Here is a 119,189-nt window from a genome sequence, read left to right as displayed (position 1 = left end):
GGTTTTCCTATGGCGAACCCTCGGCCTCATCTCGTCCAAATATCATATCGCTATCACCAGTTCCATCGACACAAATAACCATGTAGTTGATACAGCGTCATTAAATAACCAAGTAAAAAAAATGGGTTCGATATTTTTGAAGGAAAGAGTTAAATTTATGTTCACTTAAATTTAGAAAACCAACTTTTTTGCTCAGTTTATATTTTTATTCTAGTTTCTTTATATAATTTCAAAGAAAACATATAGGTATGGTTGTTATTAGACAGAGCTAACGCAACATTTGCAATACAAAACGTAGTGGGTTCCCATTTAAAAAAATAAAGTTGACTCTAATATCTTGAAAATTATTTCATGTACAAAATACAGTACGTGTATCACATGTCTCCTTCGATGTAATTTAACCTGTAATTGTCGGTTTGTGTACGAGTATATATGAAACATGTCACACGCTATCGGAGGTGAAAGAGTTAATTGAGCCAATCTGTATAGTAAAACATTGTACATGTGCCCAAAAACTGCATGCTGAAAGCGTCCTTCAGTTTGTGTACACATGTTAAGGACTGGCATTCGTGCTTATTTTCAGCGGCCCACTGTGCAAGTAAAGGCTCAAGCGTGGTTCGACCAGTAGACCCTGAGATTTTGTTCGTCTACCTGGGGAAGTACCACCTGAACCAGTGGAGTGAAGGTGGTGTGCAAGTCAAACAGGTGAGCGATTTGAGTCTAATAGACCTAACTTGACTGGCTAGCTTACAAACTGACTGACCAAAAAATTGTTCCCTTAAAATTTTTCCTGTAAATTTTCTTCCTGACCAAATTGTTGCTTTCTTTGCTCCTTGCTTACATCCTCAAGACCTGTACATGTATTGGTCATTAACCATCAGCTTATCAGAGGGAAGTTGTAAGATATCTAACCTTTTAAGGCTGTGTCAATATTGACCCCAAAACAGCGCCATTTTCACGTCTGCTTTACCATAACATTCATAACGATTAAGGAACAAGCACTGATACATATAATTTCCTGAGAACATTCCTGATCTAATATGAATTGACACAACATTATTTGCTCCAATTGGAGCTGATATGTACCTTACTTATTTATAAATGGCTTTTACAGAACCTGCAGGTTCATTGCCACCCTCACATAAGTCTGCCATTGGTTCCTATCCTGAGCAAGATTAATCCAGTCTCTACCATCATATCTCATCTCCCTCAAATCCGTTTTAATATTATCCTCCCATCTACGCCTCGCCCACCCCAAATGTCTTTTTTCCTTAGATTTCCCAGCTAACACTCTATATGTATTTCTGGATTCGCCCATATATGCTACATGTCCTGCCCATCTCAAACGTCTGGATTTAATATTCCTAATTATGTCAGGTGAAGAATACAATGCGTGCAGTTCTGCGTTGTGTAACTTTCTCCATTCTCCTGTAACTTCATCCCTCTTAGCCCCAAATATTTTCCTAAGCACCTTATTCTCAAACACCCTTAACCTATGTTCCTCTGTCAAAATGAGAGTCCAAGTTTCACAACCATACAGAACAACCAGTAATATAACTGTTTTATAAATTCTAACTTTCAGCTTTTTGACAGCAGACTAGATGATATAACCTTTCAACCGAATAATAACAGGCATTTCCCATATTTGTTCTGTGTTTAATTTCCTTCCAAGTATCCTTTATATTTGTTACTGTTGCTCCCAGGTATTTGAATTTTTCCACCTCTTCAAAGGATAAATCTCAAATTTTCATATTTCCATTTCGTGCAATATTCTCGTCACGAGACATAATCATATACTTTGTCTTTTCGGGATTTACTTTCAAGCCTATCTCTTTACTTGCTTCCAGTAAAATTCCCGTGTTTTCCCTAATCGTTTGTTAGCACAATTAATAAGATAAAAAATTGCATAACAAGAACATTTTCTTCACTATGACTGACTGACCAATCAAACAAATATCTGCCTGTCTGTCTATGTCTCTGTACCTCACCTGAGATGTTATGACTTCTGTATTTCCTTCACATCACTCTGTCTGCCTGTTACCGGTAATCAGTCAGTGAATCAGTACATATGTAAATAAAAGAGTAAATAACTGAGACATGGAATAAGTTACATTAGACATTTTTAATACAGACTCTGCTAACCATTTAACTTTTGAAAGATATCATCCCATAGTCTTTGATTCATTCCCCGGTGACATAAGATTCATATCCCTCCTGCCATTGTTTAAACATTTGCTGAGCAGGTGTTGAAGGTGCTGCTGCACCCTGATTACAACTCGTCCAACTACCGCTCAGACCTGGCGCTGCTGATCCTGACCAGCCCCGTCCAGTTCACCAAGTACGTGCGCCCCATATGCCTGTGGGACAGCCAGCAGGCCGCCCTGGCCAACGTTGTCAACCAGCAGGGCACGGTCAGTACCCCACGTGGCAATTCTTTCTTTGTTCCTCTCTCTCCATCTATACAGGGTGTGAATGGTATAATATAATAATAATCTGTGGCGCTATAGCCCGTGAAGGGCCTAGACAGACCAGCTGGCTTCTGGTCTCACGCCCACATGCCGCAGCAGAGGTGGACGATCATCCAACCAGAATGGAGGTATCGTGTGGTTAACACGATCATCCCCCCAACTGTTATAGCTGGCTTTCGCAACCTGATTTCGCTACCTATCGTAGCTCCCCAAGTGCATCGCGATGCTGGGTGTGCACCGGTCCCATACACTGGCCGAAATTTCATGAGAAAATTTCTTCCCCCATGAGGACTCAAACCAGCGCGCATTCCGAAATGCGAGTCCTAGGCAGGATGCCTTAGACCGAGATGCCACGGTGTGGGATGTGTGAATGGTATAGGTACCGACATTCGTCCTTCATATTACAAAATGAAAAGGAAAATTCTAAAAAGTTTTAAAGTGAAAACACAGATATCTTATTGAAGTCCCATACTACAGCTCCTTAGCTGCGTCATCTCTGTTATGACTAGGGAGCCGGTTTTTATGTGCTAAAAAATTAAAATATATTTATTTTTTATGTGCTAAAAAGTATGAAAATATTTGCTAAAAATAAAAAAATATTTCTTTTAAATATGACGAAAATACCTTACTTAGCTTGGAAAAAAAAAATGTTACTAGGTACTCACCAACCACACTGAGTGCTAGTAGTTGGCCGAGAATTGCAGTGAACAACATAGATCATCTCCAAATTCTCCATCACAAATGCATGCCGATTATCTCTGAACAACGACTTATACTATGAAAACGATCTTTCCACATCACAGGACGTCAGACATGCATATTTAAAGAGAGGAATGTCACAAACACAAACACCGTCAATTTCAGCTACAGGCACACCCTCCAATACTTGAGCAAGTTTACACATTTTTTTATATCCACTGTTTTTCCCAAACACAGTCTGGAATTTGTCCCTTAGTACTTGTACTTCTGAACCTGACAGCGAGTCTAGTTTAATTTCCACGGCACGCATCTCCCTGTTTCAGACAACAGGTTTTTGGATGTTTCGAGTTTTTTTATGGTGTCTCACAAAAAGCTTAGATTTGCTAATAGGAAAGGCAAATCGTTTTTTAAACAGCCATCTTTCAGTATATCTTCAAGGATATCGATTGACGAAGCCCGGTAACAGGAAATCACAACAAGACATATTGCCTCACTTGATGGACATGTGCGAGAGGCGAGAGATTTGTTTAAATGAAATAATGTTCATACCCGAGCTCTTATCTGCTGTGTTTCACAAACAAAGCGTGGAATGAAATCATCTTCAGCAACGATAAACATTCCTAATTATGTGTTGCAAGATCTGTCCTCCTTGTCCATGTTAATTTATTCTCTAATAATGACACTGATATGGTGCCTAGCAGTTCTCAGAACTTGAGGCGAAACTATTACAAAAATGGATCACGGATACACCACACAGCGCTTAGAAACACGAAGCAACCAAGAATTCTTAAAAAGATAACGTACTTCTGAGTGACATAATTGATTTAGTTTTAAAATGTTTAAAAGTTCTTGTAAAAAATTATTTAAGTAAAAAAAACTCCAAGATTTATGTGTTTATAATAGATTTCCTGAAAATATGTATTTACATAATTTTTTGGTGAAAATATGTGATTTTATGTGAAATAAAACTCGTGTTTTAAACTTGAAACTTCATGTTCGGAATTTTTTACTTTGTTAATTGTGTTTTATCACACGCAAAAATAATATTTAATTACATAGGAATCTGCTCCTTAGTTATGACTAGGCCAGGAAAATATATCTTCTTAAAATCTTATGATTTCATCCTCTTCAGGGAAATGCTGTCATGATATCATCACTTAAAATAAGGCGAACATGTCTACTTTCCCCTACAGATGTGCAAATATATATATATATTAATGTTAGAAACACAATAAACTCGTTTTGGCTAAAAAATGGACTCCTGTGGTTTCCCAAATAACTAATTCATTATTATCTCTTAATTCATTAATAAATAAATCTGGGTTCTTAAGATAATAAATAATTAACAAACTAGTACCGGTAATTAATTTATGATGCTATCAGGAAACAATAACATCAGATTGTTCATTTGTTTGCTCACTGACATAATATAAACACAAGTAAATAGGCTTGATGGTCGGAGCAAGAGGATCCATCCCGAAGCAGTTTGTTTGCAGTTTGCACGGCTTTTCATTTGCCATCATGGACAATTACTAATGTTTGTTTACTTGCGTTGAAAGGTTCGATTGCATTGTTAAGAAATCACCTCAGATAAGACATTGCACTGTAATTATTTTTTTTCTCCTTGCTTTGGTTTTATATTCATAACAAATTATCCACGTAATATGTATTATTCAAAATTTTGTTTTGTAAATGGTGTACTTTGTCTTCTAGGCAATCCCTGTTTAGGGAAAGTTTTTGATAATAATAAATTAATGTTTAGGTAAAATAGGGATTAATCTCAACTTTAATAAGTGTCCCGTTTTTTTTATTTTCAAAATCTGGTCACTCTAGTCTACGAACTTTAGGGCACTTTGGCACTGTCACTATGGATTTTTCAGAAAGTACTGAAGATAGATAGGTGTTCCAATTTATCTTGTTTCTCGTATCAGATCCATATCCACGAGAAATTTTGTCATTGAGCCCCTTTAACCTCATTTAATGACGGAAATAATAGAATTCCAACATGTTAAGTTCATTATACGTATTTATTAAGACAGTTTATTTCCCAGACTAGGGGAAGAAATTTTCTCATGAAATTTCGGACAGTGTATGGGACCGGTGCCCACCCAGTATCGTGATGCACTTGGGGAGCTATGATAGGTAGCGAAATCCGGTTGCGAATGCCAGCTATAATGGCTGGGGGGATCATCGTGCTAACCACACGATACCTCCATTCTGGTTGGATGATCGTCCACCTCTGCTTCGGCATGTGGGCGTGAGGCCAGCAGCCGGCTGGTCGGTCTAGGCCCTCCACGGGCTGTAGCGCCACGGATTATTATTATTATTATTATTATTATTATTATTATTATTATTATTGTTCATCTTCATCACGGCATAAGCCTTGTGGCTCGTTCCGTCTTCAAGAAAACTGATCCGACCATCTCATCCGTAGCGTGCCGACATTTCTTCTACCTACAGGTATTATTATTATAATTTCCCAGACTTTTCAAATGCAATAATTATCAAGCAGTGTTGTCACATCTCCTGTTACATAGGTTGCAGGCTGGGGCTACGATGAAACAGGGAAAGTAACAGAGGAGTTGAAGATGGCGAAGATGCCGATCGTGGCACAAGATGTCTGCCTGTTCAGTGACTGGGATTTCTACCCACAGTTCACCTCTGACAAGACATACTGCGCCGGATTTCTAAATGGTGAGTGCAAGAATACATCACGTCCACTCAGATGTTTACGTAATGAGTAAAAAGAAACAGACTCCCTTATCTTTGAATGCGAAGTTTTAACTTCTAGGAGAGATCATAACTGGACCATGTTTGTCTTTGGATGCAAGCTTCAGAGTTCAATCCTGTCTGACAAGTTGGAGTACAAATTGATCAGTTTCGAAAGTTGTAAGTTATAATGATTTTAGAGCACTGATGCATAGTAAATTTTCAAACTAAACCTTTAGCCTCAAATAATAATCCAATGACTTTCGAATCAGATAGACGAATTTGAAACTCGTGTGCAGGATATGGCAAACAAGGTTCGTATATTCCTTTCTTCTCTTGACCTACCAAAGTTGCCTGTTATCACAACAGTTGCATCTAATAGTTACAATGTTGATGAAAGATCTATGGAATTCAATAAATACAACGAAAATGAAAATTCTAAAATTAATTTTCTTCTTCTTCTACTTGTAATTCATTTTTCCCCTCCATCTTCACCTTCTGTCCCAATCTATTTGCCTTTCTCTCTTCATATTTGTAGTTCTCTTCTTCTCTTTTGACTTTTTGTCCTCATTTTCCTCTTTGTTCTCTCTTTCACTTCTCACTTATTTATCCACCATTCTCTGCATCTTCTTTTTTTTTCTATTCCTGCTCCCCTTTATGATTCTTTTCTTCACACTGTCCTTTGTCTTCCTCGTGATTTTACATTTTTTTTCTTCCCAAACACCTGGATAGAATTGGAATATGTTGTTGTTGTTTTCTAATGCCAGGCGTTTGACAATAAAGTCATTTGACCTCTTGCATTCCAATATTTTTCAAAGATATTATCATGGCCAGCCACTGAAGCACAGAGTGAAAATGGCAAGTTGTAGCCGATTTAAGTGAACACCATATTTTAACGTTTTGGTGGCTATTTCATTCACACACAACCCCCAGAATGTCTGGAGGACCACACCTGCTGTTGGTCGACGGGTCCATTGGACCCAGCTGGGAGATCTTGTTGATCACCAGCTTTCCCTCCTTAAGCCACTGGAGGACGATTTTAGTGCCATAGCAGGTCAGCACTAGGAACAGAAAAGTAGAAAGAGGAGGAAGGAAAGTGAAATGAACCCCTAGGCCTCAAATGCTCTAATGCCGTCAGGGTCGAAAAAACTAAGAGTTCAGTCAGAGGACTGGATAAGAAAGGGTAAAGAGGGAATTAGGTATTGGATAGAGGAAAATTATACCAAATTCAGTCATTAACTCATCAAGCTGACCAGTGCTAATTGATGAGTAGCCCCTCCCTTTAGTTCAGCTTGTAAAATTATGCTAACAGCTGCACCACGGGAAGGTAGGGATGGGACATTGGGAATTGGAATATATCAGTCCCTTAATTGCCCATTGTGCAACTCAAATCAAGAAATGGATTCGGAACACCTCAAAATCTGTGCTACAGTGGCTGGCCATGATAATATCTTTGAAAAATATTGGAGTGCAAGAGGTCAAATAACTTTATTGTCAAACGCCTTTCATTAGAAAACAACAACAACAACATTTTTTTCTTCATCTTCTACTTCGTATTCTTCCTCTACCTCTTCATTTTGCCATTTTCCTTCTTTATTTTCTTTAATTTTCTCACGTTCCTCCTCTTCTTTTTCTAGTCACTATCCCCTTTCATAGCCAGTACAATACTTAACGTGTGTTCTGTCAGGCACCAGCGTCTGTAATGGCGACAGTGGGGGCGGCATGGTGTTCTCCAAGAAGCAGGCAGGTGGTCCAGTGCGGTGGTCCATCCGAGGCATCGTGTCCCTCAGCAAGCCGAAGAAGCAGAACCAACACATGTGCGACACAGAGAGCTACATAGTGTTCACTGACGTGGCCAAGCACCTCGACTGGATTCAGGCCAACGTGCAGTGATGGCACAGTTCAGGTGAAGCAATAAATAAACGTGACGACTTCCTGTATCCAGCTAAAAACAGTGTCACTGCCTGCACCACACACTATCCATCTCTCACTTCTTCTTTTCCACAGTATACAACAGAGTACTGCATTGGAGTTAAATCGCTTGCTTGAACTTGGTCGAGTGTCGCACCCTAGAGGGAGATACGATCGGTCGTGATAAACTCGTAATAAATAGAAGCACAGTACAAGGTCATCTCACCGACATGTCTTATCTTGTATGGAAGGCGACAGATAAGATATACATATGTCTTGCTCACATGGTAAAAATAAGGCTTTATTTTCTGCGTTTATGACGAACGTTTAATGGAACAGTCAATAGAACGTACCAAAACAGGAACATGAAGTTATAAATAAAATAGTATGAAAAACTTCGATATACAGTTATTATTGCTAATTAATGATTATTCAATATTTGATTTACCGCATATATAATAGTGTTCCGCCTACATACTGCGACAATGTAGAAACGTTTTACAAAATATTATTATATAGCAGTAGATTAATAACAATATCAGTACAGAAATAACGTCACAGAAAATATAATAAAACGAATAATCATGCTGCACAACTGTTACAGATGCAAAGATTCATACAATAATTATTAGATTTTATTATTATTATTATTATTATTATTATTATTATTATTATTATTATTATTATTACTATTACTAGAAAACTTGATACAGTTCTTGCATTATCGTGATTGTGTTCTCCGTTTATAATAATTACATTTACATCCATTAACATCTATCAGATGTGGCAAAAACAAAATCACTCCTGTGTGGATAAAAAAACACTTACCTACAACATTTGTATTACATTTTAAAGCAAGTTTTGTAGTTGTACTATGGAGAGGTTAGTTAAACACTGCAAAGTTTTGGAATGATAAACATCTATGATGTTACTACACAGTTCATCACTGTAACAAGAACGAATGTCTAACGCTCGGCTCATAACGTTCGAGGATTTATCGCTCGTGACAATTTTACCCATCATGCATGTGCGCTACCTATCGGATTATGCGATGAACTACTTGTCGAGCGAAAACGTCCGATGCAGACCTCTGGAACACAAATTCTGAAACTTACTCAAAATTATTACATTTCCTTTCACTTTTTTTTTTTCATTTTTTGAGAACTTCAATATTCACGAGCACGAACTCATAAAGAAGTTTGTCAATGTTCAGTGTAATTCTGTCTTTCTCTTTGTCTCCGCATATAATCCATGTATCTTAATGTTGTCTGTCATCTGATATCTTCTGCTCCGAACTTTTCTCCCGTTCACCATTCTTAGCTGATTTCTCGATACTGCTTCAGTGTAATTCCTTGCAGTGCATCCTTCAGTAGGCAATTTCTTCTCAGCCAGTGACCCAGCCAATTAATTTTTGCCATCCTGTATCAGTTTCAGCATTATTCTTTCCAACACAGTTTCATTTCTTATTCTGTCTGTCCATTTCACACACTCCATTCTTCTTAAAACACTACATACTTACTTACTTACTGGCTTTTATGGAACCCGGAGGTTCATTGCCACCCTCACATAAGCCCACCATCGGTCCCTATCCTGAGCAAGATTTTAATATTATCTTCCCATCTACGTCTCGGCCTCCCTAAAGGTCTTTTTCCCTCCTGCCTCCCAACTAACACTCTATATGAATTTCTGCATTCGCCCATACATGCTACATGCCCTGCCCATCTCAAACGTCTGGATTTAATGTTCCTAATTATGTCAGGTGAAGAATACAATGCGTGCAGTTCTGTGTTGTGTAACTTTCTCCATTCTCCTGTAACTTCATCCCTCTTAGCCCCAAATATTTTCCTAAGCACCTTATTCTCAAACACCCTTAACCTATGTTCCTCTCTCAAAGTGAGAGTCCAAGTTTCACAACCATAAAGAACAACCGGTAATATAACTGTTTTATAAATTCTGACTTTCAGATTTTTTGACAGCAGACTGGATGACAAAAGCTTCTCAACCGAATAATAACAGGCATTTCCCATATTTATTCTGTGTTTAATTTCCTCCCGAGTATCATTTATATTTGTTACTGTTGCTCCAAGATATTTGAACTTCTCCACCTCTTCAAAAGATAAATTTCCAATTTTTATATTTTCATTTCGGAAATTTCTTCCATTTCAGAAGAAACTACAGTTCAAAAGTATTGGAAAGCACGACTGCTAATGGCTTCATTGCCAAATGCAAGGCACTAGACAACAACAACAACAACAACATATTTCCATTTCGTAAATATTCCTGTCACGAGACATAATCATATACTATGTTAAAACACTACAATGTACATAATTAAAATACATGCAATACTCACAATTAAGAACATGCTTTTATCTACTTCCATTTCCGGTAAATATTTTTGTTGTTATGCTGGTTCTTGATGTAGGATTTGCTTAATGAATATATTTAATATTTTCCAGCTTTAAACCATTATCTTCACCACTGGTGCTCAATGGCAGGTGTGCTGTACTGGAGAAAGTGTAATGGTGAGAGAAAGAGGAGAATCAACGAACTACGAACAAATGTAAAATTATGAAAGTATGAAGTTCGTCCAGAAAGTGGATCCCGTGTGGCTATTGTAATAAACAGACGAAAGAAATTCTGTGGTTGCTGTCAAATTCTACATAATTATCCTGTGCATTGAGGAATTATGATATTGGGACACAACTTCCAAGATACCATCTTGATGGAATTCAGCTGCCTGTGACATGAACCAGTTCTGGATGCTCTCTTTTAGCTTATCATTACTTCGTACCTCTGATTGTGAAGAAATTTCTTGGACTGCAGAAATAGATGCAAATCGCTCATTGCTAAATCTGGACTGTAGGGAGGGTGGTTAAATTACTCTCAAGGAAATGAATTCAACACCTCCTGTGTCTTGTTTGCTGCATGTAGTCTTGTATTGTCATTCAACAAAGCAGTGTCAAAACTCATTACGCTATGCCCAGTGTTCGAATTGAAGCGGAAGAAGCCAGGAATTTCTGTCCTTTTGGATTTTTTTTCCCAGTTTCTGTATTTCTATGTTCATTCCCAACCAGGGAAAGAAACAGAAACTTTCCCTCTCTAAATATATGTTTGATGTTATTAGAACTGTACCGGCATGAATAGTGATATTTTTCCTGAAATTTCATTTCTGAAAATTTACTTTCATTTTCTGTGCAGTGGTCAAAACAATTTCTTCTCTGGAGTGGGTTTACTATGGTGAGCTTATTCTGAATCTCGTTTGTAAATATCATCTGGATTTCAGCATTAAAAGAAGTTATTCTTTAATATAACAATAGTACAGGGTCTTTCATAAGTAATTGATCACTTGAAATATTGACTAATTTTCATGATTTTTGGCTGTGTTGTACTTCTATGCCTGTAAGGACCTTTCCAAGTGCCGTACACTCGATTTGGTTACGCGTTTGCTCACCAGAAGTCTCCACTTTTCTATATAGAGATGAATGAAACTATCGCTATGAAATTTAAAACTTAGGATTAGTGTAAAAAAAACACAAATTACGATAAATTGCAATGAACTTACACTTACACTAATTATGATTTACAGCTGTCAACATGTCTGCCACTCCGAGAACGCACAACTGCAAGCTACGAACCATCTCCTTGTGCACTCTCGAGAACATTTCAAGAGTAACCATCAGTATTATATGCACGAACCTTTCAACCAATTCTGGGAAGATAGTGCGATGTTTATCTGCAAACACACGATTCTGAACAAATCCCCATAAAAAGAAATTCAGGGGACTTAAGTCTGGAGATCGTGGTGGCCAAGCAATTGGTCCTACACAACCGATCCACCTGTTAGGAAACGCTTCGAACATCCCTTGCATAATGGGGAGGAACCTCAGCTTGTTGGAAAATTGTTTCTGTAGTCATAGAATAGAAATTGCGCTTTTTGGTGGACATGTTTGATGACTAGATCAATTTCTGACGCGTAACCAAATCGAGTGTAAGGTTCTCTCTAGCAGAGATGTAGAACACAGCCAAGAATCGTAAAAGTAGTCAATTGTTTGAGTAATCAGTTACTTATGACAGACCCCGTATATTAAAACATAAACATTTTAGACTGTGAGTCGGCCTCAGTAGCGTAGTTGGTATAGTGCTGGCCTTCTATGCTGGAGGTTGCGGGTTCGATCCCAGCCCAGGTCGATGCCATTTAAGTGTGTTTAAATGTGACGCTCATGTCAGTAGATTTACTGGCATGTAAAAGAACTCCTGTGGGGCAAAATTCCAGCACATCGGCGACGCTGATATAACCTCTGCACTTGCGAACGTCGTTAAATAAATCATAATTTAATTCAATTTTTTAGACTGTGTCTTTCGTTTTTCTTAGAACTACGTCAGAAATACTATATGTTTGTTGTTTTCATAAACGTTTGTTGCAATTGCTGTTTTCATAATAAAATTTCATAATCGATTTGTAAATATCAGGTACCTATTAACTCATAAGGTGGGATAGGAAAACTTATCATGGTACCAGAAATTTAAAATACCATGTCAGGTACTACAGTAGTAATTGAAGTGGACGTTAACAGTAATAATAATAATAATAATAATAATAATAATAATAATAACTTACAAGTGGCAAATCGTAAAACTGCGAACGCTAAGCTTCGCCCACGACCCCTTTCCACTTTTCCCCTACAAGCTCACAACACACTCTAGCAAGAAAGAGTGGAAATAGGGGTTCAGGGTTGGGTAACATCTAGTGGAGGAAAGTGGAACGAAAAGAGTGAATGCGGCATCTATGAAGCAAAAGAGAAACTTCGTCCTGTTTCCCTCTCCAGCCTCTCAATCTCTCTTCCTTGTGTTATGTCTCTCTCTCTCTCTTTCTTTTCTTATGACTTTGCGGAGGGTAGTATTCGATCCGTTGATCTTTGTAACGAAACGCACGGACGCGTTTTGTTCACGCTTTATACCTCTCGGCTACCGAGACGAGTTGGTGGTAGAAAGGAAAATGAATCTATTTATGTTCAAGGGAACTGCCATAACGTTGTTGTTGTCTAATGCACATTAATTTGGTTGTATTGTGTTGTGTTGTAAAATATGAAATACATGCGAGGCGGTAGGCAGTGATCCACCGAAGTGGGGCAGATAATAGAGAGAGAGGCAGCAGGCGAGTGAGGTGCCGAGCGGCGAGGGTGGGGGTAACTTCCCCTACTTTAAAAACGAATATATTATAATTGATATAATACTTAAAAAAAAAAAAAAAACAAAAAAAAAGAGAAATTAGTATGTGATCGAGAAATTTCCCCCTCTGCATTTTTATCAATTCGAACACTGTTACTCATCACATATGATCTCTCACTGTGCGCCCCTCATCTTCCTTCTTCTCTCGTCCGTTGTATAGGCCTACTCCAAACCAATTTCCTAACCATATCATCAGTCCTCGGATTTTCACCGTAATTGTTATACCTGGTGGTGAATTTCTCCTAGATTCACATTCCAAGAATTCAGAAAACGACTTGCACATCATATTTCAAAGTTTATGGGCTGTTCACTTGTGTTAAACATGTTTAACGCAGAAGAAAGCATATTGTATAAATATAATCTCTATCAGATGGTTTCTGTGGCGGCCAATGGATACAAGAAGTCATTGCACATGCACAAAGGAGTATTCTGAAGATATATTGCAGACTTTACCAATTTCTGAACGCAACTTATATACTAGTATGTATGTAATCTGGGAAGAAGTTTTAGATGTCTCTATGATGTAACATGCTGAACTGTATAAATGACTGAAGAGCTAACTAGTGATTTTACAGTATTAAAGTTAATGTTTTAAGTAGCAACTGGTTGTACTGTTTATTATTTTATATAAAACGTTGATACTAACAATAAGATTAAGAAAATCAAGATCCAAAGATGCTGAAATTCGAAAACAAATGACATAAAAATTACTAATGACAAGTAATATCTGTGAAAAAGTTTTCCTAATCCTTTCTTTTACTCCTGTGCCTCAATTCTATTATTTTTTTTGTATGAATACATGAACCTCATGAGAGGAATCTAAGAGCAAAATGTTCAATTTCATTGACTCAACAAAGAAGAATGCTAGTATGGACATAACAGCATAAAACAGCAGAGATTTGTCTTAGAAGTGATATAATTACTCGTAACAGCAACATAAAGACGTTTAGAAAGACCGATAAGTTAAATGCAAGCAGAAAATATGTAGACTGTAAATGAAGAAATTGAGAGACGAAACTAAAAATGATAAAATTTACTTATTTATTTGCTTCTTCTACAACAAGGATAGCAGCTAGCAGTGAGAGACATGATTTATGTTCTGAATAAACACGCAAATTCTCCAAAATGACTAACCATAGGTAATAAAAATTCTATCTCAAGCTATGAAATTGTGTGAGCCCTGCTTCCATTATCCTTTCGACCTTTATGATTCCTATATATAAGACTTCCACTTTTTTCTTTCGCCACAGAAACTCCTAAAATGTGTGGTTACAAAGGAAATAGACTTATTGTGCTGTGATTGTAACAACATGAAATGTTCATACATGTTATGGTGCACAAGAAATAAATAAATAATAACCTCGGTACAAGTTACCTCTCCTGAAATAACAACTTCAATCCTTATACTGAAATAAGATTACACACAGGGGCAAGATATAGTTACAGGCTATGCAACTTCAAGACAGGAATGGCAAATAATTCCAGTCTTCATAAACATCATGATCATTGTATATCATTCAGTGTGTCTCAACAAGTTTCCACACGTAAGTTTATCTTTTTATTACATTTTGTCTATTGGTTGTATTTATTTCTATCTTTTTGTCTTGTCAAAATGTTTCCTCTGTATAGATAGTTCTGCGATAGTTTTGTAAAAATATAGGCTATATATTTCTTTCCTTCCTTTCCCCTTTTTGTTCTATCAGCTGATGAATTTATTATCATATCCTTTTTATTGTGAATTTTATTTAATTTTCGTATTTCTTTTCTTTTTTATTATTATTTTATTACATTCCATTTCGTTATATTCTACCTTACGTTTTCCACATTAACCATTTGTACTAAATGAGTTGCTTCCACTATATTCCAATGTATTTTACTTTCTTTTTTTCTATTACTATATTATTTTCATGTTGTTTAGTGTCGATTTTATTATTATTATTATTATTATTATTATTATTATTATTATTATTATTATCATGTAATATGTTAGTATTCTGTTCTTTAACTTTTTGTTAAATTTTCATTGCTTGTATACTTTGTGACCTGGTAGAGTGTAAGAGAAGGCCCTATGGCCTTAACTCTGCCAGTATAAATAAAGAATTATTATTATTATTATTATTATTATTGTTATTATTATTATTATTATTATTATTATTATTATTATTATTTTGTAATATGTTAGTATTCTGTTCTTTAACTTTTTGTTAAATTTTTTATTGCTTGTATACATACTTTGTGACCTGGTAGAGTGTAGGAGAAGGCCCTATGGCCTCTCTGCCAGTATAAATAAAGAATTATTATTATTATTATTATTTTTATTATTATTGTTATTATTGTTATTTTGTAATATGTTAGTATTCTGTTCTTTAACTTTTTGTTAAATTTTCATTGCTTGTGTACTTTGTGACCTGGTAGAGTGTAAGAGAAGGCCCTATGGCCTTAACTCTGCCAGTATAAATAAAGAATTATTATTATTATTATTATTAAACAAAGGACTGACGTGTTATAGATTTGAACTCTGAAATATTTCTGCACAGAGTTAGAGTAGGTGAAGGTATTAACACTATCTAATGTTTTATAATTTAACTACGTAAAAATCTGTGTTGGCAGTCCTAGTCAGAGAAGTGTGGTGTTTAGAGGAACCATTCTTAAACATCTGGAACCAACAATGGAACGGATTTCTATCCTTTCTGTGACTTTAACAACCTTTAAGGAAGAAGTGCGCACTTGAGCTGATTGTCCAGTGACATGAATATTGTATTCTGCATAAAGTAAGTACAGATACTTGAATTTGAAATACAGTGAATGATAAAATGATATGACGAGAAATTCGTTTATATTTGTTCTTTAAGTTTAGTGGAGTAGTGTTGTTTTAACACTGGTAATTATCCATTTTAAATAGAATTTGTGACTACAGGTAATAACTTTCATTTAGCTTGTAATAATATCTGTTAGTTTAATCGTCTCTAACTTATAATCGACCTCGACTTGGGTACCATGAAACCTGCGACATGAGCAGCACAAAGAAACTGGACTCTTCACTATAGGTGAAGGCGATTGTGCACCACTCAGTGACAGTGACCATGATTGAATTTTTTTAAGTTTTGTGGTAATGAGTATTGGACTTTTTTTGTTGCCCCTAATAATTTATAGTTCTTTAATTCTATAACATAATCTTATATTTGCTTATAAACATGTTCCTTTGTTCTAAAAAAAAAAAATGTGATATCTTCACGGCAGATAATAGTGCCAGTATACGTCATATTTTTATTTACTTCTATTGTTGTAAAACCTTGTTACAATTACAAGTTCTGAAACGTACATTCCACAGGAGAGGCTACAAATGACCAATATCTAAATAAAAAAAAAAATCAATAATATTGTCCGTATTTCCGATCAGTTGTAAGCAATTTTTGTTTTTTTAATACTTCAAAGTATTACCACAGTCTACTATATACAGTCACGAAGCTTGAGTTTTGAGGGCGCTAGAAACAATAGACTGTGCCAGCAATATTTTGTATTGCCTGTAATGAGGCGTTATTAGCGATCCTAGTGGTGAGCAACAATCTAATGTTTGCATATTTACTACGTATTGAGCTGCGTGACTATATACTAGACTGTGGTATTACTACTTACAATTCTTTATGTAAAATATATTATGCAGAACAAATATTTGAAAATTTTAAATTGATTCACACCATAATTATTTAGTTCTATTTTGTTTCTGATTGCTTTTTTTTTTTTTTACGATACTGGTACTGCCATTTTCTTCTTCCATTCCACCAACACACTTCACCTCCCCCTCAATTTAGAAAAAGACTGAGGTGAAATTTTGGAGGGGGGTAGTACAGAGCTTCATTCTCTGGCCCTTATAAGGTATACACCTGGGAATGGGATCCGGATCTACATGGGTTAAGGCAGGATGGTCCGTCAGTCAGCATCGGATTCACAAGAGCCACTCAGGCCACCTGTCGGACTTAAACAATCATTGCATCTTGTTTAGGGTTCACCGATCTCAAATACAGGAACAGAGAAAAGGAGGGAGCATTGTGAGCTGCATCACTAACATGTTAATTGTGACAGCTGACCCTCTATATGGATTTGAACTAACGCTTTTTGTCTTATGTCCTACTTCATCTTCAAAAGAAATTAAATATATTTTTAACATGGGTCTCTCTTAGAAATTCGCCACCAAAGTAATAGTAAAAAAAAAAAAAGATTAGTTTCATTACATTTTGATAGATGGGGCATAAACAAATTTCAAAGCAAGAAAAATAGTCCTCCTTGGCTCATAGCATTTGTTCAGTGTTGTTTGTTTTCTCCTGTAGATGTCACAAAAGCGTGACTCCCAAAATGGCGCTCTCTGACAGCCTCGTAAGCAAGACATTCATGAATTTGGAAATATTTTTACAAAAGGTAAAAACTTCTATATATTGAAAGGTATTTATGGTAATATTGCCGTGAGTAGTGCCGAATTTAAGATAAAAGACTTAATAATGACATTTTTTTAATTAGTAAACATGATTGTAGTTAAATGGGCAGTCAGTGTTAAAAAATAATCAGGAAGATGAACAACTTTACATGTAATTGTAGTTTAACAAATAAATTATGTAGCGTATTATTATACAGTACTATGTTCGTTTTTCATGATATGTGAGTTTTGTAGATTGGGTTTTTAATTCAACTAATGTCAAAGATCCAAGTTTTGAAATTTGTGCTAAATTTAACAAGTTCGGTATTTAAGTTATTCACATATTATAGAGACAGACAAACTAAAAATTATGGCCTCTTTTAGTCCGGGAATGTTGTAAATTCTATGTTCATTATGGGTTGTATGTCTTCGTAACTTATTGAGGTTATGGTCGTGTAAGTATCTGCTTTCATATATAACATGCCTGTAAAGATCTGTAAGCACTACCTGAAATTCTATCTTAAGCTACTTCAACTGAATCTAAGGAAAATGGTATATGTACAACAGCTATAAACTGTTTATTGCACTATCCATATGATGACAGACTTAAGTCTATGACCGACAAATGCTGTCATACTTTTTTAAATGGAGTTCATCGTAAATTCCTAACACCGGGAGGTTGTCAGATGGCAGTGAAAACCAAAGCGTGGTTTACAATAGAATAGACTAGTCTAGGCTGAGTTACTTTACAATTTTATTGTATTTATTTGCTTATTTTTAGCTTCTTCGACATGTATTTTTTATGTCATTATTGTGATATATAGCCTAACTCTTAATTGACAGTTTTAAGTAAATAGAACTACTGTATATTTTTAAAAATTCGGGAGCTGTGAAATGAAAATTTGAGCAACAGTGAATATTGTATTTGCAGAAAAAGCAAGCTGGAAGTACCGAGGTAAAATCTATCTTACAGCCGTTTTACAAACCCAGATCTCACAGACAGATTTTTTTTTATGAGAATTCGAGTTGACAGAACTACATAGTTTGGCCATATGGAATAACTGTGTGAGGGGAAACATTAGTACATGAAGGAAAAATGTAGGTAAAAAATTGGAAGGACTGTAGAATACAGATAAGTAGATGAAAACCATGCCAACTGTGCAGAGAAGTTTGTGAAATAATCATTCCAAGAAAAATACTTAGTACCTTTCATTCACTGACTTTTTTTATGCAAGAAATTACAATTTTTTGGTCCAGGGAAAATAATCTTTTTTTTTTTTTTTTTCACTGTCTAAACACATTACTCATTTTAACATATTTTGCAACATTTACTAAACTACCGGTAGCCAGAGTTTTTGGTCCAGGAGTAATTATTCGGAATCTTTACTGATTTTCACTTGTTTCTGCCCTCCTTTAGTTTGAGGCTTGATATGCGATGGTTACTAATACTGGAAGAGTTTGCTTATTTTTATTGTAGAGTTCAGCATAAAAATCAAACATTTTGTGTAATATTCACAAAATGAAACGCATAATTTAATCTCTGTGTTCCAGGCTGCTGCATTGGATATATTTGAAGCATTGATATTCAACTATAAACTGAAAATTGGCCTATTGGATCCTCTTGCATTCCATTTCTTGGGCATCGTAGCAGATCTTGCCAATCAGCTCCAGGTGTGAGGTTGAAGTATATTAGATATTATGTATTTATTTGTTTAAATGTTTACTGTTAACTTATTTAGCCTACTTACATTAGCTATGAGCTCTTATATCATTTATTTACTTTTGCTTACCTATTTGTCTCTATTTGTTCGCATATTTATTTCTTTACTCTTTGTCCACTTATTTTATTTTCTCATTTGCCTTTGTTTATATATTTAGTTATTTTTAGTGCTGTGGAATTTAATCGATTAATCGATAAATTTCTGTTGTAAGATTAATCGATCAAAAATATTTAATCGAATAATCGCGTCGATTAAAATGAATCGGTTGTAGTTGATATTAATTATTACTTTGTTAATACAAACTCATACTAAAAATTCCGACAATATTTCTCTGTCGGAAATTGCTTACTTAAAAGCACAATAGTACTGTTATTTTCTAACTGTAAACCAAGTAGCTTAGGAAAAATCTTTGCACAAACATTTTAGAAAGAAATGAAGATATTGTTTGTGTATTTGTGTGTCCTTTAAGTTATGACGATACGTCTTTTCTGTGATTTCAGCTCCTCTACCAGGAGACGAGGGAACAGAAGGAGTACCTCGAGACTTTCCAGGTGGCAATCGCGAACCCCGAGCTATGCATTAGGAAGCCGGACACGCACTTCATTCACGCAACTGATCCCCTGTTGTTGTCGGTGAAGACAGAGGAACACCCTATCACTGTTGAGAATGACCCGATAGTTCTGCCTCTGTATGACGATGTCCCAGAGGCACCGGCAGCTGCGAAGAGCTGTGCCAAGTCTCCAACCGCAGCGGTCTGCAAACAGAAGCAGAAGATCTCGAGAGCATCGCCCTCGAAGAAGGGTGAGGATCAAGCGAAGTCACATGGGAAGAATGAGGACCAAGACCTGGAGAACGGGCGGCAAAGCTTCAGATGCAGCTTGTGTCACAGGTAAAGTAGTAACATATAACTAGACTAGACGGCAATAACCTGAAAAGCTATTTATTTTAATCTTTCAACATCTTTCCAGTTTGTTCCTTCACTCCAGCTTCTTTTCAAAAGTCGGCTGTTTTATTGCTGCTCATGTCAGACTTGACACGGGTTTTCCCTGGAAGGATTAGGAAGAGGGTGGGTAAGGTTGCAAATTGCATGGGAATGACTACACTACATAGTTTGAAGTGGTTTGACTTCAAGTTGGTGTGAACAGTATGTAGTAGGCCTACATTGCAGATACCCAGATTCGCGTAGCTTTGGGTTACAATAAAGAAATGAAACCAAATGTAGCACAGACGACTCACTTAGTCGTGTTCAGCGGAATAAAACCAGAGCTACATGTAACGGCTGGTTCACAATAAATCGGGAACGGAAGCGACAACGAGAACGGTTTATTGTGAACCAGCCAAGGACATATTATGTACGTGAACGACCACAAATATTATCAGAAAATGCAGACTCTAAATTCCTAAAAATTTCATCAGGAAATGAACTCACAATTGGACAAAAATTACAAGATACCACAACAAGACTTATTAGAACCTAAATATCTGATAAAGGTGTAAAAAAAAAGGTTACTAATAATATTTTTAAAACCAGTTTTATCAAAATATGAAAAGAAAAACTCTGCAGTTATATCATTTGGGAACCATAACATTGTTATGATCTCTCTGACATCTTCAATATTTTTCCTGCATGTAATAAACACTTATTTCTGAAAAGTAGACTACTCTCAGACATGTAGAGTTGTTTATTTTAATACAATTAATTTTTTATTTGTCCTATACAAAATATATTAAAATTTACATAATGTTTGAGAACTAATTTTTCTATTTTCAAAGAAATGGGCATTATTGTGGTCTACCTTTTGCATAAATGCGTGTTATATCAGTGTACAAAATGTCAGAATTCTATCTCTAATGGTTGTGGAGTTACGAAATAATATGTGTGAAAATTTTCAAATTTTGGAAAATTTAATTGAAAGTAAAAAGTGAATTCTAAAAAGTATTATTAGTAACCTTTTTATACTTTTATCAGATATTTAAGTTCTAATAAGTCTTGTTGTGGTACCTTGTAATTTTTGTCCAATTGTGAGTTCATTTTCTTATACAATTTTTTTGAAATTTAGAGCCTGCATTTTCTGGTAATATTTGTGGTCGTTCACGTACATATAACCTTAATGCGTTACGCCACCTTGAGTATCATCTGCAATGTAGCTAATACGTATTGTTTACATCAACCACTTCATAATATATATTTTCTTGTATGTGCTTTCATCCTGGGTAAGTAGAGGAGAAGACCTGATGGCCTTAACTCTGCCAGGGAAAATATTATTATTATTATTATTATTATTATTATTATTATTATTATTATTATTATTATTTACATTTTGGAGAAAAATGGGAGTATAAGGGTACAGTACATCAGTTATTCGTAGATTTCAAAAAGGCGTAGGCCTATGACTCGGTTAAGAGAGAAGTTTTATATAATATTCTTATTGAATTTCGTATTCACAAGAAACTAGTTCGATTAATTAAAATGTGTCTCAGTGAAACTTACAGCAGAGTCCGTATAGGTCAGTTTCTATCTGATGCTTTTCCAATTCACTGCTGGCTAAAGCAGGGAGATGCACTATCACCTTCACTTTTTAACTTCGCTCTAGAATATACCATTAGGAAAGTTCAGGATAACAGGCAGGGTTTGGAATTGAACGGGTTACATCAGCTTCTTGTCTATGCGGATGACGTGAATATGTTAGGAGAAAATCCACAAACAATTAGGGAAAACGCGGAAATTCTTGTTGAAGCAAGTAGAGCGATAGGGTTGGAAGTAAATCCCGAAAAGACTAAGTATATGATTATGTCTCGTGACCAGAATATTGTACGAAATGAAACTATAAAAATTGGAGATTTATCCTTCGAAGAGGTGGAAAAATTCAAATATCTTGGAGCAACAGTAACATATATAAATGACACTCGGGAGGAAATTAAACGCAGAATAAATATGGGAAATGCGTGTTATTATTCGGTTGAGAAGCTTTTGTCATCTAGTCTGCTGTCAAAAAATCTGAAAGTTAGAATTTATAAAACAGTTATATTACCGGTTGTTCTGTATGGTTGTGAAGCTTGGACTCTCACTTTGAGAGGGGAACAGAGATTAAGGGTGTTTGAGAATAAGGTTCTTAGGAAAACATTTGGGGCTAAGAGGGATGAAGTTACAGGAGAATGGAGAAAGTCACACAACGCAGAGCTGCACGCATTGTATACTTCACCTGACATAATTAGGAATATAAAATCCAGACGTTTGAGATGGGCAGGACATGTAGCACGTATGCGCGAATCCAGAAATGCATATAAAGTGTTAGTTGGGAGGCCGGAGGGAAAAAGACAGGCTTAAATGAATTTCAACCCAAACTCAGTCATGCCAAGGCCCGCGGGCTTGACTCAAACCCATGCAGTTTTTACCAAATCCATACGTGGACATACATTCTCATGCATTATCTGAGATCTAATGTTGAGAAATCTTAAGTATCTAAAAAATTAAAAGCTAAAAACATATATATTATGTAACTAAAAAATATTAATAAATGTCTGATTTTTTAAAATTTATTGTACCTGAACTAACATAGATATAATGAATTTCTCAACGTTAATATCGTCACCTGAATGCATGAACTAGGTAACTTGATTTTTTATATTTTGTGACTTTGCCCATTTACTTATTTATTTCACTAAGGAATATGTCTCGTTTTCTTTTACCTATTTGTTGCATTGGAAAATAGATGTCGCTGGTATCGTTCAATCAGTTACCTAGTTCTTGCGTTACATTTTGTGCGATTTTTTCTATGCTATAAAAGAGATAACTAAAAAACGCAAATTTCGAGTTACCTAGTTTTTGCATTCAGGTGACAATATATCGCCTTGAGTCAGGACTCTTGTGTATAAATACAATACGCATGAAGCATTTTGATTGTTTCACAAATTTCCACAATTCAAATAAAACTAACCTCGAAACTACCAGTCCGATTGAGCTGAAAATGTTTACACACCTATTAATCCATCGAACAAACTGTTAAAAAAACAATCCGATTAAAATAATTGTCAACATTTCAAACCTCAGCCCTAGTGTCCATCACAATAAATAAATAAATACCTATTATGTAATTTGTAATATAAAATGTATGGTTAATTAAAAAATTAGTCGAAAGTCTGCATAGTTTGGTTTATTACATGCTTGTCATCTTCTTTACATGAATTTGCGCTTTTCCACAAAAATTAAATACAGTTACAAACATGGGGCTGTACAATGTTATGTGTTATAAAATATGAAGAATAATCATTTTAAATCAAAAAACAATCATTTTAAATCCTAATCAAATACTTTCAAGAGTAATATAAAAATTCAAGGTCGAAAAGGTCACTCCTGTATGAGTCTCTACGTAATATTAATCTAATAGAGAAATTTGTCTGTACTTTACTAATTAATTTTCCTTTCTTTCTGCTCTCTCTATCGTAACTTATCCATTCCCTTCATGCTTTCTTACTAAACTCCTTTGTTACTCTCACTCTCTCTTTTACTTCTTTTCTCGCATTCATCATTCAGCCACTGTTCGATGATTCATACTGGAATGGGGCTTCGTCCCCTGGCGCTCGTGCTGCTGCTGTTGGTGCTGCCCCTGTCTTCGCCCGCCAAACACTCCAGTCTGCAGCATCCCCCTTCGCCCTGTCCAAGCATATTCTCGTACGAGGGCCGGGAGGCGGAACCTGGTCGCTGGTTCGGTGTCATCCTGCTCAACGTGGACCAAATCGTCACAGGCCTGCGCCTTGACATCAAGCTAGACAAGCCTGCCAACGTGCTCGGGGTAGGTCAGCTGAATTCATTCCACTCCATTTCTCTTTTGTTCTTATGTCTACCTCTGTTTTCGCTTTATGCCCCTCTTCTTTTCTTCTGTTCTGCTTGTTTCTTGGTCTTATTACCGCACTTGTTTTTGTATTACTCCCTTCTTCTTTTCTTCTGTTCTGGTTGTTTCTTCGTCTTACAACTGCCCTTGTTTTTGTATTACGCCTATCTTCTTTTCTTCTGTTCTGTTTGTTTCTTGGTCTTATACCCGCCCTTGTTTTTCTATTACGCCCAACTTCTTTTCTGGTTGTTTCTTGGTCTTATATCGGCCCTTGTTTTTCTATTACGCCCAACTTCTTTTCTGGTTGTTTCTTGGTCTTATATCCGCCCTTGTTTTTCTATTACGCCCAACTTCTTTTCTGTTTGTTTCTTGGTCTTATACCCGCCCTTGTTTTTCTATTACGCCCAACTTCTTTTCTGGTTGTTTCTTGGTCTTATATCCGCCCTTGTTTTTATATTACGCCCAACTTCTTTTCTGCTTGTTTCTTGGTCTTATATCCGCCCTTGTTTTTCTATTACGCTCAACATCTTTTCTGATTGTTCCTTGGTCTTAAATCCGCCATTGTTTTTGTATTATGCCCAACTTCTTTTCTGCTTGCTTTTTGGTCTTATATCCGCCCTTGTTTTTCTATTACGCCCAACTTCTTTTCTTGCTTGTTTTTGGTCTTATATGCGCCCTTATTTTTCTATTACGCCCAACTTCTTTTCTGCTTGTTTCTTGGTCTTATATCCGCCCTTGTTTTTGTATTACGCCCAACTTCTTTTCTGCTTGTTTCTTGGTCTTATATCCGCCCTTGTTTTTCTATTACGCCCAACTTCTTTTCTGGTTGTTTCTTGGTCTTATATCCGCCCTTGTTTTTGTATTACGCCCAACTTCTTTTCTGCTTGTTTCTTGGTCTTATATCCGCCCTTGTTTTTATATTACGCCCAACTTCTTTTCTGCTTGTTTCTTGGTCTTATATCCGCCCTTGTTTTTCTATTACGCCCAACATCTTTTCTGGTTGTTCCTTGGTCTTATATCTGCCCTTGTTTTTGTATTACGCCCAACTTCTTTTCTGCTTGCTTTTTGGTATTATATCCGCCCTTGTTTTTGTATTACGCCCAACTTCTTTTCTGGTTGTTCCTTGGTCTTATATCCGCCCTTGTTTTTGTATTACGCCCAACTTCTTTTCTGCTTGTTTCTTGGTCTTATATCCGCCCTTGTTTTTGTATTACGCCCAACTTCTTTTCTGCTTGTTTCTTGGTCTTATATCCGCCCTTGTTTTTCTATTACGCCCAACTTCTTTTCTGGTTGTTTCTTGGTCTTATATCCGCCCTTGTTTTTGTATTACGCCCAACTTCTTTTCTGCTTGTTTCTTGGTCTTATATCCGCCCTTGTTTTTCTATTACGCCCAACTTCTTTTCTGGTTGTTTCTTGGTCTTATATCCGCCCTTGTTTTTGTATTACGCCCAACTTCTTTTCTGGTTGTTTCTTGGTCTTATATCCGCCCTTGTTTTTATATTACGCCCAACTTCTTTTCTGCTTGTTTCTTGGTCTTATATCAGCCCTTGTTTTTGTATTACGCCCTTCTTCTTTTCTTCTGTTCTGCTTGTTTCTTGGTCTTATATCCGCCCTTGTCTTTGTATTACGCCCAACTTCTTTTCTGCTTATTTCTTGGTCTTATATCCGCCCTTGTTTTTGTATTACGCCCAACTTCTTTTCTGCTTGCTTTTTGGTCTTATATCCGCCCTTGTTTTTGTATTACGCCCAACTTCTTTTCTGCTTGCTTCTTGGTCTTATATCCGCCCTTGTTTTTGTATTACGCCCAACTTCTTTTCTGCTTGCTTTTTGGTCTTATATCCGCCCTTGTTTTTGTATTACGCCCAACTTCTTTTCTGCTTGCTTCTTGGTCTTATATCCGCCCTTGTTTTTGTATTACGCCCAACTTCTTTTCTGCTTGCTTTTTGGTCTTATATCCGCCCTTGTTTTTCTATTACGCCCAACTTCTTATCTGCTTGCTTTTTGGTCTTATATCCGCCCTTGATTTTCTATTACGCCCAACTTCTTTTCTGCTTGCTTTTTGGTCTTATATCCGCCCTTGTTTTTGTATTACGCCTAACTTCTTTTCTGCTTGCTTCTTGGTCTTATATCCGCCCTTGTTTTTGTATTACGCCCAACTTCTTTTCTGCTTGCTTTTTGGTCTTATATCCGCCCTTGTTTTTCTATTACGCCCAACTTCTTTTCTGCTTGCTTTTTGGTCTTATATCCGCCCTTGTTTTTCTATTACGCCCAACTTCTTTTCTGCTTGCTTTTTGGTCTTATATCCGCCCTTGTTTTTCTATTACGCCCAACTTCTTTTCTGCTTGCTTTTTGGTCTTATATCCGCCCTTGTTTTTCTATTACGCCCAATTTCTTTTCTGCTTGCTTTTTGGTCTTATATCCGCCCTTGTTTTTCTATTACGCCCAACTTCTTTTCTGCTTGCTTTTTGGTCTTATATCCGCCCTTGTTTTTCTATTACGCCCAACTTCTTTTCTGCTTGCTTTTTGGTCTTATATCCGCCCTTGTTTTTCTATTACGCCCAACTTCTTTTCTGCTTGCTTTTTGGTCTTATATCCGCCCTTGTTTTTCTCTTACGCCCAACTTCTTTTCTGCTTGCTTTTTGGTCTTATAATCGCCCTTGCTTTTGCATTGTGCCCCTCTGCTCTTCTTCTCCTCTGCTTCTCTCTGCTCGGTATAGCAGCTTTTTTTTCAATTTATTTACCTCTCCTCTCTCCCTCCTCGCCTTCTCTCTGCTTGGTATAGCAGCTTTTTTTTAAATTTATTTACCTCTCCTCTCTCCCTCCTCGCCTTCTCTCTGCTTGGTATAGCAGCTTTTTTTTCAATTTATTTACCTCTCCTCTCTCCCTCCTCGCCTTCTCTCTGCTTGGTATAGCAGCTTTTTTTTTTCAATTTATTTACCTCTCCTCTCTCCCTCCTCGCCTTCTCTCTGCTTGGTATAGCAGCTTTTATTTTCAATTTATTTACCTCTCCTCTCTCCCTCCTCGCCTTCTCTCTGCTTGGTATAGCTGCTTTTTTTTCAATTTATTTACCTCTCCTCTCTCCCTCCTCGCCTTCTCTCTGCTTGGTATAGCAGTTTTTTTTTAATTTATTTACCTCTCCTCTCTCCCTCCTCGCCTTCTCTCTGCTTGGTATAGCAGCTTTTTTTTCAATTTATTTACCTCTCCTCTCTCCCTCCTCGCCTTCTCTCTCCTTGGTATAGCAGCTTTTTTTTTCAATTTATTTACCTCTCCTCTCTTCCTCCTCGCCTTCTCTCTGCTTGGTATAGCAGCTTTTTTTTTCAATTTATTTACCTCTCCTCTCTCCCTCCTCGCCTTCTCTCTGCTTGGTATAGCAGCTTTTTTTTCAATTTATTTACCTCTCCTCTCTCCCTCCTCGCCCTCTCTCTGCTTGGTATAGCAGCTTTTTTTTTCAATTTATTTACCCCTCCTCTCTCCCTCCTCGCCTTCTCTCTGCTTGGTATAGCAGCTTTTTTTTTCAATTTATTTACCCCTCCTCTCTCCCTCCTCGCCTTCTCTCTGCTTGGTATAGCAGCTTTTTTTTCAATTTATTTACCTCTCCTCTCTCCCTCCTCGCCTTCTCTCTGCTTGGTATAGCAGCTTTTTTTTAATTTATTTAGCTCTCCTCTCTCCCTCCTCGCCTTCTCTCTGCTTGGTATAGCAGCTTTTTTTTTAATTTATTTACCTCTCCTCTCTCCCTCCTCGCCTTCTCTCTGCTTGGTATAGCAGCTTTTTTTTTAATTTATTTAGCTCTCCTCTCTCCCTCCTCGCCTTCTCTCTGCTTGGTATAGCAGCTTTTTTTTTAATTTATTTACCTCTCCTCTCTCCCTCCTCGCCTTCTCTCTGCTTGGTATAGCAGCTTTTGTCTTTAATTTATTTACCTCTCCTCTCCTCCTCCTCTCCTTCTCTCTGCTTGGTATAGCAGCTTTTGTCTTTAATTTATTTACCTCTCCTCTCCTCCTCCTCTGCTTCTTTCTTCTTGTATAGCATGTCCTGTCTTTAATTTGCCTATACTACCCTTCTCACCGCTTCTTTCTTGTTGTATATCAGCTGCTGTCTTTATTTTAATAATTCTTCCCTTCTCTCTGCTTTTTTCTTATTGTATATCAGCTGCTGTCTTTATTTTAATAATTCTTCCCTTCTCTCTGCTTCTTTCTTGTTGTATATCAGCTGCTGTCTTTATTTTAATAATTCTTCCCTTCTCTCTGCTTCTTTCTTATTGTATATCAGCTGCTGTCTTTATTTTAATAATTCTTCCCTTCTCTCTGCTTCTTTCTTATTGTATATCAGCTGCTGTCTTTATTTTAATAATTCTTCCCTTCTCTCTGCTTCTTTCTTGTTGTATATCAGCTGCTGTCTTTATTTTAATTATTCTTCCCTTCTCTCTGCTTCTCTCTTCTTCTCATAGCAGCTCTTGTCTTTTCTAAATAATGAGAAATTGTCGAATATAAAGTACAATAAGTATATTTACAATATTAATTCACACAATGAAATGGAAGTTAAACAGAAACAGTTATGCCAACATTTTTATTTAAAACTCATTACGACTTGGAAATGAATTATTTGCGAGCCACACTAAATGCAGCTTGAAATCTAGTAATATATTTTAAATTGCGGTTTTTTGGCGGTAATTTATTAAACATGTTCAAAGCCACAATGTGAAACCACCTTGTATTTACTTTTAATCTTGTATTGGTAACATGCAACTGGTAATCAAACATAGTTGTGTAGACCGGATTTCACCTGAAATGGATTTAAGTTTTTATTTAGCTTTGATTAAACACTAAAACATATAAATGTCAGCCAGAGTGCACCCCATAACAAATAGATGTCTACAAAGGGCGTCAGAAGAAGGATCAGTAACGGCACCACTAGTTTTTTTCCTGCGGGATTAAATTCCTTACCGTATATATCCCACTGCTGTTATCCCACATATGAATCCCATAATGTAATTATAGTATTACACTGCACTGTTAAGAAGTGCGTGAAAGGTCTTTCTGACCATTTTCTTTATTTCTCAGCAACTAGATGGCTCTAGATAATCTCGTACAAGGAGAGTTTATATGAGGGTCCCAATTCGTAGTTGGGGCCAATATATTTGTTAATAATTTCGCAACGTCAGGTATTGATTCAATATTATTATTATTATTTATTTATTTATTCTGGTGTAGTTAAGGCCATCAGGCCTTCTCTTCCACAACACCAGGAATACAAATACAATAATATAAATAAACAGAAATAAATACACTATAATATACAAAGTAAAGCTGCTCAAGAAATAAAGAGAGAGAAAAAAACACTATAAACAATGTAAAGCCACACAAAAATATACAGGTTGCAGTCACACAAACTTTAAATGAGTGATTAAGTATCATAATTAATTCCATCCTAACTAATTAACTAACATAAACAAGAAACTTGCAATTTTAATCTAGGTTAAAAAGAAAAAAAAACACAAATCAATACTTCTAGCAATACCTAAAAAACATTAACTAAGACAAAATTTTCCAATTTAATTTTGAATTGTGATAAAGTCCGGCAGTCCCTGACATCATTAGGTAACGAATTCCAGAGGCGAGGTATTTCTACAGTATAGGAAGATGAGTATAAAGACGTTCTATGATGAGGGATAGAAAGAAGTGCTTGATGTCGGTTTCGAAGAGTTGTAAGAAATTGAAAGCGCGATAACAGATATTTCGGAGTAGAAGTATGCATGATTCTAAACAGAAGAGACAGTGAATGTATTGTTCTTCGTTCCTTCAGACGCACCCATGAAAGTAACTGGAGGGAAGGTGTTATATGGTCAAATTTACGAGTATTGCAGATGAATCGTATGCACACATTATGAACACGTTGTAGTCTCTCACCCTTCCCATCTATTTTTCTGTTTCTCTCTGTTTGTCTCTTTTTGTTCCTGTCTTTTTCTTTATTTCTCTTCTGTTCTGCCATCTTCCCCTCTCTTGAGTTCGACGTCTCTCTTCTTTTCTCCTCTCCTTCATCCAGCCACCAGATACTCCCTTATTTGCATATCTAAATATAATAAGGCTAGTATTACACTGTCAAAGTTCTTTGACCAAAGTTCTGTGATAAAAGGTTCGATTTTGAGTATATTACTCTATATAAAATATTTTATCAAAGATAATATAAAATTAAGGAAGAAGAATCATCAGCCTTCATTTAGTTTTTAACTTCGCTCTAGAATATGTCATTAGGAAAGTTCAGGATAACAGGCAGGGTTACATCAGCTTCGTTATCAGAGATCGGAATCAAACCTGTATTATAATATTATGAACTATAGCTAAACATGCATAATATTTTCGTCATTCACTTTTCCATGTCTGTAATAATATAAATATATATAAATATATATATATATATATATATATTTACTTACTTACAAATTGCTTTCAAGAAACCCGAAAGTTCATTGCCGCCCTCACATAAGCCCGCAAGCGGTCCCTATCCTGTGCAAGATTAATCCAGTCTCTATCATCATACCCCACCTCCTTCAAATCCATTTTAATATTATCCTCCCTTCTACGTCTCGGCCTCCCTAAAGGTCTTTTTCCCTCCGGTCTCCCAACTAACACTCTATATGCATTTCTGGATTCGCCCATACGTGCTACTTGCCCTAACCATCTCAAACGTCTGGATTTAATGTTCCTAATTATGTCAGGTGAAGAATATAATGCGTGCAGTTCTGTGTTGTGTAACTTTCTCCATTCTCCTGTAACTTCATCCCGCTTAGCCCCAAATATTTTCCTAAGCACCTTATTCTCAAACACCCTTAACCTATGTTCCTCTCTCAGAGTGAGAGTCCAAGTTTCACAACCATACAGAACAACCGGTAATATAACTGTTTTATGAATTCTAACTTTCAGATTTTTGGACAGCAGACTGGATGATAAGAGCTTCTCAACCGAATAATAACAGGCATTCCCATATTTATTCTGCGTTTAATTTCCTCCCGAGTGTCATTTATATTTGTTACTGTTGCTCCAAGATATTTGAATTTTTCCACCTCTTCGTAGGATAAATCTCCAATTTTTATATTTCCATTTCGTACAATATTCTGGTCACGAGACATAATCATATACTTTGTCTTTTCGGAATTTACTTCCTAACTATCTCTTTATTTGCTTCCAGTAAAATTCCCGTGTTTTCCCTAATCGTTTGTGTATTTTTTCCTAACATATTCAGGTCATCCGCATAGACAAGCAGCTGATGTAACCCGTTCAATTCCAAACCCTCTCTGTTATCTTGGACTTTCCTAATGGCATACTCTAGAGCAAAGTTAAAAAGTAAAGGTGATAGTGCATCTCCTTGCTTTAGCCCGCAGTGAATTGGAAACGTATCTGACAGAAACTGACCTATACTGACTCTGCTGTACATTTCACTGAGACACATTTTAATTAATCGAACTAGTTTCTTGGGAATACCAAATTCAATAAGAATATCATATAAAACTTCTCTCTTAACCAAGTCATATGCCTTTTTGAAATCTATGAATAACTGATGCACTGTACCCTTATACTCCCATTTTTTCTCCATTATCTGTCGAATATAAAATATCTGGTCAGTAGTTGATCTATTACGCCTAAAACCGCACTGATGATCCCTAATAATTTCATTTACATATGGAGTAAATCTTCTCAAAAGAATATTGGACAAAATTTTGTACGACGTCAACAAAAGTGATATTCCTCGAAAGTTACTACAGTTAGTCTTGTCCCCCTTCTTAAAGATAGGTACGATTATGGACACCTTGCATTGGTCTGGCCTATTTATTATTATTGTCATTATTTTGAGACCCCTTACGATCCAAGGTGGCCACCCAGTTTGATCATGCATTTAAACGGTACTGCTTACTCCCAATCCCAAGAATTAGTTTGTTAAAATTTTATTTTGTTAAGTTCTGATTTGTTTAATATTAAATTACTTTATTGGAATTTTGGAGCAAGTTGTGACTGAATGAGAGGTGAGAACTGATTCTGCGTGTATTCAGTTCTGTGATGCTATAGATCAGCGGTCGTCAGCACAGAGCACCCTGGGGCTAGCGTCTCTTACCCGCGGAGAACGCAGTGCACCATGGTGCACTCGAGCTGTTCCGTCTCAAAACGACCGAAATATAGAGAAAATTGACCTTACAATTTCTAAATACAATGAAGCTTTTTTTGTACGTAGAGAAGTGTGATACAATGCTTTGTGCAAAGTTTGAGCCATCAGAACTTCATAGTGTTTAAATTAAAAATATTTAAATTTATCATATTTTTATAAAATTAGCAACTTTAAACTGTTGTAGCTCCGAAACCCTTTCACCCAATGGTCAAATTCATGGTTTATTTTGATGCTGAGAAGTTAAACTTTATATTGACATATAAAGAGATTTTATTACTTTTTGTGGAAATGGAAAAATTTAGATTTTGCCTCATTAAGACGCCTTTACCAAGGAAAAATATTTTAAAAATATAGTTAGATTCCGCATTGAAAGTACAGATAAACACATATTTTTTACTGATGATATGTTGATAAGAAAGTATTGAAAATATCAAATAAAGAAAATAAATAGTATGCCCGTGAACTAACCAGCTGACTGTGACATGGGAGCTAGCCGAGACAAGCAAGGCCAGGAGACAAACACGTGATGTTTCGTCTAGTAGCGCATATCACAGGTTTTCATAAACACAGGAGTAAAATGACGCCCAACGTTCACTTATCTTCAGCTCTCGGCCAGTGCGTGCGGTACTGCGCCGTTCAAGTCCAGGCATGTGAAAATAATCTATTTAATACCCTCGAAACTTATTGCCATACCACTAAGCAAACAATGCCGAATTCCTCTTAATAATGCAAGGTTTTTTCTCAATAATTTTTACATTTTTACATATGGGCAAAAAGCCTCAAAGTAAGTAAAATCAGATTATCTGTCTCTCTGTGTACAATAAAAATAAGACTTACTACTTAACTCAACCTACTAAATGTCAGCTTCAAAATGAGCTCCCGTTCAATGTTCTGCAGTAAATGGTTCCAGAGTTCTGAGCGCTGAAAGAGGCTTGTTTTTATAAAATACGCTAAATTTGTCACTCAATAATACGAAAAGCGTTTGACTTTCGATAGTATATTTTTGAAAATGCACTGTCCTCAGCACCTTGTGTAAGTAGGAAAAAACTATAGCATAAAAAATGCGAGGTTTTTTACTGATCGATTTCATATGGAATAGCCCACTCGTAGCTGCTAATGGGTATGCTCTCTACCTCTTCCTGCTGCATGGCGGGGCACACGGGACGGCTCCGCTTACCCTTTGCAAATTTCAGCGAGTGCTGACGACCACTGCTATAGGTGTTAAGCATTTATTAGTGCACTACAGAAAATACAGTCCAACCTGGTTAATTCGAAGTTCAAGAGATCGTTAAAATAATCGAATTATCCAAGATTTAAAAAAATATGTAATATGCAAGTTTCAATTCTTCGGTCGGCGGCAAAAGGCACACAAATAAAAAAAGCTAATTTTTCTGTTGTATCTAGTCACATAAGTCAAGTATTTTTTCTAATTTTTGAAATAATAAAATTTCTTATTTATTCAATTGAAAAGGGTCTTACTTTAACCAACATACATGAATTTCATTATTAAACTTACATTCAGTTAAGAGTAAATTAAAAAAGAAGTCTCGCCTGAAAAATTCATTTTTTTTACTTATGTGCCTTTTGCCGCCGACCAAAGAATTGTTTTCTTGCTCTCTACGCCAGAGGCATTTTGATTTGCCTACATCAACTTTTTCGAGATAAACGGTTCAAAACAACCAACTAAATTTATGAAGACTATAAGGGAATTGTTCGCCTCTCCTCTTGTATAAAAATTCAATGCAATAATAGAAGAAATGAAACTATTTATTCAAAATTTTGCACAATATCACCAAAGTACAGGACATTCAATTTACAAAAATTAAAACTCGATACTTTTGTTTGTTTCGTGTTAACATTTATTTTAGTCTCTGATTTATTCAAAATTCTTCCAGTTTATTTAATAGCGATCGTAAAATTGATTCACTCTCATTTTGTTGGCCTCTAAATAGGACCTTAATTCCTGGATGTGGCCCATGGTCTGGCCGATTGTAGGCAATGGTTTCTCGGGATATTCTGGCCTATCTTTTTTTTTTAGTTGGTTATTTAACGACGCTGTATCAACTACGAGGTTATTTAGCGTCGAGATTGGTGATACCAGTAGCGAAATGGTTTTTGGCGAGATGAGGCCGAGGATTCGCCATAGATTACCTGGCATTCACTTTACGGTTGGGGAAAACCTCGGAAAAAACCCAACCAGGTAATCAGCTCAAGTGGGGATCGAACCCGCGCCCGAGCGCAATTTCAGACTGGCAGGCAAGCGCCTTAACCGACTGAGCCATGCTGGTGGCTCCTTTCTTCTCCATGATAAGATACGGCTACAGTTTGCTCGCGCTATATTGTAGATTGACACTCATAATTTAGGAACTGAATTTCATTGAATTTCACTTCGAATTGCCGAAAAAATTTGCATTACAAACAATTTTTTTACATTGCGTTTTATAGGAAGAAGACCGCGCGAAAAGTTCGAATCATTCACGATTTCAAATTAAAAACGTTGGAATTATACAAGTTGGACTGTAGTGCCCCTGGATAATTATAAAAAACATGTTACCTGTATTCGAAATGTCCCTCCGCCTCAGATGTGTTATGCAGGTCTTCGTTTTATTTCAATATATCCATTTAGTGCTGCACTGTACGGAATCATCGTCTTAGTTTACGATTGCCTTCAAGTTATTGAATAATTGCAGGAAAGACGTTGGAATTGTGAACCCATAGGTAAAAGAAAGAATCATTATAAATCGTAAATTTGCTCTCTCATCATGGTTGCTATGTTACATACTGATCAATTCTTGCTGTCTATCATGGTTGCTATGTTACTTACTGATCAATTCTTGCTAATTGTTATTGACAATGACAAAAGCCTTTCAATTCCAGAAGTGAACGTAGAAATTTTAAAATGTTATTTGAATGCAGATGTTTTTATTTTCCAACTAAACCCCTGCCTATGCCTAACAAATTTTGACGATGATGATTGTCACAGTAATGATAATATCGAAAATGATTATAATAATAATAATAATAATAATAATAATAATAATAATAATAATAATAATATTTATTTATGTATTTATGTACTTATTTATTTATGGATTTATTTATTTATTTATGTATTTATGTATTGGTTTATTTATTTTATTTATTTATGTATTTATTTATTTATGTATTTATTCATTTATTTATTTATTTATTTATTACATTTATTTATGTATTTATTTATTTATGTATTTATTTATTTATTAATGTATTTATTTATGTATTTATTTATTTATTTATGTATTTATTTCATTTATTTTTGTATTTATGTATTTATTTATGTATATATTTATTTATTTACTTATTTATTTATTTATTTACTTATTTATGTATTTATTTATTTATGTATTTGTTTATTTATTTTATTTATTTATGTATGTATTTATATATTTATTTATGTATTTATTTATTTATTTCATTTATTTATTACATTTATTTATTTATTTATTTATTTATTTATGTATTTATGTATTTCATTTATTTATTTTTGTATTTATGTATTTATTTATGTATTTATTTATTTATTTATTTACTTACTTATTTATTTATTTATTTGTTTATTTATTTCGAATATTAATGTGCAAAACAACAGGACAAAGCCAATTACAGTTTAGCACAAAATAAAAAAACAAAAAAAAAAAACAGAACAAATGATTATGAGAATGAATGCCAGAAACTGGCAGTGAGATGAAATACAATCAATATAATGGTCAACATTAACCATTCACCAAATGCAACAAAATAAATGGCAATATCTAACAAATAATAAAAGATATTAAATAACAAGTAAGGATATATCATTCATAAGTAAAATCAAATCAGATCTTGCAAAGTGGCACTTTTAATACACCTGGCTACTGGAGAAAGAGATTTAAACAATTTAGTGAAAAAAATTCTTTGACCACGAAAACCTTTCACGGGAATTCTAAGGTAAGTGTTATGTATAAAAGAATCACAATCAATGACAACATTAATAGCATTATTAAAGAAAGTGTAATCAATATCCTGACGTCTCGAATACAAACTGGCACAGTTAATAATAATAATAATAATAATAATAATAATAATAATAATAATAATAATAATAATAATAATAATAATGTCTGTTCTCAAAAAAGCTGAAAGTTAGAATTTATAAAACAGTTATATTACTGGTTGTTCTCTATGATTGTGAAACTTGGACTCTCACTTTGAGAGAGGAACAGAGATTAAGGGTGTTTGAGAATAAGGTGCTTAGGAAAATATTTGGGGCTAAGAGGGATGAAGTTACGGGAGAATGGAGAAAGTTACACAACGCAGAACTGCACGCATTGTATTCTTCACCTGACATAATTAGGAACATTAAATCCAGACGTTTGAGATGGGCAGGGCATGTAGCACGTATGGGCGAATCCAGAAATGCATATAGAGTGTTAGTTGGGAGGCCAGAGGGAAAAAGACCTTTTGGAAGGTCGAGACGTAGATGGAAGGATAATATTAAAATGGATTTGAGGGAAGTGGGATATGATGATAAGAGAGTGGATTAATCTTGCTCAGGATAGGGACCAATGGCGGGCTTGTGTGAGGGCGGCAATGAAACTCTGGGTTCCTTAAAAGTCATTTGTGAGTAAGTAAGTAGTAATAATGGTGGTGGTGGTGGTTCAATTTATGCCTTGCCATGATGCAGAAGAAAAATAAAGCAGTTGAAGTTCTAATTTAAATAAGTTCTATCAAATTAACATGCGAAAGTGAAATTGTTGTGTTATATTAGGTTCATAGAGCATTCGTGCACTAAGCAAAGCGTCCCAGGATTGATACCCGGTCCTGGAACAATTTTTCCCTTGAAATTATTCAAGCCTGCTTCACAGGGAGCTTCTATCTGAAAGTCAGATTTGTATAATATATTCGTTACTAAAGGTACATTAACAGAAAGCCACAATTTAAGTCACACAGAATTGTGTGCACTCAAAGTTGGGTTTCTGGCGTCTTGTCAGCCCATTTGAGTCGTGTGGATATAAAGGGAAGAATTGTGACGGTGTCGTGTATAGTTCCTGGGGTAGCTCAGTTGGTAGAGCATTCGTGCGCTAAGCAAAGGGTCCCAGGATCGATACCCGGCCCCGGAACAATTTTTCCCTTGAAATTATTCAGGTTAGATGTGAGTTTGTGATATTTTTGTCTACAGGCACTGCACCGAGTACCAAGACACCACCTTCCTCATTGCCTCCAGAAGTGAGCGAAAGAGTTGAAGAAAAAGATGAGGAGGAACCTCCAACAGAATCAGGTATGGAAAGTTAGGAACTCCTTCTTTGATATATGAGGTATCTCTGTTTAATATGTTTGAAAATCTAGCTTAAGACATAGGGGCCTCATTCCCTTTGGAAGCACTCCTCTTTGGACCTCACACACTTATTCCAACTTTTGTCTACACCCATGGAGTAAAGGCTAGCGCGTCTGGCCGCGAAACCAGGTGGCCCGAGTTCGAATCCTGGTCGGGGAAAGTTACCTGGTTGAGGTTTTTTCCGGTGTTTTCCCCTCAACTCAATATAAGCAAATGCTGGGTAACTTTCGGTGCTGGACCCCGGACACATTTCACCAGCATTATCACCTTCATTTCATTCAGACGCTAAATAACTTGAGATGTTGATACAGCGTCGTAAAATAATCCACTAAAAGAACTATTCCAACTTTTATAAACAATCTGTCCGCACCTGTGGAGTAATGATCAGCGCGTCTGGCCGCAAAACTAGGTGGCTGGTCGGGGCAAGTTACCTGTTTGAGGTTTTTTCCGGGGTTTTCCCTCAACCCAGTACGAGCAAATGCTGGGTAACTTTCGGTGCTGGACCCCGGACTCATTTCACTGGCATTATCACCTTCATTTCATAACCTGAGATGTTGATACAGCGGTGTAAAATAACCCAATAAATATAAACAATCTGCAATGTCCTTTTTGAGTTGCCTCGTCACTTTCTCCTTAATGTTGCCCCCAGTCTGCAATATCTTCCCTTTCAGCAGCAATTTTAGTTTTGGGAATAAGTCAAAAGTGTCAGGGACCCAAGTCTGGGCTGTAAGGGGTGTGACATACTTAAGTGATGCGATGCTTTGCCCAAAAAGAAGTGACAGAGAATTCATAGAATTCCTGTAATTGCATTAAACGCTAATGTTCATCGTTGAGTGTTATTGTGGTATTTAGATTTGTAACGAATTGGTTCTTATTTATCAGGATAGCCACCGGCGTGGCTCAGTTGGTTAAGGCGCTTGCCTGCCTGCTGGTCTGACGTTGCGTTCAGGCGCGGGTTCGATCCCCATTTGGGCTGATTACCTGGTTGAGTTTTTTCAGAGGTTTTCCCCAACCGTTAATGTGAATGTCAGGTAATCTATGGCGAATCCTCGGCCTCATCTCGCCAAATATCATCTCGCTATCACCAATCTCATCGACGCTAAATAGCCTAGTAGTTGATAGAGTGTCGTTAAATAACCAACTAAAATTTAAAAAAAAATTATCAGGACTGTGAATATGATTGAAAGTGAAATAAATTTAATGTAATTTATGTTTTATATTGTTAATGATTAATTTTCTTTATTTATTTTTTGAATGTATACCATACAGGGTGTTAATTAAATATGGAATATCGCTGCCAACTTCATTTTAGTTGGTTAGTTAATAAAGCCGTATCAACTACTCGGTTATTTATCGTCGATGAAATTCGCGATAGCGAGATGGTATTTGGCGAGATTAGACCGAGCATTTGCCATAGCTTACCTGACATTTGTCTTATAGTTGGGGAAAACCCAACCAGATAATCAGTCCAAGCAGGAATCGAACCCATGCCCAAATACAACTCCAGAACAGCACGTAAGTGCCTTAGCTGACTGAACTACGCCAGTGGTGCCAACTTCTTATAAGTTAATTTTACGAAAAAATATTACGTATGTTATAAAATTGTTTCCAATAACCCGATTAATATTGTTTTCGTGTAAATTAGTTATTAAATTGGATATACTGCATAATATCTCCCATTTTCCTCCATTTGCTTCACAAGCATTGTAATTTTTTTTATTAAATTGTTATATTGTGACAGTAATCTTTCAATAGAGTGGTAAGGCACTGGTATAGATGGCTTTTGAATAATTTTGCTACCTTTCTTGGCCAAGAAATCAGCTGCTTCATTAACTCTCACTCCGCCATGTAGAAATCGACTGAAGTTTTTAATTTGGTCACTTGTCATAAAATGTTACAACTCTGTATTCTCACTGTTATAACAGCAGCTCATGTTACTGCTTATAGTACACCCCAAGTATTTGAAGCTGTCCACTTGCTCTACTGCCTCATTTAGAATTCGCAAGTTTGCCTTCTTTACTTTTCTTCCTATGACCATGGTCTTCGTCTTGTTGGCATTTATCTTCATCCCATACTGCTCACAGCTGTCATTTAGCTCCAGTAGCATATCTTTTAGTATCATCTCCTCTTCTGCTAACAACGCCATATCATCAGCAAATCTTATGCACTTTATTCTTCTTCCTCCTACTATCACTCCTCTTATGTTCTGAAAACAGTTCTTCACTAAATCCCCCCAGTAGATGTTGAACAGGGTAGGTGATAAAAGGCATCCTTGACGTACTCCTCTCCATATTTCGCTTCTTTCTGTCATTTCTTCTCCTGTCCTGACTTTGACTCGTTGTTTCATATAAAGGTTACTGAACAGCCTTCTCTCTTTGCAATCCACGCCAATTTTCTTTAGGATCCCCATCAGTTTATTCCAACCCACTCTGTCAGACGCCTTTTCTAAGTCCACAAATACTATACATACACTTCTTTATTTTTCTCCAGGTATCTTTCGCCGATTGTTCTTAGCAGTTCAATTTCATCTCTCGTACCTTTCCCTTCCTGAAGCCAAACTGCTCTTCTTCCTACTGTTCTTCCATCTTAGAATATAAACGTCAATTCAATATCGCAGAAGAATCTTCGCCGAGTGCGGTATCAAGCTGATAGTCCTGAACTCGTTACATCTTGGCATTACTTTACTTTGGTATTGGAAGTAACACTGTCTCCGTAAAATCTTCAGGCCAGTCGCCTTTCTCAATGATGAATTCAAAAAAATAAGTAAATTTTGAAGGGATGTGTAAATAGCTTCAACTTCACCATCAAAATTTGTGGTATTTTTCCTCACATTCTTACAGAAGGAAAATGATTCACAAGTACCACCTACTCCAGCTCCTTCCTTGGGATCCGTGAGAGAGGCATCTGTGTATATAATGATTTAAATGTATCATTTGTAATGATACGATTTTAAAATGTCTGGAAGAGTATAGGATTTCTTACTATCCTTTGTTAAAGTTAGTAATTATCCAGTATCAAATAACTCTAAGGGATTGAGATTTATTAATAAAGTTTATTTTAATTGTGGAGTAGTAGTAATTTCTGTTTTATGTCTATAACCAGAATAAAAATAAAAATAAAAATAAAAAAATTGGAGATTTATCCTTCAAAGAGGCGGAAAAATTCAAATACCTTGGAGCAACAATAACAAATATAAATGACACTCAGGAGGAAATTAAACGCAGGATAAATATGGGAAATGCGTGTTGTTATTCGGTTGAAAAGCTTTTGTCATCCAGTCTGCTGTCAAAAAATCTTAAAGTTAGAATTTATAAAACCGTTATATTACCGGTTCTTCTATATGGTTGTGAAGCTTGGACTCTCACTTTGAGAGAGGAACAGAGATTAAGGGTGTTTGAGAATAAGGTGCTTAAGAAAATATTTGGGGCTAAGAGGGATGAAGTTACAGGAGAATGGAGGAAGTTACACAACGCAGAGCTGCACGCATTGTATTCTTCACCTGACATAATTAGGAACATTAAATCCAGACGCTTGAAATGGGCAGGGCATGTAGCATGTATGAGCGAATCCAGAAATGCATATAGTGTGTTAGTTGGGAGGCAGCAGGGAAAAAGACCTTTGCGGATACCGAGACGTAGATGGGAAGATAATATTAAAATGGATTTGAGGGAGGTGGGATATGATGGTAGAGACTGCATTAATCTTGCTCAGGATAGGGACTGATGGCGGGCTTATGTGAGGGCTGTAGTGAACCTCCGGGTTCCTTAAATGCCAATAAGTAAGTAAGTAAGTAAGTCTATAACCAGAATTAGAAAGCTCTATAGATCTCTTGGATATGGAACAACAAGTTTTGATGGTGAAATCATTGCAATAATTGAAAGTCTCAGGAACCTTCTATGCCACATCAATAAATTTAACAATGCAGTTATATTGTCGCACTCCAAAGCAGCTATTCTATCAATAGTCTCTAAACACACACCCTCATCTCAATCAGCAGAAATAACTAAAATGCTCTCTCAATTAATATCACTCAATAAAAGAATTGTATTCCAATGGATACCATCCCACTGTGGAATCCTGGAAAACGAGAATGTGGATGCTTTAGCAAAGAAGGGCAGCACTGCTACTTACAGACCTGTTACTAAATCTACGTATTACTCTGTGAAGAGATTTATTAAATGTACATACTTAGACTTCAACAAACAAAATTTGATAACTCAATCCCAAGGGAAAAAATGGAACTCTCTGCATCAAAATCCACAGTTAATTCCCGATTTACCACGAAAATCGTCTGTAGCTGCATTTAGATTGGCAACAGGCCATGATTGTTTGGCTAAACACCTGCATAGAATTGGAATATATCAGTCCCCTAACTGCCCATTGTGCAACTCAAACCAAGAAATGGATTCGGAACACCTCAAAATCTGTGCTTGAGTGGCTGGTCATGATAATATCTTTGAAAAATATTGGAGTGCAAGAGGTCAAATGACTTTATTGTGAAACACTGGCATTAGAAAACAACAACAACAGGATTTTAAGCATGTTGTTTCATTCTGATAGATTTATAACATTTGTTTCAGAATTGTCCTTTACTTCAGCCTATTTATGCACTCAAACAAGTTACTTTCTGACTTGTTACTTTTTTCTATCATTCTTCGGTATGATGTTGTCTATATAACCCTTGCTTAGAGATGTAGAATTACCACCAAATACAGATGGGCTACTACGATCGTATTCCACGTGTGTGGCAGATGGGAGTGGCCAGTGTGGACTGGTGTCTGTACAGCCTGCGCCCCTCGTCAGCCACGGACAAAATACAGCAAGGGGGCAGTTCCCGTGGCATGCAGCCCTGTACCAGTCCAAAGACTTGAACCCAGTCTACAAATGTGGAGGATCATTAATCGGTCCTAAGACAATTCTTACAGGTAAGTGTCGCAGCAAAGAGAAAGTGGCCAAGAACTTTTTTCTACTGCATAGATTTTCATGTAATTTTTAGAATTTATTCCATATGAAAATATAGAGGTATGGTCAAAATTTCATGAAATTTGGTTCAGCCACCGGTGTAGCTCGGTCGGTTAAGGTGCTTGCCTGCAATCTGGAGTTGCTCTCGAGTGCAGGTTCGATTCCCGCTTGGGCTGATTACCTGGTTGGGTTTTTTCTGAGGTTTTCCCCAACCGTAATTTTCGGTTTGTGTATATCTGAAATCAGGCGCGGATCTAGAATTTAATAATAGGGGGGGGCTAATAATAATTGAGGGGCTGGGTGCAAGAAGGGCATTTTAGAGGATGTGCCCTTTTTGAGTAAAACGCTTTATTGTGATCCCTGATCTGTTATGCATATGATCACCAAGTTGTAGTTCAATACTGTGATCATAGAGGTCAGGGTACCGGTACCCAAAATGTAAAGGCGTGCATAGATAACATTATTACGGTTTGAATTTCCAACATCAATTTTCTCAAAACTTGCATTTGAGAGAAGTGCCTTTCTTGCACCAACCCCTCAATTAACATATGAATACAGTAGTATAATCATAACACAGAACAATGGAATTAAAAACAAATAAATAAACCACAACAATATTGTCACTCTTAGGTTCTAAGTCTTCAGTTAGTTCTAATTCTAAAGGAAATGGTGACTGGAATGGAAAGTCGATTAAATGTTACTTACAGTTTAACGAAGCTGAAGTCGTCTGGGATGTTTTACTTTGGTTAACCTCTTCAACAATTTTCTTTTCAATAATGGTGCCACAACAGTTTATGAGATCGTTTTGCGTTGTTTTGCTTGTTAGAGAAGAGTTTTTGGGGGCATTTTTAAGATGAATATGCAGAATCTGATCACCGGCATCAACGCGATATTTAAGAAGCTCCTTGGAATTACCTTCGTTTTGATTTTCGCTTTCCAAGTCAATCGCACCATCATTCCTGTGTCCTCTTAATGGAATATTTTGTCGGCCGCACAAAATAATTGTTTTTACTATTCGGACAAGTTTCATCCTGTTTTCGCGCACTGTTTGTAACACTTCATTATTCAATTGAACCAGAACGTTCTCTACCTTACCTTCAAACACTCGTTTAAAGTTGTCACATTTTAAGAGAGCAGTTTTGTGATAACTGTTCTCTGAATGTCTCCTGAATATTTCAGAGGCCTTTTTGAATTCCCTTAGAGGTTTCGTAACTAAATTATGTAACGTAACTTTGCTTCGCCCTCCCTCTTTAGGTCCGAATAAAACGCACACGTGACAGAATGCACCTTCATCCTTCTGACTGTAAGACAGCCATGGAAATCTTTTAAGCCACGCATGCTGAAATTGTCTAGACTGTCCCGATTCTAGTGTCCTCGGAAATGGATATTTTTCGTCTGGAACCCATGGATTTGTTAGAGCTTTGTATTTTATCTCGTCACTGCATATTTCTTTTTCCACTAAGCAACCAATATCTAATACATTATGGGTCGTCGAACTAGCGTCATCACTTCACCGCACATAACCGATTCCACTGTTACGGTATTAACAGGCATACACTTTTCTTCATCAGTTGTATCATTGTCATCCGTACTGCACTTTTCTTTCACTTCACCACACGGCTTCTTGACGAATTGTAAGATATTTGTTTGAAACTTACGTTCCGACATTTTATAATTTCTTATAACTGTTACACTAAATAATTCACCTGTGCAGACTGATCACTTCTCGTCTCAATTCAAAAGTCGAATGTAGTGGCTATTGTAAAGTACGATAACAAATATATTGGTAGCAGCCTAGCTGCAGTGTGGTAGGGGTGGTTACCGTTAGATTTCCGTTCCGAAGTCCGAGCTATGTTAAACCCCATGGTAACGACTCCTAAGGAATGCGACCACTTACCTGATCTATTCACTGCGAACTGTAAAGAGAGTTTGTATGCGAAAGTAAAATAGCAAAATAATATGAAGTTTAGAGAGTGAAGAAATCATATAAGTTATATGAATGAAAAAATAATGCTTTGTACATTTTAAATTAAAAAAAGTCTTTGAATTGATAGGGGGGTCTATAGCCCCCCAGACCCCCCCTTGTATCCGCGCCTGTCTGAAATATTTCACTTGCTATCGGAAGTGAAAGAGTTAAGTGCGCCACTCTATGTACTAACCTCAAATACAGTTGTGGAAGCAGCAGAATGGTTCAGAGCAAATAAGTTAATTTTAAACGAGGAGAAGACTCAAAAATTAGTTTTGACATTGAAAAAAGAAGAAGGGTCTGAAGAAAATTCAGTAAAATTACTTGGTATCCATCTTGATACAAAACTAATCTGGGATTGCCACATTGAATACATCTCTCGGAGACTGTCCAGAGTCCTATACCTCTTAAGAGTAATTAGAGACAAAATACCTGGGCAGTACGTAAGAAGTGTTTATTTTGCTTTTTTTCATAGCATATTGAACTATGGAATCCTGGTGTGGGGAAACAGCAATAAACTTATTGAAGTCCTACTGATTCAGAAGAAAGCAATAAGAATTATCACAGAAGTACCAAGCAAAGCACATTGTAAACCACAGGAGTCCATCTTAACAGTTGTTAATGAATATATTCTGGAACTCCTTCTTTACATCAAGAAAAATCTTTATGGCTTCACCAGTAGGATGGATAAACACGAGTATAATATTCGTAATAAAGAAAAACTGGACATACCATTTTGCAGACTATCCAAAGTTAAAAGTAGTCCTAACATGTTGGGCTGTAGGATGTTCAACATGTTACCACAGGAAGTGTCACTAGACATATTCAAAGTCAAAGTGAAAACGTGGCTTCTTAGAAACCCATTCTATTCTGTGCAAGAATATTTTGAGTTAGAAAATCAAGCTGTAGATATTTTTTTAGGTTTCTTTCTCTGAGTTTTATTATTATTTTGTAATATATTAGGAAATTCTCATAAATTGTTAAGTTAATTCTTGTTTTATTGTATATAAACAGAGGGTATGAAATAATATTTGTGATCAGTGTGTTACAATTTTCATCTAGATATTAACCTATTTTTGGTAATCTTGACTCTCAATTGTAAACTCTAAGGAGTATTTGTGATCATTTTGTTTTATCTTTAGTGCTGTAATAGAATATTTTTCATTTTAGTACTATAATTTCATACGTGTAATTTGACAATGTCATTAGCTTTTGCTATAATGACAGCTAATAAATACTATATTACTATACTATACTAAAAGATATATCCTTCCACAACATTGTACATGTGCCCAAAAACTGCATGCTGAAAGTGTCCTTCAGTTTGTGTACACATGTGAAGGACTGAAATTCTTGCTTATTTTCAGCGGCCCACTGTGCAAGCAAAGGCTCCAGCGTGGTTCGACCAGTAGACCCCGAGATTTTGTTCGTCTACCTGGGGAAGTACCACCTGAACCAGTGGAGTGAAGGTGGCGTGCAAGTCAAACAGGTGAGCGAGCTGAGTCTAATAGACCTAACTTGATTGGCTGCCTTACAAACTGACCAACCAAATAATTGTCCCCTTAAAATTTTTGCTGTAAATTTTCCGCCTGACCAAATTGTTGCTTTCTTTGCTCCTTGCTTACAGCCTCAAGACCCGTACAATAGCGTCGTGCATTGCAGGCATTATGTTCGGTTCAAGTTTGGCGAGTACGGTGAAGTTCGATATTCGTCGATGTTCTCTCTGCATATGGCAGCATATCATATTTGTTACAGAAAAGGGAAAAATTGCTTAATAAGGGAAAATTTTTCAGGAAAACTTACAACTACATCAGTAGGTCTACAGTTTTATAAAACCAAGTAAAATTAAAAAGCTAGAAAAGTTGCTTAATAACGGAAAAATTTTAAATTATATCCATACAATAATCAAAATGTAGAAAAATTAAGAGGCTAAAAACATATCTTAATAAGGGAGATTTTCCTTCATAATAATAAAATTATGAATTTTATTATCCTTGAGATTCCAACCTGTCTTCGGACATATCTTGTGTTCATTTCGAAACTACCCACCTTGATTAATTTTAGATGTGTAAGAGTCACGATTTTGAGGAAAAACACGTCGAATTAATTTTTGAGGGTGAAGTTCAGATCCACTGCTGATTGAATTTCCTACTCCACCCCTTTACACCCAACCATTCTAACTTTTAATTTCAAATTTCATCCCCTATCTTCAGACACATAATTTTAAAGGGGATGTTAAACCTTGCCCGCCAACCGAAAGAAATAATAATAATATTAATAATAATAATAATACTCACTTACTCACTTACTGGCTTTTAAGGAACCCGGAGGTTCATTGCCGCCCTCACATAAGCCCGCCATCGGTCCCTATCCCGAGCAAGATTAATCCTGTCTCTATCATCATATCCCACCTCCCTCAAATCCATTTTAATATTATCTTCCCATCTACGTCTCAGCTTACGCAAAGGTCTTTTTCCCTCTGGCCGCCCAAGTAACACTCTATATGCATTTCTGGATTCGCCCATACGTGCTACATGCCCTGCCCATCTCAAACATCTGCATTTAATGTCCCTAATTATGTCAGGTGAAGAATACAATGCGTGCAGTTCTGTGTTGTGTAACTTTCTCCATTCTCCTGTAACTTCATCCCTCTTAGCCCCAAATATTTTCCTAAGCACCTTATTCTCAAACACCCTTAACCTATGTTCCTCTCTCAAAGTGAGAGTCCAAGTTTCACAACCATAAAGAACAACCGATAATGTAACTGTTTTATAAATTCTAACTTTCAGATTTTTTCACAGCAGACTGGATGATAAAAGCTTCTCAACCGAATAATAACAGGCATTTCCCATATTTATTCTGTGTTTAATTTCCTCCCAAGTGTCATTTATATTTGTTACTGTTGCTCCCAGGTATTTGAATTTTTCCACCTCTTCAAAGGATAAATTTCCAATTTTTATATTTGCATTTCGTACAATATTCTGGTCACGAGACATAATCATATACTTTGTCTTTTCGAGATTTACTTCCAAACCTATCTCTTTACTTGCTTCAAGTAAAGTTCCCGTGTTTTCCCTAATCGTTTGTTAGCACAATTAATAAGATAAAAAATTGCGTAACGAGAACACATTTTCTTCACTATGACTGACTTACCAATCGAACAAATATCTGCCTGTCTGTCTGTCTGTCTGTCTGTCTGTCTGTCTGTCTGTCTGTTTGTCTCTCTGTACCTCACCTTACATGACATGACTTCTGTATTTTCTTCACATCTCTCTGTCTGCCTGTTAATCAGTCAGTGGATCAGTGTGTAAATAAAAGAGCAAATAACTGAGACATGGAGTAAGTTACATTAGACATTTTTAATAGAGACTCTGCTAACCATTTAACTTTTGAAAGATATCATTGCATAGTCTTTGATTCATTCCCCGGTGGTATAAGATTCATATCCCTCTGCCATTGTTTAAACATTTGCTGTGCAGGTGTTGAAGGTGCTGCTGCACCCCGATTACAACTCGTCCAACTACCGCTCAGACCTGGCGCTGCTGATCCTGACCAGCCCCGTCCAGTTCACCAAGTACGTGCGCCCCATATGCCTGTGGGACAGCCAGCAGACCGCCCTGGCCAATGTTGTCAACCAGCAGGGCACGGTCAGTACCCCACGTGGCATTTCGTCCTTTGTTCCTCGCTCTCCATCTATACAGGGTGTGAATGGTATAGGTACCGACATTCGTCCTTCATATTACAAAATGAAAAGGAAAATTCTAAAAAGTTTTAAAGTGAAAACACAGATATCTTATTGAAGTCTCACACTACACTCTCTGAGCTGTGTCATCTTTGTTATGACTAGGCCAGGAAGATATATCTTCTTAAAATCTTCTGATTTCATCCTCTTCAGGGAAATGCTATCATGATATCATCTATATATATAATTTGAACTGGTAATGGAAATTACGGGAAAACGGCTGAACGGATTTTAATAAATGATCCCTCATTTTGAAGCTTGGAACTCATAGTTTTTCAGAAAAATAGTAGTTTTCAGTGAAATGTCAATTTTTCAACATAATTTTCCTATTTTCCAAAATCCATCTGTCGTCAGTTTTGAGAACTAGCTAATTGCATTTCAGAATAAAACAAAACACACACTACAGTAAACAATATTACACGAAGGCCATGATCTGCAAGAATGCTGACATATTTAGAGCTCAAATGAAATTGGTTATTAAAAACTTAACTTACTAAAAATAATTTACAGGTTCGATTGTGTGGTGTGTAATTTTCTGAGTACAGCTGTGTATTGGATATTAAAAACTACAACACTTGAGGTGGTTTGATGACATTATTACCATTAGAAATGAAATATTATTGTAGTTAATGCCGTGATGTGACTATTTTTCATTAATTATACATATTAATGCTATATTGATGATATGAAAGTGAAACTTTTTGGGGTTATATAAGTAGATGTAGAGAATAACTTAAATTAGATTTTGATTTCCATATTTTACTGAGTGGCGGCTATATAGTATATATAGTATATGTTACTGAAAGCTATAAAACTTACGTAAGATAATAATATTATTAAAAATCAAATATTTTTATAGTTATTAATCAAGTGGGGTTGGATCTTTTTCATATATTTAATGGCGGTGTGGTGTAGATATTTATATGCGTGGTTCTCTTCAGTATTGGCTGGAGAGAGAGTATCTTTCATTGTTATGGAAGCAAATAACTTTCAGAATGTCTGGTATTCTTCATTGAAAATAAATCTGAAAAATGTTTATTTGAACGTCTAATGAACTTAGTTTGCAGCATTTCCTGCACAAGCCACTAGTTACTTAAAATAAGGCGAACATGTCTATTTTCTCCTACAGATGTGATAAAAATACAGTAGCACATTATTTACTCTCAAAAATCGGTTAAATGATGTTGAAATAAACTGAAACAAGGAACGTATATTTTCTAAAGCTAACAAATATTACCAACATTATCGCACAACTTATAAAATGTCCCTAACACCAACAATGACATAATATCAGAAGGCATTGCAACTGTCCTTAAAAAAGGACGGTGGGAAAATCTGGGTTAATGTTGGAAACACAATAAACTCGTTTTGACTAAAAAAAAATGGACTCCTGTGGTTTCCCAAATGACAGATTCATTATTATCTCTTAATTTTTTAATAAATAAATCTGGGTTCTTAAGATAATAAATAATTAACAGACTACTACAGGTAATTAACTTCTGACGCTATCAGGCAACAATAACATCAGATTGGTCATTTTTTTGCTCACTGACATAATATAAACACAAGTAAATAGGCTTGATGGTCAGAGCAAGAGGATCCATCCCGAAGCAGTTTTTTTATTTCTGCAAGGCTTTTCATTTGCCATCATGTACAGTTACCAATGTTTGTTTATACATATTTATTAAGACAATTCATTTCTCAGACTAGGGGAAGAAATTTTCTCATGAAATTTCGGCCAGTATATGGGATCGGTGCCCACCCTGTATTGTGATGCACTTGGGGAGCTACGATAGGTAGCAAAATCCTGTTGCGAATGCCAGCTATAACGGCTGGGTGGATCATCGTGCTAACCACACGATACCTCCATTCTGCTTGGATGATCGTCCACCTCTGCTTCAGCATGTGGGCGTGAGGCCAGCAGCTGGCTGGTCGGTCTAGGCCCTCCACGGGCTGTAGCGCCACGGATTATTATTATTATTATTATTATTATTATTATTATTATTATTATTATTATTATTTCCCAGACTTTTCAAATTCAGTAATTATCAAGCAGTGTTGTCACATCTCCTGTTACATAGGTTGCAGGCTGGGGCTATGATGAAACAGGGAAAGTAACAGAGGAGTTGAAGATGGCGAAGATGCCGATCGTGGCACAAGATGTCTGCCTGTTCAGTGACCGGGATTTCTACCCACAGTTCACCTCTGACAAGACATACTGCGCCGGATTTCTAAATGGTGAGTGCAAGAATACATCACGTCCACTCTGATGTTTACGTAGGTAATGAGTAAAAAGAAACTGATTCCCTTATCTTCGAATGCGAAGTTTTAACTTCTAGGAGAGATCATAACTGGACCATGTTTGTCTTTGGATGCAATACCCCCATCATTGCTGGAGGAAAGTAAAACTCAAGTTCCTGTAATACACTGTGGCCAAAAGTCTTGGTGGGGTTTCAGATGATTATCTTTTTTTGAATAAATAGAGGTAGAAACATGTAATATTGGAGCCAGATGAAAATAAAACTCTCAAAGTTTTTCGTTTGTAAGTTTGAAGCACTGAAGGAAACAAAGTACGGTACTGGTACGGTAACAATAGAACAAATGCAATAATTTCCATTGTTACAATTATAGTCATGACGCTGTTATTCCCAGCGTGGCTCCTCCTCTTTGCTTATACCTTAGGAAGTGAAGGCTCTATAAAATCTAGGTAGGTAGTATCGTTCGCCATTTTTGTTCTTTCATTCCCGAGCTACCAGACGAGGAATCTCTTTGCCACACCGTTAAACATTATCATGTCGTAGTTCCTATGATAATAAATCAAACGCACTGTAATTGAGCGGCAAATAACGTCCTTGCGTGCTTCCTGCGAACGCCAACGAAAGAGCGAAAATGGCGGGCGATTATATTAAGATTTTATCGAGCCTTAGGAAATGCATAATGTTTTCATCAGCGAATCACAAGATGCATACTTTTAAATGTAGCCAACCTGCAATGTGATTGGCTGCCAGAAATTAGAGTGACGGGACTGTTGTACATGACCTTTGGTATTCTATTAAATTCTGGTAATAAGTCATCTATTCTGAAATAGATAATGAATGACTTCAGGGATCTAGCAATATCAGACAAATTAATTTTTAAAAGTATATAAAAATAAAACTAAAAAAATAGTGAACTTTATATAATGTTATTGCATTACAACCTAAGAGAAACATTTTAACAAAATACAGTATCTTACATACATATATACATAATTGACACACAGAAATCAACTATTAAAATATAAATGATACTGCAGAATTTGCGTTGAATCCTTGACAATTTGGCGTAGGTACAACTTGATCAGTTTCGAAAGTTGTTACTTAATGATTTTAGAGCACTGATAGTAGATTTTTAAACTGAACCTCTGGCCCCAATTAATCCAATGAGTGAGTCCACCACTGTGGCGTAATGGTTAGCCTTCTTAGCTGTGAAACAAGTGGGCCTGTTTCAAATCCTGGTTGGGACAACTTACCTGGTTGGGGTTTTTTTCTGAGGTTTTTCCTCAACTACTCGAAGCAGAATTGCTGGGTAACTTTCGGCATTGGACCTCGGACTCATTTTGCCTTCATTAGTATCATTCCGTTAATCATCTTAATAGTTACAGGTCGACTAGGAAGACACGGCAGACGTGGTTCCAGGATCTGCCTATAGGCGGCATCTGTCTGCGGGAGCTGCACATACCTAGCAAAGCCACAGAGGTTTTTAAGCGGACTGCAGGCGAATGGGGTAGTGTAGCTCTCTTGGATAGATGGCTCCTTGGTGAGTCGTGGAATCGACTGCGACATGTTCTTCTGGTCAAGAATGCAGCAGATTCAGGCAATGAATTGCGAACAGATCTGAGGAGACCGCAGAACAACATCACAGGAAGGCAGAATGTCAGGACTGCACGCTGTGGCTGAATTGATGCGATAACACCATGCAGTGAATCATGCGCTTGAAGAGCGATCCTAAAATGGATTTCAGCAACCATTCCAATATAAGTCTAAGGCTGCAGTACTTGCCTGCGAGTCCTTCTCCGACAAAAAAAAAAAAAAATCCAACGAATGTCGAATCCAATAGAGGAATTTGAAACATATGTGCAAGATATGGCAACAAGGTTCATAATTGCCATTTCTCTTGATATGCCAGGGTAATCAGTTGCACAACCCGACAGTTCAATCTAATATTAGTCCCTTCACAGTTACAATGCTGATTAAAAACGTCTGGAATTCAATAAATACAACGAAAATTAAAATTCTAAAATTAATTTTCTTCTTCTTCTACTTGTAATTCATTTTTTCCCTCCATCTCCACCTTCTGTCCCATTCTATTTGCCTTTCCTCTTCGTATTCGTAATTCCCTTCTTCTTCTTCTTCTTCTTCTTCTTCTTCTTCTTTTTTTGTCTCCATTTTCCTCTTCTTTCTCTTTGTCTTCCATTTCTCACTTATTTATCCACCATTCTCCACGTCTTCTCTCTTCCTTTTCCTGCTCTCCTTTATGATTCTCTTCTTCATACTGTTCTTTGTCTTCCTCTTGGTTTTACTTTTTTTTTCATCTTCTACTTCGTAGTCTTCCTCTATGTCTTCATTTTGCCATTTTCCTTCTTTATTTTCTTTCATTCTTTTCTCACGTTTCTCCTCTTCTTTTTCTAGTCACTATCCCCTTTCATAGCCAGTACAATACTTAACGTGTGTTCTGTCAGGCACCAGCGTCTGTAATGGCGACAGTGGGGGCGGCATGGTGTTCTCCAAGAAGCAGGCAGGTGGTCCAGTGCGGTGGTCCATCCGAGGCATCGTGTCCCTCAGCAAGCCGAAGAAGCAGAACCAACACATGTGCGACACAGAGAGCTACATAGTGTTCACTGACGTGGCCAAGCACCTCGACTGGATTCAGGCCAATGTCCAGTGACGGCACAGTTCAGGTGAAGCAATAGATAAACTTGATGACTTCCTGTATCCAGCTAAAGACACTGTCACTGCTTGCACTACACACTATCCATCGCTCACGTCTTCTTTTCCACAGCACACAAATTCTGAAACTCTCTCAAAATTATTATGTTTCGTTTCACTTTTTTTTTTATTTGTTGAAAACTTCAGCACATACATTTACAATGTTCAGTTCTGTGTTCGTATATCTTTTCTTTTTCTTCCGCCTTCTCCACTCTTTTTTAAGCAAAAGGCTAACAATGATGACCTTATCAATGTTGATGACAGCATTAGGATTATTATTATTATTATTATTATTATTATTATTATTATTATTATTATTATTATTATTATTATTATTATTATTATTATTATTGTATCTCCAATGGGGGGTAGCCCTATTTTACATATGTATGCTAGGACTATAGTTTTACACAAAAAAAGAATAAGCATAAAGACAAATGGAAAAGAAAAGTAAATTAGCTTACACAATGTAAACAAAACATAAACAATACGTAATTTAAACAGTGCGATTGCAAATCAAACATCAGGCATCAATTTGAGACATACAAAAAACAGTTACAACACACATATGTAACACTTCTTAAAAGCCGTTCTCTATAACACAAATATGCAGCTTTCCGTACCATACATCATAAATTAATACACAATAGTCACACAACACAATCAAACTATAATTCCGACATTGCGATGACATCAAGCATCCCATAACTATGACTCACATATATAACAAATCAAGCATCCGCTACCACACATACACTTAACATAGTAACCATACTTTTAAAAGTTACAAATTTGGCTCCAAGAAGAATAAATAGCACTTACTTACAAATGGCTTTTAAGGAACCCGGAGGTTCATTGCTGCCCTCACATAAGCCCGCCATCGGTCCCTAGCCTGTGCAAGATTAATCCAGTCTCTATCACCATATCCTACCTCCCTCAAATCCATTTTAATATTATCCTCCCATCTACGTCTCGGCCTCCCTAAAGGTCTTTTTCCCTCCAGTCTCCCAACTAACACTCTACATGCATTTCTGGATTCGCCCATACGTGCTACATGCCCTGCCCATCTCAAACCTCTGGATTTAATGTTTCTAATTATGTCAGGTGAAGAATACAATGCATGCAGTTCTGTGTTGTGTAACTTTCTCCATTCTCCTGTAACTTCATCCCGCTTAGCCCCAAATATTTTCCTAAGCACCTTATTCTCAAACACCCTTAACCTATGTTCCTCTCTCAGAGTGAGAGTCCAAGTTTCACAACCATACAGAAGAACCGGTAAAATACTGTTTTTTAAATTCTAACTTTCAGATTTTTGGACAGCAGACTGGATGATAAGAACTTCTCAACCGAATAATAACACGCATTTCCCATATTTATTCTGCGTTTAATTTCCTCCCAAGTGTCATTTATATTTGTTACTGTTGCTCCAAAATATTTGAATTTTTCCACCTCTTCGAAGGATAAATCTCCAATTTTTATATTTCCATTTCGTACAATATTCTGGTCACGAGACATAATCATATACTTTGCCTTTTCGGGCTTTACTTCCAAACCAATTGCTTTACTTGCTTCAAGTAAAATTTCTGTGTTTTCCCTAATCGTTTGTGGATTTTCTCCTAACATATTCACGTCATCCACATAGACAAGAAGCTGATGTAACCCATTCAATTCCAAACCCTGCCTGTTATCCTGAACTTTCCTAATGGCATATTCTAGAGCGAAGTTAAAAAGTAAAGGTAATAGTGCATCTCCCTGCTTTAGCCCGCAGTGAATTGGAAAAGCATCAGATAGAATCTGACCTATACGGACTCTGCTGTATGTTTCACTGAGACACATTTTAATTAATCGAACTAGTTTCTTGGGAATACCAAATTCAATAAGAATATCATATAATACTTCCCTCTTAACCGAGTCATATGCTTTTTTGAAATCTATGAATAACTGATGTACTGTACCCTTATACTCCTTATATAATATATATACTTATACTGTTACTAAATACTGTTATTTTCTACAAGGTCTTAAATACATCTGTAATAAATCTGTGAAATTCCTTTAAGCAACATTGCTTCAGAAGAACTTTTGTTATTGGTCGTGAGAAAGTTGTATTGCACATGCTAAGATGGGTTTCTAGCCGGTATCTCTTGCGTTCTTCTAGCGGGCACTCGAATAACAGGTGGTTGACTGTTTGTGTGAGGTGTTGACAGGGACATGAAGAGCCATTTGGGTTGTCAATTTTGAAACATTCAAAATATGAATTGAATTTTCCGTGTCCAGTCATGAATTGCGTGATATGTATGATGGTTCATTATTCTTTACAGTTAGTCTATCTTTAAGTGTGGGAAAATATAGTGATTTTAGGGATTAGGAACGAGTGAATTTATGAGCTCTGTTGATTTTTCGACAATGTTCCAGTGTGATTTATAACCTGAATGTTCTTCAATCCAGGAAAGCTGCTCAGCACCCCCAAAACTCCCCTTCCATAGTTCGAGACATAAAATGCACTGGTCATAAAAGTTCAGAATATTTTCTTCGAAATCCTCTTCTTTCGTTTTACCATCAGTGATAAATATCTGTTCAGCTGTCTGGGAGATATATTTATTTTTTCAGCTGCCATGGGGTCTAGTGACTGGAGCACTAGACTTACAATACTGTGTATCCAGGTTCGAGCCTCATTGTACCCCTGGTTTATAATTTGTGTTGGGCAAGCCTGTGTGTCTGTATACAGAAATGAAATTCTCAACAGACAACTCAATTTGAGAACACACACACTCTTTGACTCTACATTACACCACACGAACACACCCTCACAGGAAACAAAACAAGAGGCACCAAGACCAACAACGACCAGTTCTGAGGACGACCCATAATAGGTAGAAACAATAGAATTTAACACAAGAAAGTCATATAATACATATTCCGAAGTGATACAGTGTTAAAAGTTGTGTAATCAAGATGTATAAAAGAATGTTGCTATAAAAAATAAGTACAATAAATAAAATTAAAGGAAGGAATTAATTCACAGTATTCCATATGTTACGTAATATTATAATTTAATTTGCGATTTTATATAGCTCTACATTTGCTGTAACATTTCTAAACACTTTACACCATTCTTGCCTTTTCATTTAAAAAAATAAATAAAAAATACTGCACTTGATTGTATAGAACAATGAAATACATAGTAAAATTTAATACTACTGGTACTTATTCATTCATAGTTTTCTGCCCAGGAGCAGGTATTTCACTGCAAACCCAGTATCTTTCTTATTTCTCGCCTTCCTAATAGTCTCAACATATGATCCATATATCTTAATGTTGTCTATCATCTGATATCTTCTGCACGGAACTTTTCTCCCGTTCACCATTCCTTGCAGTGCTCTCTTCAGTAGGCAATTTCTTCTTAGCCAGTGACCCAGCCAATTTCTTTTTGTCTTCCTGATCAGTTTCAGCATTATTCTTTCCAATACAGCTTCATTTCTTATTCTGTCTGTCCATTTCACACACTCCATTCTTCGCAAAACACTACAATGTACATAATTAAAATACATGCAATACTCACAATTAAGAACACGCTTTTTTTCTGCTACTATTTACCGGTAGATATTTTTCTTATTATCCTGGTTCTTGATGTAGGATTAGCATAATGAATGTATTTAATATTTTCCAGCTTTAAACCATTATCTTCACCACTGGTGCTCGATGGCAGGTGTGCTGTACTGGAGAAAGTGTAACGGTGAGAGAAAGAGGAGAATCAACGAACTACGAACAATATAAAATTATGAAAGTATGAAGTGCGTCCAGAAAGTGAATCGCGTGTGGCTATTTTAATAAACAGACGAAAGAAATTCGGTGATTGCTGTCAAATTCTACATAATTAAAATGTGCATTGAGGAATTATCATATTGGGACACAACTTCCGAGATACCATCTTGATGGAATTCAGCTGCCTGTGACACGAGCCAGTTCTGGATGCTCTCTTTTAGCTTATCATTACTTCGTACCTCTGATTGTGAAGAAATTTCTTGGACTGCAGAAATATATACAAATCGCTCATTGCTAGATCTGGACTGTAGGGAGATTGGTTAAATTGCTCTCAGGGAAATGAGTCCAACACCTCCTGTGTCTTGTTTGCTGCATGTAGTCTTGTATTGTCATTCCACAAAGCAGTGTCAAAACTCACTAGGCTATGCCCAGTGTTCGAATTGAAGGGGAAGAAGCCGGGAATTTCTGTCCTTTTGGATTTTTTCCCCCAATTTCTGTATTTCTGTGTTCATTCCCAACCAGGGGAAGAAACTTTCCCTCTCTAAATATATATTTGATATTATTAGAATTATACCGACCTGAATAGTGATATTTTTCCTGAAATTGCATTTCTGAAAATTTACTTTCATTTTCTGTGCAGTGGTCTAAACATTTTCTCTTCTAGAGTGGGTTTGCTATAGTGAGCTTATTCTGAATCTCGTTTGTAAATATCATCTGGATTTCAACATTAAAAGAAGTTATTCTTTAATATAAAAATAATACAGGGTCTTTTATAAGTAACTGTTCACTCGAAATATTGATTAATTTTCATGATTTTTGGCTGTGTTGTACTTCTCTGCCAGTCTCCACTTTTCTATTTAGAGATGAATGAAAGTATTGCTTACTTGCTTACTGGCTTTTAAGGAACCCGGAGGTTCATTGCCGCCCTCACATATGTCCGCCATTGGTCCCTATCCTGAGCAAAATTAATCCATTCTCTATCATCATATCCCACCTCCCTCAAATCCATTTTAATATTATCTTCCCATCTACGTCTCGGCCTCCCTAAAGGTCTTTTTCCCTCCGGCCTCCCAACTAACACTCTATATGCATTTCTGGATTCGCCCATACGTGCTACATGCCCTGCCCATCTCAAACGTCTGGATTTAATGTTCCTAATTATGTCAGGTGAAGAATACAATGCGTGCAGTTCTGCGTTGTGTAACTTTCTCCATTCTCCTGTAACTTCATCCCTCTTAGCCCCAAATATTTTCCTAAGAATCTTATTCTCAAACACCCTTAACTTATGTTCCTCTCTCAAAGTGAGAGTCCAAGTTTCACAACCATACAGAAAAACCGGTAATATAACTGTTTTATAAATTCTAACTTTCAGATTTTTCGACAGCAGACTGGATGATAAAAGTTTCTGAACCAAATAATAAAAGGCATTTCCCATATTTATTCTGCAGTGATCTTACACTTACACTAATTATGGCTTACAGCTGTCAACATGTCTGCCTCTCCAAAAACGCACAAATGCAAGCTACGAACATTTCAGGAGAAACCATCAGTATCATGTGCACAGTCCTTTCAATCAATTCTGGGAGGATGGTGCGAGTTTTATCTGTAATCACATGATTCTGAACAAATTCCCATAAGAATAAATTCAGGAGACTTAAGTCTGGAGATCGTGGCGGCCAAGCAATTGGTCCTACGCGACTGATCCACCTGTTAGGAAACACTTTGAACATCGCTTGCATAATGGGGAGGAACCTCATCTTGTTGGAAAATTGTTTCTGTAGTCATAGAATAGAAATTGCGCTTTTTGGTGGACATGTTTGTGACTAGATCGATTTCTGGTGGGTAGGCGCATAACCAAATCGAGTGTAAGACACCAGGAAAGGTTCTCACTAGCAGAGATGTACGACACAGCCAAGAATCGTAAAAGTAGTCAATTGTTTGAGTAATCAGTTACTTATGAAAGATCCCGTATATTAAAATACAAAAGCATTTTAGACTGTGAGTCGGCCTTGGTAGCGTAGTTCGTATAGTGGTGGTCTTCTAAGCTGGAGGTTGCGGGTTCGATCCCAGCCCAGGTCGATGTCATTTAAGAGTGTTTAGATGCGATGCTCATGTCAGTAGATTCACTGGCATGTAAAAGAACTCCTGCGGGGCAAAATTCCAGCACATCGGCGATGCTGATATAACCTCTGCAGTTTCGAACATCGTTAAATAAACCATAATTTAATTTAATTTTTTAGACTGTGTGTTTCGTTTTTCTTAGAACTACGTCAGAAATACTATATGTTTGTTGTTTTCATAAACGTTTGTTGCAATTGCTATTTTCATAATAAAATTTCATAATCGATTTGTAAATATCAGGTACCTATTAACTCATGAGGTGGGATAGGAAAACTTATCATGGTACCAGAAATTTAAAATACCATGTCAGGTACTACAGTAGTAATTGAAGTGGACGTTAACAGTAATAATAATAATAATAATAATAATAATAATAATAATAATAATAATAACTTACAAGGGGCAAATCGTAAAACTGCGAACGCTAAGCTTCGCCCACGACCCCTTTCCACTTTTCCCCTACAAGCTCACAACACACTCTAGCAAGAAAGAGTGGAAATAGGGGTTCAGGGTTGGGTAACATCTAGTGGAGGAAAGTGGGACGAAAAGAGTGAATGCGGCATCTATGAAGCAAAAGAGAAACTTCGTCCTGTTTCCCTCTCCAGCCTCTCAATCTCTCTTCCTTGTGTTATGTCTCTCTCTCTCTTTCTTTTCTTATGACTTTGCGGAGGGTAGTATTCGATCCGTTGATCTTTGTAACGAAACGCACGGACGCGTTTTGTTCACGCTTTATACCTCTCGGCTACCGAGACGAGTTGGTGGTAGAAAGGAAAATGAATCTATTTATGTTCAAGGGAACTGCCATAACGTTGTTGTTGTCTAATGCACATTAATTTGGTTGTATTGTGTTGTGTTGTAAAATATGAAATACATGCGAGGCGGTAGGCAGTGATCCACCGAAGTGGGGCAGATAATAGAGAGAGAGGCAGCAGGCGAGTGAGGTGCCGAGCGGCGAGGGTGGGGGTAACTTCCCCTACTTTAAAAACGAATATATTATAATTGATATAATAATTAAAAAAAAAAACAAAAAAAAAGAGAAATTAGTATGTGATCGAGAAATTTCCCCCTCTGCATTTTTATCAATTCGAACACTGTTACTCATCACATATGATCTCTCACTGTGCGCCCCTCATCTTCCTTCTTCTCTCGTCCGTTGTATAGGCCTACTCCAAACCAATTTCCTAACCATATCATCAGTCCTCGGATTTTCACCGTAATTGTTATACCTGGTGGTGAATTTCTCCTAGATTCACATTCCAAGAATTCAGAAAACGACTTGCAGATCATATTTCACAGCTTATGAGCTGTTCACTTGTGTTAAACATGTTTAACGCAGAAGAAAGCATATTGTATAAATATAATCTCTATCAGTTGGTTTCTGTGGCGGCCAATGGATACAAGAAGTCATTGCACATGCACAAAGGAGTATTCTGAAGATATATTGCAGACTTTACCAATTTCTGAACGCAACTTATATACTAGTATGTATGTAATCTGGGAAGAAGTTTTAGATGTCTCTATGATGTAACATGCTGAACTGTATAAATGACTGAAGAGCTAACTAGTGATTTTACAGTATTAAAGTTAATGTTTTAAGTAGCAACTGGTTGTACTGTTTATTATTTTATATAAAACGTTGATACTAACAATAAGATTAAGAAAATCAAGATCCAAAGATGCTGAAATTCGAAAACAAATGACATAAAAATTACTAATGACAAGTAATATCTGTGAAAAAGTTTTCCTAATCCTTTCTTTTACTCCTGTGCCTCAATTCTATTATTTTTTTTGTATGAATACATGAACCTCATGAGAGGAATCTAAGAGCAAAATGTTCAATTTCATTGACTCAACAAAGAAGAATGCTAGTATGGACATAACAGCATAAAACAGCAGAGATTTGTCTTAGAAGTGATATAATTACTCGTAACAGCAATGTAAAGACGTTTAGAAAGACCAATAAGTTAAATGCAAGCAGAAAATATGTAGACTGTAAATGAAGAAATTGAGAGACGAAACTAAAAATGATAAAATTTACTTATTTATTTGCTTCTTCTACAACAAGGATAGCAGCTAGCAGTGAGAGACATGATTTATGTTCTGAATAAACACGCAAATTCTCCAAAATGACTAACCATAGGTAATAAAAATTCTATCTCAAGCTATGAAATTGTGTGAGCCCTGCTTCCATTATCCTTTCGACCTTTATGATTCCTATATATAAGACTTCCACTTTTTTCTTTCGCCACAGAAACTCCTAAAATGTGTGGTTACAAAAGAAATAGGCTTATTGTGCTGTGATTGTAACAACATGAAATGTTCACACATATTATGGTGCACAAGAAATAAATAAATAATAACCTCGGTACAAGTTATCTCTCCTGAAATAACAACTTCAATCCTTATACTGAAATAAGATTACACACAGGGGCAAGATATAGTTACAGGCTATGCAACTTCAAGACAGGAATGGCAAATAATTCCAGTCTTCATAAACATCATGATCATTTTATATCATTCAGTGTGTCTCAACAAGTTTCTACACGTAAGTTTATCTTTTTATTACATTTTGTCTATTGGTTGTATTTTTTTCTATCTTTTTGTCTTGTCAAAATGTTTCCTCTGTATAGATAGTTCTGCGATAGTTTTGTAAAAATATAGGCTATATATTTCTTTCCTTCCTTTCCCCTTTTTGTTCTATCAGCCGATGAATTTATTATCATATCCTTTTTATTGTGAATTTTATTTAATATTCGTATTTATTTTCTTTTTTATTATTATTTTATTACATTCCATTTCGTTATATTCTACCTTACGTTTTCCATATTAACCATTTGTACTAAATGAGTTGCTTTCATTATATTCCAATGTATTTTACTTTCTTTTTTTCTATTACTATATTATTTTCATGTTGTTTAGTGTCGATTTTATTATTATTATTATTATTATTATTATTATTATTATTATTATTATTATTATTATTATTATTATCATGTAATATGTTAGTATTCTGTTCTTTAACTTTTTGTTAAATTTTCATTGCTTGTATATTTTGTGACCTGGTAGAGTGTAAGAGAAGGCCCTATGGCCTTAACTCTGCCAGTATAAATAAAGAATTATTATTATTATTATTATTGTTATTATTATTATTATTATTATTATTATTATTATTATTATTATTATTTTGTAATATGTTAGTATTCTGTTCTTTAACTTTTTGTTAAATTTTTTATTGCTTGTATACATACTTTGTGACCTGGTAGAGTGTAGGAGAAGGCCCTATGGCCTCTCTGCCAGTATAAATAAAGAATTATTATTATTATTATTATTATTATTATTATTATTATTATTATTATTGTTATTTTGTAATATGTTAGTATTCTGTTCTTTAACTTTTTGTTAAATTTTCATTGCTTGTGTACTTTGTGACCTGGTAGAGTGTAAGAGAAGGCCCTATGGCCTTAACTCTGCCAGTATAAATAAAGAATTATTATTATTATTATTATTATTATTATTATTATTATTATTATTATTTTGTAATATGTTAGTATTCTGTTCTTTAACTTATTGTTAAATTTTCATTGCTTGTATACTTTGTGACCTGGTAGAGTGTAAGAGAAGGCCCTATGGCCTTAACTCTGCCAGTATAAATAAAGAATTATTATTATTATTATTATTATTATTATTATTATTATTATTATTATTATTATTTTGTAATATGTTAGTATTCTGTTCTTTAACTTTTTGTTAAATTTTCATTGCTTGTGTACTTTGTGACCTGGTAGAGTGTAAGAGAAGGCCCTATGGCCTTAACTCTGCCAGTATAAATAAAGAATTATTATTATTATTATTATTATTATTATTATTATTATTATTATTATTATTATTATTATTTTGTAATATGTTAGTATTCTGTTCTTTAACTTTTTGTTAAATTTTCATTGCTTGTGTACTTTGTGACCTGGTAGAGTGTAAGAGAAGGCCCTATGGCCTCTCTGCCAGTATAAATAAAGAATTATTATTATTATTATTATTATTATTATTATTATTATTATTGTTATTTTGTAATATGTTAGTATTCTGTTCTTTAACTTTTTGTTAAATTTTCATTGCTTGTGTACTTTGTGACCTCGTAGAGTGTAAGAGAAGGCCCTATGGCCTTAACTCTGCCAGTATAAATAAAGAATTATTATTATTATTATTATTATTATTATTATTATTATTATTATTATTATTATTATTATTATTTTGTAATATGTTAGTATTCTGTTCTTTAACTTTTTGTTAAATTTTTTATTGCTTGTATACTTTGTGACCTGGTAGAGTGTAAGAGAAGGCCCTATGGCCTTAACTCTGCCAATATAAATAAAGAATTATTATTATTATTATTATTATTATTATTATTATTATTATTATTATTATTATTATTATTATTATTTTGTAATATGTTAGTATTCTGTTCTTTAACTTTTTGTTAAATTTTCATTGCTTGTGTACTTTGTGACCTGGTAGAGTGTAAGAGAAGGCCCTATGGCCTTAACTCTGCCAGTATAAATAAAGAATTATTATTATTATTATTATTATTTTGTAATATGTTAGTATTCTGTTCTTTAACTTTTTGTTAAATTTTCATTGCTTGTGTACTTTGTGACCTCGTAGAGTGTAAGAGAAGGCCCTATGGCCTTAACTCTGCCAGTATAAATAAAGAATTATTATTATTATTATTATTATTATTATTATTATTTTGTAATATGTTAGTATTCTGTTCTTTAACTTTTTGTTAAATTTTTTATTGCTTGTATACTTTGTGACCTGGTAGAGTGTAAGAGAAGGCCCTATGGCCTTAACTCTGCCAATATAAATAAAGAATTATTATTATTATTATTATTATTATTATTATTATTATTTTGTAATATGTTAGTATTCTGTTCTTTAACTTTTTGTTAAATTTTCATTGCTTGTATACTTTGTGACCTGGTAGAGTGTAAGAGAAGGCCCTATGGCCTTAACTCTGCCAGTATAAATAAAGAATTATTATTATTATTATTATTATTAAACAAAGGACTGACGTGTTATAGATTTGAACTCTGAAATATTTCTGCACAGAGTTAGAGTAGGTGAAGGTATTAACACTATCTAATGTTTTATAATTTAACTACGTAAAAATCTGTGTTGGCAGTCCTAGTCAGAGAAGTGTGGTGTTTAGAGGAACCATTCTTAAACATCTGGAACCAACAATGGAACGGATTTCTATCCTTTCTGTGACTTTAACAACCTTTAAGGAAGAAGTGCGCACTTGAGCTGATTGTCCAGTGACATGAATATTGTATTCTGCATAAAGTAAGTACAGATACTTGAATTTGAAATACAGTGAATGATAAAATGATATGACGAGAAATTCGTTTATATTTGTTCTTTAAGTTTAGTGGAGTAGTGTTGTTTTAACACTGGTAATTATCCATTTTAAATAGAATTTGTGACTACAGGTAATAACTTTCATTTAGCTTGTAATAATATCTGTTAGTTTAATCGTCTCTAACTTATAATCGACCTCGACTTGGGTACCATGAAACCTGCGACATGAGCAGCACAAAGAAACTGGACTCTTCACTACAGGTGAAGGCGATTGTGCACCACTCAGTGACGGTGACCATGATTGAATTTTTTTTAAGTTTTGTGGTAATGAGTATTGGACTTTTTTTGTTGCCCCTAATAATTTATAGTTCTTTAATTCTATAACATAATCTTATATTTGCTTATAAACATGTTTCTTTGTTCTAAAAGAAAAATGTGATATCTTCACGGCAGATAATAGTGCCAGTATACGTCATATTTTTATTTACTTCTATTGTTGTAAAACCTTGTTACAATTACAAGTTCTGAAACGTACATTCCACAGGAGAGGCTACAAATGACCAATATCTAAATAAAAAAAAAAATCAATAATATTGTCCGTATTTCCGATCAGTTGTAAGCAATTTTTGTTTTTTAATACTTCAAAGTATTACCACAGTCTACTATATACAGTCACGAAGCTTGAGTTTTGAGGGTGCTAGAAACAATAGACTGTGCCAGCAATATTTTGTATTGCCTGTAATGAGGCGTTATTAGCGATCCTAGTGGTGAGCAACAATCTAATGTTTGCATATTTACTACGTATTGAGCTGCGTGACTATATACTAGACTGTGGTATTACTACTTACAATTCTTTATGTAAAATATATTATGCAGAACAAATATTTGAAAATTTTAAATTGATTCACACCATAATTATTTAGTTCTATTTTGTTTCTGATTGTTTTTTTTTTTTTTTTACGATACTGGTACTGCCATTTTCTTCTTCCATTCCACCAACACACTTCACCTCCCCCTCAATTTAGAAAAAGACTGAGGTGAAATTTTGGAGGGGGGTAGTACAGAGCTTCATTCTCTGGCCCTTATAAGGTATACACCTGGGAATGGGATCTGGATCTACATGGGTTAAGGCAGGATGGTCCGTCAGTCAGCATCGGATTCACAAGAGCCACTCAGGCCACCTGTCGGACTTAAACAATCATTGCATCTTGTTTAGGGTTCACCGATCTCAAATACAGGAACAGAGAAAAGGAGGGAGCATTGTGAGCTGCATCACCCTAGATCAGATCTAGGGCATCACTAACATGTTAATTGTGACAGCTGACCCTCTATATGGATTTGAACTAACGCTTTTTGTCCTATGTCCTACTTCATCTTCAAAAGAAATTAAATATATTTTTAACATGGGTCTCTCTTAGAAATTCGCCACCAAATTAATAGTAAAAAAAAAAAAAAGATTAGTTTCATTACATTTTGATAGATGGAGCATAAACAAATTTCTAAGCAAGAAAAATAGTCCTCCTTGGCTCATAGCATTTGTTCAGTGTTGTTTGTTTTCTCCTGTAGATGTCACAAAAGCGTGACTCCCAAAATGGCGCTCTCTGACAGCCTTGTAAGCAAGACATTCATGAATTTGGAAATATTTTTACAAAAGGTAAAAACTTCTATATATTGAAAGGTATTTATGGTAATATTGCCGTGAGTAGTGCCTAATTTAAGATAAAAGACTTAATAATGACATTTTTTAATTAGTAAACATGATTGTAGTTTAATGGGCAAATGGGCAGTCAGTGTTAAAAAATAATCAGGAAGATGAACAACTTTAAATGTAAGTTAATTGTAGTTTAACAAATAAATTATATAGCGTATTATTATACAGTACAATGTTCGTTTTTCATGATATGTGAGTTTTGTAGATGGGTTTTTAATTCAACTAGTGTCAAAGATCCAAGTTTTGGAATTTGTGCTAAATTTAACAAGTTCGGTATTTAAATTATTCACATATTATAGAGACAGACAAACTAAAAATTATGGCCTCTTTTAGTCCGGGAATGTTGTAAATTCTATGTTCATTATGGGTTACATGTCTTCGTAACTTATTGAGGTTATGGTCGTGTAAGTATCTGCTTTCATATATAACATGCCTGTAAAGATCTGTAAGCACTACCTGAAATTCTATCTTAAGCTACTTCAACTGAATCTAAGGAAAATGGTGTATGTACAACAGCTATAAACTGTTTATTGCACTATCCATATGATGACAGACTTAAGTCTATGACCGACAAATGCTGTCATACTTTTTTAAATGGAGTTCATCGTAAATTCCTGACACCGGGAGGTTGTCAGATGGCAGTGAAAACCAAAGCGTGGTTTACAATAGAATAGACTAGCCTAGGCTGAGGTACTTTACAATTTTATTGTATTTATTTGCTTATTTTTAGCGTCTTCGACATGTATTTTTTTATGCCATTATTGTGATATAGCCTAACTCTTAATTGACAGTTTTAAGTAAATAGAACTACTGTATATTTTTAAAAATTCGGGAGCTGTGAAATGAAAATTGGAGCAACAGTGAAAAAAAAGTGCAGAAAAAGCAAGCTGGAAGTACCGAGGTAAAATCTATCTTACAGCCGTTTTACAAACCCAGATCTCACAGACAGATTTTTTTTTTTTTTTTATGAGAATTCGTGTTGACAGAACTACATAGTTTGGCCATATGGAATAACTGTGTGAGGGGAAACATTAATACATGAAGGAAAAATGTAGGTAAAAAATTGGAAGGACTGTAGAATACAGATAAGTAGATGAAAACCATGCCAACTGTGCAGAGAAGTTTGTGAAATAATCATTCCAAGAAAAATACTTAGTACCTTTCATTCACTGACTTTTTTTATGCAAGAAAGTACAATTTTTTGGTCCAGGGAAAATAATCTTTTTTTTTTCTTTTTTTCACTGATAAACACATTACTCATTTTAACATATTTTGCAACATTTACTAAACTACCGGTAGCCAGAGTTTTTGGTCCAGGAGTAATTATTCGGAATCTTACTGATTTTCACTTGTTTCTGCCCTCCTGTAGTTTGAGGCTTGATATGCGATGGTTACTAATACTGGAAGAGTTTGCTTATCTTTATTGTAGAGTTCAGCATAAAAATCAAACATTTTGTGTAATATTCACAAAATGAAACACATAATTAATCTCTGTGTTCCAGGCTGCTGCATTGGATATATTTGAAGCATTGATATTCAACTATAAACTGAAAATTGGCCTATTGGATCCTCTTGCATTCCATTTCTTGGGCATCGTAGCAGATCTTGCCAATCAGCTCCAGGTGTGAGGTTGAAGTATATTAGATATTATGTATTTATTTGTTTAAATGTTTACTGTTAACTTATTTAGCCTACTTACATTAGCTATGAGCTCTTATCTCATTTATTTACTTTTGCTTACCTATTTGTCTCTATTTGTTCGCATATTTATTTCTTTACTGTTTGTCCACTTATTTTATTTTCTCATTTGCCTTTGTTTATATATTTAGTTATTTTTAGTGCTGTGGAATTTAATCGATTAATCGATAAATTTCTGTTGTAAGATTAATCGATCAAAAATATTTAATCGAATAATCGAGTCGATTAAAATGAATCGGTTGTAGTTGATATTAATTATTACTTTGTTAATACAAACTCATACTAAAAATTCCGACAATATTTCTCTGTCGGAAATTGCTTACTTAAAAGCACAATAGTACTGTTATTTTCTAACTGTAAACCAAGTAGCTTAGGAAAAATCTTTGCACAAACACTTTAGAAAGAAATGAAGATATTGTTTGTGTATTTGTGTGTCCTTTAAGTTATGACGACACGTCTTTTCTGTGATTTCAGCTCCTCTACCAGGAGACGAGGGAACAGAAGGAGTACCTCGAGACTTTTCAGGTGACAATCGCGAACCCCGAGCTATGCATTAGGAAGCCGGACACGCACTTCATTCACGCAACTGATCCCCTGTTGTTGTCGGTGAAGACAGAGGAGCACCCTATCACTGTTGAGAATGACCCGATAGTTCTGCCTCTGTATGACGATGTCCCAGAGGCACCGGCAGCTGCGAAGAGCTGTGCCAAGTCTCCAACCGCAGCGGTCTGCAAACAGAAGCAGAAGACCTCGAGAGCATCGCCCTCGAAGAAGGGTGAGGATCAAGTGAAGGCACATGGGAAGAATGAGGACCAAGACCTGGAGAACGGGCGGCAAAGCTTCAGATGCAGTTTGTGTCACAGGTAAAGTAGTAACATGTAACTAGACTAGACGGCATTGCAGAAGGCTGTTAGCTTCTATATGCGCCATAGCATTTCTGGTATGTGACGTCACAAGCTTGTACAGTAGAACCAATCAGAATCAGTCTATAACAAGCACTTCCCGAGTTCGTTTGTTCACGTGTGAGTGTTTCAATACATTGAATAAGTAAAACTATAGTCCCGTCGCTCTTATTTCCGGCAGCCAATCATGTTGCAAGTCGGCTACATTTAAACATGTGCGCCTTGTGATTCGCTGATGATGACGTAATGCATTTCCTAAGGCTCGATAAATACTTAATATAATCGCCCGCCATTTTGGCTCTTTTGTTGGCGTTCACAGAAAGCACACGAGGACGTTATTTGCCGCTCAATTATTTGCTGAATTACAGTGCGTTTGATTTATTATCATAGGAGCTACGACATGGTAATGTTTAACGGTGTGGCAAATAGATTCCTCGTCTGGAAGAGTCTGTGTGATGTATCTTGTCTCACTGTGAAAAGAGAGAGAAAGGAGATATGTCTTACTTCGTCTGTATTGTTATGGCAATGGGGGAGTGAAGCGATGCCGTCCATCCATCCAGTGGCGGAAGGGACCAGTTGATACATTCTGTAATGCAAAATAAAATTACAAAATAATAATAATAATATTAATAATAATAATAATAATAATAATAATAATAATAATGATTTATTTAACCTGGCAGAGTTAAGGCCATACGGCCTTCTCTAACACTCAACCAGGAGTAAAGACTGCGTTACAAAAACACTACAAATTTACAAATTACACTACAATTTTACACACAAAACTGAATATCTCTCTTCGTACTGTATAGTTCCGTCACTGAGCTTGTCTTTCAAGAAACTGAGTTCCGGTAGCCTGTACAATAACAAGGTTTTGAAAGGAATTCTGAAAATTTACAACCCTCCTATAATCTCCACCCTTATTTGAAGGAACTTGGTTTTATTGCTACTAGACAAGATAAACCTTACCAGGTATAGCTCGGCAACGAAAGAACAAAAATGGCGAACGATACTACCTACCTAGACTTTATAGAGCCTTCACTTCCTAAGACGTAAGCAAAGAGGAGTCACGCCGGGAATAACAGCGTCGCGACTATAACATTTACTGTGTGTATGTAAGGTAAATAAATGGAAGAAGAGACTATAAAAAGACAAGTATTACACAAGCAGGTGCGGAAAATAGTGTTTAAGGTGTATAATTATTATAAAAACGTTAACGAGCAGAACGCTGCCGGTCATCTTGATGATGGCTGCAATGTTACCAACATGCAAGAAATGACTGCAGAAGCATGTGGTGTGGGATTGAGAACCGTGCAAAGAATATTGTTAGTGAAGGAAACAGGGTTTGTTTGGTGTCATGCTTACAGTAATCAACGGCTAAGGTCATTATTGTCTTTTGATAATTTAAATTCTCTCCTGCGCTATTTGTATTGCACGTGCTCGTGAAGTACGATGTGGCAATGCTGTACGCTGCCTTGCTCTCTCTATCTGTCTCTCTCGACGCAAACGCTAGCAGACAACTGCCTTCCGAATTGCCATCGACTCTAAGCAGTTGGAACTGCATGTTAAACCTTCGAATTGAACAGTTATACGAGGGCTATTCGTAAAGTAACTTCCGTTTTCATATAGCGTGCGTAACAACAGAGACAGTGGCGCTGCTTTTGCAGTGTACCTTGAAGCAGTACACGTCGAGCAGCGGTAGAGTCAAGGTCGTGTCTGTGTTTCTTTCTGAGTCACGTGATGTCAAAATGTGTGCTGCAATTGCAAGTCCCGCCAGGTGTGAGGTACGTTCTGTAATAAGATTTCTTGTGGCCAAAAACTGTAAAGCTAGTGAAATCCATCTCCAACTTTGTGAAGTTTATGGGCCAGGCGTAATGAGTGAAGGTGGTGTAAGACAATGGTGCCGTATATTCAAAAATGGGTGAATCAATGTCCATGATGAAGAGAGAAGTGGTCGACCGAGTATCGTGAATGCAGATCTGATTCATTTGGTTGATGAAAGGATTAGAATAAACCGCAGGTTCACCACGTCGGAGCTTAGTGAGGATTTTCCACAGATTAGTCGTACGCTTCTGAACAAAGTGATTACTGAAGATTTGGGCTATTAGAAACTTTCCGCCAGTTGGGTGCCTAAACCCCTTTCTGAGGAACAAAAGGCTCAGCGGATGGGAGCAGCACTGTCCTTTCCTGAGCGTTATGAAAGAGAAGATAATGCTTTTCTGGATCAGATTGTGACAGGAGATGAGACTTGGGTGTGGTATGTGAATGCAGAAACAAAGCTTCAATCAATGCAGTGGGGCCATACTCACTCCCCGAAAAAACCCACAAAGTTTCGTCAAACACTTTCCACGAGGAAACTCATGGCAACTGTCTTCTGGGACAGAAAAGGAATTTTGCTAGTGGAGTTCTTGGAGAGGAATGCCACAATTAATGCTGAGCATTACTGTAACACACTAACAAACTTGAAAAGGGCCATTCAAAACAAATGTCGTGGCATATTGACCTTTGGGGTGAGTTTCCTGCGTGACAATGCCCGGCCGCATACAGCGTGTCATACTGTGACCAAACTGCAAGAGTTCAACTGGGACGTATTGGATCACTCTCCCTATAGCCCAGATTTGGCGCCTAGCGATTACCATCTCTTTATGCACATGAAGACGTGGCTTGGCTCGAAGTGCTTTGACGATGACGAAGAGTTGAAAACCAGCGTCCTAGTTTGGCTTCAGTTGGAGGCAGCCGAATTCTACAATTGCGGAATTTAAAAGCTCGTCAAACGCTACTACAAGTGTCTCAATGTGACTGGAAACTATCTGAAAAAATAAACTAGAGTGTATACTTTCAAACGTATTGTAACACAATTCTGTAATATTATTCACATGTTTGTAAAAAGTAAACGGAAGTTACTTTATGAATAGCTCTCATAGTGACCGCAGGAAAGACTGACTTTTGACATCTCTAGTAAACAGTGATGCAGTCAGGATTTGTTTGGTTCTGGAGGTTAGTGGGTTTAGATATATATTTTTTTTCTTTAAACTGACTGTAATACATATGGTAACAAAACTTTAATGTCTGGTTAAGCCTATTTATAAGTAGAGCCTGGATTTTCATGCAAATGCATGTTTTTATTTTAGCTAGTTACACTTCTCAAACTTTGCAAATATTCACTATCTACTAAGGTTGGATAAAAAGTAATGGCAACAGTTCGATATTTCTGACATAGCTTTATTCATAGGGGTACAACATTTACGTGCCTTCTGTATAGTCGCCCCCCTTATTTATTACTTTTGCCAAATGTTTGGAAGGTGTCGTACACCATCAGCGCGTCCATCTTTGTTGATGTTCTGTATTGACTGCCCTATAGCCGGATAAATTCATCTGGTATTGTACCGGGTCCCTCGCAGTGGTTCTTTCACTTTGGTGAAAAGATTGTAATCGCATGGACTCATATCGGGTGAGTATGGTGGATGTTCCAGAATCTCCCATTGGCAGCGGCGCAAGAGGTCCTTGACAGCAGCAGCAGTGTGACTCCTTGCATTATCATGAAGAATGATGGAATTCTGTACCACCAAGTGTCGTCGTTTTCTCCTGAGGGCTGGACGAAGGTGGTGCTGCAGGAACCTGCAGTAGTAGTCCGCGTTTGCCGTCTGCCTTGGAGGTACAGCGTGGTGCAGTATTACCCCATCAATGTCATACGCCACAATGAACATCACCTTCACAGCACTTTGTGTAGGGCGCATTTTCTTCGGACGAGAAGAATCTGGATGCTTCCATTCATTTGATTGACGTTTCAAGTTTGGTTGGTTCATATGAGCAAGCCCAGGTTTCGTCCAAGAAAGTCGCCATCTTTCCTTTGGTACCGGTCCAACAAGGCCTGTGCGACTGCATAGCGGTGCCATTGTTAAACCTCGGAAATTTCACGGGGTATCCAACACCCTGTAATTTTACGGTAACCCAGAATGTCTTGCAGAATGTGGAGCACAGTTTTGTGACATACTCCGACTTCCACTGTTAACTCATGCACAGTCCATCGGCGATCAGCATCCAACAGGGAAGGAAGGAGTTGAACTGTGTTGTCCTCCACGCGGGGTCGTCCTGTACAGAGGTTGTCCTGAACGGCATTCCTGCCTTCCAGGAATGCTTTAACCCATAGTGCCACTGTGTGATGTGGCAACGCTGCATCGGCACATGCTTCACGCAGTCCCTGAAAACATTCTTGTGCACTACGACCTCGTGCCACTTCAATTTTGATCCAGGAACGTTGCTCTAGTTTTGTAAACATGGTCTTAGGGCGCTCGCACTATCCCTATGAAAGTCGAAGTTCTACACACTGCAGTAGATTGATGGAGTACTGTCGCCGCTGGCTGCACTAACTCATCTAACAGTCCTTGTTCATGTCCACACAGCTGGCAGCTCTCGAACGCACCATTGTCACGTGACAGCAGTGTTGCCATAACGTTTTATCCAACCTATAATGAGTTCTGAATTGCTTGCTGGAACAAACCTTATGTATACTTTGCAGCAATTTCTCCAGTGAAGATGAACTCCTAGCACACTTTTCAAAATGTCGGAAACATGCACCAACCCAAACCAAAGCCAAACCTAAGACCTCTAGAATATACAAGTGCAGCCACTGTGACTCTGAGTTCACAGCAAGGAAGTTTCTTACAACGCATGTAAATCGGGTGAGTAATAGACTGTGTCTTGTGCAATCAATTCTAATTCTGCTATTGACAACTGATTTTTTAAGTATATTAGATCAGATGTCATTGTGGAGGAGAAGTCAATGCTTCATATTTCATAGGTCTCCAAATGTGAGACAGCTCTACTGACATGTGGTTTCTGCATGGAATGATAGCTTTATATCAACAGTCCATGAAACTCGAATAAACTCATTTTGCCACAAATAGTGACATGTACTGTTTCTGCAATCCCTGATTCATATAATTTGATCAGCAACTTTGTATTCCTTATATGATAATGTGTTTTATGAAAGTTCCCATAAAATGTCTGTGTAAAGGCTCGTCTCCACTATTAAACATTTAATAGCAACATGTTAAATATAACATGTTGAATTTAACATGTATATGGACATCTCAAGTCTCAATTGACTTAACATGTTAACTGAATATGTTGAATTTAACACTTTTAACATGTTGGCGTATTTTCCAGCAGCAATGGAAAACATGTCATTTGCTCGTGCAGCATCGGTACAGTTCGGCAAAGTTCGTACATTTTCCATAGCAACAAATAACTTCCGATTTTGTGGCGCTTATCTTGATCATTTTTATATTACAGTATAATTGGTCCTTGGTGTTGGCTGTAAGTTGTTCGAAGTAATGGAGTGGATGAAAGAAAATACGTTAGAATAAAATTAATGCACTGATGGAAAGGCCTTGTTTGTGGGATGTCTGCAAAAGAATACAGAGACAAAACAAAGAAGGCCGACTGTTTTAGAGAACTGGAATTATATTATTTAATTGTTCTCGAGAATACAATAAAGAGTTTTCGCACTCTCGTCGTACGCTAAACGTTAATGCTATGTTGACATCAGTTATGGTCGTATTTGGTGATGTATGTTAACGTTCGTAAAACTTCGGAAAGAATAATTTTACGATATTACCCGCTCCTTTAACATCTATCATGTGGTAGATCCTATGGTAGTCAATCAATCATGCTGTAATTTTTTTAATTGAGATGAAATGGCTGCTCTTAAATTGTGTCGTTCTTTGATGTAACAGGAAGTATTTTTGTAGCACTGTATTAAAATCGTGTTCTGACATTCTCAGCAAGTTTTTGAATCCAAATCGATCTTCAACTTTAAGCTCGTTTAGAATATCTTCTGCATAGTGTCTTTTACTAAGACATTGCCGCATCCACATTCTCATTTTCTTCCTTTTCAAAGCCTTGTAACAAGCAATAGAGGCAATTACAAAAGTCAAATCATCATCTGAATCCATTGTCCAAGGTTTGAAAATAAAACACTATCTATAATACAATATTAAAATCTCTTTATGGTGGACTACGCAAAGAAAGTCAAGTTTAACATGTTTAACAGTGTGGACAAAGTGTTAAATGAAATTAGCATTAACATGTTCCATCAACATGTTGGGATGCTAACGGTAAACAATTTAACATTTAACATGTTGTTCTTAAATGCTTAATAGTGGAGACGCGCCTTAACTAACCAATGTGCCATGCATTCCCCCAGACCCACAAGAGTGGCAATGCAGCCATGCCTGAAGATGCCAGCAATGGGTCATGTGGTATGCTGGAGGACTCCATCACTATCCTCACAGAGGAGACGCAGCTGCAGACTGAAAACCTGCCATTCTACTGTTGCAAGGTATGCCAGGTGGCATTCAAGGTGCACAACGATTTCGAGGCACACCTCTGCAGGAATGGCAGCTGCACATTGGAGGGAACCATCCTGGTAAGCATCAGATCTCTGTGATTCCCTTCGTGCCTACAGAAAAATTATGCAGCTGTAACTTACACAAGGGAAAACAGTCTAGCAGCACCAGGTTTGGGCTGTTAGATGCCTCCATGCTAGAGATAATTGACCCTAGATCGCGAGAAAATTCATAACCTAACCCACCTCATGGGGGACTGTTAGTAGGTTTTGTGACAGTACCATGTAGTTAAAACAACAGTAACAAATATAAATGACACTCGGGAGGAAATTAAACATAGAATAAATATGGGAAATGCCTGTTATTATTCGGTTGAGAAGCTTTTATCATCCAGTCTGCTGTTAAAAAATCTGAAAGTTAGAATTTATAAAACAGTTATATTACCGGTTGTTCTTTACGGTTGTGAAACTTGGACTCTCACTTTGAGAGAGGAACATAGGTTAAGGGTGTTTGAGAATAAGATGCTTAGGAAAATATTTGGGGCTAAGCGGGATGAAGTTACAGGAGAATGGAGAAAGTTACACAACACAGAAGTGCATGCATTCTATTCTTCTCCTGACGTAATTAGGAACATTAAATCCAGACGTTTGAGATGGGCAGGGCATGTAGCACGTATGGGCGAATGCAGAAATGCATATAGTGTGTTAGTTGGGAGGCCGGAGGGAAAAAGACCTTTAGGGAGGCTGAGACGTAGATGGGAAGATAATATTAAAATAGATTTGAGGGAGGTGGGATATGATGGTAGAGACTGGATTAATCTTGCTCAGGATAGGGACCAATGGCGGGCTTATGTGAGGGCGGCAATGAACCTCCGGGTTCCTTAAAAGTCAGTAAGTAAGTAAGGACCCTGTAGTTGAAAAAGAAAAATCCATAAAATTATTTTAGATAGATATTTGACAGCTGTCCCAACCAGGGTTTAATAATCGGCCTCCTAATCAATTCTAAATGAATGTTTATGTTCAATTTAATTTTTTCTTTAATAGAAACCCTAGTTAGGTAGGCTATCATTGAAAAATTTATTGAAAATGCAACAAACAATTTAGGCTACAAGACAAATTACATTTTATAAAGAATATAAATGATGATTAATTATGCAAATTGATGACTTCAGTACAGTGGAGGATATCATGTCTAAGGACTCCCGTGGGATTGTGCCTCTAGCCCCAATCATAATTCCTATAACGTCCCATGTTTTGATGTTATATTTGGTCCTCAAATCACTGCAGCAATGCAGATAAATTGCCCATTATTCTTTGCAGACTTCTCTAGGTTGTTCCTCGCTGTTCTCAAAACGGACTGTGGGATCTAGAATGAGTCCACAATTTTTTGGAGGTAGAGCCCCTTGCTTTCTTAAACTCGGCACTAGAATGAGGTGGTGTGATCAACACCATACCACAGTTTACTATATACAGTCACGAAGCTTGAGTTTTGAGGGTGCTAGAAACAAGAGACTGTGCCAGTACTATTTTGAATTGCCTGTAATGAGGCGATATTAGCGATCCTAGTGGTGAGCAGCTATCTAATGTATGCATATTTACTACGTATTGAGCTTCGTGACTGTATATACTAGACTGTGACCATACTCCATTTGCCTTTTATCCCCGGGGAAGATTTAATACTCAGTTTTATAGGAGGCTGAGTGAACTATACTACCAAGACAGTCATTTGCTATTTAATGTAATAAGAACATAGGAAGTGTGATATCAAATTTTGCAGTACTCATCAGTGATATGTCGTCAGAATTAATAGGAGGGAATGTGTTTATGTTTGCAGCACAACTATGTACAGTCACATGAAAAGCAGCTGATAACGAATCTGGAGAAGTTGAAGACACTAAAGAAATACCAGTGTGGGGTCTGTCACGAGGAGTACCGCAGCGTGGCCCGCATGTCGTACCATCTGCCCCGCTGCATCAAGGGACCCTACCACTGTGAGCTGTGTGGTGACCAGTACATGTTCAAAAAGGATCTCAACCTGCACAAAAAGAAGGAACATAGGTAAGCCTGTGTGCGTCATTCAGGTCTATTGATGGCTTGGTTGTTTTTTTTTAACAATTTATTGATTGATCAGCGCATTTAGCGCTATACAGATCATAAGGCTTGGTTTAATAGTTTGCTGTCTCAGGTATTCAGTACTTTGTGTATCAGCAGTGGAGAAACAATTCAGTTCCTTTATTGTGTTGTGCTTGATATTACTGTTTATAGCCCTAGTTTATTTTCTTGAACTATTATTCAAAAGACATAAATAAATAAATCATTTAATATGCACCAAATAAGAAGATGAACTTTCGTAACAAATCAGCTCCTTTATCATGTTATTTAATTACCAGGAAACAATTGGCATTCATACAGTCCTCTCTGTAGATTGGAAACTCAAAAAAGTTTCATATCCATTGTTCAAGAATTAAAACAGAAAATCAATATCCCGAATTTAAAAGAAAACTTACAGATTAAACCAAACCCTTTAACTCTTAAATATAGAATATAATCTAAATTTAACAGAAGAATTACTGAAATCAGAAGTAAACACTGAAATACTAAAACAATTGTCTTTAGAGACCATTAATATTAGGTACCCTCCACAAAACTGGCTTCATTTATACACTGACGGATCCTTGATCTCCAGAGAACAAGGTGCCGGTGCAGGTGTTACGTGCTGTCTCTTCTCACTTTATAGATCTCTTGGATATGAAACAAGTTTTGATGGAGAAATCATTGCAATAATTGAAAGTCTCAGGAATCTTCAGTGCCACATCAATAAATTTAAGAATGCAGTTATATTGTCAGACTCCAAAGCGGCTATTCTATCAATAGTCTCTAAACACACACCTTCATCTCAAACAACAGAAATAACTAAAATGCTCTCTCAATTAATATCACTCAATAAAAGAATTGTATTCCAATGGATACCATCCCACTGTGGAATCCTGGGAAACGAGAATGCGGATGCTTTAGCAAAGAAGAGCAGCACTGCTACTTACAGACCTGTTACTAAATCTACATATTACTCTGTGAAGAGATTTATTAAATCTTCATACTTAGACTTCAGCAAACAAAATTTGATAACACAATCCCAAGGGAAAAAATGTAACTCTCTGCATCATAATCCACAGTTAATTCCCGATTTACCACGAAAATCGTCTGTAGCTGCATTTAGATTGGCAACAGGCCATGATTGTTTGGCCAAACACCTGCATAGAATTGGAATATATCAGTCCCCTAACTGCCCATTGTGCAACTCAAACCAAGAAATGGATTCGGAACACCTCAAAATCTGTGCTTCAGTGGCTGGCCATGATAATATCTTTGAAAAATATTGGAGTGCAAGAGGTCAAATGACTTTATTGTCAAACGCCTGGCATTAGAAAACAACAACAACAACATTATATTTTTCATAAATCCACACACATAGTAACTGTTTGTATATTGTAATAATTTGTAATACTGAGTGTCTGGAAGAATTACTGACAAAAGTTACATTAGTAAATTTATGATAGAATAAAGATTTATCCGTCTACAGATATATAGATGTTCCAAATTTCAGTAGACCACCACCACGTGCTCCATTGTTCCTCCTGCCAACTTAATACAAGGCGCGTCCATAAAGTAACTTTCCCACTCGTCCCACTGCTAGCAAACCATATTTGCGCGAAGCGACTGCGTGTACTTGATAGAGTAATGTCCTGGCATGGCGCATGCGCTAGCGGAACTTCCCGAGTGCTCTCAGTAGCTTCGTTGCATTGGTTGAAGATGGACGCTCCTATTCCAGCTCCCGCCGCGTGAAGTGCGATCAGTGATAAAGTTTTGAATGCACAGGGCATAGCGCTGATTGAAATTGATCGTCAGCTGTCACTTGGGCCTAACGTCATGAGCAAGCAGATGGTGCGTTGCTCCACAAGGTCGTCTGTGATGATGGTTGGCCTCCCACTGTGCTCCTCGTCATGCACATTTTGGCGTCCTGCTGAAAATTGTCTACAGCAGCAACGCACCATCTGCTTGCCCATGGACCTGGCACAGCTGATGATCAATTTCAATCGGCGCTATGCCCTGTGCATTCAAAAACTTTATCACTGACCGCACTTCACACGGCGGGAGCTGGAATAGGAACGTCCATCTTCAACCAATGCAACGAAGCTACTGAGAGCACTCGGGAAGTTCTGCTAGCGCATGCGCCATGCCAGGACATTACTCTATCACGTACACGTAGTCACTTCGCGCAACATATGGTTTGCTATCTGTGGGACTAGTGGGAAAGTTACTTTATGGACGCGCCTCGTATGTCCCTCTTCTGTAACTATAGACTCTACATAAGGCTTGCTTTGTTGTCAGGGGTGCACACAGCTTTTTCTGCGATGAATGTGGACTGACATTCAAGTTCCGAACCTCGCTGCAGAAGCACAAGGTGAACAGGCACGAAACTGAACAAGGCCCGTTCTCATGTGAAGAGTGTGGGAAGAACTTCGCAAAACGGGTGCAGCTCACCAACCACAAGATCAACACTCACCGCATTGAGAGGAAGTTCCTGTGTCAGGTGAGCTCACAAGTCTCTTCTACATTTTGTAAGTTCTGCTTCGTGGTCTCCAACGAGCGTGGCAGAAAATACATACTGTACTGAATAAGAAAATAAGATAATAACTGTCCACTGCTGTGGAGTAATGGTTAGCATGTCTGACTGTGAAACGATCGGGCCTGGGTTCAAATCCTGGTTGGGATAAGTTACCTAGTTGAGGTTTTTCCCCTCAACACATTAAGTGCAAATGCTGGGCAACTTTCGGCGCTGGACCCTGGACTGGTATTGCTAGCATTATTACCTTCACCTCACTCACACACTAGATAACCAATGCAGTTGATAAAGCGTCGTAAAATAAACCAAATAAAAAAAAAGTATGAGAGTATTGCAGTACAGTTACATTTTTCCAAAGCTGTTATGTGGGTCCCTATCACTACGGCATGGCGCGTCCTCAGGATGTGGATTGAGGAGATGCCTCCAGAAATAATAATTTAATAATTTATTTATTTAATCTGGCAGAGCTAAGGCCAGTAGGCCTTAGTGGAGGATAGCTGCGAATATATTGAATAAGCAGTCGCGGACAGCCGATGAGGGGTTGTCCTCCAGCTTGGGGGTTGGGCGAAGGGCTAACAACCCATCACCATAAAAAACAGCTTGTTACGAAACCTTCAAATAGGCCTTGGAATGGGACTGATTCTCTGGCACGACCACAGCAAAGAAGTTAGTTGGGAGGCCAGAGGGAAAAAGACCTTTAGGGAGGCCGAGACGTAGATGGGAAGATAATATTAAAATGGATTTGAGGGAGGTGGGATATGATAGAGAATGGATTAATCTTGCTCAGATAGGGACCAATGGTGGGCTTATGTGAGGGCGGCAGTGAACCTCCGGGTTCCTTAAAAGCCAGTAAGTAAGTAAGTATGTTATGAACAGGAGCACTAGACAGACTCTTATTCTCGATCCTGTAGTCCGTTTTGAGAGATACATAAATCAAGCACTGGAAGTTCACGCAGAAAAGAAGACCATCTATGAACCTTGTATAGCCTATCTGTCTGAAAGATACCATATACCTCCAAAACTGTGGTCTGTCATTGGTCTTCTATTTGGTAGTAGAGGAACTGTCCCAAAAAATAACATGCAGCCATCTTAGAGAGCTGAAAATTACGTATAAGACTCTAATAGACTTTGTAGTCAACATTTTAAAGGACTTTGAAAATTTTGCATCATCTGTATTTCAGTTAATTACATTGTTGTTAATCTATTTCACATCCTTATATTTATATTTTAACTGATTCAGCTGTTATATTTCAATTAAATTGTTTTCACTTCATTACATACATTTATATTATACTCTACGTATGATTAAACTCTTCTGGAATGTTCTAGCTCAGCATACTATATTCATCTATGTATATAATTTGAACTGGTACTGGAAATTACCGGAAAAGGCTGAATGGATTTTAATTAATGACCCGTCATATTGAAGTTTGGCATCCAAGGATTTTCAGAAAAATAGTAACTTTCAGTGAAGTGTTAGCTTTCCTACATAATTTTCCTGTTTTCCAGAATCCATCTTTCGTCAGTTTTGAGAACTAATTGCATTTCAAAATAAAACAAAACACACACTACAATAAACAATAGGCTATTACACGAAGGGCATGACCTGCAGGATTGCTGACATATTTAGAGTTCAAATTCAATTGGTTATTAAAAACTTCAAGACTTACTAAAAATAATTTACAGGTCTGATTCTGCAGTGCCTGGGAAAAGTTTTCACAAACTTTTTTTGATAATTTATTGACAACTTACACTAGTTTATGTCGATTTGATTTTCTTCTGTATGAATTATTGTAATGGGAGAAATACTTATGTCTCTTTTTCCAAGCAAGCATATGTTCCGTAAGTTGTCAATAAATTATCAAAAAAGGTTTGTGGAAACTGACTTGTGTCACTTTTCCCAGGCACTGCAGAATTTATATTGTCATATTGTAATGGTGATTTAGGTGATAGGAACTTTTCTGGTTTTAAATTAAAATTAAATATATCTCTAGTTTCTGGATTAAATGGATCTCTAAATCCTACTAATGGGACATCAGGAGCAGGGTATTATATTCCAAAATATCAAGAAAGTTATTTCATACCATGTTCATCCTCCTCCAGTCTTGACACTGAATTGCTAGCTATTGATGCTGCTCTTCAGTGTGTTACTCAAATTTCTGAAAAATCTATTTGGATACTTACCGACTCCAAGGGGGCTATATTTAATATAATTAAATATGTACCAAACCTATATGCATATAGAATTATTCCACTTCAGAAACAACTAAGTAAACTAAAAGAACTCCAAAAGGAAATAACATTTCAATGGATACCTGGTCATTGTGGTATACCTGGAAACGAGAAAGTCGATAATATTGCAAAACAGGCAACATATTTGCAACCAACACCTCTTCAACTGATATCTGTATCCAATGCTTTTGCTTCAGTAAAGTCTGATTTTACAAACCTATGGATCAACAATTGGCTCTCTTCCGACAAAGGAAAAATTTTACAGTCCGTACAAAAGAAACCAAATGACCTGGAAATGTACAAAAACGTGCCCAGACATGTTCAAACATTTTTAACAAGAGCCAGAACAGGTCACATTGTCACTCAATTGTACCTACACCGATTTCACATTTCTGATAATCCTACTTGTCTGTGGTGTAATAATCATGATGAAGATCTGGAACACATTCTTCTATACTGTCCATCCATAAACCACAAAAGAAGTAAATTAAAATCATCAGTACCAGTTGCAGAAGACACAGCCCTGCAGTATATATTGACTACACTCCAACTCTGGCTACTAGCAACAGGCATCTATAATGAACACCGATCAAAATACCCCTCATTTCTCGTGAAAAACAACAACTGAATAGACTACAGTGGACTATAGTGGACTTTATGTTGTCAGCAAACAGCTGGATACATTAAGAAGATTGATTAGTTTCTGGATTGCTTGTAGAAAGCCATTTTGCGTTTTCAATTTTCTGCATCTGAATTGGTAACTCGTCCTGTATGTGTCATGTGGTAACCTTATCATTCTTTCATATTGCAACAGTGATCTTTTATGTATCTCCTGTTATTATTTGCAGGGGCGGACGCAAGGGGGGGGATTAAGGGGATATATCCCCTCCCGAAATTTTGAGAAAAATATGAAACAAGAAACAAAAATAATATTGATTTTAATTCGTGTATGTACATAGGAATTAGAGGGTTTTCCACGTAAATTCTCTTTGCTAAAATGTTAAATAAATGTATCTTTGCATTGAAAGAAATCCCTGTATCTGCGATTTTTCTTGCCTCTGCTTCGTAACTCTGATCCACTGCCCACTGGAGAGTGGGCCACTTACTACAAGAGATCCAACGCAAGAGGACTAAGAATATAACTCGTTATGAGTGACTAAGTGGCCAGGATCCGATGGAATAAGCACCATCTTAAATCACAAAGTGATTAATTTTCGCTTATCATGATAAGCACCCCTGCACATGTATGGACATTGTGCCATTGTCATACATCTCTATGACGCAGTGCATGAGGGTAGGGCACTAGAGGGAACCCAAGAGTTGGAACTTAAACTGAGAGGATTCGAACCGACATCGGGATGGGAATCCAGTGTAGCTTAGTGGATAAAGCGTCAGCACGTAGAGCTGGAAACCCGGGTTCAAATCCTGGTGCCGGGGAGAATTTTTCTCTGTTCCACTCTTCCATCAACATGTGATGACGCAGAATTTCTGCACTGAAATATTATTATATGTACTTCGGTACATTGTAATATAAGCCATACAGAAACCAACATTTTTGGTGTCTATGATTTTAGCTAGCCATGTTTTTAGCCTGTCACATGATTTAGCCAGTCTACTACAGTCAGAACAGATGGACCTTAAGACATTCATTGAACTATGTGAGAATCTAGAAAGAGAACTGGAAGATTTTCGTTTAAATTTTCAGCCAGTGAACCTAGAGGCAAAAAGTGTTGCTGAACTTACTGGAATTACGCTGGAAATTCCAAGAACTGCAGGGAGACAAACACAGCGTTCTAACTTCAAGACAGAGAGCCCTGAAGAGTATTTTAGGCTTTCAGTTCTCCTTCCCTTCTTAGACTATTTCATTAGTCAGCTCAAGGACAGGTTTTTAAATCATAAGGTAATCCTAAAGTCCATACAAACTTTGCTGCCTAAAAACATAGTGCGAGCATCAGATGAAGATTTAGAAACTGCTGTTGAGGCTATAGTAAATCAGTGGCCCAATGATGTTGATGCATCACCAGAGTCTTTCTTCAATGAATTGAAGATGTGGAGAAGGAATTTCCTTGATCAGAAAAATCTTCACCTAATGCCTACTGATTTTATATCATCTTAGAACAGGTGCAATGAAATTATTTTGCCTGCACTCACAAGGCGCTAAAACTTTTCTGAATGTTGCCTGTAACTACAGCAACACCAGAAGTCCCTATTTACACTATCTTAATGTCGTTCGACTTATAGCGTGGGCGCATGCGCAGTACTGATTTCTTTCCTTCCCTTTCGACATCTGCTGGGTAGAAGCTGTTTCTATTTCTGGGCGACATTTCCTAGGTGGGCCAGCCGAATTGACGCGACAGGACCCGAACATGGTTCGGAAAGGCAGCAGCAGACAACTTTTAATCAGCTGTTTCTCTGTTTCCGCGGGCTTTGTAGCGTCATGTCAGAGTGGAAGAAAAACCAAGCAATGAAATTAATCGAGCTTTACGAGGAATGTACATGCTTATATGACATCAGAAATAAGGACTATCACAATAGGATTCGGAGGGAGTTTATTTGTAAAAATTTGGAGTCTGTTCGTCCCAATACTATTCCCTCCGACATCAAAACAAAAATAAAGAACATCAGGAGTCAATATGCAAGAAAAAAAAATTAAACTTTCAATTCATTTTAATACAAGAAATATCTATTGGACAATTTTGTTCCAGTTTGAACATGGAATAACCAGAGCCTTGAATAACTCTTTCTCCTGCCTTCTGGATATCCAGTTCCTTTCCCAGTCTCTCTTTGTTGTTTGTTTTTTATTTTGTTTTTTTTTTTTTTTTTTTTTTTTTTTTTTTTTTTTTTTTTTTTTTGCTTCTCATTAGTGCAAGCTAACGAAACACTTGAAGCTGCAGAAGCTAAAACAGCTACATTTTTAATTGTTAAAATCCATTCTGTTCATTTAAAAGGCTCACCACATCATACACACGTTGCTCGAGCTCAACAACTAGCCTCGAGTAGCAGACGAGAAATCTGCCAAGAATGAACGGTGATTCTACATTTAGCCGACAGAAAGCACTTGATATAGGAAGTTGCTTGACAACTTGCGTCGACTTGTGGACGAAAAATCTGCCAAGTGTAAATGGTGATGCTACATATAGCCGACAGAAAGCGCTTGATGTTGCGCGACAAATAGCAAGTGTAAATAGGGACGAACGGTCGTTCTCAACATTGCGGTGTTTGAAGACTTACTTGAGGAGCAGGCAGATTAAATGGACTGGTCTTGATGATGATACATTAAAATGTAGAAATAAAAGCTTATGAAGTACTGGATGAAATGTCTAAGAAGCCTCGTCGCCTTCTTCTGTAAATGTCATTCTGTCATTGTTTTTGCATTGCAGTCATTGTAAATATTAAAATTTAAAAAATTGTGGTTTATATAACAACGCTCGCAATTGCCGAGATTATATCGGCGTCACTGGTGTGCCAGAATTTTTTTCCCGCAGGACTTCTTTTATATGCCAATAAATTTACCGATATGAGGCCTGTCACATTTAAGCACACTTAAATGCCATCGAACTGTGATGGGATAGAACCCGCAACTTCGAGCACAAAAGACTATACCAACTACGCTACTCAGGCCAACTTGTAAATTTTTGTTACTCGGAAACATATTGTGAATATATAAACTTATTTCTCATTATTCCATTTTTACTATCTCCTCAAATCCCTCCCCGAAAAAAATCCTGCGTCCGCCCCTGATTATTTGCATTGAAAAACCACCATAAAATCACACCCCTACTGATATGGTGTGTCATGTGATTTTTTTTTAAGTCTGTGGAAGCAAGTTCAGTAACTATGGCAGCTTCAGATTTCTTCACAAGACATCCTGAACAAAGACCTTTTGTAGTCGTAGTAGAAAAAATTATAAATGTAATTTATCTGGCATTAATGATATCTTTATTACATAGTTTCCTTGTGTAACTCGAAAAAACTGAATTGAAGCTAAACTACAAACATAAAAAAATGGCATTACAATGAAATTCTCTGCTGCATTGTTTCTGTTACGTGATTTCTTGCAGGTTTGTGGCAACAAATTCAGTAACTATGGAAGCCTCATGGCTCATCTCGACACCCACACGGAGAGACGCAGATTTTCGTGTAGTTTCTGCAACAAGAAGTTCAGGCAGAAGGAGAAGCTGAAGTATCATACAAGGATACACACAGGTATCACCTACACCTCAGGAGCTCAAGGGATGTGGTAATTCCTCTATAATTTGTTCAATCCATATGCATGCGGCCCTATTTCACTTTCCATTTTCACATTTGAAGTCTTGTTTTGTCACCCTTATGTGTGGTATCACTGTGGAAGCAAGTCATTGGATCTGCAAAAATTTAGAGAAATTTTTTTTTTTTTTTCTAGCCCAGCTGCTATAAATGCTAAATGAACAAAACTTTTCGTGATTATTACAGAACAAAAATTCGCTCCAGCACCGGGGATCGAACCAGGGTCCTTGGTTCTACATACCAAGTGGCTTAACCACTGAGCTATGCCAAAGTTCAGTCCACAGCACCATATCAAGTCCCTCTCCTCCAGTGTTTTTCCCATTGTGGTCTGACTCCAAGTTCGACATATGTTGACATATTATATTAAGTCACTTTGCAAGTGTGTCTGCGGTTTCGTTCCCCATGACTCCACAGTGTGCTGGAATCCATTGGAGATGGACAATCTTATTAACTTTTTGGAGTTGTGTTAACATTTTGTAGCATTCTCTTATTTTTGTTGACTTCTTTGTAGCATTGGAACATATTCCCTGAATTGCAGCTTTAGAATCTGAAAGAATTACTGTCTTGTTATATTTATTTAAGGGAAGATTTAATAATTGTCGGAGAGCAATGTCTATAGCCTCTATTTCACCATCATAATTTGTTGTGTCTCTGCCAACAGAATGATAAAAGGAAAAATGTGTATATGTAACTCCAGCTCCAGTAAGGTTTTCTGTGGTGGATCCATCAGTATATATGTGTAGCCATTCTTCTGTAGGGTATCGAGTATTGATCGTTTCCAGTGTTAGAAGTTTTTGTATTTCTTTTGGTGTGTCTGATTTACTTATTTCCTCTGTTAATTCCAAACTGAAGGTAGGTTGCAATAATTCCAATGGATTTTCTTTTATGAGTAAATTTTCTCTGGTGTTAGGGATGTTCAATTTGGATTTAATCTGTGTTACCTTTTCTAGGAAACTACTGTGAGTTTTAAGGATTGAAGAAAGGCACAACAATAAAACAAAAGCCTAAATTTAATTTCTCATATTCCTCAATAAAACGCTTGATCACAACAAAATTTTCTCATTCATACCTACAAGAAATAGAATCAAATGCTAAAGACAAAAAATGGATTACACTACTTTCCAACCCAGATATAATCCCGCAGAGACCAAGGAAAACAGCAGTTGCAGCCTTCAGACTATTGACAAATCATGACTGTCTAGCAAGTCATCTCTAAAGAATAGGTATCTCAGCTTCACCCATATGTGTCCTGTGTAACGATCCAGCAGAAATGAATGAAGACCACTTGAAGACCTGTGAAGCATTAAGATCAGAAGAAGCTACAGTTCAACAGTATTGGAAAGCACAACTGCTAATGGCTTCATTGCCAGATGCAAGGCACTAGACAACAACAACATATTAAGTCACTTGGCATTATACAAGGAGTGCACTCATTTGAGTGACTTAGTGGCTGGGATTCCACAGAAGAATATCATCGCAATGATAGCCGTCCAAATCTTGGATTTAAAATATCGGCATCCTAATCAATTCAAATGAACAAAAAAGAAAATGTAAATTAATGTTAAAAAAATACATAATGAAATTTTAAAAAAGAATATTCTGCGACAAGATTTTGTAGCTATCAAAACGATAAAAATTTATTGAAAATAAATAATATACATTGAATATTATGAAGATGAATAGAGATGGAGATTGATGATGTTCAATGAAGATTTTAAAATGGTTGATGCAATTGTCTGAAGAGTCTTATCAGGAACCTTTAATTTTCTGAGGAGCTCCAATGTAAATTTGGGAATTGTTCCTCGCGCACCATACATAAGTCCAATGACATTCCAATCTTCCATGCATTGTTGGGCGAAGAATTTACATAAAGATTAATTTTTGGTCCCACAGAATATATGTTATGGTAACAATGATGTAGGACAAAAAGAATTAATCTTTATGTAGATTCTTTGCCCAACAGTGCATAATACTGAGGAATCCCAGCCACTTAGTCACTCAATTGAGTGCGCTCCTTGTATAATGGCAGGTGACATTATGTCAACATATATGTCGAACTTGGAGTCAGATACAAGGGGAAAAACACTAGAGGAAAGGGATTCGATCTGGTGCTGTGGATTGAACTTCGGTGTAGCTCAGTGGTTAGAGCACTTAGTATGTAGAACCAAGGACCTGGGTTCGATCCCTGGTGCTGAAGCGAATTTTTCTCCTCTAATAATCGTTGTTATCATAACAAATATATTCTGTAGGACCAAAAATTAATCTTTACGTAAAAACTTCTCGTGCCTAATATACATACATTACATTTTATAAAACACTGTTCAGAATATTAAAGTAGCTGATAGTAAAAAAAAAAAAGAAGTAAATCCATGGCGTTACAGCCCTGAAGGGCCAAGTCCGACCAGCCAGCTGCTGGCCTCACGTTCACATGCCGAAGCAGAGGTGGACGATCATCCAACCAGAATGGAGGTATTGTTTGGTTAGCACGATGATCACCCCCAGCTGTTATAGCTGGTTTGCTGAACAGGATTTTCGCTACCTATCGTAGCTCTCCAAGTGCATCACGATGCTGGGTGGGCACCAGTTCCATACACTGGCCGAAATTTCATGAGAAAATTTCTTCCCCCATGATAACTCGAACCAGCGCGCATTCCGTAACGCGAGTCCCGCTTACCTGTAAAAATAATATCAAAGTTGCATAATTTTTTACAACTGTAAAGCACGGACATAATAAAATATATAATTAATTAAATATCTGCATGATTCGTTTACAGAAATATTCTAAAGACCTACACTAACAACATAATCTAGGATCTTTTATCTATTCCTCCAGGAAATATTTTTTTTCTTAATAAAAAATTTTAGGAAGTTTAATATTGAAGGTAATGACTAAGAAAAAAATGTGATTTTCCTTAAAAGCGAGAATTAATTACATTATTCTTATGGTAATTTGGCTGGGACTTAACAGAGTATTTACTAAAGATGTTATTAATTGGTCCAACAGAATAATATCTGTTATTGTGACAATTAATATTTGAGGAGAAAAATTCGCTCCGGCGCCAGGGATCGAACCCGGTTCCTTGGTTCTACGTACCAAGTGCTCTGACCACTGAGCTACGCCGAATTCAATCCTCAGCACCAGATCGAACCTTTCTCCTACAGTGTTGTTTCCCTTTTTGTGGCCTGACTCCAAGTTGGGCATATACGTTGACGTTTATATTTCAAGTCAACTGCCATTATACAAGAAGCGCACTCAGCTAATGGCCGGGATTCCGCAGCAATCTGTACAGAATAATGCACTGCTAGCTAGACGAATTTACTAAAGATGTTATTAATTGGTCCAACAGAATACATATCTGTTATTGTGACAATTAATATTTGAGGAGAAAAATTCGCTCTGGCGCCGGGGATCGAACCTGGGTCCTTGGTTCTACGTACCAAGCGCTCTGACCACTGAGCTACACCGAATTCAATCCTCAGCACCAGATCGAACCTTCCTCCTTCAGTATTGTTGGCCCAACTTGGAGTCAGGCCACAAAAAGGGAAACAACACTGTAGGAGGAAGGTTCGATCCGGTGCTGAGGATTGAATTCGGTGTAGCTCAGTGGTCAGAGTGCTTGGTACGTAGAACCAAGGACCCGGGTTTGATCTCTGGCGCCGGAGTGAATTTTTCTCCTCAAATATGTTGTTTATTGTTTTCTAATGCCAGGCGTTTGACAATAAAGTCATTTGACCTCTTGCACTCCAATATTTTTCAAAGATATTATCATGGCCAGGCACTGAAGCATAGATTTTGAGGTGTTCCGAATCCATTTCTTGGTTTGAGTTGCACAATGGGCAGTTAGGGGACTGATATATTCCAATTCTATGCAGGTGTTTGGCCAAACAGTCATGGCCTGTTGCCAATCTAAATGCAGCTACAGACGATTTTCGTGGTAAATCGGGAATTAACTGTGGATTATTATGCAGAGAGTTCCATTTTTTCCCTTGGGATTGAGTTATCAAATTTTGTTTGTTGAAGTCTAAGTATGTAGATTTAATAAATCTCTTCACAGAGTAATACGTAGATTTAGTAACAGGTCTGTAAGTAGCAGTGCTGCCCTTCTTTGCTAAAGCATCCGCATTCTCGTTTCCCAGGATTCCACAGTGGGATGGTATCCATTGGAATACAATTCTTTTATTGAGTGATATTAATTGAGAGAGCATTTTAGTTATTTCTGCTGTTTGAGATGAAGGTGTGTGTTTAGAGACTATTGATAGAATAGCTGCTTTGGAGTCTGACAATATTAATTAATAGATTATTCCTTAAAAACAGGAATGTTGAAATGGGGTTTTACTCTATATTTAGAACTTAAAAAAATTAGTGCATGTCTCCTGGCGATTCTACTCCAGGCAGGGTTGGAACGCATCCTTTCTTTGCAGGGGAGCGCCCACATCTGTGCCCGACGTGTGGGAAGGGCTTCATCCGCAAGTCAAAGCTGGACGAACACATGCGACGCCACCGAGGAGAGAAGCGGTACCATTGCAACATCTGCAACAAATCTTATGCTGCAGGCTGGGACCTCAAGCTCCATAACAAGTACGTGCTTACAGACTGTTAGTAGGTTTCTTTTTTAATTGAATTATTTATTGTCATTTTAACTTACAAACTTATTTTGGCAATAACATAACATTTAACAAGCTAATTCATTACAGACTAGCCGTACCCATGCGCTCCGCTGTACCCGTTAGAAATAAATATAAAGTAATTACATAATTAAAATAGGACGTTTGATCCAGGGAACATTCGTGTTTGATAGAAGGATAAATCGTTTAATATGTTACTTAATTTAAATTGTATTTAAATAATTAAAATGCGATCATTTTGATCCAGAGACCACTCATTTGGTGCAATGACAATTCCTTTAACATGTTTCTTAATTGTTATTACCAATTATTTTTGGAAAAGCGAAAATTAACAGAAAAATTTTGGCTACAGATTTATTATTATGTTTATATTATATTATATTTTATTATATTACATTATATTATATTATATTATGTAAAAAGTGTGTTGATAACAGATGTACTCGAATTAGAAAGTTTTTAATTTGTTGAGGGAGCTCTTGAATCTCAGGAGGAACAGTTTTTACAACAGCGCAACATAATCTGCTTGGCTCATTACCCAATTTTTTTGCATTGCATTTATTGCATATGTATTTTATGTATTTTAACACGATTCAATTGAGCATAGTTAAAATTTGAATTATACAATAATGGATTGCTAAGCTAACGTACTATTACTGCATACTAAATCAATACACTCTCGTTGTTCGTTAATTCTTTGAGATAAAAATGAATATGTTCATAAACATTATTTTAAGAAGTACAGGAAATGAATATACAGAATAACCTATCAAGTTTTCTGTGCATAAGAAGCTATTTTAATCTTACCTGTCCTCAATTCATTCACAAGTTACTGTAATAACATTATAGCATTATGTCCATCTAGAGAAACTACACTTTCCAATGATGAAATAATAATTAATTATACAAATCGGTTAATTTAGCTTCCGATATTACTTCATACAAACACAGAAACATTGTCTGTAGGCTATGTTTCATAGCTTTCGATTGTTGTGTCCAAGGCCCCTTATAGACGAAGTCATTTGTTTTTTATTTCAATACACCGCCTTAGATGGCAGTTATTTTAATTTTAAAACTCATTTATCTCATTAAATATCAGTCCTATCAAAATTTTTCAAAGAATACAACTTATCAGAAATCATTTTTAAAGAAACTTTTGTTATGTAACATTTTTCACAAAAATCAATAATAAGCGAGATTTATTTAATTCAAGCCCCCTTATAACCCCCCTTTTAAATAACGTATTTTGAATGCCATATAGACTAAAATCTAAGTTACAATGAACTTAATTTATATTCCAATTTTCTTCGAAATCCGTTCAGCCATTATCGCGTGAAAAGGTAACAAACATACAGACAGACATACAAACAAAAATTTAAAAAAAGCGATTTCGGTTTTAGGATGGTTAATTATACATGTTAACATCAATTATTTTTGGAAAATCGAAAATTACCAGAAAAATTTCGGCTACAGATTTATTATTAGTATAGATTACATTATGCAGTTTTATAAAATAATCGCCATGTATTGTCGGTCCCTATCACCACAGCATGGCACGTCCTCAGGTTGCGGATAGAGGAGACGGCCTCCAGATATGGAGGATAGCTGCGAATATATTGAATAAGCAGTCGTGGACAGCCGATAAGGGGTGGTCCTCCAGCTTTGGGGTTGGGCGAAGGGCTAACAACCCATCACCGTAAAAAACAGCTTGTTACGAAACCTTCAAATGAGCCTCGGAATGGGACTGATTCTCTGGCACGACCACAGCAAAGGAATAAGGTTTTGAGATTTGGTACTTGGAATGTTACAAGTCTATACAGAACAGGAGGGGTAACATTAGTAGCAAAAGAACTAGCTAGATATAGAATAGACTTTGTGGGAGTACAAGAGGTTAGGTTAGATGGGAATGGCATAACACAAATAGGAGATTACTTGTTCTATTATGGGGAAGGAAACAATAATCACCAATTAGGAACAGGATTCTTTGCTCATAAAAGAATAAAATCAGCAGTAAAAAAGGTCGAATTTATCAATGATAGGTTATCGTATTTAGTACTTAAGGGTAGATGGTGCGATATCATAGTTATAAATGCCCACGCCCCTACAGAAGAGAAAGACGACGATATAAAGGATAGCTTCTATGAGGAATTGGAACATACTTTTGATCAGTTCCCTAGATATCACATGAAAATTTTATTGGGGGATTTCAATGCCAAAGTAGGACGGGAGTATATTTTTAAACCGACTATTGGAAAAGAGAGCCTGCACATAACTAGTAATGACAATGGAGTTAGGTTAGTCAGCTTTGCCACATCAAAAAATTTAATTGTCAAAAGTACAACATTCCCCCTTAAGGATATATATGTGGACTTCTCCAGACGGAATGACACATAACCAGATAGATCACATCTTGATAGATAAAAGAAGACATACTAGTATAGTAGACATTCGAACCTTCAGGGGGGCAGACTGTAAACAATGGCGGGCTTATGTGAGGGCAGCAATGAACCTCCAGGTTCCTTAAAAACCAGTATGTAATATAAAATAATCGAGTTAATTTCAAAAACTTTAGGAAGGTTCATCAAGAGATCTTGGTATATTCACTGGGATTTTTAGTTGTTGTAGCTGATTATATTGAAGACAGTCCTTCGATGGGTGAATATTACCCATATCGAATGTAAATACTATCTAAAGGTTTCACAATCAATTAGTATTAAATGAAATGATACTACAACTATAAGATAGAGCAAAAAGACTATTCTGAAGAATATATGTACAAAGTAATATATCGAGATGGCATGTTAGTGATGTTTGGACCAAATTTTATTTAGTCGTGACAGGAAATGGAAATGAATAAGTGTAATATGTAACATGTATTGCATTACACCTCATTTAAGGGGTTAGGTACAGCTTACAACAGTAAAATTTTGGAAATATTCAGCATTTTTTTTTTTCCTCTATTACTGTATCTTCTACAATAATGAAAATTAGTGTGTGTAAAACACTGTCCTTCTGCTATATTATGAAAAAAAATATTTTTATTGTTTTTTTTTTTATTTATTCCCCCCCCCCCCCCCCCCAAAATTCAGTTCAGTGTGCAGTGACGAAGCTTTTCCCACATAACTCAAAAACTATCCAACATTTTTGTGATGAAATATTTTATGTGTATTTATGCATGTCATATCTACAATATGATGCAAGATCATTTCTCTATCTTTGAAAGATTCTGATAAAAAATAAATTCTTAAAAAAAAAAAAATTCTTCTAACACAAAATAAAAAAAAAATATTATTTATTAAGGAATGTAGTTGAAAGGGCATGATATTGTAAACATAAGTTTCAGCAATAAAATAAAAAAGAGAGAACATGAAAAAGTTAAAAAGTTTATGAGTTATGAGGGAAAACTCTTCATCACTGCACAGTGAACTGTCACCATTTTGAATTTTGAAAAAAAAAAATGTAAATAATTTTTTTAAATTGTAGAAATATATTTTTTTCATACAGCAGGAGGACAGTGTTTTGTACATACCAATTTTCATTATTGTACGAGATACAGTAATGGAGGAAAAAAATGTTGAATATTTCGAAAAATTTTACTGCTGTAAGCTGTACCTAACCCCTTAAAGCAGCACAAATTCAAAATTTGAGAGTTGATTGACCATCCCAAAATTCGTAATTTTTGAGGTTAACAATGATATGAAATTCAGTCTTTGAATATATAAAAATTATTTTTATAACAAATTAAATGCATTAAAGTATACGCTTGGAAAATAATTTTGTTTTGTGAGTTGTTTGCTTAATTTTTGTATTATTTAACTTGAATTTTCAGTAAAATATTTGTATTAATAACTATTTCTATGTTAAAACATTACAAAATGCGATAGAAAGTTACATTTCTGTAGTTTAAATACATGTTAAGTTCCTAGAATGATAAATTGGTAACTACAATATTGAGTATTTTATTTTATATGCTTACACAAATTACGTATTATGTCAATAACTCATTTAGATATATGTTATGTCTTATATTCTGTAATAATTTACTGTATTTTACTTTGATATAAGTCAGTTCAGTGGCGGCTCGTGGCTTTTTTGGATGGGTGTTCACAAAAAAATATGAGTAATGAACACATATATTCTCGTACAGCTGAGTCACAGGCAGACATAAACGAGTTCTAACATGCATGTACCAAATCTACGCATACAAAACCAAAATTAAAACCATTAAACAAGAGTAGAGTAAAACTAATTCATACGACTCACCTTCTCTGCTGTTGTAGATGGTATTGAAGATCTGGATTTATTTGTAGAGAAACTCCATTCACCTAGTTTTGAGCGATGGAAACTTATCAATAAGTATACTGAAGTTTCTAATGTTGTTAACAAGTTTTTTTTCCACTGCCAACATAGTGTACTCAATCGGTCTTCTGTCATGGTATTACGGAGGAATGTTTTAATTCTCTTTTCATTTAATGCACTCACAATTTCACACACGTCCGTCTCCAAACTTCAAGTATTACTGTTTCAACTTTCAATATGCACCAATGGAGCTTGTATTTTTCTTACTTTGCTGAACAAAAGACAACAGAATCAGCCCCCATGCGTAACGGTATTTTGAAAAGAAAGAGTAAAGAGAGAAAACGAGGAAAGAGGGAGAAAGGAACAGGATGCCAGACCCAAGAGAGATGGAGCATCTCTCTTTCTCTGTCACTAGCATGTTAAGACTTGTGCGAGCCAGAGCTGTTGTAACCATTGTAACAAACCAGAAAATATTCTTGCCTCAGGCTATTTCACCCTGCTAGAGAAAAATTGTGCGATCTGCTGTCAACGTGTCCAATGGAGATTTAAAGACACACGTCACACGGACGGGACATTCTCTCGAGACAAAAAAATGTTGTTGTTTTCTAATGCCAGGCGTTTGACAACAAAGTCATTTGACCTCTTGCACTCCAATATTTTTCAAAGATATTATCATGGCCAGCCACTGAAGCACAGATTTTGAGATGTTCCGAATCCATTTCTTGGTTTGAGTTGCACAATGGGCAGTTAGGGGACTGATATATTCCAATTCTATGCAGGTGTTTGGCCAAACAATCATGGCCTGTTGCCAATCTAAATGCAGCTACAGACGATTTTCGTGGTAAATCGGGAATTAACTGTGGATTTTGATGCAGGGAGTTCCATTTTTTCCCTTGGGATTGAGTTATCAAATTTTGTTTGTTGAAGTCTAAGTATGTAGATTTAATAAATCTCTTCACAGAGTAATACGTAGATTTAATAACAGGTCTGTAAGTAGCAGTGCTGCCCTTCTTTGCTAAAGCATCCACATTCTCGTTTCCCAGGATTCCACAATGGGATGGTATCCATTGGAATACAATTCTTTTATTGAGTGATATTAATTGAGAGAGCATTTTAGTTATTTCAGCTATTTGAGATGAAGGTGTGTGTTTAGAGACTATTGATAGAATAGCTGCTTTGGAGTCTGACAATATAACTACATTTTAAAATTTATTGATGTGGCAGAGAAGATTCCTGAGACTTTCACTTATTGCAATGATTTCTCCATCAAAACTTGTTGTTCCATATCCAAGAGATCTATAATGGGAGAAGAGACAGCACGTAACACCTGCACCGGCACCTTGTTCTCTGGAGATCAAGGATCCGTGGGTGTATAAATGAAGCCAGTTTTTGTAGGAACGTCACTGCACATTGTAAAGTAATAGATGTACCTGTAATAATATAAATACAGTAATATGTATGATTTTTGTTGTTTTTAAGGTGTTCACGTGCTCCTGTGCTCATATAGAGGAACCGCCGCTGAGTCAGTTTATTGGAAAGTCTATGTAATTAATGTTACCAACAACAGTAAAAGATAGAATTTTAAAATTCCTGGTTCATTTTCAGGAAGCAGCATCCAAACGTTCCTGACACAACATCCAGGGCCACACCTCCTCCTGTCGACAAAGAAAATCCACAGTCAAGCCAAGCAACAAGTAGTCAGAGTCCTGAAAAGGACGAAGACGAGGATGACCCAGATGATCCAGAGCCGGTGTGTGAGTCGGGTGAGGGCAATGAGACAGAAGACACCCCAGAACAAACAGAAAAGGTGGACACCCCTGAAGAGGACGTCAATATGGAGACGGTACAGACGGATTCTGAGGCAGTACCCCAAGAAAATGAAGCCAGTGAGGAGTCAGGAGTGTTGGTTCACCTGGACTCGAACCCACAGCCTGAACAGCAAGATAGTCAGATAATAGTGCCGGACGGAAATGTAGGTAGTGCTAATTCTGGGATTTTAGTGCAGCTGAATCCATTACAAGCAGAGAACGCTGCGACAGTGAGTCCAGACACAGCTAATCAGAGGATACTGGTACAGCTCGATCCATCGCAGATACAGAACCACCCGCTGGTTCTGAATGGTGGTGCCGGTACCAACAACTCGAAACTGATCTTGCAGTTGGATTCGACTCAGCTGCCGCCGGCACTGGCTCAGAGCAGCTCGGGTGACTCGAACAGAGTGTTGCTGCAGTTGGACCCTTCGCAGGCGCAGAATGCCGCGATCCTGCACAACGGGGCCGCAGCCCCAAGCGGGTCGCGCATCCTCCTGCAGCTGGACCCGGGTCACAACCAGTCGCTGCCCCCCAACACCGTGCTGGCAGTGGCCGACACCATCCACCTGGCGCCGCTTGTGGACGACGGCCTCACCGCCCAGTACATCCAGCTGGCACCCACCCAGACAGAGGAGGCGGTACCGGATGCCAGCAGTGGTGTACCACTACATATCCAGCTGCCGGTATCGGCTGTGCAGCTGCCAGTGTCCCAGCAGGGCTCTGGCTCGGCGGCATTTGAGTTGCAGTCGCTCCCCGTGCAGGGACAGACAGGGCTTGTGTTCACACCGGCAGGGTTTGATGTCAGCAGTCTGACGTACTGAGTCTGTGGCAGCAGCGAGTATTTAAGTGCCTGAAACGATGTAAAGTTGCGTCAGAGAGGGTTTAACGTCCTTGCCCCAATGCCGTCCTAAAGCACTTCAGATTACAAGTTGTTACAGAGGAAAGGAACTACTGACTTGTCATTATCACAGATTTTCTATTTCTTCCTCCACTCTCTCGACTCCATTCTTCTTTTTTTTCTTCTCCTTGTCTAATTTTCTTGTGTTCTTCCCATTCCTGTCATCCTCATCTTTCTCCTCCATTCTCCCTTCCTCATCATTTTCTGCTCTTTATTTTGGCTGTTTTTTTCTCATTCTTTTCGTTCCTGTTTCCTCTCTTTTCTTTTGTTCCTTTATCATCTACTTCTTCCTCTGTCCTCTCCTTTGTTACTGTATCTTCCCTTATGTTTTCCATTTGTTCCCATCTCTCTCTTTTTTTTACTCCTACTTAATCCCTCATTCTCCTCATCATCTTTATCTTCTTTATGTTTTCAAAGTCTCTTCCTGCTCCTATTCCAGTTTTTACTTCCTCCCCACTTCCCTTCCTTTGTGCCTTTTTTTGCTCCTACTCATTTATTTTCTTCTCCCTTCCCATTTCCGTCTTTGTTTGCCTCTTACTCTTCTTCTAATTCTGTACTCTTTCGTCTTTTTATCTCTATTTTGCACTTACCTTTCCTCTCCTTTGTTTGTGTCTTGATTCTCTTTCTTTCTCTCACCGTGCTGTAGCGGCCCCATAGAACTAATATTCCGTATTTACTCGCATAATAGACGCATTTTTTTTTTTTCGATTTTTATAACGAAAAACTAAGGTGCGTTCTTTATGTGAGGAAAAAATTTTAGTGAAAAATAAAACACATATTAACTCTTCCCTTACTATATATTTTACCAATTTTGTTGTGAGGGGGGGGGGGGAAATCATTTTTCTTTTATTTTTGTTTAGAGGTCATTTAATTTTACAGAATCATAGTACATCACTAATTTTCTTACATATCTAAACAGTCGCTATAAAATAGACATACATTTATACCTGAATTATTATCCCGTGCCCTGCTGTAGCGGCCTCATGGAACTAATATTCCGTATTTACTCGCATAATAGACGCATTTTTTTTTTTTCTATTTTTATAACGAAAAACTAGGGTGCGTTCTTTATGCGAGGAAAAAATTTTTGTGAAAAATAAAACACATATTAACCTCTTGCCTTACTATATATTTTACCAATTTTGTTGTGAGGGGGGGAATCATTTTTCTTTTATTTTTGTTTAGAGGTCATTTAATTTTACAGAATCATTGTACATCACTAATTTTCTTACATATCTAAACAATCACTATAAAATAGACATACATTTATACCTGAATTATTATCCCGCGCCGTGCTGTAGCGGCCTCATGGAACTAATATTCCGTATTTACCCGCATAAAAGACGCATTTTTTTTTCTATTTTTATAACGAAAAACTAGGGTGCGTTCTTTATGCGAGGAAAAAATTTTTGTGAAAAATAAAACACATATTAACCTCTTCCCTTACTATATATTTTACCAATTTTGTTGTGAGGGGGGGGAATCATTTTTCTTTTATTTTTGTTTAGAGGTCATTTAATTTTACAGAATCATAGTACATCACTAATTTTCTTACATATCTAAACAGTCACTATAAAATAGACATACATTTATACCTGAATTATTATCCCGCGCCGTGCTGTAGCGGCCTCATGGAACTAATATTCCGTATTTACCCGCATAAAAGACGCATTTTTTTTTCTATTTTTATAACGAAAAACTAGGGTGCGTTCTTTATGCGAGGAAAAAATTTTTGTGAAAAATAAAACACATATTAACCTCTTCCCTTACTATATATTTTACCAATTTTGTTGTGAGGGGGGGAATCATTTTTCTTTTATTTTTGTTTAGAGGTCATCTAATTTTACAGAATCATAGTACATCACTAATTTTCTTACATATCTAAACAGTCGCTATAAAATAGACATACATTTATACCTGAATTATTATCCCGCGCCGTGCTGTAGCGGCCTCATGGAACTAATATTCCGTATTTACTCGCATAATAGACGCATTTTTTTTTTTTTTTCGATTTTTATAACGAAAAACTAGGGTGCGTTCTTTATGCGAGGAAAAAATTTTTGTGAAAAATAAAACATATATTAATCTCTTCCCTTACTATATATTTTACCAATTTTGTGAAAAAAAAAAAAAACAAAATCTTTTCTTTTTTTTTTTTTTTATTTTTATATAGAGCTCATTTAATATTACAGAATCACTGTACATCACTAATTTTCTTACATACCTAAAAAAATCACTATAAAATAGACATACATTTATACCTGAATTATTATCCCAAGTTATCTCGTACATCTTCATTCCAGCTCTGGTAGTTGTCCCACTTTGATTTTCTCCTAAACTATTTACCAACTTACGTTTTTTATGGATTAATTTATGGAGTACAATAACAGTGCTGCTATCAAAGCTTTAAATGTTGCTTGTCATGTGATAGACTCGAAAGCAGGGTATTACACACAGTGACTAATATCAGTGAAATATAATTTTAGTACTGTAAGTCAATTAATATTTTATTGTATTAGAGTACTTTATTTCTTCTAATCGTATAATAGTCATTTAAATCCCACTCGAGTTTTGATTTTCTCTAGATAAATCAAAGCCTCTGGTGAGATTACTGTTGATAAAAATCTTTCTTTAGGAGGAAAGTAAAACCAGGGCTTTTGTTTACAGCAAGTTCCGAAATAAAAGCTGTCACCAGCATCAGAATGTATCATCCTCACATTTCATCTTATCATTGTGGTCCCCCACTTCAGAGAAGACTAACAGAGTCTAAGATAGTCATTGACATTTTCGTGTAATCTCTACAACGAAAGCACGATGTACAGCTAACCAGCATTCCATTTTGTGTATTAAATGGCATTGTTTGTGGATGTTGCCTTGCTACTAGAGTTGCCAACTTGAGAGGACAGAAATTCAGGACACATTAAAAAAATAAAAAAGCACATAAACTTATAATGAATTTCAATGTAGGTACACTTGTATTTTGACGCTGAATTAAACAATTAGAATTGCGCAAATCAAGCTTTCAGGTATAACTCCCTGTAAAGTTAATTTGAATAATTTCAAAGGAAAAATTGTTCTGGGTCCGGGTATCGAACCCGGGACCTTTGGTTAAACGTACCAATGCTCTACCAACTGAGCTCCTGGGAACTCTACCAGACATCGATCCAATTTTTCCCCTCTGTATCACAATTTAAGTCACACAGTTAGTGTGCACTCAATGTTGGTTGCTTGACAGTTGTCAGCCCACTTTGAGATCTGAAAATGGTAGATGGACATTGCCTCACCTTATATTTAGTTCAATTTCTGCCCATGTCTGACATCATTTTTATACATCAACACATGGGATAACATTTTAGACTGGGCTTGGAATTAACCTAGATTTTTAAGTACGGCTCTGTATGATCAAAAATTTTTGGGACTTAGGTCGTCATGATGTCTTTTCCATTATTAGATGTAAGATTTAAACCTCCACTGCCTCTGTAACGACTTGTAGGTTACCAAATAGCTACATTAGTTTCTACTTAGTCCTAAAATGGAGACGACATTTTAACAGTATTATCTCTCACTTTGTCTGGAAAACTTTTGAGCGTGTGAGCGCATCTTCTCTTCTGTCACCCTTCTCATTATTGTAGTTCTATCTGTGATTTCTACTGGTATTAATTTCATCAAAGTAATCCACATTAACTTTAATTTGCCAGTATATGACACCATAATTTATGCTAAAAAGAAGATGATTAAGTTGTTGCAGTATCGATGGTCAGTTATGTGTGATTCAGGGAAAGTGGTTTTTTTTTTTTTTTTCTGTACAACTATGGCCAGCCAACCTTTCAATCATTGATAAAAATTCGTCTTTTAAAAAGATATGTGCAATATATGTACAGTGGGTTATTTTTCAGGGAGATACAAATAAACTGTGTAAATTATTCTGTTGAAATAAATTTTTTTAAGATATTTTGATTTTTTTTATAAAATATCTTGAAGTAAGTTTCTTTGCAGGTGTTAACACTTCAACTGGAACTACTTTTTGTGGCCTTCTTCTCCAGTGGTTCCATACTTAACTCAAAACAGAGGTGAGTTTTTGAGTTTATTGAAAGTAATCTATTACTTACTTACTGGCTTTTAAGGAACCCGGAGGTTCATTACCGCCCTCACATAAGCCCGCCATTGCTCCCTATCCTGAGCAAGATTAATCCAGTTTCTATCATCATATCCCACCTCCCTCAAATCCATTTTAATATTATCTTCCCATCTACGTCTCGGCCTCCCTAAAGGTCTTTTTCCCTCCGGCCTCATGCATTTCTGGATTCGCCCATACGTGCTACATGCCCTGCCCATCTCAAACGTCTGGATTTAGTGTTCCTAATTATGTCAGGTGAGGAATACAATGCGTGCAGTTCTGTGTTGTGTAACTTTCTCCATTCTCCTGTAACTCATCCCTCTTAGCCCCAAATATTTTCCTAAGCACATTATTCTCAAACACCCTTAACCTATGTTCCTCTCTCAGAGTGAGAGTCCAAGTTTCACAACCATACAGAAGAACCGGTAATATAACTCTTTTATAAATTCTAACTTTCAGATTTTTGGACAGCAGACTGGATGATAAGAGCTTCTCAACCGAATAATAACAGGCATTTCCCATATTTATTCTGCGTTTAATTTCCTCCCGAGTATCATTTATATGTGTTACAGTTGCTCCAAGATATTTGAATTTTTCCACCTCTTCGAAGGATAAATCTCCAATTTTTATATTTCCATTTCGTACAATATTCTGGTCACGAGACATAATCATATACTTTGTCTTTTCGGGATTTACTTCCAAACCGATCGCTTTACTTCCTTCAAGTAAAATTCCCGTGTTTTCCCTAATCGTTCGTGGATTTTCTCCTAACATATTCACGTCATCCGCATAGACAAGCAGCTGATGTAATCCGTTCAATTCCAAGCCCTCTCTGTTATCCTGGACTTCCCTAATGGCATATTCTAGAGCAAAGTTAAAGTAATCTATTGTAACACAAAATTCAGAAATCTGGAAATCATACTCACGTGTATTTTATCTATAATTATACAGGCCTGCAATTAAGGGTCATCAAAATTTTTCTAAAAATTTATGCTACATTTATGGGTTTCTTGGGTTACTGAATCGAAAACTGAGCTCAGTTTTCCTTCATCATATACCATATTTCCGCAGCATGCATTGACACTTTTAACAACGTGAATGTAACATTATTGAATTTAATGTGTAAAAGTGATAAGTGAAACATGTCTTGTGGCAATTAAAGGTTTATTTTACAAAAACTATTAGATTGTCATAATTAACAACTCACATTCAGTCGAATGCTTCATACTGCCTTTTTCTTTTCATGTGAAGTTGTATTTGTTGCTTTCCCTCTTATTTTTTATGTATTTACTAGCCGTACCCGTGTGCTCCGCTGCACCCATTAGAAATAAATATAAAGTAATTACATAATTAATATAGGACGTTTGATCCAGGGAACATTCGTGTTTGATAGAAGGATAAATCGTTTATTATGTTACTTAATTTAAATTGAATTAAAAAATTAAAATGCGATCATTTTGATCCAGAGACCACTCATTTGGTCATAAAAATTAGTTTAGGAAATACAGGAAACGAATGTACAGAATAGCCTATCAAGTTTTCTGTGCATAAGAAGCTATTTTAATCTTACCTGTCCTGGATTCACTCAGGAGTTACTGTGATAACATTATAGCATTATGTCCATCTAGAGAAACTACACTTTCCAATGGTGAATTAATAATTAATTATACAAATCGGTTAATTTAGCTTTCGATTGTTGCTCTCCAAGGCCCCTTATAGACGAAGTCATTTGTTTTTTAATTCAGTACACAGCCTTAGATGGCAGTTATTTTAATTTTAAAACTCATTTATCTCATTAATAGTCCTATCAAAATTTTTCAAGGAATAAAACTTATCGCAAATTATTTTTAAAGAAACTTTTGTTATGCAACATTTTTCACAAAAATCAATAATAAGCGAGATATTTCGATTTATTTAATTCAGGCCCCCTTATAACCCCCCTTTTAAATAAGGTATTTTGAATGCCATATAGCCTAAAATCTAAGTTACAACGAACTTAATTTATATTCCAATTTTCATCGAAATCTGTTCAGCCATTATCGCGTGAAAAGGTAACAAACATACAGACAGACAGACAGACAGACATACAAACAAAAATTTCAAAAAAGCGATTTTCGGTTTCAGGGTGGTTAAGTATATATGTTAGGACCAGTTATTTTTTTAAAATCGAATTACCAGAAAAATTTCGGCTACAGATTTATTATTAGCAGGGAAAGGATTTATATGTAAATACATATTTACTTATAAAGCTAATATAATTTATATTTTGCATTATCTTTATGTTTCACAATGTGTAGGGTTGAAAAATCCTACTTTTATTTTCCATATTTTTCCATATTTTAGAGTTTAGTACATATTTTCGTTAATTTCCATATATTTTCCATATTTCATATAAAACAGTCCATATTATATTAGGTTTAACAATAAAACAAAACAAAATTCCATTAACTTTTAAAAATACATTTCAACAATAGAGATTTAAACACATGTTCAGTAATCCCTTTAACATCAGAGTTATTTGAAAATTAGCAGTCCTATCAACAATGGGAAAGTAAGTTACAAAACTGTATTAATTTAATTTAAAATTTTTAACAGACTTCAGTTGTGCAGCTCAACAGTTAAATGCCAGTCAGAGTACACATAGGTTCAGTTTTGTAAATCATACTATAAAGACGGTAAATATGCCAAAAGTACGTCATTCAGTCAATTTAAAATCAAAACTAACAAGTTACATTTCAGAATTTAAAGAAGATGGTTTATCAACTGACAATAAAATATTATTTTGTAATTTGTGTCAGTGTGCAGTATCATCTACACAAAAGTTCCTGGTGCAACAACACATTACAACTAGTAAACATCAGGCCAACAAACAACTAAATTCCAAGCAGAGACAATTGTTTTTAACACAACCAACAACATCGAATGTAAGATCTGAGTTTAACATCGACCTGTGCCGTTCTCTCATCTCTGCTGATATTCCTCTCTACAAACTAAAGAATAAGGTCTTCAGGGAATTCCTTGAAAAATATACTCAACATACAATCCCGGATGAGTCAACACTTAGGAAGACGTATGCTCCATCCATCTACGATGAGACAATACAGAAGATAAGAGATGAAATTAAAGATAGTTCAATTTGGGTTTCCATTGATGAGACTCCCGACAAAGAAGGTAGACTTGTTGGTAATGTAGTTATCGGTTTGTTAAGTGAACAATATTCTGAACGAATTCTTTTACATTGTGATGTTCTAGAAAAGTGCAATAACAAAACTATAGTTAAACTGTTCAACGAAGCTATGGGTATCCTGTGGCCAAAGGGTATTATGTACGATAATGTGTTATTCTTTATTAGCGATGCTGCCCCTTATATGGTCAAAGCTGGACAAGCATTATCTGTTGTATATCCTAAATTGACTCATTTTACTTGTGTGGCGCATGCATTTCATCGTGTGGCAGAAGTGGTCAGAGACAATTTCCCTAAAGTAGATTTGTTGATTTCATCAGTGAAAAAAGTATTTCTCAAAGCTCCCAGTAGAGTTAACGTGTTGAAAGAAATGTACCCTGAAATTCCATTGCCACCAAAGCCAATTTTAACTAGATGGGGTACATGGCTAGAAGCAGTTGAATATTATGCCGAACATATAGACTCTATTAACAATGTTCTCCTTGCATTGGACTCTGAAGATGCAGTCTCAATTGATACTGCGAAAACAGTTACCTGTGACATAAGTGTGAAGAATGACTTAGCTCACATTCAGCATACATTTTCATGCATCATAAAAACGCTCAAAAGTCTCCAAAATAGGCACCTTTCACTATCTGAAAGTTTTGAAATTATAAATAGTACTGTGGAACAACTGAATCGTGGTAGAGGTAAAGTTGCAGATGCAGTAAGAGCTAAGGTGGACACTGTACTTTCAAAAAACCCTGGATATGAAGAACTACAAAAGGTTGTTGCTGTGATGAGTGGTGAATCAACAGTGAAGATTAACTTGGACTTATCCCCAGCAGACATTGTGAAATTGAATTATGTACCAGTTACTTCTTGTGACGTCGAACGCTCTTTTAGTCAGTATAAATCTATCCTCAGAGACAATAGAAGAAGATTCACTTTTCAGCACTTGAAAGAAATGTTTGTAACCTATTGTTATGGTAACAGACAATAAAAATTGTGTTTTGTTGAAGCTACATTGGAAGATAAGGTACGTCCATTATATTTTTTGTTTAGTTTGATTAAAATGTACCAATATTTAACGTACATAGTCATTTTTTTATAATTTTAAGTCCATATTTAATTCCATATTTTGGTAAAAATCCATATTTAATTCCATATTTTGGTAAAAATAACTACATATATATTTACATATTTCATATATTTTTAGTCCATATAAATCCGTTCCCTGATTATTAGTATAGATTTACACTGCAAGTGGGCTAGCACCGTGGCAGTGGTACAAACAATATAAACAATACACAATACAATTAGAATACACAATACAGTTATATACAATAATTACAATTATTTTTTTTTTAGTTGGGTTATTTTACGATGCTGTATCAACAGCTTAGGTTATTTAGCATCTGAATGAAATGAAGGTGATAATGCCGGTGAAATGAGTCCGGGGTCCAGCACCGAAAGTTACCCAGCATTTGGTCGTATTGGGTTGAGGGAAAACCCCGGAAAAAACCTCAACCAGGTAACTTGCCCCGACCGGGAATCGAACCCGGGTCACCTGGTTTCGCGGCCAGACACGCTGACCGTTACTCCACAGGTGTGGGATACAATTAATAATACATAAAATAACCTAATTAATAAGTGAACCTAATTTTACATTACAAACTACATATGAAGGGTCCAGGGGAAAAACCTGCTAAGTCACATTTTACTGATTTTACAGGAGAGCGAGTTAAAAGTTTCAATGTCCATTACATTCTATTGTCTCTGAGGTATCATTCTTCAAATATTTCTGGCTTAATCAAGTTTTTACTCTGTACAATTAAACCACAGAACTCTCTACTGCCTGAGGTATTACATGGCATCCAAAACAAAAAATTAATAATTTTGGACTTAACACGTTTTTCCCCTGGACCCTTCATATGTATAGGCTCTACATAAGTTTCCCTATTTACAGTGATGCTGTCGACATTTGCTATGTTCCTGAAGCCTTAAATAAGTGGTACGAAAAAACGAATAACTTTGCTCCTCCCCAGAATCCAGCCATTCAAAAAGCCTGGGATGAGATTATTGCAGGTCAAATACTTGATTCTCTTATATCCTCTTTCACATCTGACAAGGACATCGCTCGTATTAAAGCTCTCCAAGAGAAGGAATCTGGATCTTGGCTCCATGCTCTGCCTTCCTCCTATGTTGGTACCTTGATGGACGGTAAATCTTTCCAAATTGCTACTGCATTGCGTCTGGGCTGCAAAATTTGCCATGTACACCAATGTATAAGCGGAGAGACTGTGGATTCCTTTGGACATCATGCCTTAAGCTGTGCCAGAAGTAAAGGCCGCCTTCCTAGGCATTCTGCTATTAATAACATCATTAGTAGATCTTTAACCTCCTGTGACATTCCAACTCTTCTTGAACCATCTGGTATTAGCCGGTCGGATGGTAAACGACCTGACGGCTTGACATTAATTCCTTGGTCCAAAGGTAAATCACTCATCTGGGATTTTACATGTGTAGATACATTAGCCCTTTCCCATTTAAAATCTTCTGTCAATTGTGCCGGATCTGCTGCTGAATCCGCTTATCATGCTAAACGACGCAAATATGAACATTTAACATCAAATTACATCTTCGTCGCTTTTGCAGTTGAGACCTTTGGTCCGTGGTGTAGAGACGCTAAAGATCTACTCACCCAAATTGGTACGCGCCTACAGTCCCGTACCGACGATCCTAGATGTATCAATTTCCTTCGTCAACGCATTGGAATAGCGGTTCAGCGAGGGAATGCTGCCTCCATCCTGGGATCATTTCCTAACTCTGTTTCGTTAGAAGAGATCTTTCTCATTTAATGTGTAGCGTACCTGCTTGAGCACGGGTAGAAAGTTCACAAGTTTCACATTGGTACTGATAATAATCTTTCACTTTACTCTCATCTCACTCACTGAACTGGCACTATGACACATTTCACTGACACTTCAAAACACATTTCACTGCACTGTAAAACCATAACTTCACTGACTCACCACGCTTCACTGATACAACAGTTCAGATAAGACAAACAAAGTGAGGTTCAAGAAATGTTCTTTGTGAACAGTGGTTTTTGTTCCCAATGACTGCTTCTTGCTCTGCTGTCCCATTCACAGAGGACATATGGATACTTAGTACGCCCAGCCTGCTGACCAGGAAGCAGGCACAACTCTGTCAGATCTCCACATATCATCCACTTATTTTATCTTTGTAAGAAGCAGTTCAATATTCTCATAAGCTTCTTTAAGATGTACCGAATGACCAACAGATAACGACGCATACTTGTTACCATTGTGCAAAAACATTGATCACTGCCTTCGGACTTCTCTTAGAGGAATCAGTAAACGTCTCCATCATTCATCTATGGGTACTTCGTTCTGAACATTAAACTTTTGTATCAAACTAAAAATATCACTGCAGTATACTAAGGCACTCTCTTGTGAAAAATAGGGAGTAAATTCCTGTTCTCCACTCCTATCTCAGTGGAGAGATATTCCTGGTGGCAACAAATGCATTTCTTTTAATCTGAGGCGTAAGAATTCAGCTCTTCCTTTGGTAATCCTAAATGTCTTATTAAATTATTGAGTTGAAAATGATAAACTCTTCAGGACTTCCACTTTCTACATCACACAGCCTTCTAGAGTGTGTTGCTCATCAACAGGTTTGTACAAAATTTTATATTAGAGCATTGGGTTATGGATGCAGCAAAATCATCAGTATATTAATACTGTAAAACATAAAATATAGTTTTGTGTAAAAATGGTACGTGATGTGCCATTTTTGATGTCATCTCTGGCTTCAGCACACAAAAAAGTTTTTTCATTGCAGGCCTCTATTATTTCTTTATTTGTTTCAGAATTTTGTATTCATCTAAGATTTATATGGTTGCAGTCACCCAAAACAACATCATCATCATCATCATGTAGGGTGCTATGCATAGACATTTCGCTAGCCCACGCTACAAGCGTGCTAAACTACCCCTGGCTATCGACTGATTTTTCACCGGCATTATCACCTTCATATCATTCAGACGCTAAATAACCTAGATGTTGATACAGCGTCGTAAAATAACCCAATAAAATAAAAAATCGACTGATTACTTGTACAGGACTCATATCATATCGCTAACACTGGTTTATGAATACGAAAAACGTTAGTTCGCTGATCATCCACCGGAAGCCCACACTAAGAATGTCTATGAATATGGCCCGTAGTTTCCAAGAAGGTAGGCCACAGATTGGTGTGTTCCGGTCTCGTATTAGAGGTCGAGAAGTCCCTTCACTGGTCTTCCAGGATACCCGCTAGGGTGTAATTTTTTTAGTAATGTAGGATATCTGTTGTAGGGCTTCCGATCAACATGTTATATCCACTATGACTTTAAAATTTGTTCAAAGGCTGATGTCATTCTCAATTCTTCCAAATTGTCTAAATTTCTTTTATAGTTTTTCCATTTATAACCTGCTGTTCTGATCTGCCACTTTTGTTGACGTCATACAAAATTTTGTTCAATATTATTTTGAGAAGATAACTCCATATGTAGATGAATTTTACTCGAAGCAAGTAAAGAGATAGGTTTGGAAGTAAATCCCGAAAAGACAAAGTATATGATTATGTCTTGTGACGAGAATATTGTACGAAATGGAACTATAAAAATTGGAAATTTATCTTTTGAAGAGATGGAGAAGTTCAAATATCTTGGAGCAACAGTAACAAATATAAATGATACTCGGGAGGAAATTAAACACAGAATAAATATGGGAAATGCGTGTTATTATTCGGTTGAGAAGCTTTTATCATCCAGTCTGCTGTCAAAAAATCTGAAAGTTACAATTTATAAAACAGTTATATTACCGGTTGTTCTTTATAGTTGTGAAACTTGGACTCTCACTTTGAGAGAGGAACATAGGTTAAGGGTGTTTGAGAGTAAGGTGCTTAGAAAAATATTTGGGGCTAAGAGGGATGAAGTTACAGGAGAATGGAGAAAGTTACACAACACAGAATTGCACGCATTGTATTCTTCACCCGACATAATTAGGAACATTAAATCCAGTCGTTTGAGATGGGCAGGACATGTAGCACGTATGGGCGAATCCAGAAATGCATATAGAGTGTTAATTGGGAGGCAAGAGGGAAAAAGATCTTTAGGGAGGCCGAGACGTAGATGGGAAGATAATATTAAAATGGATTTGAGGGAGGTGGGATATGATGATAGAGAATGGATTAATCTTGCTCAGGATAGGGACCAATGGCGGGCTTATGTGAGGGCGGCAATGAACCTCCGGGTTCCTTAAATGCCAGTAAGTTAGTTCTGATCTGCTTTTGTTACCTGAAAAGTAAATGGAGGGTATTTTGTCTTGGAATTTATTTCAAACAATTATAGATATTCTGAAGATTTTGTGATGAAAGTCCAGTCTTACAAAATTTGTACAAATTTTGAAACCATCCCCAAAAAAATTGAAGAAAAAATACATACTATGCCATGTTGTGTTGGCTGATTAATAAAATTTGTTATGAAGAAAAGTGAACTGAAATTCTGGATGCTACAGGCACAAGTTGAATAGTTTGGCAGCACAAGCAGTGGTGGTGATTTTGGGCTTGTTCCATTCATTTTGATCCTCTTGCCTTCTCTTGGGATTTTCTCTAATTTTGTTACACAAGCGGTATTGTGTCGCATCTTCAAAATGTATATTTGTTCTTGAATAACAAAAATTATATAAAATTAATTTCGCGTTGAATAAAGTAAACCTGCACTATATTAGGCAGATCTCTCCGAGCACTTTACGACACCAAACTCAAATATGTTACGCTGAGATAAATTGAGTGGAATGCTGCCGCACGGCCAAAAAACATCTTTGGGCTTTGAGAGGGAGAGGTACTCTTTGCTCTATAATAATATTGTGGTATCTTAAGTCTATTACTTAAAAATTATAGGGGTTTTTGCTATGCCAATAGTTCCATTTATTGCTTAGCCCAATGTGCAGCCCCTATACTGACCAGAGTTGATAGATGTATAGTCCTAGTCAAAAATCTAAACCCATCAGTATGATTATATTGTTGCTGAAATGAATGATTATATGTGAAATCGAAGTACTCTGGTAAAGCCACTACCATGTCAAAATCTCAGAAACTGGGGGGGGGGGGGGGGGGTTGGATTTTGAAGTGTGACATAGTCACTGACCGAGAATGGTTTTAACGTCTCTATATTTTCCATGTGAAGGTGGTTCTTTTAGTAGGTTATTTTACGACGCTTTATCAATATCTTTGATTATTTAGCGTCTGAATGAGATGAAAGTGATAATGCCGGTGAAGTGAGTCCGGGGTCCAGCACCGAAAGTTACCAAACATTTGGTCATACTAGGTTAAGGGAAAACCCCGAAAAAAAACCTCAACCAGGTAACTTGCACCGACCAGGAATCGAACACAGGCCACCTGGTTTCGCGGCCAGACGCGCTAGCAGTTACTCCACAGGTGTGAACTTGGCTATTTAACGACGCTGTATCGGTTAGTCGTGTTACAGTTCAAACGGAAATAGTACGAATTCAGTAGACCCGAATTTGATTTCCAATGACTGATGATTTAAACCAGAGAATTAAGCTACTTGTAAATATCTAATTTTAATAATAATAAATAATGTAGAAGTAATGATTGTATTACAATTTATATTTTATTGGAATGATGCAACAAATTTGAAGGTTATAATTTCATTATTTGTTTATCTTTCACGGCAACATACGAGAAATAATCGTAAAAGATATCGATAAACAATTGAAAATAGTAATGAGGACTGCCAACTTATTTTATCTCTAATGTGGCATTTGTATGGAGAGGGATTATAGGTACCGGTATTGAACAGTTCATAGTTCTTATTGGTCCCATCTCTTTGCATATAATAACGAGTTGCGATTTTTTTTGTAGTTGGTACCGGCTAATATTCGAAGTTTCGCAAAATGGTTTCCTCGGTATTCTTTTGCTACAGCGTCGTTTTGGTTTTTCAAGAGGTCATATTTCGTTCATTATACGAAATAGACTAGAATTCAGTGTAAATGCGGTTTAATTATCGTGCCACTAAAAAAAGTGTTTTCTATTTTTTCTTTTTTCTATTATTGTTTGTGTATTATAGTAGAGATATTGCAACCTTAGATCTACAAATTTCATAACGTGATTTTATGCAGAAGAGAAGGCAGCCGTAAGTAAAGCACAACTACATAAGATAGACTACCGTACAACAAATGGGAAAATTTGAGTAGCCTATACGGATTCCTCGCTGACCTTTATATCTTAAAATACTAAAACGAGCAGATTTGTCTGCGTTTGTCGAATGCGCGTCATCATGCTTAGGAAAAGATACTTTTCAGTTCCATTAATTTATTTTGTGTGCACAAGGTTGGAATTTTGAAGTAAGAGGGAAAGAAAGGAATCCGTGTTCTGAAATTTATCCCAAAAATAATATTATGGCAATAGATAAATTAACAGCTATTTAAACGACTTTTCAATGCAAATATATTGAAGGTTGAATATGTTCGCGCCACTGCAAACTATTTTTTTTAAACTTATCATTGCTAACTTTTTATTGCACTATGGGACGTTCAGTACATTAACGCAGTGATCATTTTACAAAAAAAAAAAAAAAAGTCAGAAGCAAAATGTAAAAATAATGAGCAGTAGTTTGAATGCATCGTCATGTCGTCATCTTATTGGCATGCTCCAGCTCCATCCACTAGATGACTCCCGATTCGACGTAGCAGGGATGGTAACGGTTGCAAGCAAAATAGATTAGATGTGTAGTAGTATTATGTGAACGGTTAAGTTACATTATGTGTTTAGTATTATGTGCAAGGTAGGTTTATATCACATCCCCGCGCATGAATGAATGAATGAATGAATGAATGAAGAACATGCATATTTAGTGACACTGAAAATCCCATCATTCCCTCCTTATCACGTCACATTAAGAAAGTGTGGCAGTCGTATTCATTGACGCACGACAAATTTCTTATATAAGCAAAGTATCTATTTGAAGCAGGTGAAAATACAGCTCTCCTAGTGATCGCATCGAATTTCCATTACTCTGTACTATAAATTCTAGCAATTTTCAACGTATTTTATGAATGTTTTCTAGTGGCGCATACATATTCAACCTTTACTGAAAATAGTTTCACAATACAATTCAAAGGCTTCAATTCACAATATGATAAGCCTAATTTGTAGCATTAAAAAATGTAACATCTAATGAAATTTTTAATCTTTTCTATAATCTTTACTTAGCTTTTTACTTACAGTGATAAAATATAGCAGGCCTAAACGTTATGTTACAGTAGGCTACTAAGACATTCTATGTTGTGCAGTGTTGCCCAATTTTATTGTGCTATTGAAAATTCTTCGGACGAAATTTTGTCACTAACATATTCGTCCCTATTTTCATCCAGGATTCTCACGATGTAGACCGTGTGCGCGAATTTCAGAACGCACTGTATATGAAGTAAAATGGTTCAATTTTGGGATTCTACAATAGAGAATGCCTCTTGTGCGTAATCCTGAAGACAAAAGTTAATCTTTTTATACCTGTAGGGTCCACACCTGTGGAGTAACAGCGCGTCTGACCGCGAAACCAGGTGGCCCGGGTTCGAATCCCGGTCGGGGCAAGTTACATGGTTGAGATATTTTCCGGGGTTTTCCCCTCAACCCAATACGAGCAAATTCTGGGTAACTTTCGGTGCTGGACCCCGGACTCATTTCACCGGCATTATCACCTTCATTTCATTCAGACACTAAATAACCTAGATGTTGATACAGCGTCGTAAAATAACCCAATGAAATAAAATATAAACCTGTAGGCTACATACTAAATAATTACATTTAGGCATATGTATGTAATTTGTATAATTGTTGAAGAAAAATTATAATCAGTAATATTATTAACGCTCTGATATAGGAAATTAATGGTTAGAAAATGCGCAAATCATACGAGAAAGTAACTATCGTGAAAACTCATTCTTTTCTCTTAGTCTATATAGCAGCACTGGCCGTGTGTAAAAAGTTAAACGCTGATGACCTACCACTCAATGGTTTTCTTTATAGCGGGCTGCACTTAAGATTAAATAATCAAATTTCAGTTAGGTTGTGTAGCAACAATATGAACCTCCATTACCTCTAAGTAGAGGATGCCAACAATACCCCGCAGATCATATCTCTGCATAAAATGTCTTATTCAATATTTTAGAGTTAATTCTATTGGGAGTAATGTACCATGGAGAACAAAAATATTGCCTGGCTAAAACATTTCTGTTTGTAAGTCTGCCAGTGGCGGCTCCCGCATATTTCTTAAGAGGAGGAAGGAAGTTAACTGCACAAAATGACACCTTCTTGAATTAAACATGCTACAAATTAGCCTACATGCATACATGTAAGACCAGATAATGTTCCGGTTGGCTTCTCTTTTGTATAGCAATAATCTGTTCTTGTAAACTGAGTTTCCTAAATAATTATCCAAAATATAATAAGTTTTCACTTCCATTTATTGTTGAATAATTGCATAAATTAACCGTTACAAGGAAATTCACAACCTCGCATCATTTTTGTGTACACTACAGCATCACGCGTGTTGGAAGGGACCAGCTACTAACACGTAACCAGAACCGTTTTACGGAAGTGGGAATGAAAAATAATCTGTTAGGAAAGCGAGAATACTGCACCCATCCACGTGGTCTGTGTTGCCACATGTACATTTTACATGTTCAGTATCACATGCTTTTGAAGAATGTCAGTTCTTGTAAAGTCAGACTACCATTATTTTTCAAAGCTGCCGATTAATTTTTTATGTTAAAATAATGTAGCTTGGAGTACTTTCAATTTCAAATATATTTGTACAAAACTGACAACTTGGATGTTGTCCTATCTAGTAGACAATGAATGGAAGTGAATTTCAGTGGCCAAAATGATCTACGATACTAACGTAGAACTACTTCCTCTTTGTTTTATACAAACCCGACTTTAGATTTCAAATATCCTCGAAAGTTTCAAATCATGAATAGTATCCTATACATATAAAGTGCAATGAATAATATATTTTCATTTATAATTTTAAAAAAGTTTATATGGTGTCTTATAATTTTGCGTTAAAACTGTTTTTATTGTGCCTCCTCCAAGATGTTTTAGTCTGGTTGAATGCAACATCGTTAGATGGCAGCGGTAGCGAGCTTGCTGCACCATCAGTCGGTTTCATTTTCCCGCCCATGCGCTGATTCAGAGGAGGCTCTCCTCCCTCTCCGTTCATTTACTTGCTTCAAAACTCTGCTTCTTTCTCCGGCCGCTAGTTGTCTATGTGTGTTACCTGCAGTAAAGGAGGAAAGGATTGGCTTTCCTCCACACAATCTCGCATTCTTCTCACAGTTTTCTACAGCACATGAGCGAGCGTCGTTTAAAACTCGATCAATCAAGGTTTACTTATAGCTGTGAACTTAAAAATTATCGAATCTTCCCCGAATTTTAAGGCACATATTTTATTTGGTATTTACTTTCAGAAGAAGAAAAATGTGAGGAGGACGTTCCTCCCTTCCTTCCCCCGAGGAACCGCCACTGAAGTCTACTATCGGTATTTCTAGCTATATGGGAACAACTTACAAAACACCGTTGGTCTGCGCATGCGTCAATCTTAAAGAGTGACACAATATACTATTTACCTCCTTTTTCCTAATTGTTAACCAATAACGGGAGAAGGCGTACTCACGTAGACTTTCTATGAAGCAGAATATTTCCGCATTTTTTATACTTAATAATAACTAAAAAAAAAAAGTAGTAATCAGATTCTAATAAGTAGAGCCCGGATGCTAGGCAAAATGCCTTTTTTAAAATAAGTCTATGTATGAAAGACCTATTAAAGATAAACACGTTTCCGCACGTTTGGGGATAATAGGCCCAATTTTTATTTTGCCTTTTTTAGCTCCCGTTGCCTATTTTAAGGTTGAATGCCTTTTTTTTTTGGCGTTTTTACGTCATTATTGTACATTTTCTATATTTCTAATGCATTTAAAATAAACCGTACATAAATTATATCAAAAAACAAAAAAGAACGGTTGTACAAATTAAAAATATATATTCACCTGGCACAAATATTTGCTGAGAATCATATTCTCCAGCAAAACATATATTTCCAAGAAGTCGTAAACTTTTCTCCCCTACCGATTCCATCTTTTATGTCACTTAACGAAAATGTTCGAACAGTATAACCCGCAGTGCTCAGGTTACTTCGGGGTTTACCAGCGAAAGAAAGGGGGTGAGGGAAGTATTGAAAGCAAGTCTCCAGGTCCCGTTACTGTTGTCGCTTGCACGTACAAGTCACGCGTACTTTGAAGTCTCTAATCCCTTCTCACATCCCTCTTTTTGAGACAATACACAGTCGGTTTTTCCCGAGCTCTGAAAAAAAGTAGAGACAGTCCTTCTGAAATAAGTTGTTTTAAGTTTGTTCCAATCACTTCAGCAGAAAATATTCTCTCTGACAGGCGGCTCACTATGACAGTTGACAACTTAAAAAAGCATCTTGTTGTGACATGTAACCAAGGGAAGTGAGTACCGTATGGAATAGTATTTGTGTCCACACCTGTGGAGTAACGGTCAGCGCGTTTGGCCGCGAAACCAGGTGGCCCGGGTTCGAATCAAGGTCGGGCCAAGTTATCTGGTTGAGGTTTTTTCCGGGGTTTTCCCTCAACCCGATACGAGCTGGACCCCGGACTCATTTCACCGGCATTATCATCTTCATTCCATTCCGACGCTAAATAACCTAGATGTTGATACAGCGTCGTAAAATAACCCAATAAAATTAAAAATTAAATTAAGTATTTGTCTATTTTTTGTCTGTTTCCATGAATAATAAAAGCCTATTTCACTACCTATTTTTACTATTTTTGTGCCTGTATGCCTGCCTATTTTAACCAAAATAAATGTCTAAACATCCGGGTTCTATTAATAAGGAAAAAAGCATGTTGAAGAGTATTGTTTGTAGATTTCTAATATGTTTGAGTCGCCGTAATATAACAAATTTAAAACTTCTTAATTGAGGTTTGTTTATACTGTGCTATTGTAGTATGGGAAAAATATGTTTTTGAAGTAGAAAATCGATCAGCGATAATTTATGAGCCTCTCCCTCCTATTATAACCCTCTTGATCGTATTGTTGGTTACAGTACCTCACAGTCTACTATATACAGTCACGAAGCTTGAGTTGTGAGGGTGCTAGGAACAATTGAATGTGCCGATACTATTTCGCATTGTCTGTGATGAGGCGATATTAGCGATCCTAGTGGTTAGCAACTATCTATGGATGCATATTTACTACGTATTTAGCTTCGTGACTGTATACACTAGACTGTGGTACCATGCTGATTCGTTACGATTCTTTTGAACGACGATTCGTTCATACCACGAATCGATTCTTACGATTCTTTATTATTAGTCATTCCAATGAACGATTTGTTCACGAATCAGCCCAGTTCTATTCCAGAGTGAGGCCACCGGCGTGGCTCAGTCGGTTAAGGCGCTTGTCTGCCGGTCTGAAGTTGCGTTCGGGCGCGGGTTCGGTACCCGCTTGGGCTTATTACCTGGTTGGGTTTTTTCCCGAGGTTTCTTCCAACCGTAATGTGAATGCCAGGTAATCTATGGTGAATCCTCGGCCTCATCTCGCCAAATATCATCTCGCTCTTTCTTTCTTACTTTCTTCTTTCTTCCTTCTTTTCTTTTTTCTTCCTTTCTTTATTCCTACCTTCTTTCCTTCCTTTCTTTCTTCCTACCTTTCTTTCTTTCTTTTTTCTTTCTTTCTTTCTTTCTTCTTCCTTTCTTTATTCCTACCTTCTTTCCTTCCTTTATTTTCTTTCTTTCTTTCTTCTTCCTTTCTTTATTCCTACCTTCTTTCCTTCCTTTCTTTTCTTTCTTTCTTTCTTGCTTTCTTTCTTTCTTCTTTTCTTTTTTCTTTCTTTCTTCCTACCTTCTTTCCTTCCTTTTTTCTTCCTTTCTTCTTTCTTTCTTTCTTCCTACCTTCTTTCCTTCCTTTTTTCTTTCTTTCTTCCGACCTTCTTTTCTTTTTTCTTTTCTTTCTTTTTTCTTTCTTCCTACCTTCTTTCCTTTCTTTCTTTCTTTCTTTCTTTCTACCTTCTTTCCCTCCTTTCTTTCTTTCTTTCTTTCTACCTTTTCTTTTTTCTTTCTTTCTTCCTACCTTCTTTCCTTCCTTTCTTTCTTCCTTTCTTTTTTCTTTCTTTCTTTCTTCCCACCTTCTTTCCTTCCTTTCTTTTTTCTTTCTTTCTTTCTTCCTACCTTCTTTTCTTTTTTCTTTTCTTTCTTCCTTTCTTTCTTCCTACCTTCTTCCCTTTCTTTCTTTCTTCCTACCTTCTTTCCCTCCTTTCTTTCTTTCTGTCTTTCTTCTTTCCGTTCTTTCTTCCTACTTTCTTTTCTTTCTTTCTTTTTTTCTTTCTTTCTTTCTTTCTTCAATATAAACAGGTTTTTAGTTATAAGTTTTTTTGTAAGTTCTTAATTTTTGTTTTTCCTTTTATTTCTTTTTCATCATTAATTTGTCTAGGGGGCCAAGCTGCACCCCCCCCCCATGACGACGTCTTTGCGCACGACTCTACGTATCAGGGATATGGTCACCACTGGTTAGCACAACTGTAATTGGTATGACCTTTTGAAAACTATTTACTTACTCGACCCCCTCCTACCACAAGGTGAGAGCTTTCACAGGAAACCTTCCATCCTTAACGATCTGTAGCTATTTCCGTCGCCTTGTATTCCTCTATCGCTTAATATAAAGCACGAAGTAAACATGTTCTGTAAACGGGTCGAAACGGCCCAGTTGACATGCGTGCCGCCTGAATGGCCTAAGTAATTCCATCGATTGGCTGTAACACTTTCCGACGCACGTGCTATCATTTCACCCACGTGTACATAACACAAACTGTGAAAAGTGAACTCGCTCCCTGTTATTTGTGGTGTGCAATTTGCAGAAAATAAAGCGGTCTCGTCATTGGACAATTGGACTGTTAGGCTAGACTAGTACAGGGTGTATAAAAAAGGATGGCGCAAACTTACAAGGTTTAAAGTAC

At 36.5% G+C, this 119,189-nt stretch overlaps 1 protein-coding gene across 2 annotated transcripts; it reads left to right on the top strand.

The window, feature by feature from the left end:
* Positions 1–17,321: 17,321 nt before the first annotated feature.
* LOC138700994 (zinc finger protein 37-like) lies at positions 17,322–98,825 on the top strand. Of its 2 annotated transcripts, none has more exons than XM_069827463.1 (10): positions 17,322–17,435; positions 18,982–19,101; positions 19,652–20,040; positions 73,199–73,361; positions 74,888–75,109; positions 76,863–77,086; positions 79,418–79,619; positions 85,946–86,090; positions 90,573–90,729; positions 96,681–98,825. In XM_069827463.1, the coding sequence occupies exons 1-10, from the start codon at positions 17,373–17,375 to the stop codon at positions 97,705–97,707; spliced, it is 2,712 nt and encodes a 903-aa protein (XP_069683564.1). In that variant the 5' UTR covers positions 17,322–17,372; the 3' UTR covers positions 97,708–98,825. The 2 variants fall into 2 exon arrangements, with proteins under 2 accessions (XP_069683564.1, XP_069683562.1); XM_069827461.1 differs by lacking the exons at positions 17,322–17,435; positions 18,982–19,101; positions 19,652–20,040 and adding exons at positions 65,918–66,022; positions 67,582–67,701; positions 68,252–68,640.
* The last annotated feature ends 20,364 nt before the right edge of the window (positions 98,826–119,189 follow it).

This window comes from Periplaneta americana, chromosome 6 (assembly GCF_040183065.1).
Source record: "Periplaneta americana isolate PAMFEO1 chromosome 6, P.americana_PAMFEO1_priV1, whole genome shotgun sequence".
NCBI lineage: Eukaryota > Metazoa > Arthropoda > Insecta > Blattodea > Blattidae > Periplaneta > Periplaneta americana.
Note: the sequence above shows the minus strand (reverse complement) of the source record. Positions and strands in the feature narration are given on the sequence as shown.

Bases quoted from the DNA above. Each gene is read 5' to 3' on its own strand.
- LOC138700994 (XM_069827463.1), top strand. From the start codon at position 17,373: ATGGCGCTCTCTGACAGCCTCGTAAGCAAGACATTCATGAATTTGGAA. The intron at 19,102-19,651 runs GTGTGAGGTTGA...CTGTGATTTCAG, and splicing joins ATCTTGCCAATCAGCTCCAG to CTCCTCTACCAGGAGACGAG. The intron at 73,362-74,887 runs GTGAGTAATAGA...GCATTCCCCCAG, and splicing joins TTACAACGCATGTAAATCGG to ACCCACAAGAGTGGCAATGC.